Raw genomic sequence first — 144,179 nt, 5'->3', positions numbered from 1 at the left:
TCCATTCACTTCCTCCCACCTGTACTTTAACCACAGGGTTTAAACGATCACTGTCTCTTCTCTGACCTCCTATAACTTTTGCTACAAGTACCTAACAAGCCTCCCTGAATTCCCTCTTATCCTTCTTCTCTACCTTGTTCTTCATCCATATCTTTTGAAAATGCAAATTTGGTTGGCATTTTCCTACATGAAATTCCCAAGTGGTTCCCCATTATACCTAAAAGTCTCAATCTCTTAGCATGGTCCACAAGGCGGTGGATGACCAGGCCTCCATCCACTGCAGTTGCCTTGGGACTCATCCGCCTCCAGCAGCACCGGCCTTCATTCAGTTCCTACAACACGTGGCACTGTTTCTGCCTCAGGCCCAGGGCACAGGCTCTTCTCTCTTCCTTGAACAGCCCCTACCGCCCCTTGGCCTAGGGAACCCACCTCATCCTTTCAGCTCTCTTCCTAAATGTTGTTTTCTTACAGGAGGTTTTTCTGTTGCCCTTATCTGAATCAAGTACCAGTCTCAGCTTTCTAATCACCTTCTTCCCTCTGTTTATAATCTTTAAATATCCATTTATTTTTATGGTTATTGAGTATGTTTATTTCACCTATAAGACTAAAATTTTTCTAAGGGTAGAAACGATGTCAAATTTGCTCCCTGCTATTTTGTCCTTTGCTGTGTATAGTGCTTCTATCCAGCATAGCTCGCTATGTGTAGTAAGAGCTTAGTTATCATCCTGGCTGCAGAGAAGATTTTATAGGATGTTGTCACGGGTGGAATATTTCTGTCCCCTAAAAATTTCTCTGTCAAAGTTCCAACCCCCAATTTGATGGCATGGGAAGTTGGGGGCTTTGGGAGGTGGTTAGTTTAGAGTGGATCGAGAGGATGGGAGCCGAGGGAATTAGCGCCCTTATAGGAAGAGAAAGACAAAGATAATTCCCTCTCAAACCACGTGCACAGAGGAAAGCACGTGTCTGCAAGCCAAGAAGCAAGCCCTCTCACCAGGAACCAAATCTGCTGCCCCTTGATCTTGGACTTTGCAGCCTCCAGAACTGTGGGAAATAAATATTTGTTGTTCAAGCCACCCAGGCTATGGTAGTTTGTTTTAGCAATCCAAGCTAATTAAGATCAGTGTTTTGGGGGCTTTTAAAACTTATTGAATGAGAACCTTTTGGGGTGGAGCCCAGAAATCTGTATCTTTAATAAACTCTACAGGTGATTCCTATGTAGAGAGCCTAGTTCTGATGCTTGGAACCTGATAGCCTAGAGAAAAGTGTCCAAGATTAGAAATCAGAAGACAGAGGTTTGAATTCTGCTCTGTCAAGTGTTAGGTGTGGCATTTGGGAAAGTCATTAAATTTTTCCAATCTTCTGTTTGTTTTTCTATAAATTTGGACTATTAAAAACAGTGGCTTCAAAATGTTACTGTGAAGCTCCAATGTACACCATATTTTAAAACACTTTGTAAACTGCATAATAAAGAAATGTTAGACTGTCCATGTGATGTCTTCTACATAGCGCTTACTTCATCATCTCTGACAATCTACCCAGGGCAGCCCACACTTCACCAGGGAGATAGCATCTCTTTTCGGATCCTTCTGAAGGAGGCCTAATAACAGTAATTCACTGAGCCTCTTGCTTTTCCAAGGTTCTGGGCCATGATTATTTAGATACACATCACGCCACACCCAGCCTCACTAGCCCACTAGCCCGCTTGCTTCCGGGGAGGAAACTGAGCTCAGGCAGGTACAGCAAAGCCAGGAGGAGAGAGCTTGGCCTCAGCTCCGTGGCAGGAGCAGGGGCTGAGTCTCTGGGGAAAAACAAAGGAAGGCCGCGCACCAGGGACTGGGTGGACTCCGAGTACTCTCCTCACTGACACTCACATGCCGAATCCTTAGCAGCCTCACTCAACTATTTTGGGAAATGGCAAAATCAAGAAAATTGAATTCCTTAGCAAAGATGTAATGAAAAAACAAGCAGTTTGCTGTTTCCATCTGCTTGGAAATTGCATAGGAAAATACTATCATCTCCATGACCCTCAAGGACCTTATGTGTGAAATAGGTGGATGGACTGAATGAATGAATGAGACAACTGCCTGCAAGACACCTTTTGGTTCAGAATATGGCACAAACAAACATGAGACACCTTGATTCAACAGTTTCTCCTGGGTTGTCCTAAGTTCTGTTATCTTCTCTCATTTCTCCATCCCTATTGCAAGACCTGATTCAGCCCCTCATTCTTTCTTTCTTTTAAAAAAATTTATGTGTGTATATTTATATGTGCATAAATACATAAAAATACAAAATACATATAAATATGTATACTAGTCTGTTTCTCTGGTCGAGTCTTTTTTGTTTAAGATTATGCTATTACAGTTGTCCCATTATCTTTCTCCCCTTTACCCCCCTCCACCCTGCACCTGCCTCCCACCATCATTCCCCACTTAGTTCATGGCCATGGGTCATACATATAAGTTCTTTGTCTTCTCCACTTACTATACTATTCTTAACATGCCCCTTACTATTTTGTACCTGCCCTTTATGCTTCTTATTTTCTGTACCTTTCCCCCCATTCTCTCCCCACTCCCCACTGATAACCCTCAGTGTGATCTCCACCTCTGTGATTCTGTTCCTGTTCTAGTTGTTTGCTTAGGTTGTTTTTGTTTTTTTTAGCTTAAGTTGTTGACCTGGATTCTTTCTTCAGGTCCTAGCAGGTCTGCCTCCTTTTGTTCAGTGTATTTCTCCGTGCATGCACTCATCCGAAAAACATCGGAAGTCTCTTCTGTGCATCAGGCATTGTCCCAGTCACTGGGGATTTGGTTGTGGACAACAGGAAGTCCCATCTTCATGAAGCTTGGGAGAGGTGACAGACAAACTAGTTAACGAGTACATATGGCATATTCTTTGAAGTAGTGGAAAGTGTTATTGAGTGAAATAAAGTCAGGAGAAGGAATAGAGTGGCATGGGGGGAGAATTCTACTTGTTTAGAGGAACCAAGTAGGCCCTCTCAGAGGAACTCTCCGAGTAGGAAGCATTTTAGTAGGAATTCAGTAAAGTGAGGGAGTGGGCCATGCCTTCTAAGCAGAGGTGGGTAAATATGAGCAAATGTCCTGAGGCACAGACAAGTTGGTGTGTTGTGGGAACAGCAAAGGAAGGCCAGTGTGCCTGGAATGGGGTGAATAAGGGGAGGAATCATAAGAGGTGTGTCCAAGGAGTTGGTATGGGCCAGGGTCATGTGAAAGAAACAGAGATGAAGGTCGACCGCATGACCTCTGGCGTAAGCAACTGAGAAAGTAAGGGTGCCATCTGCTAGGTGAGGAAGACTTGGGAAGAATGCAGATGGGTGGAACTTGATGACTGCTGTTTCCACTAGTTCTGACATGTATCAATTAAGATGTCGGATAAATGCACCTGAAGTTCAGGGAGACGTGTGTGCTGGATTGGGAGGTATCAGGTGTAACCGAAAGCCACCTGGAGGCTAGAGAGGGCATAGAGGAGATGGAAGAGGAGGGAGGATTGACCCGGGGGAACTACAGTGATCTGAGTACTGGAGGAGAGGCACCCAGAGATGGAGCAGCCGGAGAGGTGGGAGGAGCAGCAGGAGACAGAGGGTGGGTGTGGGAGCCAAGCCTAGAGAGCCTTTCAAGAAAGTGAGAATGGCCACTGTGTCAAATGCTGCTTCTTTTAATAGGGCATTTAAATCGATTTACATTTCTTTGCATACTGAAGTGTTCAGCGGACATCTTTCTTACATCTTTGTAGTATTTTTATTTGCCAGGCTTTTTTTCTTCTTCTTTATTTCTCTTCTGATGGAAATTCCACTTGTAACTGGTTTATAAGGAGTCTCAAATGGCTGGGCAGAGATGTGAAATGGTTTGCCTTTTTTCCAGTGTCACTTCCAAACTGCACTGTGTTGACCCCCTTGACCACTGGGCAGTGGTTCCCTGAATGAATGGCATCATGGCCAGATTGCTTAATTTTCAATAGCACAGTTTAATTCTGTTTTTAAAAACTCAGTTATGTTTTTTTAAAATAAAGTTCTTTAGAATGGCATACCTGTTTTTTTATTTTTTTTAAAAATTTTTAATGGTAACTGTCAAACATGTACAAAACCAGAGAAATTCTATTTCTTATACACCTCAGTCTTGTATCAGGGTCAAAGCTTTTCTCTTCGGGAGCCCTGGCTGGTGCAGCTCAGTGGACTGAGTGCTGGCCTGTGGACTGAAAGGTCTCTGGTTGGATTCCCAGTCAGGGCACATGCCTGGGTTGCAGGGCTGGGTCCCCAGTTAGGGGGTGTGTGAGAGGCAACCAATCAATGTATCTTCCGCACATTGATGTTTCCCTCCCTCTCTTTATAAAATCTTTTTTTTTTTGTAATTTATATATTTTACCTAGGTTTTCTTGTTATTCCTTTTTCCATTGTTTTTAAATATTTTATTTATTTATTTTTAGTGAGAGGGGAAGGGAAGAAGAAAGAGAGGAAGAGAAACATCAATGTGTGGTTGTCTTTTATGCTCCTCCCACTGGGGACCTGACCCACACCCCAGGCATGTGCCTGACTGGGAATTGAATCAGTGACCCTTTGGTTTGCAGCCCACGCTCAATCCACTGAGCTACACCAACCAGGGCTCTTTATAAAATCTAAAAAAAAAAAAAGCCCAACTCCTCCCACTCTGGAGGCTGGTTGAGGATGGGTGGGGGACCTAAGGTGCCCTGCTGTCAAGGAGCTCAGCCCTGAGCTGCCCCTTCAGGACAGCTATGCTCCCTCTGGAGATTTAATCATGTCTCCTGCCCCCTCTCCGGGTTGGTGATGTCTCCCACCCCTCTGATGCCCACCCGGGGCTCTCTTCATGCCCCCCTCTTTCCTGGCTCGGAACATATCACAGCCCCTCCCATTACCAGGTCTCTTCACTGATTTTTCTCTTTTATTTGTTCAATGAATAGTTATTGAATGCTTACTATGGGTCTGGTACTTCGTGTGAAGCAATGAGCAGGCAGGCAGTCTTCTGCCTTTATGGAGCTCAGAGTCCCACAGGGAAAAGAGACATTAAGTACATAGTGAAACCAAAACCTGATGTTGTATTAACCATTTTACACACATGAATACTCACCTGATGGATTCAGTTTAGACGCCACCTCCTCTAGGCAGTCTCTCCAGTTTCTCCAGGCCGGGCTAGGCACCCTCCCATGTGTTCCGTTGACATCCTGTCAGTGTCTCTCCCATAGCATTCCATGCACTCTGTTGTCACCGTGGACCTGCCTGTCTTCCCCACAGTAAATGGGGAGCTTCTGAGAGGCAGGTGTTACCTCATTTATTTCTTCATCTCTAGCTCAGTTCCCTGGACTCAGTAGTTTCCAATAAATCCTGGTAAAAGACTGACTGAATAAACATTTTTCTTTGTTGGGTCCTTGCAAGGAGAGTCCCAGTAAATAACACTTTTAACAATTTGAGGAGTAAGCCCAAAGTGAGGACACAGCCAAGTATCACCTTGAGGACTGATAGATGTTCTGTTGGAGAACATAGCTTAGTTAGAGGGCCAAATGGGTCCTCCAGGGAACCATAGCTTTAGGCAGATGCCTGGCCAGGTGAGGGGATGTTAGGAGCCAGGGCAGGTTGGAGAGGGAGAATCACAGCAGGGTGTGTGTCCCGGTGGGCAGGCCTGTTCCCAAGAGGAAGACGGCATTGCTGGACTGGGTCTGCTCAGTTATTCTACCAAATTTGCCATGAGAGAAACCACCCACCTCCCCAGAGGCAGAGAGGGAGAGAAAGGAGGGAGAGAGGCGCCGCACACAGAGGCTACACTAACTTGGCTTCTCAGGAAGGAAACACCAGATGTCAGTGAAAAACGTGTTCCCAGGATCAGCTACGTTGCATCAGGTACTGCGTTAGGAGTCTGCATTAGATCATTCAGTTCTCACCAAAGCAAAGAGGTAGGTATGATTGATTGACTTTAGAGATTGAGAGAGGGGCATGAAAGGCAGTGAGATGAGAGAGAGAGAGAGAGATCAACTTGTTTTTCCACCCATTTGTGCATTCACTGGTTGATTCTTCTACCTGCCCTGACTGGAAATCAAACCTACAACCCGGGTGTATCAGGATGACACGCTAACCAACTGAGCTACCTGGCCAGAGTGGGCTGAGGGTTTATCTTGCTTTTCTGGAGGGCTGGCTCCTCTCTGGGTGTTTGTTAACTTGTTTTGGCTACTCTCCAGTGCCTTGCCCAAGCCTGCGGTCCCCCCTTAGGGAAGTGGCGCTGGGGTCCTGTGATAAAGGATAAAGGACACACCCTAGGCTGGGAGAGGGGCAGGACAATGGGGCAATTGGGGTTGGCATAATGGTTTCCAAGGACATCAGATATCTCCCTTAATCTTCTCAACAAACTTGAAAGGTGAGTATTATCTCAGTGCCTCAGAGAACTGAACTGAGGAAAATGAAAGGAAACGGAACAGTCAGTAGGAGGAACTGAGTGGGCCAGGGCAGGTGGCCAAGGAGCAGAGAGAAAGGGGAGGGATCATCTCCCCCACTGTGCAGGTGTCCTGCTTTCCGCCACGTGTCCACACAGGGAGGAGAGGTGTGAAAGCTGGATGTTGGAAGTCTGGGTGCAAATTTGGTAATATTATGCCCATTTATAAGGTAAAAAGCCTGAGGCCCTGCCTGAAGTCCACAATGGGGGTCATGAAGGAGAGGCTGGAACTTAGGCTGGTCTGACCACTGTACCCATGGGGTCTCTTCTACCCATGCTCTTGTTACTTGAAGTGTTAGCAGGGCCAGCAACCTCAGTCAGCATCGTCTGGAGCTTTGTTAGAAATGAGGAACCTCATGGCTCTCCCAGACCTCCAGGCCAGAATCTGCCTTTTAGCAAGATCCCCAGCTGACACGAATGTCCATTTGTTTGAGAAGCCCTGTCCTACACCATGTCGAGGCTATCCCTAAATTCCTTCTAACCCCCAGGTGGTCTTCCTTCCATCCCTGGAAGATACGTCAGTTGTTGCCCCAGGCAGGAGGCCTCTCTTCCTCGCCTGAGCCCTGGGAACACCTGCAGCACGGCGGCTGGCCCTGCCCCTCTGGTTCTTTGCCAGGCACCTGGGGTCCTCGCTCTCTTTCTTGTCTTGTATCCACCTCGGGGTACAAGGGCGTGGCTCAGTGTGCTCTCCACACAGCAATCCTTACATCTCTCTGCTGCTGCCTGCGGACCTCATGTCATTCTGATCTTTACAGCAACTCCTCAAAGTAGATATTGTTATCCAAGGAAATAAGAAACATGCCCAAGTTTTCGGAGCTAGTTGAGTGCCAGGTAAGGGTTCCTCCCCAGTTCCCCTCTCTTCTCCTCTCCCCCCCCAAAGAAAGCCTCACTGCAAGTTTGGAGGTGCTGTCACATGGGTACAGCCTATATATAGTTGTAAAGAAGGCACGAAGTTATTACAAGAATCAGTCCTCTGTTATCGCTTCTGGCCTGCACATGCCCAGTGCTTTGGGGAGAGTGGGCGGGCCTAAGGCAGGTTCCTCTCTGCTGGCAGGGATCTCGCGTCATTCCAGCTGAGAAGCTGGGGGGTGGAAACCAGCAAGTTTGGCCGCCTCCAGTCTCAGTGGCCACTCACTTGCAGTGTGACTTCCAGAAAGTTAGCTCATGTGTGTGAAGCACACACCTCAGCACCAGGCACAAAGGAAACAGTTTCTATTGTTCTCTGGGCCTCAGTTTCCCATATGGAAAATGAAGATGCTTTGCTGGAGTCAGTTGTTTTGAAACTATGGTCCAAAGAGTTTTGTGGCTGTGAGCTTGGATTCGTACTGGGTTTGGGTTGAGGTAGGGAAGAGAAAGCAAACAGGTCCTGGGACCACCCCTGCTTTCAGCCAGAGCAGCCAACTTTTTATCCATCTTACCTATGAACTTCCTCACAAGACTTTTTGTAAATGCAGGGTGGGGTACAAGTTGGTTTACAGTTGTTTGCATGGGAAATATTACAATAATTAGTAAAATACAAGGATAAAACCCATTTCATGTATGCACAACTGTAAAACCTACTTTTGCTCACCCTGTATGTTTATTTTTGGGTCTAAAATAATTTGAAAACCACGGTGCTGAGTACTCCCTGAGGTCCTGTCGTGCTAGAACAGACATGATTTCAGGCCCAATTTTCGTGACTTGGGATTTTTCTAGCCGGGGCACCTAACACATATTTATTGAGTGCCGGCACCTCCTTTACTGAGTGACATGCCCGGGTCACTGTTTCACAACACTCACTCTGGCTGCTGTGGGGGAAACAGATCACAGGGGAGTGCGTATGGCAGGAGCCCCAGTATCTACTCGATCCTTTTTTGTGTAGCCACAGAACCCTGAACTTCTGCTGCACACTCAGCTGTGCAGAACTAAGCCTACTTTCCCAGCCTCCCAGGTAGGTGTGGCTGTTTGACTAAATTCTGACTAATGCATTCAAATGAAATGGTGGCTACAATTTGTGTGCCATGCAGCTTAAAGAAAAGGGGAACTGGTGTGTCATCTCCTACTTCAGTTCTTCCTCCCAAATGGACTGAACACAGACATGGTGGTGAGCACTGTTGAGTCAAATGAGCACAGAAAAAAGAGCCTCGTGAGGGTGGGGCACAAAAGGAAGGGACCTGACATTAGTGGCTGCTGTACCATCCTGAACCGCTTCTGCCAGGCTGCTACATGCGTAGAAAAAAACCCTGTGTTGTTTAAGCCTCTGCTTATCTGGGACTCTGTTAGAGTAATTCTCTCTCTCTCTCTCTCTTTCACACACACACACACACACACACACACACACACTGGGCGAGGGTGGGAGCACAGAGACCAGTTAGAAATGTCTGAAATAGTCCAGGAAAAAAGATTATGGTTGTTTGGGGAAAGGTAGTAGCTTTGGAGGTGATGAGGAGCTCAGGTTGCTGATGGAGTGAAGAGTAGGCATGAGAAAATGAGTAAAGTTGTGGGTGATTCCCGAACTAGCAAGAATGTGCTGCTAAATGGAGCCTGGGGTGGGGTTGGAAATCAGGAGTTCGTTTTGGACGCGTTAAGTCTGAAATGCCGAGTAGACACCCAGTTTTGATTAGGCATTTGGATTCAGGCGTCAAGATTTTGGAGAAGAGGAAATTTACTTAAATACAAAAACAGTCCTTTTGGGCAGAATGTAGGGAACAAAATAAAATAGAACTCCACAGTGAAAATCTGATCAAGCTGTTGCCTTGTCATTTTCCATAATTGCAATATGGCTTTTAATTAACTTGCTCTACAAACTACTGGGCACTGGGAAACCCACAGGACAAATTACTGCTCTGCGTACCTCAGAAAATGTATTCTCAAATCGGAACAACTCAGTTCCAAGGCACTTAATTACCCTCTGAGAAAGCTTTCCAGGGTGAGTGGCATTTGGGAAAGCCAGGAACTTAGAGAACTGGATTTTCAATCTAAAAAACATAATGTAAAGTGGCCAGAACATCCAGCTTGGAGTTCTGGACTCTCTGCATAGGTATCTGAGGATACAGGACAAGTCATGTAATATACATATATGCATCCATCCGTCTGTCCATTATCCGAATGGAGTGTCTCCGGGGCCACTTCCCGTCTCCTGAAACGCCCTCATTCTTACACCAGATGATTGAGCTGTGAGGCCTTTTTTCCAAGTAAGATAAGAGAGGAAACCACCAGAAACATAAAAGGCTATGTAGTCAAAAGAAAGCAGATATGAAGTAAAGGGTTATCTGTCTAGACAAAAATGGGTAGTAGAAAGTTCTCGCATCAGAATTTGCACCAGTAAACACAGAGGCCCAAACTCTGCAGCAGGAGGGGTTTTTGGGGAGAGATTTGGGGATAAGAGTTCAGAATAGTTTGCTCCTTGCTCCGCAGGGTCTAGCTCTGGGAAATCCCAAGTCCTGGGTTTGGCATGGCACCATGTCTAACACATCATGGATAGCTAAGCAATAACAGCGAAGGAGGTACCCGAGGGCAGTGCCAGAGAGGGTGCACACTAGCTTAGGGTGGAGAGAGAAACAGAGCGTCCTTGGAAGCCCCAGGGCTGGGCTCATGAGCTAGAAGCCACAGAGAGCAAGGACCTTGCGACTAAAGGGAAAGCAGGGAGGAAGCCTTTAGTGTCAGGGGCCATGAATGGGTGGATGACAACCAGAAGGCCACCTCGCTAGACCTCCACTCAAAGCACCCAGGGACCAGCCTAAGCCTGCCAACCCTCTGGAGTACATGGAGAACTACAGGGGCTCTTGGGCCAGATACTTCCCCATCCGTACTTTCTTTTGCGTCAGCTCCATGACCACAGGCATGCATAAGCTCACACCTGCACCCAGACACCATTTGGGGACAGAAGGAAGGGGGAAGGGTTTTGATTGAGAAGCGAAACTGTATTAATAACAGGCTTAAGTTTAAATTAACTATCAACCCCAGCATGACTGGAAAGAGCTGGCACACATCCAGAACAAACTGGGCTGCCTTTAATTGGCAAGTTTAAGGGTTACGTTCCCCTTCTGTAGAAATGGGGTTGCAAGGGCAAAGAAAATTATGTCATTTGGTCCAATGGAGTTGTGTGCAAATTTGAAATGTTCTGCTATAATTTTTTCATTAATCCATTCCTTTATTCATCCCATTTAGTGAGTACTTACTTTGTCAGGCGGTGGAGAGAGAAATGAATAAGATTTTTCTGCCCTCAGGAAGCTTAGAGTTTGGGGTGGCAGGCACTACGCACAACCCCAGTGCAAGGTGAACAATGCTACAGGAGAGGCCCGCCCAGCAGAAAAGCAAAGGGGGCTCAGCCCAGCCTGGGCAGACGGTCGGGGAGACTCGCTGGAGGAGTCAGTGCCTAACCCAAGTCTTTAGGATGGATGGGAGTTGACCAGGTGGACAAGGACAGATGGAATGGTAGCCTTCATTCCTGTGTTTATTTATTTATTCATTAACTTAACTAATATTTATTGGATGCCTATTAAGGTAAAAAAACTGATCTGAGCAATATAGAGAAGTGAATGAAACAGATGAGATCCTTGCCTTCATAGAACTCATATTCTAGTGGGACGAGAGAGATGGTAAAAAACAAACAGAATAAATATGTAATAGAATATTAGATAGTGATAGGAGAACATATAATGTTTGTTTAGTGAGGAGAGAAAAGGAGGCCATAAAGGGACGTAAGAAAGGGGCCAGAGGTTATTTTGAATGAGGTGAGATCAAAATGGGGATCGGTTTGAAATGAGAGCCTTAAATATGGGACCATCTGGCAGAATACCATTTGAAGCAGAGGAAACAGCAAGTGCAAAAGCTGTGTCTCTGGAGTTTTCTTGTCAAGTTCAAGAAACAGTGGGGTCAAAATGGCTGGAGCTCAGGCAGGGGAAGAGAGGTAAGAAATTAGGTTGGAAAAGTATCCAGAGCCAGTTCAGAGCCTTGCGGGACATCATTAGGAGGCTGGATTTTGTTCTAAATGTGAAGAACGTGAGGGTTCAAGGCATGGGATGGTAGGGAGTACCGGGGGACATACAGATACTTCAATATGATGGGACTGTAAAGTACACGCTAGGTATCATAAGAGAATGCACTAGAGAGGTAAGCCAGAGGCCGGACACAAAAGACCTAGCCAGGGGTGGGGGAAGGTTTGCTCGGCCAAGAGAGTTGGGGTAGTGATAGAATAATATCAGATAGTGCCCTGGCTGGTGCGGCTCAGTGGATTGAACTTGGCCTGTGAACCAAAGGGTCCATGATTCAATTACCAGACAGGGCACATGCCTGGGTTACAGGCCAGGTCCCCAGAAGGGGACATGAGAGAGGCAACCACGCACTGATGTTTCTCTTCCTCTCTTTCTCCCTCCCTCACACTCTGTTGAAAAATAAATAAATAAAATCATTAAAAAAAGAATTCTTGATAGAAGAACTTATAGTGTTTTTTTTTTTTTTGTCTCTTTTTTTTTTTGTTTGTTTTCCTTTTGTTTTTGTGTATGTAGTGCTCCTTAGCTTTCTAGTGAACTCTGCTGCATAGAATTCCATGGTGTTTGTACCACAATTCTTTGATCCATTCATTTACTGATGGGCACCTAGGTTGCTTCCAACTCTTGGCTATTGTAAATTGTGCTGCTATGAACATTGTGGTGCATAGGTTCTTTGAAATTGATGTTTTAGGATTCTTGGGGTATAATCCCAGCAGTGGAATTGCTGGGTCAAAAGGCAGGTCAATTTTTATTCTTCTGAGAAAATTCCATACTGTTTTCCATAATGGTTGTACCAGTCTGCAATCCCACCAACAGTGAACTAAGGTCCCCTTTTCCCCACACCCTCTCCAACATTTGTTGTTTGTTGCTTTGTCTATTATAGCCATCCTGACTGGTGTAAAGTGGTATCTCATTGTGGTTTTAATTTGCATCTCTCTGATAGCTAACGATATTGAGCACCTCTTCATGTGTCTCTGGATATTCTGTATGTCCTCTTTGGAGAAGTGTCTGTGCAAGTCCTTTTCCCATTTTTTAATTGGGTTCGATGTCTTCCTAGAGTGGAGTCGTGTAAGTTCTTTGTATATTTTGGAGATTAAACCTTTGTCTGAGGTATCATTGGCAAATATGTTTTCCCATACAGTTTTTAGTGTCCTTAGCCTTATAGTGAACTTGCTTAAGAAGGCATTCCCTGACCTCAAGTCTATTGAGATGCCCCACTCCTGGCTGACAATGCCCATGTCACTCTGTGATTTTCTATTACAAGTTATATGTACACCATACTCGTACCCTAGGAACTGTCTCTCTTCCCTAGTGAACTCCATGACAGCAGAGACTACATCTGTCTTGTTCGCCCTGTATCTTCAAAGCTTGCCCAGTGCCTGGCATACAGTGGTATCTTCACAGGAAATGGATGCACATACTAAATGAACAGAAAGGTGAGTGCAGAGAGGAGAGATGCAGTAAGTGTTGTGGAACAGCTTGTGGTAAGGGAGGTACAGGCATCTATTGAACGAAAGTTCCTCTGCTGTGAGAGAGGCTTTTCAGTCTCTGTGATTTGTTTTCCAGAAGTGGATACACTGATAAAGGCAAACCTGCAGATCATCTGGAAAAATCCATCACACTCTAGATAATTTTCTTCCGCAGCCTGAACAGAACCAAATTCTCCCAAGAGAACAGCATTTCCTATTCACTGGTATCTGTTTCCAATTAAAAGAAAAATTGTTCCCCAGAGTACTTGACTTAGAGGGGGCTGAAGACGACTGAGGTGCTCAGGAGCCTAAAAGGTGCAGGAGTGGTTTTTGTTCAGAAGTTGCCCGTTGCCCATCCTCAGAGCAAACTGAATTTCAGAGAAGGAGCATTCATTTCCCGAACTGCTCTTGGACGGGTCTCTTCTGTGTACAGACTCACTTCAAGGATTTGACATGACAGCTTGTTTGCCCAGGGTCTGAACATACCCAGGCACAGTACGGAACAGTTCTACTTCTGTAAAGAAAACCTGAATGGCAGTGCCGTGTTTGGCGTGTTAATGCAGGGGATCTGGCACCACCTCAGTCTGTCTGAGGCTTCGTTCCTCTAACTCGAAGGGCCAGAGACACTGGAAGGAGGATCACAGTCTTGTCTCAAATGAATGCAGAGCCCATTCCAGGGCTGCCAGCCCCCTTGACTCTTGCTCCAAAGAGTTGACTTTACCATGGAAACTGTTAGTAGAATGAGTTCAGAGTCCCGGGGAGTGAAGCCAGGGGGAAGTACAGGGGAAACCTGGGACTGGTCATAGGGGACCCACCTGCTATACACAGAGCTTGGTTTTGACCCCTGGGGATACATTACTGTGGTCAGCAAAACTAAAGTTTGCAAGATCAAGGTCACATAGAAAAGAGGTATTAATAAGGAGTCCATATAGTTTTCATAAATATGTAAAAAAGGTCTTTATAAAACATCAATAAACTGGTAGTGAGCATGTAAGATGTTGAAGGTCCATTGCGACTTATTTTTCCTTGGTCTCGCCATTGACCCATTCACCCTCAAATCCTCACTGCCCATGAGTCCCCCTTTCTTATTAATAAATCGATGATACCTTTTATTTTTTTCTTTCAGTGCTACTACTTTCTTTGTTACTACATTCCTGGTTTAAAATCATCATTAAGAGATGGAACTCTCGAGTCAGACTTTTTTGGTTTCAATTCCACCCCTTGTTGCTGTGTGACTTAGGAAAATTAGCCTAATTTTTCCCTGTCTTAGCCTCTACTCTGTGAAATGGAGATTAAAATATCTCTAACCACACGGAGTTGCTGGGGGAATTAAATGAGGTAATCCATATAGCATTTAAGTCAGTGCTTGGCACATTGTGACTCTTCAGTGACATTTGTCATCCTTCGTATAATCATTGTCCTTAACATTCATTTGTAGCACTCTATTACTGTTTAGAGGCATTACTTTCATGGATTTTATGGAGTTAGTCAAATCTATGGTTTAAATGACAACTGGGTCAAAATGATTTCTCTCCCATTCTCCACTCTAGAGCTTTCGATAGAGCAGGTGAGCATAGGTTGATCTCAGGATGAACCAGAACTGAAGAAATTTAATTTACTGACCAAATGCCCATATTTCAGAGAAAAGAACTATAATGTTAATTTGGTTGCCTTGGGCAGCAAGCAACAAGTCCTGCACGAACTGGCTCATGCGAAGAGCAAGCCCATTTGTTCACACAGCGGATGACCCACAGCGGGGCAGGATTCGGGACTGGTTGATTCACAGGTGTGATGACACCATGGTCCTCTATTCTTTTCACCTCTCCCCTTCATGATCCGTAGTGGTGGCCTCGTCCTAAGTCTGGTGTCCCTTGTGTTCCTATGGTGGCTGCCAGTGGCATTCAGGACACATGTCTTCTTTCCCATCCAGTGAGGGAGAGAAAGAGGTTAGATGCCCATGAGCGGTTCTGTGTGGCATCTCCAGTAGCCTCTCCTGGTGACTCAGGGGCCTCCCCATGTGTAGCCAAAAGGCAGGGTAGTGTCACCCAGGGAGGATGGGTTTGCTTAGACCTATCGGCTGCGGTGGAACGGACGTTGGGGATCAGCCACCATAAGAACTGGAGGGATCAGGTGAAGAGGCATTTGGATAGGGCCCGGGACTCACCTAAATTGTGTTCCTTGAGTGTTAACAAATGGGGCTGTTCTGTTTGTCTACTGCTATACAACAAAGGACCCCAGACTTAGTGGCTTGAAGATAGAATTATTTTATGATATCTCACAATTTATGGGTCACGAATTTAAGCAGTGCTCAGGTGAGAGATATTTCAGCTTCATGTGGCTTTGACTGGGGTCACGCAGTGGTTTTCAGCTGGCAACTAGGCTGGCCTGAGGGTCCCTCGGATGTCATCTCTCATGTGACTGGCACTGTGGGGACAGCTGCGGGCTGGGCTCAGCGGGGCACCTCTCCTCCTCTGTGTGGTCCCAGGGCCTCTCCATGTGGTCTTTCCAGCAGAGGACATGAACCTCTCACATGCGGGTCAGTTTGCTGTCTAGCTGTGAGTGACAGAGAAATTATGAAATAAAAGATGGTTTCAGTAGCTCAGTCGATTGAGTGCGGGCCTGTGAACCAGACAATCGAGGTTCGATTCCCAGTCAGGGCACATGCCTGGGTTGCAGACCAGTTCCCTGCAGGCCAGTTCCCAGCAGGGGACACGCGAAAGGCAACCATACATTGACGTTTCTCTCCCTCTCTCCTTCCCTTCCCCTCTAAAGATAAATAAATAAAATATTTTAAAAAAAAGATGATTTCAAATGATATATAATCTTATCTTCAGTGTCTGTAATAAATGTAAAGAATGGGCATGCAAGTTGTTTTATAATTCAAGATTATTGTATTTCCTTCCAAGGGGAATGTTGTAACAAATTTCACAGGTGTCTGTCAACCCATGTTCGAACTGGACACACATCAAACCTAGTGTTACGGAAGTTTTATTTGCAAGTGAATTTTGACTATTAGTACAAATGTCAAGGTACTACATCATAATCCACAGGAAGTTTATTCTTTTTTAAATTTATTTTATTGATTTTATAGAGAAGGGAAAAAAGAAAGAGAAACATTAATTTGTCATTCCACTTATTTATGCATCCATCAGTTGATTCTTATATGTACCCTGACTGGGAATCAAACCCACAACCTTGGAGTATCAGGATGATGCTCTAACCAAGTCAGCCACCTGCCCAGTACCCTTCTTATATACTTTTTAATTGCTCACACACATTTCCTACACAATCTGACATACAACAAAGAAATGGTATGTCTTTTTCTTTCAATTTGCATACAATGGAAAAACAAGACTGTACATATATTTTACAAAGTTTAACTACAGACAGTAGGCCAGATGATAGTTTAAGTCCATAGGTGAGAAATTATGGAATAGAAATAATCAGAATTTACTTAGTGTCAGTCACTTCCATGACTAAGTATTATTCTGATTGCTGGAACTTGCTGCCGTCGGGCTACCGGTGATACATCACTCAATTCGTCTTGCTGCTCCCTGTCTTGGCTCTGCGTGGTTACTAACACAGAAAACTGTTGCAAAGTAAGGGCCAGCATCTGCAAACACAAACAAAACCCCCGCCTTATTATAAGCATGAATGTGTATGATGGAATTCCTTCCCAAGCGACGCACTTTCAAACCATCAAGAAATCAGCAGAACTGAACTTGCCAAGACATTTTTGCCTGTGTCTAAGAACAGATGCATTTATTTATTCCAACAGAAGAGCTGAAAATCAAACTTAGTGTGTTTAGTTTGAAGGTGGGGTGGGAAATTGAAACATTTGGAAATTGATCGTCTTAAAAAAAAATGACCACCAAAAACAATAGGTTCAGTAAATTTATTTTTAAAACCTGAAAACTGTTTCTTACAAAAGAGCATTACCTTCTGCAAGCTGCTCTGAATAGATGCCAGGGCACGTGGGCCGTTCTTACCTTTCCTCCACGTCCCATTCCTTGGCCCCCCACACCTGGCCCCTGGCCAACCCCAGTAGCCTCCACTCTGACCTTCCTGTTACCAGTCTAACCCCCTCCCGCTCATTCTGTGTTGCTTTTCAACGTGGTTTGTCTGAAACAAAAACATGCTCAGGCCATCCCCATGCACAAAGTCAATGTTAGGTTTTCTTTCAACAACCAGATAAAATTCAAATTCCTCAGTAGGCTTGTAAGTTTTTTCTATCCTGGGTCAAATTTCCCAACTATCACTGGAATGTAGGCTCCAAGAGGGCAGGGATCTCCTCTCTTTTGTTCACCGCTTCATCCCCAGCACAGAGACCAGCCTGGAACACAGCAGGTGCTTAGTAAGTACTTGTGGAAGGAAGGGAAGAGAGGAGGAAGAAGGGGGCAGAGGAGGGAAGGAAGAAAAGCAAGGAGTCGGTCTCTACAGCACCCTGCGCTGCACCGGTCACAACTTCATTTCTAGTTTCACGTCAGCCGCCCTCACTAGATTGGAAAACCCACGGGGGAAATGATTACTTCACAGTCACTACTCCTGGCACAGTGCCTGGAGCAAAGTAGGTGCTCAAAAAAATGTCTGAACTCAGTGAATTAATTCATAATGTGATAAGTGCTTAAGGCACTTACACAGAAGGGTGAAAGCCCGAAGGAAATGCCAAGGGTCCTCCAGAGTTCAGAGGGGGACGGGAAACAGGCAGGACACACACGAGTCCCCTGAGGGTGTGCGCATGGCTGGTGCCTCAGAGCCCAGCCTCAGGGAGCCTGGCTCCCTAAAGGCCGAGTCCTTTGCTTCATCTTTATTCTTTTTTTAATTTATTTTTATTTTTTATATTTTATTTTTAGTTTTAGAGAGAGAGAGAAAGGAAAAGGGAGGGGGTGAAAGGAAAGGGGGGGAGAGAAATATTGATTTTTTATTCCACTTATTGATGCATTCATTGGTTGATTCTTGTATGTGCCCTGACCAGAGATAGAACCTGCAACCTTGGCCTGTAAGGACGACGCTCCACCAGCTGAGCTACTCAGCCAGGACCCCTTTGCTCGGTTTGGATATCTCTTTGCTGTAACTAGCTTTCATATTTGACACAGGTACCCAACCCTGCTAGTTTTTTTCCAAGAGAGGGAGTCTTTTGAAGTGATGCGTGGACTGCCGTGCCTCAGCCTTCTGGAATGTGACCTCATTCCTTTCCCAGGTCGGTCCCCTCATTAGAGAGCCGGCCCCGTCCTGCTCCACCAGGCAGCCTGTCAGGCATGCACTTGGCATAACGAGTCCCAGTTCAGGGATACAAGGCAACCTCTACTGTTAAGGGCATGGCCTCAGAGTCACATAGACCAGAGTTTGGGTTCTGAATCCATCACTGATGGCCGTGTGGTCTTCGACAGGTTACTTATTTGTCTGAGCCTTGACTTCACCATGTAAAGTGGAGCTAATAACAGTGTCTACTTCATTGCATGTCTGTGAGGGTTAGATTAGATGATCCATGAGCCTACACCAGAGAGCTCAGCAAATGCTGAGTATTATTTATCTGCTCGAGGACTTCTTTTGCCCTTTGGCAGGTCATGAGTTTCTCTGGGATGGAGCAGGGGTGGAGGAAGCGAGGGGGGAGGGGTATTAGTGTGTATCAATGCCTATGATGGACCAGGCACGGTGCTGAGTTATCTCCCCCGAACCACAGGGCACCCCATGTCATCCTGTGTGACATCAGCCCCATTTCCCAGTGGAAGGAAAGCAGAGCAGAGTAGACGAACCTGGATTGGAATCCAGGCTCCGAACCATGCTTGCTGTGTGGGTCTGGGCAAGGACCTTTCCCTGTCTGAGCCGGGTTCCCACCTGCTGTGGCAGCTCCTGTCTGAGAGGCTTGCTGTGGGCATCGTCTGAGGCAGCACCTCAGGCAGCAGTGTAGAAATGCTTAGCCCATGATGCTTAGTAAATGTGAGTTTCTTCATTCCCTAGGGGACCCTGACTGAGGGCAGGGCTTGAATGCAGTGAGGAGAACAGGGGAACATGCCAGACAGAGGCTTACAGGGCATCAGGATTCTGGAGGGGCCACACTTCTCTTACCCTCCCGGCCCCCACTCCATCCCACCCAGAGAACAGAGCTGCTATGAACGCCACAAGCGGACTTCCCTGTTGTGGTGGCAAAACGACTCAAATGGCTGGCAGCCTTCGCCCCTGGCCTTTCTGGACCCGGGGACTGGGAGGGGCGGTAACACAGCAGGGAGGGGTTCACACGGCAGTTCTAAAGGTCAGCACACCCGGGTTTAGGTCCGGATCTGCCACTTACCAGACATGTGCCTTTCACAATCCTCCTAATCTCTCTGAGCCTCAGTTCCCCAACCAAAATGGGGACAATACCTCGTGTTCTGGTTATCTATCACTGTGTGACAAACCATTCCAAAATAGAATGGCTTACATCAGTGGTTACCTTGCAGGGTTCTGTGCCGACTTTGACTGCGTGGCTCCTGCTTGGGGTGTTATGCAGTCACCGTCAGACAGTGTCTGGGGCTAGAGTCCTCTGAAGGCTCGGCCAGGCTGGATGCCCAATGTGGCTTCTTCCCTCACCTGTCTGGCACCTGGGCTGGGAGGGCTGGGAGCAGCTGGGGCTGAGTGGGTGCCTTTGACGCCGTGTGGCCTCTCCGCTTGACTAGCTAGAACTTCTTCACAGCTGGTGGTCTTAGGGTGGTCACGCATGGTGGTCTCACATGGCAGCAGCTTTCCCAGAAAAAGCATGCAAAGAGAGCAAAGACAGGTTGCTTCTACCTAGCCATGGAAGTCCTTTTGTGTCCCCATTGCCGAGTTCCACTGGTTATAAGGGAGACACACAGCCAGCTCAGATTCAAGGAAAAGAGACTGGAGGAGGATCAGAGCTTTGCAGCTATCTTTAACCCCCCACACCACGTATCCCACGGACCGCAGAGGGCTGTTGTGAAGATGGAGAAAGGTGGAAGGCATGAAAGTCTTAGTAGGAATCACTAAAGAGACAGGAGGTCACTATTCCAAATGCACCCCTTTCCCCCTGCGAAAATCTGGCCCTCATCTCCTCTACCCTAGGCTAGCCCCCAGGGTCATCGTCCTCACTCCGTGTCTCCCCATCAAACGGATCTTCACAAATGCCTGCCTCAGTGATCCTTCTCAATCAAACATTTAACTGTATCTGTCCCTGGTGAAAAACTGTCATTGGTGCCCAAGGCCCTTCATGATGTGGCTCTCAGCTGCACAGCCTTGGCTGGCCCCAACTCCTGACACCCCAGCCATCTGATTCTGCTCCGCCCTTTAGTCCACGCCATTTTCTCTCTCCTCTCTTTCTACTTCTGCCCCAAACTCCCAACCTTCTGGGAACGCTTACCCATATTTCTACATTTCCTTCCAACATCACCTTTTCCAGGAAGCCGGTCCCACCTCTTCCCTCCCATTGCTGCTCCACATACCTGTCGAATTCAAGTACCCCTCCTCTGTGCTCCCATAAATCCTGTGCTCAAGCTGCAGACTGGCCTCCTTGCCATTCGTTCCCCAAGCAGGCCAAGCGAATTCCTGACTCAGGACCTTTGCGCATGCTGTGCCCTCTGACTGGATGCTCATTTTCTCTAAATAATTGACCTTCCGTTAACCACTTAACTTCTTCATGCCTCTGTTTTCGCATCTGTAAAATGGAGATAATTAACAGTAACATTCTTTATACGGTTACTGGAGGATTAGGAGTTCATCCATGTTCAACTCTGCATAGGGGTTAGGAAACTGTTTTTGTAAAAGGCTAGGTAGGCAATATTTTAGGCCTTGTGGGCTAAGGAGAAAAATTCAAGGCTATTATGGAGGTACTTAATAGAATTACTTTAAAATGTAAAAACACATTCTTAGCTGATGAACCACACAAAACCAGGATTTGGCCCACAGGTTTGTAGTTTGCCAGCCTCTTAGCTGGCAAAAGTCTATGTAATAGTCTCTAAATAACTGGTTTTCTTAGTTCATTCAGGTCTCTGCTCAAGTCTCATCTCAGCAAAGCCCGCCATGACTGGCCTGTCTAAAACAGCAGTTCTCTGCCCTGCCCATCCCCTCAGCCTGCTCCTTCTTCTCAGAGTGCTCACCATTGGTCACCGTGTCTTTGCACAGCTGGGCTGAAGCTGTTTCACAGCACCTTGCAGGAGCCCGTGTGTGTATGTCTCCCGAATCAGTGTTCAGTGATGCTGGGTGCTGGTAGCCTGAGATTAGCCCTGGGGGGAGTATTTACATCAATGAAATAGTAAATTCCAGTATTCTCTCTCTCTCTTTCCTGGAGAACTTCTTGTTAAACACCTGCCTGCACAGCACTGTGCACATGTATTTGTTCATTGTTGATCTCCCTTACTAGATTATAATTTTCATATTCCCAGCATCAAGTGCCTTGTCTGACACCAAGTACACGCTCAATAATGTTTGTTGAATGAATGAACAAATATGCAAAGCAACCAGTGAATAATCGTAATCACACAGATTTGTAAATTGAAGTTTTTTGAGAGCAGAAATTGAATCTTTTTTTTTTTTCAACTTTCACATCCAGCACAGAGCCTGGCCCGCAGAAGCTCAGGAAGTGTTGGTAAACCAGTTAAATAAAGTCTGCAAAGGCTTGCATCCAGGTCCAGTCCAGCTGAACCCTGATGAGCATAAAGAAAAACCGGCCTGGACAACTCCTCAGGTAGTTTCCACTACATGCCAAAGACAGCAACCTGCCCTAGCACAGGCAGGAGCCCAGGGTTCTGATCCCAGTGCCGCTATGCCTGCTGTCTGATCTCGGGGATGTCACTGCACTTCCCCAACCTGGCCCTCTGTTTTCCTCTCAGTACAGTGAAGCAACTGGGGAGATGCTGGGCCCCTTCTAACTCATGATGCTGGGGGTTGAGTTTGGCTCTGAAGCTGCCTGAGGCAGGGCTGCTCCAAAGTAGGGTAGGTGTGGGCAGAAGGTAGCTCGCCTGGCAGAACCAGCCTCCTAGAGGTGCAAGAGTCAGGGCGTTGCCAACGCCCCAAAGCTGGGAGACGGCTGAGAGCTCCAGAGCCCAGAACACTGGGAGCTGTGGGAAAGGCCTTTCCCCTGCCCATGTCCATACCCTTGCCCAGAATCAAGGCCTGTGGTCCCCATCCCAGCCCCTCCCACCCCTCCCTGCTCATGATGCCGGCACCTGACTTGAGGATCCCTGAAAATAATTAGAGCTTTGGCTGCTTGGCCTGCTTGAGCTGGATGTGGATGGGAGGGCGGTTGCCACAGGGCAGAGCAGGGAGACTCTGTACGCCTGAGTAATAACCTTGGCTTATGCAGCAAACAGGTGGGTTGAGTTGGTCAGCCAGCACCTTGTTTCCAGTTGTTATTTTGCTAACAGAGTGGGGGTGTTCTGGGCAGTGGGAGGGGCCCTGGGCCAACAGAAGCTAGCACTTACTGAGAGTTTACCGAGTACCAGGTACCGCTCTGAGCTAAGAGGCTGACAAACTACAAACCTGTGGGCCGAATCCTGGTTTTGTATGGTCCATCAGCTAAGAATGTGCTTTTACATTTTAAAGTAATTCTATTAAGTACCTCCATAATAGCCTTGAATTTTTCTCCTTAGCCCACAAGGCCTAAAATATTGCCTACCTAGCCTTTTACAAAAACAGTTTCCTAACCCCTGTGCAAAGAGTTGAACATGGATGAACTTCTAATCCTCCAGTAACCGTATAAAGAATGTTACTGTTAATTATCTCCATTTTACAGATGCGAAAACAGAGGCATGAAGAAGTTAAGTGGTTAACGGAAGGTCAAGTAGCTGGCAAATGGTGAAGTCAGGATTTGAATCCAGGCAGCTGGTTTCTAATTTCCCTTCTTAAAATCAAACCACCTCAAGTTTTTACTACTGGCTGGGTGACCTTGTAGAAGTCATTTTACAGTCCCTGTTACATGAGGTGAAGGCACTGAGCTCTCTCAGGTACTCTAAACTGGGGGTGAGAGTGTCCTTGGAAGAATAAACTTCAGGGAATCTGTGGTGTCTCCACTGGAGACTTACAAAGCTCCGTGTTTGCGCGCAGTTGGTTTTGTTTGAGGAGGGAACCCACCATTTTCCTCAGAAACAGGCTCCATGACTCGAAACAGTTAGAACTACTGGACTGGTTTCCATGGAAGGTCGTTGTCTCCAGCTTTAGTATTCTTCAGTGTTAGCAGTTAACATTGTCATTCTGTCCCTCAAATGTTCTCTCTTCAGGTTGTCTTTTCTGTGTAAATGCTATTTTGGTTGTCTTTTTAATGCAAATATTATCCGTTGGGTTGGGTTGGGTTGTTGCCCCTCCCCCTGGGGGCCCTGCTCCCCATGTTTTACAGATTCATCGTTAAGAAAAATGGGAAAGAAAGAGCCAAGATTAAGAGCAAGGTAGGCTTCTCTACTAATGGGTTCTGGAACTCTAAGGTGAATATCTATGTTAGTGGAAGGAACAGGAACTCTGGTCTGGAACCCTCTATTGTAATTATTTATATTTTTCTATGTTGTTTATTTAAAAATATGTATTGAGTCCCTTCTAGGTGGTGGTTGCTACGTGGACTGGGAGTTCCTCATAGTGAGGGGTTAGCCTTTCATGCCCTAAACCTAGTCCAGGCCTGGCACATGGTTGGCACTTGGTAAGGGTTTGAAGTGAATTAATGATGCCCGGCTGGCTGAATAGGTGGTGAATGGACGTACAAGAAATCAGTGATGTGGGTGGTGCAAGGAGGTTCAGGGTGCGGAGCAGGTTAGTTCTGTTGGTTCCTAGTTGCCTTCTGATTGGCAGCGTCCCGTGTTTTTGGAGAAGCTTTTGAGGTCAGCCCTGATCTGCCCATCTGTCACTGTTTGAGGTTATTGCTAAACTTTAGCTGACAGAGCCAGGACTTCCCACATGAATCCACAGAAATGAGTCTGAGTTCTTGCATCCCACTTAGGCCAGAGGAACAATGGGGGCTTTCTGGCCCTTTTTCTTCCACCCAGACATCCCAGAATTAGAGAACAATGAAGTCCCTTCTCTTGTGCATGCTCATTCTCATAAGACTTCCGAATTTTTCCTCTCTCCCACTCCCCTCTATTTCCATCCCCAGTGAGTCTAATGACTCACAAGTCTGCGAGCAGGAGTGGCGTCCAAGCCCCTCAGCACACTGGGCTCCTGGACCGATGGGACCGGAGACACCTTGAGATGAACAGCTACAGAGGCAGGAAGAACAGAAGGGCAAACCACGGCAAAGGACAGGCCTGGGGACTTGTGTCCCCGGGAAGGGCAGCACCAGAGCTAAGAAAAGCGTCTGCCACAGACAAAACTGGAAGTTTCTGCCCTGCGATCCAGCCTGGGACAAGCACTAACCTGCACTAGGATGGAATTTCTTTATCTGCACGGTGTCGGTCACACTTGTCTCCCTCCCTAAAAGGGGGAGTTCAACCACAATGTCTCCTAGCAAAACTAAACTGGATAAAGCTGAAGCCCTGTCATTCCTTGGATTCAGTTGAGAGACTATTTTGATGCTCTGGTTCAGAAAATGAAGACAAAAAGGGGTTGGGAATAGTTTGGATTTGTATACTAGTGAGCCAGTCCAACAGTGTGGTAGGGTTTAAAACAGGATGTTCACAGAGTCTGCAGCAGCATGGTGTACCAGAAAGAGCATAATCTCAGACCCAGACCCCAAAGCACAGGAATTCTCGCTCTTGTTTCCTTTCTATGTGTTCTTGGGCAAGCGCCCTTTTGTCTGAGTTTTCTTGTTTATAAAGTGAGAATAGCAGAGCCTGCCTCAGGTATCCTAGGTGCTGCAAGGATAAAGATAACACAGTGAGCAGCTGGCCCGTGATAGGCTCTCAATAAATAGATGTTATAAATATTACCCGGAAACCAGCTGTTCCCAGAAAAGAAGAAATCCGTGACAGGTAAGGGACAGTTTGAGTTACACCTGCCTTCTTAGCAAAGGAGCAGAGAGGTGAGGGGACAGGAACAAACTCTCCTCTCATCACTTCCGGGGATCCTCGGTTGGCGTCGCTGGAGTCTACTAGGTCACTTAATGTCCTTTGTTGAACTGGGCCACCGGGGGAAATGATGCCACCACCCCGGGTGTGAGACCAGCACAGGAGGGAGGATGGGGGAATAGAGAGGTTTCGCCTTGAGAAAGGCAAGGGAAGAGGCAGGAGGGAGGGGGAGGACAGATGCCAGACAAGAGAGCTGGCTCCAAATAAATGCCCGAGGAGCCATTGCGTGGGAGGGGGAAATCACTCTTTATTGTTCCAAGAATGGACATTCGGATCAGTTTGTGAAAATGACACAGGCACAGAATTTTCCTATATATTACGATGAACTTTCTCATAAAGGTTCTCGGGACCGGAACGGGCTGTCATGTGGGGAAGGCCGGTGTTTCACCCTGCCGGGTCGGTCACTGGACACTCCTGCTCAGGACTGGAGAAGGGGCTCCTCTCCGTGGGTGGGGGACTGGAATGAATGACTTCTAAGATCCTTTTCAATCGTTCTAAGGAGCATCACTTGGACCAGGACTGCCCGGGGAGGCAAGCCAGTTTGGAGGCGGCAGCAACACGTCTGAGACGTCTCACCGCATGCCGTGCCTCCAGAAGGGCTGCAAGTGCTCAGAAACGGCGAACACCTCCGCACCCTCCGCATCACCTGGCCAGCCCTGGGAAGGAAAGCACCGTGACTCATACACGTGGGGCTGGAAAACTGTGTCTGTCTCTGGAATGTTGTGACAAGATTTCCCAATCCTCTCTTCATTTGTTGCCAAATCCCTCCTGGAAACTGAGGGGCTCAAGAGCCAGTGAGATTTAACTATAAAGTAAGTACAAAGTCTTGGGTGTTTTATTGGCTTTTCCCCTGAGTATAAAGCCCTTGGAAAAGAAGCCACTTACCTCTAGAGGAAACAGAGTGGGAGGGAAACCATTTGCAGTTTGCAGTTCCTGTTCAGGGTCATGAACAGATCCTGAAATGAAACCATGACACACACATTTCAGGTGAAATTCCTGTCACTTTTCAAATCCCGAGGAACTGTAAAAATCGGTCAGAACCATTGACGGCACAGTCAGCCTCTCCTGAAAAACTGAGTCAGGCCCCGCCCAGATGAGCACGGACAGAGCAAGCGCTGTCCTTCTGAAAAAGTGAGAAGATCTGAGAGTCCATTGCTCAGACAGCCGGACTCAAACCACGTCCAGTTTCCCCCCCCACGCCTTCAACCTACTCTGGCTTACTTCAGACTCTCCAGCAACAGACCACACTGTCCGAGAAAACTGTAAATGTATCATCGGACTGGGTTCAAGTTCCCCCTCTACAGATTGCTAGCTGTGTGACCTTAAGCTGCAGCTTCCTCATCTGGTGAGCGGGGACAAGAAGAATTGTTTTGTAGAGTTGCTGGGAGGATTATATGGAATTTATTTATTAAGAACCTGGCACAACATTGAAGATCAACAAATGGCAGTTTGTATTAATAACAGAAACATGCCAATTGGAAAAAAACAAGGCAAGTAAAAGCAAAATCAGAAACTTTATTCTAAATTCTGTAAAACTTAGTTGGAAGGATTGACTCAATTAAAATTTTTTTAAAATCATAAATATTTTAATCATAGTAAATAAGAAAATATAGGGAGTGTACCCAAGCCCTGGCTCTTTTGAATTCTAATATTTTATAATACATGAGTCACATTTTTAAAGAAATAACACACAGAAGGTAGATTTGGGTACCCCTGTGTACTCTATTCTCCATACCCCTGCTCCCCAGCCCTGGGCTGACTTCCCCATCTTCCTGTGGTTCGTTTCTTGGGGCCTCCTTCCTCCACCCTGAGCTCAGTTGCTACAGCCCATGTTTTTCTGTTTTCTGCATTCAAAATGAAGGATCACCTGCTTCTTTCCTCTGTGTTTGTATATTTAATGTGTGGCCCTACAGAAGTCTTCTTCTTCCAGTGTGGCCCAGAGACAACCCAAGGCTGGACACCCCTGAGAGGGTCTGCACCTCTCCTTGAGCAGGAAGGGAAGCCCCAGCTATGCACGGTCTCAGAGGCACCGCCCGCTGCTGCCTCAGTGGCCGCTCCTCCCAGAGGCGGAAGCTGACCGTGAGCATGGCAGACAAATGGGGGAGGGCTTTTCCCACATGGCCCAGGCAGCTTCACAGACGTTTCACCACTGAATCCCTGCGGTGTCTCTAAGGGGTTACCACTGTCTCTATTCTACAGAAAAGGAAGCCAAGCAAAGGACCTGCCCGTGACCTGGCAGCACAGAATTCAAACTGTTTCATCATTCCAGGGAAGCCATGGCATAAGTCCCATGGTTTTCAGGTGTGGGCTCACTCTTGTGCCCTACACAATTAGCTACTGCTTGCTCCTCACGAAATCAATACTTTCTAAAAAAATCTTTGTAGCATTAAGGAAAAGAGAGAGAGAACTAAAACAAGACCTGAGGAACACGAGATGAAACCTCCTCACTTGGATCCCCTTGTGTTTTTGTTCATTTTGATGTACACTCGTAGCCAGGAGACCCAGGCCTGGCCTCACCACTTACAAGCATGTGACCATGAGCAAGTCCTGCCCTTCTCCCAAGGTCTCTGTTTCCACATCTGTAGGATAGGAAATAATGATATCTCCCCTGCCTACACCCCGGGGGTATTATAGGGATTTCAGCAGATGTGGGGAGCAGAAACGTTAAGGCACTGTCTGCATCTAGACACTCTCTGTACACCTGCACGTTGGGGGTCAGGATGATAAGGGCTCTCGGGCAGCTCCCCCTCCTAACGCCCAGATCTTTGGACCTGATCCTCAGCGATCCCCACAGTCGCCAGCTCTCTGTAGAAACCTTTAGTGATCCTCACATTCCCGAGACATCTGATAATAACAGCTAATACTAGTTCTATGTAGCGTATGCCAAACACTGTGTCAAGTATTTTCTATTCTTTATCTTGAATCATTAGAATAATTATGGATGGTAAGCTTTTTTTTATTTATCAAAGAGTTTTATTTTTGTTTTTGTAAATTACACCCCTAAATATAAAACTGATGTGTTGGTATTGGCCTTATACCAAAGAAAATCAGATAATCAACACTGGTTCAGAAAACAGCAGAAGAATAGATGAAGTATAAAGTTCAATGGGGGAAAAGCATGTTCTTAATAAGATGGAATGTAATACTTTTTACAGACATTGGGGAAATGCAGGCATTATTACTCCCATTTTATAATTAGGCATATTGAGGCTCAGAAAGTTGAAGTAACTTGCTCAAATCCACAGAGTCAATGATGATGAAACCGGAACTTGAGGCAAAGTCTCACCAGACCCAAAGTCCATCTTCTTTCAAGCACATTACGCTGTTTGCCTTAAGAATCCCTGCCTGCTCTTAGCCTCATCCATCACCTCCTTCCTCCCGACAGCCACATGGCTGATAAAGGTGTTGGATCATGCATAAAAGCAAAAATAACACTTGGGGTATTATTACCTTGTATCCCTTGAAATTAGGGGTTTGGAGGGTAGATCAGGGTGGGGACAGATGTTTTGTGGGTGGGGTAAGAGATGAGAATTGGATGAGGAGAGGAGTATTGAGATGGTCAACAAGAACACTCCTAGGAAAAGTATATCAATACTGCAATGTTCTGGGTACAGCTCAGTGTTAATTAACCCAATAAGCGTAACTGAGTGCCCAACATATGCTGGTGCTTTGGCGACCGTGCTCAGATGTGGTTCTTGCCCTTGAAGTACGCATCACAAGTCTGAGTTCATGGAATGCTTTTGTCAAATATTTAGAAATTAAAAATTCAAACAATTAAAAAATACGACACTAACAGTGATATTTTGCACACCTAGGCAAGAACCAGACAAAGGGAGACGGAGAATCAGAGCCGGGGCTATGCTTACTTAGTAAACTCATCCTGGTGTTTGCGTGCCTGTTGGAGAAAGCCTGGCAGAGAACCACAGCATTTAAGCAGGCGGTGAGTAGGTGGTTATCTTTGGTTCAAGCCATCTTCCACAGAAGATACTGAGGACAGAGTCCTTTTATCCATTTCTTAACATGAGTGGAAAATGGCAGAGAGGTCTGGAGAACTCAGAGCACTAGCACAAAGAAGGCCCAGCCGTTGGGGGCTGTGCTAGCCACAGAGCCAGAGACAACTGTGTACCTTCCCCAGTCCTGAGAACCCTTCCCTCTCAGCTTTCCTCTTGTCGGCCTGGGACCCACTGAAACATCAGGCAGGTAGCTTTCCCAGTTACAGCACATTGTGGCTACCTAGTCAGTAGCTGGAAAAGTGGGGAAATAGGATAGATATTTTAAAAATAAGAACACAATCTAACATTTTTGCAGTTTACAAAGCTTCAGCATCTCTCATCTATTTAGATTTAATTCTGAGAATGATACACAGAGAGAGATGCTAATATTTCAATTTTAGATGAGAAGGCAGAAGTCCAGGGAAGTCACTGTTGCCATTCTCATGTGTTACAGATATTAGGACAGTACAAGGACGGGCCATTTCCCTGTGTGCATAGGGAAGGCTTTCTGGAGGTTACCAAGGGCTGAGCAGAGTAACACAATTATGTGCTACACAGATAAAGAAGGGGAAATCCCAGGTAGATGACTCTCCAAAGGCCTAAAAACACGAGGAAGACTAGAGAGGCTGGCAGGAAAAAGATGAAAATGATAATGATGACTATGCTGGCGACCATGACAGCAGCTAATACTTAACTATGCTTCCTACGTGCAGAGACTGTTAGAATAGGTGCTGTTCTGAGCAGGTCCTACAGGGATTCTCATACCCGCCTTTTATTATCCCCATTTTACAGATGCAGCAACTAAGGCACAGAGAAGTTAAGGAGCTTGCCCAAGGCCATATGTGATGTGGTGTACTAACTTCAACGGCATGAAGTTTATCCTAGGAGCCAAGAGCACCTTTTCCTCTGTGGGTAAGGGGTTTTCAGCAGAGAGGAGATGGGGACAGACTTGAGACTGAGAAAGCCTTCTCTGGGCATTGGAGAGTGGAAAAGAAACTGGGACACTTGTCTAGGTTCGTGGTTCTAGACAGCCCACAACAACTGATGCTTGTTGGTAAAAACTGCACCCCTCCACCCCATCTCCCCATCTCTGCTTTCTCTGCCTGCAAAGGGAGAAGAATATATTTCTGCCTACTCCCCTCAGGAATTGCTTGAAAATTAATGGGGTTGAGGCCTGGTTGGCTTCCATGTATTAAACACCTGCCCTGTACAATGCTACTGCTGATGTTCTTTAGATTCAGAACATAAACTGTGCTTGGACAGAAGAGGTAGAAATAATTACAACTTGATTATTGTTAATCGTGCCAAAGCTTTGAAACCCTGGACTTTCTGGATGACTCAAAAAAAAAGAGGTTGCAACCCCTCTATCCCAATAAAGTAGCCACACGGTGGCAGACAAGCAACCTCCCACAGGCTCCATTCTTTGCATTATTTGCAGTTGTTCGGCTACTTAAATGGAACACAGAAAAAGAAAAGCAATATTTTGCTCCTTTACAATCAAATCGTGCAAAGAACTCCTTATAGTCTTGCTGGTTCTTTTAAGGAATTTGTTCCTTTTCATCTCTCTACATTGAGTACAGGCATACATGGTGTGTGTGTGTGTGTGTGTGTGTGTGTGTGTAGGGGGGAGTGGTTAACAGAACTTCTTCCACACTAAACACCAGGGCGCCTGGGTTTTACCCACGATCCACGGAGTAACAACCGCTGCCTCAGCTTCCTTCAGTTCTGCACCCCCCCCTTTTCACTCACACTTAAGGTCTCCTAACAGCCAGGCGGAGAACTAAACCCCTCTCCCAGAAATCTGAGGAAATTGAGGGCAGGGCCGCTTTAAGTCTCTAAGCCTTAATTTCATCACCAATGAAATGGGTCTGATAGATGCTCCATATCTCTCAGGACTGAGATGAAGAAGAGATAATGTTTGTGAACTGTAAACTATGTAGATGTGTGCGATTAGAGAGCTGAGAAACGAAACGAAACGAAACGGAGCGAGGAAGTGAAAGAACTTAAAACACGGATAGAGGTGGGAAAGGGAGAGAGAAAAGGGGGGAGGAGCGGGATAAAAGCAGTACAGTCCCACGACAATTTTCACCGAAGTTTCTGAGAACTGCAGTCTAGGAGAGCAGCCAGGACGCCCAAGGTGCCCTGCTAGAAGCCGCGTCAAGGGCGGGCCCCTCTCCAGGTGGAGCCAGAGGCGCGGGGGGGGGGGGGCGGGCCGTGGCCAGCCCGCAGGTGAGTATCGGTTTTCTTCTCTCCGGCTTTCGGTCTAGAGGAGGCGGGGGCGGCTTCTGCTCCCCTACCCTATCGCGGGAGGTGCAGGGCGGGCTGTGCCTTCTGTGGGACGGGGACTGAGGGAGGAGGGGCACGCGGGATGTGTCACCAAAATACCAGAGGGTGAGTTGGCCGCGGAACCAGCCAGGCAGGTCCGGCGGAGTATAAGAGCGGGCGGGACCGGCAGCGGCCGGCGTCCTGAGACCGCACCAGACCGCGGACCGAGAGTGCAGCAGACTTCCAGCGCGCCCCGTGAGCCTGCGTCCCGTCCGCGCACCTCGCCCCACCATGGCTCGGGGCCCGGGCCTCGCGTGGCAGTCGCTGCCGCTGCTTCTACTGCTGCTCCTGGCGGCGGTGACCGGCCAGGCGGCTGCACAGGACAACTGTACGTGCGCCACAAATAAGATGACCATTTGTAGCCGAGAACACCCAGGCGGCCGCTGCCAGTGCCGTGCGCTCGGCACTAACGTCGAAGTCAATTGCTCCTCGCTGACCTCCAAATGCCTGCTACTCAAGGCGCGCATGAGCGCCCGCAAAAGCGGCCGTGCGCTGGTGCGCCCCAGCGAGCACGCGATCGTGGACAACGACGGCCTGTACGACCCCGACTGCGACCATCAGGGCCGCTTCAAGGCCCGGCAGTGCAACCAGACGTCCGTGTGCTGGTGCGTGAACTCGGTGGGCGTGCGCCGCACGGACAAGGGCGACCTGAGCTTGCTCTGCGACGAGCTGGTGCGCACCCACCACATCCTCATCGACCTGCGCCACCGCCCGGCGCGCCGCGCCTTCAACCACTCGGACCTGGACGCCGAGCTGCGGCGGCTCTTCCTCGAGCGTTACCTGCTGCCTGCCAAGTTCGTGGCGGCGGTGCATTACGAGGCGCCCACCATCCAGATCGAGCTGCGGCAGAACGCGTCGCAGAAGGCCCCCGGCGACGTGGACATCGCAGACGTCGCCTACTACTTCGAGAGGGACGTCAAGGGCGAGTCGGTGTTCCCCGGCCGCGGCGGCCTGGACGTGAGCGTGCGCGGCGAGCCCCTGCTGATGGAGCCGCCGCTCATCTTCTACCTGGACGAGAAGCCGCCGCAGTTCTCCATGAAGCGCCTCACCAGCGGCCTCGTGGCCGTCATTGTGGTGGTCGTGTTGGCCCTCATCGCGGGGGTGGCCGTCCTGGTGATTACCAACTGGAGGAGATCCGGGAAGTACAGGAAGGTGGAGATCAAGGAGATGGGGGAGTTGAGAAGGGAACCGAGCTTGTAGGTGCGGGCGGGGTGGGGTACGGGGTTCCCGCAGGTCTCCCAGGCCGGAGTGAGTCGCGCTTCTTCATTCTGGGCCCAAAGCACACTTTTCTCTCCCTAAATTCTTGTCTCTCTGCACCCCACCGACTTTAACCGGTCTTGGCCCCCTTTCTTTGTTGTGACTTCAGCCTTGAAGGAAGTAAAATTCCTTCCCTTTTGGTCCAACAAGAAACCTGACTCGAAGAGTTAAGGAAAGCCTGGCATGAGGCTGTGTTTGAGAATCAAGTGCCTGTACGACAAGCCCGCATCTTTACAAGTGACACCATTAATGTTGAAGGCTTAACTGCGTTTAGATGGGGAACGTCGATTTTAGTGTCTTGGGTTTCAGTTATTTGCCCAGCTCCGCTTGGCTCGTGGCCTTCTCGAGGAGTTGTTCTCTAATTGGGTCCGAGTGGTGTCCGCCCTTACCGTCACCTGGGAAGAAGTCGGTTTCAGCTGCCTGAGTACTTGTTAGTCGTCTCTGTTTGGGGGCCGACAGCACCTGGACACCCTGCGTCCTGCTTCCCCCACCCCCTTGTTATTTAGTAATGTTTCTTTTGTAAAATGTTTGTACATAAGTTGTCTTTGATAAATGCTGCTGTGATTTTTTTTAAAAAAAAACCACAAATTTAATAAAATATGGAAAAGGCATAAAAGATGGAATTGGTGAGAACTCACTCCAGATTTATATCAGTTTGGTGTCTAATTTCCCACCACTCGGATTTCTGATTTTAAATTCTAACCCTGTTTTTTTTTTCTTTTGCAGGAGCAGGCATTTTAATAGTAACAGGCTGGTCCAGTTACTGGTTTTTCTAAGTAAGATTATTTGGGAACCTCCCTCCAACCACGGGAGGCTGGGTTGGAGGGAGGAGGCCAGAACTAGGTGCTATTGTTGGGATCAGAGACCAGCCTTGTTTGTGTCCCAACAAGAATTCTTAAGTGGGGAAGGAAACCTGTTTGTTTCAGGGGCTGTGTCTCTCTCCAGTCCTTGCCCTGTTTGGAAGTAGGTGATGCAATTCCCATTTAGTCCTTGGCAATTTACTTAATCCCAAATGATGTGGCTATAAGAGGGGTTCCATGACTTTCCTACGGGGATGCAGCTGGTTTGTCAGAGGCCTTATGCCGTGGCTCTCTGGGTGTGTGTGCTAAGGTGGTTGTCCTCAGATTGTTGCTAGCAATATGCTTTAACAATGTTTCCTTCCTATTTGCTGTAAAAACTAGCAACTTGCCTCCTTTCCACGTACCTCCTTGTTTACAGTCGTCCGCATTCCTTTTTGTGGAGTTCAGCTGCTTGGTAGCCTATAGGCAAACGAGTTCCTGCAGCTGCTTGGAAATTACTGCAGCAATGGGCATATGAGGGGTGGTTGCCTACCCAAAAGCAAGTAGCTAGGTTCAGGCCTCGAGTTTGTTGCCCTGGAATCTCAGCCCGATATTTCTCCTCCCACCCCTGCTGTGTCTAGTGGTCCTTGCCAACCCCTCAGGACTGAAAAACATCAGTTAAGAACTGGGGGACAGAGTGGAAGGGTGGCGGCTCTCAGACACTGCCTTCACCGCTCGGGACTGTGGCTTGTGTGCACTGGTAGAGTGGATGCTTTACTGCCAGAGCTCTCTCAGGCTCCAAACCATCTCTCAGGCTCAAAAGGGGCCTAACAGGGGGCAGGGTGGGGATGGGCCGGCTTCCCCACCATAGGAAGGATGGCTGAAGTACCCCAAATTAGGATGGGAAATGTTACAGCGCCGCTTGCTGCTTTCTGCTTCTCTGAGTCATTGAAGTGCCATAGCTAAAGGGGCCTTGGCAATCACCTCTAACCCAACCCCTCATTTTACAGAGAAAAGGGCAAGTGGCTTAGCAAGATGAGTGTGTTTCAGTGGCATAGCTGGAACTAAAAAGTCTTTTGATTCCATGTCCAGTATTCCTTTCACTATATCAGGCTGCTGTTGTTTGAAGAGTCACTTCAAAATAATATGTCTTGACTGCAAATGAACAGATTAAGGATTGACTAGGGGGCCGGACAATGGAAAAAGCCCTGTGGGGGGCGGGGGGTGGGGGTGGGGCCCATTTCTTTATCAGAATGTTGCTTCTGGATAATTTCTAAATTTCTGCATTAATCTGGGTTTATAAATCCTCGCACACCATTGCATTCGATTGTTTACAGATCACTTTCACAGTGTCATTTTTGAGACGTTGGCTTACTGGAAGTTACCCAAGTGTTGACAAACTTAAGTTCAAATTCTCCACTGGGCAAGTAAGTCACCTAACGCTCCTCAGTTGCTTCCTTTGTTGAACGAAACTACAAATCCCTCACTATTACAAAGACTAAATGAGTCATTGATAGGAGTGCCTAGAACACAGGTGGCAACCACAAGGCCTGCGGCCCTCCACCGTGTTTTATCCGGCCAGCACCTTGTTTCTACCCAGTGGCAGTGCTGAGCACTCACTTAACTGTTAAGGAGTAGTTACATTTATACAATCCTAACATTACATTCGGCCCTGTGAAGACAACCTTGAGGCTGATGTGACCTCCAGTGAAAATGAATTTGACACCCCTGGCTTAGAACAATCTGGGCACTTAGAGTTCACTATAGTTTTAAGTTTTCTTCTTTCCTATAGATTATATTCATTTCATGTGTAAGGAAACTGAGGTCCAAAAAGGTTGGGTAATTAATTCATGATCACGTATTTTCCGTGGTTCAGAAACTGTCTTGTTTCCCAGGCGAGGTTGCTATGTCATGCACCAAGCAGATTGAGACACCTTTCTTATTTCCTTTCAAGGAAGGGTCCCTCATACTTCTGTTTGGAAACTTAGCTTGCTGCTGGGAACAGGACTCACCAGAACTAGCTGTCACCCTGGGCTAAGCCTCCACCTCCAGGATTTCCCCTCAAAACTTCCATTCACTGCTTTGTGCCCAAGGGCGGGTCTACCCTCAGAAGGAATGTGAGGACAGGTGTGACTGACCAGCAGGTTACAGCTTGTCTCTTGAGCTCCCAGGCTCAACAGATTTCCTTGTTTTGGTCACTGGGGTTTTATCCACTCTGGTTATTTTTTTAATTGGGATAAGTTAGAAATCGTACCATTTCTTTTCACCTACATACTTATTATGGTTTCACTACTTTCCAAATAGAATCCCAGAATGTCAGAATTGGAAAGGGAATCATTTTAATCCTTGGCTCCACCCTATAGATGAAGAAACTGCGGCACAGAGAGGAGAATGGATTTACCCAAGTCAGGCAGACAGGAGCAGAGCTGCCCTACAGCTCCGGCTGCTGACTCCTGTCATGTCCCTTGTCTGTTACACTTGTCTCTCTGGTTGCTCTCCTGTTTAGTTTTTTTTTCCTTGATCATTTCTGTTCTTAAATTGTGGTATTCTTTAGCTTTTTACTGTCACTTAAATGGGAGATATACTTTGGTTAAATGTAAGTGTGTGGGCTTTGAAGGTACCTGGCTTTTTAGACTCCTGTTTTCTTATTTGTAAACTAGGTAGACACTTAGCTAATGTGCTTGATTTGTAGGATTAGATATAAGATATGAAAAGATCGAGTATACAGTCCTTCCTTATGTCCTCCAGTCCTGAAACACTTTATTGACATACAAAATCTCCCCCTGTGTGTGAACCATGGGAGGATGGTGGATGGGTGCTTGCAAGGCGGTGTGAAAAGGCAGAGGCCCTGCCCAGGGACACTGTGAGGCTGTGGCTGGCTATGTCCAGGGTGGCAGAGGGAGATAAATAACACTGGGGAGGCATGGGGCAGCAGGAGAGGGCATGTGGGTGGCCACCTCAGCGAGGGATCCAGAGAGGGACCCAGACAGAGCCAGGAGACACACAGACATGGAGACACATGGGGACAGGGAGGCACAAGGACACAAAAGGAGGCAACACGGTGCTGGGACACAAAGGAAGGCACAGCTAGAGAAACTGGGATGGGCCGGTCTCTTCTGAAGATGGCCCCTGTGGCTTGTCCCTCCCCCAACAGGCAGGTCCCAGACTCCCGGGCAGGATGTGTGGAGGCTAGGCGGCACCGGGCAGCTGGTCACTTTTCCCACAGAGCCCGGCAGTGGGCCCTGCGGCAGTGGCCTTGGGCTGAACTTTGCCCTTGGGCCCCTGTCATAGATGTAGCTGCCCACAGCTCCAGTATTCACTCCCTTGGGTCCACAGCAGGGCCTGCAGCAGTAAGGCTGGCCCTCATGCTCCGCATGCCCACCCGGAGTCAGCATCTTCCACAGCATTCACAGCGCAGGCATGGCCGGGGCCAGCCCGTGCCCAGAGACGTCACCTTCTCGGCAAAGTAGACCCTCTCGCGGCAACAAGGGCACATGCTGGGTTCCCTGGTGAACGTGGTGATACTTGTGGCTTTGCTGGACCCCTCTGGGCAGGCCACTTGCCTTCTGATCCTCAGCTTGTGCCACAGGGACCCCAATAGGGCCAGTGACCTGCAGCCCCTTTGAGGGGCAGCTTCTTGTAGATGTTGAAGCTGGCACCTCCAATGTTCATACCTTCGTGTCCGAACACTGTGGTTGGTGTAGCAGGGCTTGTGGCAAAATAGTTTCCCATCATGCTCGGCGTGGCCCCCAGACATCAACGTCCCGCTGCAGTGCTCACACTTGAGACAGAACTTGTACCAGGCCTTGCCCACGGAGCTCACCTTCTCAGCAAAGTACACGGTCTTATTGCACTTGGGACACTTGGAGGCCATGGTTGTCGGTGCTCCTGGTTGCTCGTGTCCTCCGCCCACACCTGTCTTGGCGTTGCAGCCTTGAATATACATTTCTTAAATGATCACTCATGTCAGCATGACAGGAAGGCCCCCAGAAACCTGGGGGGCGGAAATAACTACTAATGGCTGAATTCTTCAGAGCAATGTGAATAGTGCCTTCCATTTATTCCACTCTCTTAAGGAGACACCTCCTTCCCTAGACTTCTGTTAGGGGAACTAGAACAACCCTGGAAGCCACAATTTACAAAGGCGGAGCCGCCGCCCAGCTTGCCAATGCCAAGGGGGACACTCATCTTTAACTGCGAAGGAAGAAGGAAGTGTCTTTGTTTTTAAATTACATTACTATTGCATCTCTGTAATAGTCTTTTATTTTAGTATAATCTTTCACCCTAACTAGCATGAGTGGGTAGGTATATCAGCATTTCTGTGACAGATAACAAAAATTAAGACACTGAAAGTTAAATTACTTGCCTATGGTCACACATCTAATAGGTAACACACTTGGGATTAGAACCCAAGCAAACTGATCCCCAAATCCATGTTCTTAACCATTGTGCTTACTGCCTCTTATAATTTATAAATTTGCAAGCCAGAGTATACTGATTTTTACTGATTTATTATAGCAATGCATATTTATTATCTTTCTGTTCAGGTCAGAATTCCCCCACAAGTCGCACTGGGCTAAAATCAAGATGTCCTCAGGGCTCCATTCCTTTCTGGGAGTGCTGGGAGAAATTTTATTTCCTGCTCATTCAGGTTGTTGGCAGAATTCAGTTCTTTTTTAGTTGTGGGTCCAAGATCTTCACTTTCCTGCCGGCCATAACCCAGGACGTTCCCCAGTTGGCAGAGGTGCCCTCATTTCTCAGTGCATAGCTCCTTTCTCTGACCTTGGAAGCCAGCCATGCAAGTTGAGTCCTCCTGTTGTAGCTCTGACTGTTCTTCCATTGTCTTCTCTCTTTCTGGCCCCAGCTGGGAAAGGTTCCTCAGCTGTGAGCACTCAGGTGACTGGGTTGGGTCATTACCCTCTCTCGAGGTCTCCAACCTTAATCATACCTGCAGAATCCCATATAAAATTTGCCATATAAAGTAACATAATCCTCAACTGTGAGGATTAGGATGTGGGCATCTTTGGTGGGGAAGGGCATTATTGTGTCTACCGCACAGAGAATGGCACCGCAATCCGTGCCTTTAACCAGGGCACTACCCCTGCCTCTGTAGAACTGTATGCCAGCAGGCATTTTTGTATTTAGTTCCAAAAGAGCTTCTTCTCCCATGGCCCGCTGCTCTGTCCTTTTTGAAAAAAGCCTTCCCAAGGAGGAACACAGGCTTTCGGGAGAATTATTCCTGTATCCCACGTGGGGTTGAGCAGGGTGTCTGGTTACTAATAAGCTCTCGGGAAAGAGTGTTAAATGGAACTGAAATCAATGGCTGCCACCTACGAGGCCAGTGATGTTCTGCTGGTGTGCTGCGAGGATTTTGGAAACACGCATTACCTGATCAGTCATGGACATGGACCTCTTTTCCTTTAGATCAGGGCCGCCAAACTCATTTTCACCGGGGGCCACATCAGCCTTGAGGTTGCCTTCAAAGGGCTGAAATAATTTTAGGACTGCATACATGTAACTACTCCTTAACTGTTAAGGAGTTGAAATTACATTTGGCCCTTTGAAGGCAACCGCGAGGCCAATGTGGCCCCGGTGAAAATGAGTTTGACACCCTTGCTTTAGATTGTCAAATAAAAAAGTGACAACAGCCAGCACAACAAGAGCTGTCCAGTGTGAATGAGTCAAAATTACTTATTTTTCTCAGATCAGCAAAAAATATATTTTTGGTGCCACAGAATTTTAGTCATGAGCCTGTGTGCTGTGAGGTGAAAAAGGTCGAAAGTTGCTGTGTTAAGTACATATTAAGTTCATAGGGTGTGCAAACACTCTCCTACAAGCCTTATCCTGATTACCTCATTCATTTCACAACAATCCCATGAACATGAAGAAGCATGTTCTGTTATTCCTGTTTTACTGATGAGGAAACTGAAGCATAAGTAAATGACTTGCCAGAAATCACATCAGGATTTCAGCTAGAATTCAGATCTAGGGCAGTCCTCCTTGGAGTCTGAGGTTTTACAACTACACTCCACCTACACAGCAGGGCAAAGAGCCAGGTTCCATGCCAAACGGTGATGCTGTCAGTGGGGAGGCTGATTCTCTGGGGCCCAGATGGAATCCCTCGGAGGAGCATTTGGGAAGTTAATGGGTTTCTTTTACAATCAATAGTGATTCCTGGTGGGCATCTTCCAGTTATAATTTCCCTCCTGGACCCATTCTCTGACATCGCTAAGCCCCATTGGAGATTACATTATTGCTTTTTATGACAAACCTATGAAGGAATTATTGGCAGGGTGGGAGTGAGTAGGAAATTACACTGAATCCGGGAGAGCTGTGTCTGCTGGCACCGCACCAAATTGTATATCCTCAGTTTCAGTGGAAATTCTTGGGTCTGTGCTGTGTAAGGAGGCCAAACCAAGAGAGGTGAGAAGGCAAACAGGAGTGATCTAGAGTGACAGTCTGAACCCATTAATCAGTGGTTTAACAGCAGACAACTCGGTTTACCAACGTATCACATCCTGTCTCTTTGAACAGGAACAGAGACGGGGACAGGAATCATTTGGCTAGATCATGGAACTCTTTAGAAGCCTTATGTCTTCGTGGCCCCTGAATTGGGTATAGCTTGGTCTAATTAGTAGTCCTACTACTCTCATTTCTCTTGGTAGCTGGTACTGTTGGAGGAAATGTTTGGGCCACCCAAATATTTTGATGGGAAGCACATTATTATATGCTGTTAAACACAATGCAATACAGGAGGTATCAACAAGGTCAGCAGATGAAACTTCTGTTTCAGTTCTCACTTTTTAGCTGTGAGAAATGGTAGTTCACCTCCCTGACCCTTGCATTTACATTGTTAAATGGATCTATTAATATCTACTCATGCTAGTTCCTTATCCTTTTGTCTTCTAGTCTGCCCTCAGTGGGGCTGACATAAACTTGACCAGGGCTGGGTATGGCCGGCATACTGATATCCCGAGTGGCTGTGGGTGGTTACCCGGCACCAGTCACAAGTTGGACAACCCATGTCCTTAAGGATGCTGAGATTGATCATTGCATCTGTCAAATATTTTTTGTCTTATTTTATACTAGATATCACACAAGTTTGAGGAATTTGCAATGGGTTAAATAGACATAGTTCCTCTGGTATTCTTTATCTTTTTCTTTCTTGCTTACTGGCATCCCCAAAGCCTTCTCAATGAGGGAAACACCTCATTATGTGAGTCTTGGTTAGAGGCTACATGGTCCTGCTGCTAGCTGATGGGATATGGGCCTGCGACCTGGTTCATCCCCTTGAACTGCCTTTCCTGGGACATTGATCTAGAGAATATGAGGCCATATATCAGGCCGCTTGATGAATTACCCACAGCAGCATCAGCTTTGCCAACAGTACAGCTGTTAAGTGTCCAGTGGCAGCAGCCCCGATGGGGATATTTGCATGAGACCATTTCCATGCTGGAGCTTGGCCGTGTTCCTATTGCCCAGCCAACTTGAATCCCTGACCATTTTCTGAATCTGGTTCTTTTGCCTTCCCATTGATTCTGTGAACTTACTCCAAATCCTCCAGTAAATTTCTTTTTATGCTTAAGTTTAGCCAAAAGCAATTTCTATTGCTTAGGACCAACAATCTGATGGGTAGAGTCCTTGCCTTTGAGGAACGGAAAAGCCAGAGGCAGAAACAGACATTAGTACATAATCACATAAGTAAGGACACCGTTAAACATTGAGGTAAGTATTCTAAAGAAAAAGCATATCTGGGAGTTCTGACCTAGTCTTAGGGGCAGTCACATCCTTAAGGAATTGATGCTTGATCTGAGATTCAAGATCTGAGTAGGTTTTATGTATGCACAAAGACAAGCATTTTAGCAAGGGAGAGCAGCATGGGCGAAGGTCCTGAAGCAGGAGAGAGTGCAGCTTATCTGAGGCGCTGAGAGGAGACCAGCATGGCTGTAACGTAGACAGCATGGAGAAGGGTGGTGCTGCATGAGGCTGGAGGAGGGGGCTGAGCACAGGCTACGGACGGCCTTTCAAGCTTATTAGGTATTTTGACCTTGGTGCAAATTAGCAAAGGGTACCCCTCTGTGCAGACAAGCAGGAAAAGGCATCTTATCTGGTTGAACCCTGCAGTGCAGGGTTTGGCAAGTGGGCTGGTGGGTACCTGTAGATGAGGAAAGGGGCCCCTTGCTCCTTGCTGACAAAGCCTCTCCCCACCCCAGTCAAGAGTATAGGGAAATCTCTGCAAAGTCTGTTTTCATTTTTTGGTTTTAAAAAGGATGACATAATCAGATTGTGTCTATAATTTGCTTTAAAACAGGAGAAAAACATGTTAGTTAAAAGGACAGTCAAGGTGATGTATTATATTAAGATATTCAGAAAATGCTTAAAGTACTATTAGATTGGGTTCTCCCTTTCTTTAGTCTAATCATACTGCTAAATGCTATTAAAGCAATAATCTCCATCTTCCATTAGTATAATTATCCTCTTCAAATGATTTCCTTGAATCAGTCTGGGGAGTAGCCATACAAAAACAGTTAAACTTGGTCATAATTAATTATAGTATACTTAAAAAAATTATATTTTATTGACCCTGGCTGGTGTAGCTCAATAGATTGAGCAGGGGCCTGCGAACCAAAAGATTGTGGTTCGATTCCCAGTCAGGGCACATGCCTGGGTTGCAGGCCAGTTCCCAGCAGGGGCCAGTTCCCAGCAGGGGCCGCAGGAGAAGTAACCATACATTGATATTTCTCTCCCTCTCTCCTTTCCTTCCCGTCTAAAGATAAATAAAATTTAAAAATTAAAAAAATAAATTATATTTTATTGATTATGCTATTACAGTTGTTCTGATTTTCCCCCTTCACGCTCCTCCACCCAGCAACCCCCCACTCACTCAGGCAGCCCCCCCACCATTGTTCGTGTCCATAGGCCATGTGTATGTTCTTTGGCTACTCCATTTCCTGTATTGTACTTTACATCCCCATGGCTCTTCCTAACTACCTATTTGTATTTCTTAATTCCCTTGCCTCTTCACCTTCCTTCTCACTCTCCTTCCATCTGGCAACCATCAAAATGTTCTCTGTATCCATGATTCTGTCTCTGTGCTTCCTATTTGCTTAATTTTTTTTTTTTTTGGTTTTAATTGGTGATAGACATATATTTTTTGCCGTTTTATTGTTCATAGTTTTGATCTTCTTTTTCTTCAGTAAGTCCTTTAACATTTCATATAATACTGGTTTAGTGGTGATGAACTCCTTTAGCTTTTTGTTGTCTGGGAAGCTCCGTATCTGCCCTTCGACTCTAAATGAAAGCTTTGCTGGGTAGAACAATCTTGGCTGTGGGTCCCTGCTTTTCATGACTTTGAATAGTTCTTGCATATCAAACTAGTTTCAGCAAAAGGGATTTGTTGACTTGTGTAACTGGAAAATGAAACGGAGGTGTTACCTTCAGGCCTGGCTGGAGCCAAGGATTTCAAATAATGTCAGGCTTGTTTCTCTCTTCATAGTTCTCTTCAGCTCTTGGCTTGGCTTCGGGCCCTAGGCCACCTTTCGCCTCCTCATGAGCAAGATGGCCACCAGCAGCTCCTGTCTCATATTCTCCTGATTTAAAAGCTGCACAGAGGAATCTTCAGATTTTCAAATTTCAAATATAATATTGGTTTGGTTGGTCTTTAGTGTCCATGGTTGACTTGTGTCCCCCCACAGTCATATTGTTACCAAACAAGAGGTCCCGGGGGGGCAATGCTTGGCCCACCGAGGGACGCCAAAAAATTGTACCCCTATTTCCAACTCCTCCCATGATCAGTTACACCTGCCAGTATTTCTGTATTATTACAAGTTTACTGGGCTGCCATTGTTAGTCTCGGCAGTTATCGCCCCCTGTCCTGGAGCCAATCTTCTCCAAGCTCCCACGTAGGTGCTGTAACTTGGGGGACCTGCCCCCAGTTACATCCTGGGTAGAAGCCACTCCCTTCTCCCTGGCTCAAAACTTGGCCACAGCTATTTGACATATCTATGAAACCAGTTAAAGGTTGTAGGTATGTTAAATGGCCATTTCAGAGGTTAGTTGTAAAACTGTTGCTATGCAAAACAACTCTCGATGGCCCTGCTCCATTTTTCCCTTCCCCCAACTGACACCTGGGTAGGGGGTGGACATCTTAATATTTCTTGGACCCCCTGAACTCTGGACCCCATCCCAGATCCTTTTCTGGGACCCCCCTCTTGGCTGCACCCTGTTACAATATCCACTTCAGGTGGCACTTCAGAATGTGACCTCTTTGGGAACAGAGTCTTTGTAGGTGCTAAGAAGCAAAGGGTCTTGAGAGGAGATCATCCTGGAGTTAGGGTGGTGCACTAAATCCAATGACTGATGTCTCTGTGAGAAGAAGGGAGGACAAGCAGAAACACAGAGAAGATGTTGACACAGAGCAGACAGAGGCAGAGATGGGACTGATGCATCTAGAAACCCGGGGGCTCCTTTGTGTGGGAACTCGTTAGTGGTTTTGTCCTGAAATTTGGAGCCAGGCCAGTCTGGTGCTCAGAGTCACCACCTACAATCTCCTAGGAATGACATAAGCAGAGAAGTGCCGCAGGTGCACAGAAGTGGGATATCTCACCAAGCCTGGTTCAGATGCATGCAAGACTGGCCAGAGTGGGTGATTTTGGGCTGTGTTATTTTGCCCTGCATGTTACAGCCTGGCCCACATTTCTGCACATGCTGGTCCAAGTTGCAAATGACAGCATCTGGAACCTTTTGCTTGAGGCTTTTTCTGGGCTCATTGGAGCGCATGTGGGAGGCTGGTAATGAGAATTAATCAGGCCCAGGACAGCCCTCAACCAATGAGTAGTTGGAGTTCATGCAAAAAGGGCCCAGCAATGGCATCCCGCAGTTGAGAACACTCTGAGATGTGTGTTCCATAGCCTCCCCATGTTTATCAGAGGGACCCCACTCCACTTACCCCTATTTGTAACTGGTTTGTTCGTGTGTCATTTATCGGTTTCCTTCTCTTCCTCATCTCTTTTGTCTAGTCCCCAACCATTGCTTCCTGAGATGACCTCACAAAGAATCACTTGTGTTGGAATCCTTGTCTCCGACTATCCTTCTGAGGGAGCCTCAAACTTGGCAGCGCCCCACACAGAAAGAACAGCATGTGTGAGGGCTGGGAGTATAATCATGACTCTCTCATGACAAGTTTAAGGGTTGTCCAAATTATTTGAGAACCTGCTGGCTGTCTATGGTCTAATGGGTAAAGAATTATCTGGGGATTAGAAATAAATGGGTACTATGTTTTAATGGCCCTTGGTTTTTGCGGGGGGATTGTAATTCAGACAATAGAAGGGGTTGTTAATTTTCTCTGGAGCCCTCAGATCTACTCAGGACCTGGCACAGAGTGCATACCTCATAAGTGTTTTTGAATTAATGAACTTGTTTATTGAATTGAAATTAGTATATTAAAAGTGTCCAACTCGGAGGGTGGGGAATGGTGGGTGGAGGTGGAAGAAAGCATAAGGGTGATACATGGTAATGGAAAAATCACAGTAAAAACCCAAAGTGTTCAGTATTTACTATATAATGCACATTCAATAAATGTTTTGTTGAACACAACTGAAGGACACCATGGAAAGCCGAAGAAAAGCCTTTGTTGAACAGGCATTCTGCCACCTGGTGGTGATTGGTGGAGGGGGACTTAGCAGGCAGCAGTTTTGTACTTGAATTTGTGGGACTTTGATTTTAGTTTAAGGTTGTAAGTTATTTATAACAGAAAAACAATGGAAATAGCTAAAATGTCCATAAACAGGGAAATAATAAATTGAATGAGGCAATATCCTTTCCATAGGACATTATGTAGTGATTAAAATAAATTAAGGTGATCCATATTCATTGATACAGAAATTTCTCCAAGATCCCTTGTTTAGTGATACACTGGAAATCACAAAAGATACATATAGAATTATGTCATCATGTTAAAAACACCCCCCCCCTCGATACACCCATATCTTTGGTTGTTTGAGAGGCTGTCTCAGTGATGAGATGATTTTTAGGTCCCTTCCAATCCTGAAATTCTATAACCATAAGAAATCAGTTACAGTTCATTTTAAAAATATACTGCTTTGAACCATACAAGAAAACTGTAAAACTTAATGGAGAAACATAAAAGAAGACCTGGATAAATGGAGACAGGTGTCAGTTCCCTGAATCAATAGATTCAATATTGCAAAGTTATAAATTTCCTCAGAATTTATCTAAGTTTTAAGAACAACAGCAATACAAAAAAAACAAAAACAAAACCAAAATCCAAATACAGTTTTGGTGGGGAGGGCTTGAAAAATGCTTCTTCTTGAAGGTCAAATGTGTAAGAAGAACAAGAAAATATTTGAAAATAAGATCAATACCATAAAGTTAGAATAATTCAAATCATGCACTAGTGCCTGGACAGACACAGGAATGAAAGAGAAAGTCCAGAAAAAGATGCAGGTATTCAAGAGAATTTATAGATAACAAGAGTTACACTTTGGTGAGTCAGGGAAGTTTGGGCCATTCAATACACTGCGGGACAGCAGTGACCTTGGTGTAACCCCCCACCCCCGCCATGGGAAGGGCACATACATATGTGTTTTGTATAAGTTCCATTGGCCTAATCACTCAGAAAATATTTTAGGTTATATTTTTCTGTCCTACCTTACACTAAAATAAATTCCTGGTAAAGATTTAAGAAAGGATAAAGTAATTGACTACTAGAAGAAAAATTGCTAAATATATAATCTTGGGATTCAGACTGAATATAAATATGATGTCAAAGGTAGAAACCACAATGAAAGTTGGATAGATTTGTCTACATAAAAATTTTAAAAATTATGCATACATGTATACATGAATTAACAAAGTCGAAAGATAAACCTGAAGCTATGTAAACAAGCAATTACTGAATAAATAACATACTTTTACAGATCAATATAATAAAAGCAAATATTTTATAGAAAAAGTGGGTTAAAGGCATGAACTGGCAATTTGCTAAAGAAGAAGTCTAACATATAAGCACAAAAAAGTGTTTACATCATTAGGAATTAAAGGAATGTACATAAAAGTGACAGTAAGAAACATGTCATCCAGCTAAAGTTTTCAATAACTGCAATAATTTTAGTCTTGCATTTCAAAAGGGCTACATATTAGAAGGTTAACAGTGGTTATCAGTTGGTAGTGGCATTAAGGGCAGTTTTCTCTCTCTCTTTTAATCCTCAACTAAGGATACGTTTAATAATTTTAGAGAGGGAGGAAGGGGGAGAGATAGGGAAAGAGAGAGAGAGAGCGATATAGAGAAACATCAGTATGAGTGAGAAACACTGATTGGTTGCCTCCCATACATGTCCTGGTCAGAAATTGAACCTACCACTGTGGTAGGTCCTGACCAGGACATTTTTGGTGTATGGGACAACTCCGACCAACTGAGCCACTGGCCCAGGGCGGTTTTTTCTTCTTCTTTTTTTTGCTTCTCTTTGGTAGTGATATTTTACTTGTGCAATGAAGAAATGTACTGAATCTTAGAAAAGTGATCAATTGGACTCTTTGGAGAGTGCATATCTAGTGAGAGAGCAAGACTGTGTCTAAGCTGTGGCCTTCCCCCCGGGCCCAGCCTGGAGCCAGATGAGCCAAACTGAATCTTCCTGGTCGCCCACAATTGACCCAGGAACTGCCTCTGGGTGGCTGCTGTTTAGACAAAAAGAATAAGGTGGAGGCAGGGGAAAGAGTCAGCAAACTGCTGGTGGTGACTTATAAAAATTATATGATGGATCTTGGTGTGACCACTCTCTCCAAGAAAAAAAAATTAAATGGCAAATCTGTTCATGTTAGGTGGGAAGAAGGGCTGGGATGACAGAACAAGACAATAAAGGAAGTCGAGCATGTGGATGAAGCAAGTGCAGAATGTGCACATGAAAACGCGGCAATTTCCTATGTTGGGGTGATTTCAGATTCAGAGCCAGTCATTTCCAACATTTGGACCAGTCATGCCTGGCATATTTTCAAAAAAAATAAAAGGGCACTTCAGTCACAGTACCACCCACCCGTGGCAGCCTGCCAAGTATGTGACCCGCATCCACCCGCATCCAATCCTGTGGCCATCTCACCTGGCTGTCGGCCTGAATCGAGATCAGCAGAGAGTCACCTTGGCTGTTGAGCCCCGGTCTACACCTGGTTCTAAAACAGGTCATGCCTCATGATTCTTCAGGATTAATCCCTCCTTTAATTCAGTATTCAGGACTTCTTCATGGAGGTGGTGCGCATACAGTGTTTCTGTATCAAAGCAGCTTCCACTTCTGGGGAATGTGGAGTTGCCCCAGGTTGAGTTGCCTGGAAACAGCCTCAGAGGTTAAGTCTGGCTGGAGGGTTGTTGAAGTGGGGGGCCTGGTCCTCTGGGACAACTCTGACAGGGGAGTAAAGCAAAGAGGGCTGGGCGTTGGCAGAAGCGGGGCTTCTCAGCCAATCCATGCACGGTTCCGGAGCTGGGATTTCCCTGTACCTCCCCCGCAGGTTAACTGGTCATTGGATGCATGCTGTCCCTGGGGAGAAGGCATGTATTTGGATGAGGCAGGTGCCTTTAGCCAAGGGAAATCTCCAGGGAAGAAGGCAGCTGAATTGCCCTTGGGTGACTGTAGAAGGAGGGAAGTGGGCTTGCTGAAATGATTTAGTGCGTGGAGCCAGGAGACCAGATGTGGGGTTATGTTCCACGGGAGGATGAAAGGAAAGACCATATAGAAACAATGGTGGGAGGGGTACCAGCATCACTAAGAAGTTCAGGGGTGGCTATCTTTTGCAGGCCAGGCATGATGGTAAGGGAAGCAGTGACAGAATGGGCTTGATAATATCTGGGAGTTACAGAAATGATAGAAGCCAGGTGGTGGCTATCACTACCGGAAGTCTGGAGGCTATCATTACTATAACAGCTGGCAAGGTCAAAAGGTCAGGGCAGCCTAGGGGGCTTGATCTTCAGGGAGTTGTGAAGGTGTTTAATAGTACAAGGTGTCCCTAGGGGAGAAATAGATGGGTAGGCAACAGGTTGCTGTTAACATCTACAACCAGAAGAAGGCAAGCATGCAGGAGTGGGCATCTGAGGGTGGTTGCCTCAATACAAATCCACGCTCCTTGCTCAGTTCTTAGATCTGAGTCAATATCAGACCCAGACCACAGACAGCCCACCGACTTAGCAGGTGGCTGGGGTCCCTACGAAGAAAGACGCAGGGACAGTGAAATAAGTATTTATTGTAATGATTATTCTGTGACCTATGATCACTTTCTCAGCTAACTATGTGTTGGGGAAAGAGAAATACACAGACTTTGCATAGGATCTGAAAAGATCTTCTTACCCAGAAACCCAAAGTATTACCATGCACCCTCTGTAAGATCTGAGGCTTATGGAGATCAATCAAGTAATATATAGACCCAACCAATGGTCATTTTCCCAGGCCCCAGTCTCCGTATTAGGTCTTTGGCCTTCAGTCCTCATAGTGGGGGAGACCAGGTGAAATCCTCTGAAACTGTCCCTTTCCTACCAACTCAAGACAATAAATCAAAACCAGTGTTTCATCTACATGAATGAAGGTGATAATAGTGAAGGTTTATGTCACCACTAAAGACCTAAAGGATACAGGAGTGGTCATCCTCCATTTAATAGTGGTCATATCTCCATTTAATTTGCCATTCTGGCCCCTTCAGAAATCAGGGGAATGTGCGATAATCTACTGTAGACCAGAACTAACCATGTAGCAGCTTTGCTCACAGCCAGTGTGCCAGCTCTCTGGTCTGTCATAATACAGTCCACAAGGATCTGTACCACCCGGACATCCTACAGGGCAGCACACCCATCTGTTACATTGATGCCATTATGCTAATCAGGTAGGATTGATTAGCAGGAGGTGTCTAGTACACAGGAAACCTTGGTAAAACACATATACTTCAGAGGGTGGGAGATAAAATCATGAAGATTTAGGGACCTGCCTCTTCAGTTTTTAGGGAGTGGTCAGGGATCAGCCAGGATAATTCCTTCAAAGTAAAAGGCAAATTGTAAAACATGGATAAGCAAAAGAAAAGAATGACTAGTAAACCCTTTAAAAGTGATACCTAAAATTGTTCATAGTGTTTATATTCTTTAAGATGTATTTTCAGCCTTGGTGGGTGTGACTCAGTGGATTGAGTGCTGGCCTGCAAAACAAAGGGTCGCCAGTTTGATTCCCAGTCAGGGCACATGCCTGGGTTGTAGGCCAGTTCCCCAGTGGGGGGCACACGAGGGGCAACCACACACTGTTTCCCTCCCCTTTTCTCCCTCCCTCCCCCTCTTTCTAAAGATAAATAAAATAAAAATATTAAAAAACCCAAAACATTATTACATTTAAAAAGATGTTTTTTCATTGTTTATAGAATGTAAGTACAACTAATGTGGAACCATATCACTATCTTACATCTTTATTTACTGTTTACTAGCTAATTAATTGTCTGTCCTCACTGTGATATAAACCCCATGAACGTTGGGTCTTTGTCTTGTTCACTGCTGTATTATACCTGGCACCTCCAAATTCACTTGATGTTCCATATATACTTTTTGGTTGAATGAATGAAGCATACTATACACATTGCTTTTTAGCCCAGTATTTTCAACAAACTTTCAGATGCTTCAGGTTATACTTAACTTTTCTCAAAATGTGCCTCTCCAGAAGTCATGTGAAAGCAGAGTTCTCACACTGCCCACACTATTATCAGTACACCTTCAGAAGCAAGAAACCGTAGTCTTTTGGAAGCCAAGCCTTTTCCCTTCCTGTTAGCACTCCTTAGAATCTCTTACAACAGGAACAAGCTTGCCTGGATCGTTCTTTATACCACCCAGCCAGACCAGCTAAGTCAGGTTCTCAGGACTCCGTAACCGAAGCGGTTCCCATGCAGTCCAGCCCACTGCCACGTTCCTCTTCCGGCCACACGGTGGCGATAGAGCGGCACAGTCCAACCTGACGCTCGGGATCCGCAAGTGGGACGTCTCAGAGCCTTGGAGTCGACTGCCCGGAGTGGGCGGAGCAAAAGGCGCTCCGGCCCCGACGGAGGGCAGGAAGTGAGGAGGTGGGGCTTTCGGGATAGGGTGTGCGCTTGCGCAAGGGTCAAGTCGAAGGGGTCGTTTTCGCTTTCGCAGCTGCTGGGGTCTGTCCTGGTGGGGTTGCTTTTGCTCCACTTTTCGGAGTTGGCCCGGGCCCAGGGGTGGGAAGGTCGAGGGGTGCTGGGGTGAGAAGCGGGGGGCCCGTGAGGACCCGGCGGGGTTGGGGTGGTGAAGGCTGGGTTGGGGGGCAGGGAGGAACTAAGGGGCACTCGCGGGGAAACTGGGAGAGCCGCGCGTGTGCAGTCGGGGGAGAGGGGTGAGTAGAAGAGGAGTATTGGGGAAGAAAGCGTCATTCGTGTCCCTCCTTCCTCTCTTGGTGGGAAATGCAGGGACTCCTGGGTGCTGCCGTGGCACAGTAGAGGTGCAAATTGACCAGTGGCTGTGTGTTCCGGAAAGACATCCTCCCTCGCCCCTCAGCCTTTCCTTCTCAGCGGCTCCTGTTTAAAAGTGGTGTTTTCTTATTAACGCAGTGTTGTGTGCCTAACACGGACACCTTCCTCCGTGGAAAACCGCTTCTAGGCTGTTGAGGGCACCCCTTTCTCTTTTACATCCTCACCACCGAAGTTTTTCTGCGTACGCCTGTCAATGAAAACCAGAAAATTTCCTGTGTAAACCGTTCTAAATAAGCTTGTCTACGACAATCACTTTTTTTTAACTATTTAAATAATATTACTTGCCTGTGTAAAATGGAGCAACAGTTTTATTGTGCCTTGCGGTCCTCAGTGGGATTTTAGTCCAAGGAGATGGAAAGCTCGATCTCATTTGGAATTCAGGGATTGATCAACTATAGTGACTCTGACCAATGCCACATAAACCCTTCTTAAAAGGGTTTGGGTTCAGATCTGCCATTCCCAACCGTGGTGCAGGGGGTGCAGTCTGACCTTTGGAAGCTAAAGAACCAAGTCTGGTGCTGTCCAATTTATTTTTTTAAAGCCTTCCATCATGTGTGTACTTTGCTTGAGTGATTATTTTAAAGTACATGCCCTATTTTTGCCAATCCGACAGCTGTTTCCATAGAAACTAGAGAAGAAATAGTCATTTTCAGCAGAGTTGTTAAAACTGTGTTCCAGGCTTCAGCTGTGAGTGCCAGTGAGTGCTGTACTTGCTCATTCTGAGATGGTACTTAATTAAGTATCAGAAATGTTCTTAGAAGCTAACAATCCAAATTGTTTAATTTTCTCACATTAATTTATTAATCCTAGAAGTCTGCCAGCTATGTTTGTTGACCTTCTTGGGTTCTTTGAAGTGGGTGCGTCAGCCACGACTTTCTTATGCTCTGTGCAGTCTAGTGATGGGTTCTTTGGAAGTGTATGAATGGAGTTCTCCCCGGTTCTTTACCCTTCCTTTAAGGATAAACCAAAGGTTACGAACTACCAGGCACTATTTCTGTTCCAAGTGACACTCGATTGTCAGTGATGTAAATAACTTTTTTGCTTGTATACATATAATGTTATGCCTTCTGAGTCAGTAGACTGCTTTTTAAAAATTTCACATACATTGTGAGCGAGGAGCAGGAGTTTGCTTGGCCTATGAGCAGAGCTAGGTATGCATAGCCATAAAGAGGAGAGCTTTTCTTTTCTGAGAAGGGTAAGTCAGTGGGCCTGGACCTCAGGAATGGGTGAAGGAGGGATGGGGAAGGTGCTAGGTGAAATGGTGGGAAGCCTGAACTACCATATTGAAGGAGTTTATTGAAGCCAGTGGGGACCAAATGAAATTACAAAAATGGCTGCCTTTATTGGTTTGGAGGCTTACAAAAGTAATAATAGATGCTGTAAATATTTAAACACAAATACTTAAGATGGAAATACTAAATCCCTGACAACCACCGTCCTGTCACCCAAAATAACCACTGTGAGTAGTTTGGTGTATATTCCTTTAGTTGATTTCAGTGGGAGGGGAGGATAGGTCTGGTCCCATGTACTCCATGTTGACCCCAGTCAGAAGTGCCAGGTTATATCTGGAAGGAATAACTTTCTTAAAAAAAATACGTTTTGTAAGTTAGGGTTAGAAGTGTTATGTGCTTCTTTCCTCTCCGCCAAACCTTGCTGCCATTCGATAAAATTTTACTACTGTTCATGTAATCAGTTTCTTAATCCCCAAATAATTTGGTGTTAAAATAAAAATAGACTTCCCTCACCTAAAAATAAAAAATGAGAAGAAGAAAAATTTCAAGTTTTTAAAGTACATATTGAAGAATAAGAAAAAAACTAAGTATTTGTATTGCCCAAAGGCACAGCTGTATGAGTGAGAAACCCCAGGGTACTTTAGTGTGAGTTGTGTTAAAGGGAGAACAGCTGATACACCTAGTTCGAAAGTGTTATATTTCCAGTTTGGTAAATGAGTATTTTCCACAGATATTTATAGTTTATTTTTTTGTGTTCTAGATAATCAAGCAAAAGAAAGATGAACTTCATCCACGGATTACAGTATGCTACCAGAAAGTGTGTCTTTTCCCGATTTAATTTACTGACTAACTGGAGAAAATGTAATGCACTAGCTGTAACCTCCCTGGACTGTCATCAAGCACAAATTAACCACCTAGTAAATAAGTATCAGGGCCTCGGAGTAGATCAGTGTGATGGATTGACTTCTCTGCCTGGAAACTCTGATTTCTATAGGACTTTTCATAACAAAAGAACAGGATACCCCTTGAGGGTCAAAAGTAAGGACATTTGGTTGATTACCCGAAAATGTACTGCATGGAGTGACTCCTTTTCGAGACAGAAGCTGATAGAAGAAGTTGCAGTAGTTCCTGCTCTTTCAGTATTGCGTCCTGTAAACCGTTTTCCCACCAGAGACATCAGGAGTTTCCACACTTCTCCACGCTTTCAAGCTGCTCCCATTCCTCTCCTGTTGATAATTCTTAAACCCGTACAGAAACTACTTGCAATCATTGTTGGCAGGTAAAATGCTTTTTTAAAGAGTAAACTTTTGTATTAAAGCATATTTGTGAATTGTACTTTGAAAGAAAATTTGGTAGACTTCCCTCCTGCACTTAGCTCAAAATTAAGTTCTGAACAGTTCTATGCAGTTTTATTAGGTAGGGTTCAATGATCTTGAAATAATTTACTGTTTATTTCAAAAATTATATATTTTGTATAGACACCTTTTAAAAGGTTGACCTTATATATACGATTGCATAAATAATCAGAAATGTTGATTATAACTTGTGGATAAGAACAGTACAAACATTCCTTTTTTTAGTGTATGGAATTTGAGGCAACAGATTATGGAACTAAAGAATTGTGCTTATTTAAGAGTGGGCTCTTGGGCAGGGAGGTTAGGGGGTGGAGGGATTGAACAAAAGGGAAAAAGGACTCAGACAACAGTGTAGTATTGCTTGGGTGTAGGGGAGATATAGAGGGACTAAATGGTAATGGAAAAAATGCAATAAAAAATGGGCCCTTGCACCCAAAACTAATACAAAATAATACTGAATTTAAACTGTAATTGAAAAATAAAATTTGAAGTTGTTTTAAAAATATAAAGTAATAAAATGAAGGAGTTAATCTTAAAAAAATGGGCTCACTCCCAGCCAAGTTAAGTCTTAGAGCATTAATATTTATTTATTTTTCTATTCTATTTTCAACAAGTCTTTATTATCTGCTATTGATAGTCCTTTTTAAAAAATTTATTTATCTTTAGAGGGGAAAGGAAGGAGAGAGGGAGAGAAATATCAATCAATGTATGGTTGCCTCTTGTGTGTCCCCTGCTGGGAACTGGCCTGCAACCTAGGCATGTGTCCTGACTGGGAATCGAACCATGATCCTCTGGTTCACAGGCCCGTGCTCAATTCGCTGAGCTGCATCAGCCAGGGCTTGATAGTCCTTTTTAATCATTAATATTTTTACAACTAAATAGTACTTTATATTTGTTTTATCTTCCTCTCTCCATAATTAATCCTGTTTTATTTGCTTCCTGGAAGATTGATAAAAGGTAAAGTTAAGTGTTATCTCCCCATAAAGCTTTCTTATGTTTGATAACAGTGAAATCCCATGTAGCCACCTTCTTTACTCCCATACTAACCCAATATTATTTTTTATCATAATTGAGAACTTACACTCTGTACCTTACTGTGTTTCTTATGACTTGGCATAGGCATGCAGAAAATATACAACTAGATTACTTCTTGATTTAAGTGATGACTGTCAAAGAAAACCAGAGCTAGAGAATAATTACAGCAGTGAAAACAGCTTTTATTCAGGGGTATGTAGTAGGGAAAAAGAAATCTCAGTATAGAACTGGAGCCAATTCTGAATACAGCATGGGTAAGCAGGAATTTGTAGCCAAGGTGCCAGGTGGGGGGTCTGTAGATGGAAAATTAGAGGAAGTGTCAGGAGTGAGGCAGGATCCTGCCTAAACAGATCTAACGAGATTCTTGCTGAAGGCAGGTGAGGGGGATCAGGTATCACCTGGGGGCTGGTGCAGGATGAGGATCCAAGTTAGAAACCAAGGGTTTTCAGGTGTGGAGGATGGGGAACTCTGGCTAAACTGACTTAGCAAGGTTCTTGCTAACATTGGACAATGCAGAGTCTGCAAGTCAAGACCTAGTTGAAAAAGAGTTCAGGACACCCTGAGGAGAAAGAATGGGGGAAAGAATCTTTGTCACAAATCAGTTCAGGTTCTTGGGCAAGTAGCTCTTTCACTCCCCCCCCCCCTTACTGAATTTATTGGGAGTAACACTGGTTAACTAAGTCATACAAGTGTCAGGCGCACGATTCTGCAGCACATCATCTGTACACTGTATTGTGTGTTCACTACCCCAAGTCAAGTCTCTGTCCATCACCATTCATTCCCCCATACCCTCTTCTGTCTTCCTCCACCCCCACCCCCTGGCAATTACCACACTGTTCTCTGTGTTCGTGAGGTTTTTTCTTTTTTTCTCAGTCCTTGCATTCCCCCAACCTCCTTCCCTCCCGACAGCTTCAATCTGCTGTCTTCCCAAAACACTACTTTGAAAGAATACATGCAACCCTATGCCCACTGCAGTGTTATTTACAATCTCCAGGAGCTAGAAGCAGCCCAGGTGCCCATCAGTAGATGAGTGGATAAAAAAGCTGTGGTACATTCACACAACGGAATACTAGTTGGCCATAAAATGGAAGGAAATCTTACCCTTTGTGACAGCATGGATAGATCTGGAGAGTATTATTCTAAGTGAAATAAGCCAGTCAGAGAAATGCAAGTACCATATGACTTCTCTCCTATGTGGGATCTATTGAACAAAATAGTGATGGACTCGTGGAGAGCAGGCTGGCAGCTGGGGGCAGGGTAGGGGCTGGATGGGAGGGGTTGGGGGGATTGAGCAAAAAAGAAACTAAAAAATCCAGCAGCTCTTTGATTATCCTTTTAAATTATTTATTTTTGTTTAAAAAAAATTGTTGTTACTATTGTCACCTAAAATATTCTTTTGGAAACATTTTTATAAATTAGTAATAAATCATAGGAAGTTTTAAATAGGAAATGAGTTCATAGTTTGGTTTAATCTTTGGAGGCATTTTAGGTGTGACAACAAAATTAAGAAACGTAAGTTATTTTTGTTTTGTAAAATAAATTTTGCCTGGAGAATGATGTATGCGTTTTGAATTTTTTGCTGTGATTTTACAGATGAACTCACAAGGGGAGATTTTCATCCCAGTCTTGAAAACATTGCTTATTGTCAGAATGTCTCTGGACCCTGATAAGCAGCAGAGTGTTGTTGTTTGGTAGAAACTGGAACTCCCTGATGATATCTGCGAAATCTCTCATTTTCATATTTTCTCTGCTTATGCTCTCTCTATATTTGCTTATTACCTCTCCTTTGTCATGTTGTACAGGCATGGGGTTTCTATTGCAGAACAATACTTATTTCTAAAGTCAGTGCTGAGGTAGTTTCCCTTGCTGAAGCACTGGCAGATTATGCTGGAAGTCTGATAAACAGTGGGGAGAGTGGAGGTTAAAGGGGTGGACTTACTGTATCATAACTCCTCAGATGTTTATTTGGGCAGTTCATTGCCTCTTAAGTGGTTAGTTACATTGCCTTCATTACTTCTTTTTCCTCTTACTTATTTATTTACTTATTTATTTTTATCCTCACCTGAGGACATGTTTATCAATTTCAGAGAGAGGGATAGGGAGGGAGAGAGAGAAACACAAATGTGCGAGAGAAACATCAGTTGCTTGCCTCTTGCACACTCCCTGACTGGGGACCGAACCTACAAACCAGGTATGTGTGCTGACTGGGAATGGAACCCTCCAACCGAGCCAACTGGCCTGTGTGTTTGGTTTTCCTCTTACTACCTCTATGACCTTGGTAAATTGCTTAACTTTTCTGTGTCTCCATTTTCCCTCTGTAACAGGGTTATTATGAAGATTAAATGAAATTACATATGTGTAATGACTAAAAGGGTACTTTGCATGTGATAGTCAGTAAATGTTAACCAGTGGTAGCTGTAGTAAAATAGTTCCTCATTCAGTGTTTACCTTTAAGGAAACTGAAGAAAATTAAAATGAATGTTAGACTTTTTCACTATAGCTCTGTATAGTTGATTTTTCTTCATTTCACTAAGAATTTTATAGATTTTTGAAGAAGCCATCTATCTATACAGACAAATATAAATTCAAGTATTTGAAGACATAAAATTCTAGCGTGAGTATTTAGTTTTGGTGATATGTGCTGATACTATTATCAGAACTTTAAGTTTTTCTTTTTGTTCTAGGGGCATAAGGAAATGGTGGCACGCACTTCCTCCTAACAAGAAGGAGCTGTTTAAAGAAAGTGTAAGGAAGAATAAATGGAAGTTATTCCTGGGTTTGAGTAGTTGTGGATTGCTCTTCGTAGTGTTTTACTTTACTCACCTGGAAGTGAGTCCACTCACAGGAAGAACCAAGCTACTACTGTTGGGGAAAGAGCATTTCAGTCTTTTATCAGAACTGGAATGTCAAGCAGTAAGTAGTAAGAATCGTCTTTAATTAGGTTGCTTAAGTTAATATTTAAAGCAAGAAAGGTTTTTTTCCCCTATGATTTTTTAAAATTTGTCTCTCCCCTTAATTCCCCTCTGCCCTGCACCCATCCTCCCACCAGCATTCCCCGCCCCCCCCTTAGTTCATGTCCTTGTGTTGTACATATAAGTTCTTTGGCTTCTGCATTTCCCATACTATTCTTAACCTCCCCCCTGTCTATTTTGTACCTACCATTTATGCTTCTTATTCCCTGTACTTTTAAACTTGACCTTATCTGGGAAGCACTTATCTGCCCTTCCAATCTAAATAATAGCTTTGCTGGTTAGAGTAATCTTGGATGTAGGTCCTTGCCTTTGATAACTTCAAATACTTCTTTCCAGCCTCTTCTTTCCTGAAAGGTTTCTTCTGAGAAATCTGCTGATAGTCCTATGGGAACTCCTTTGTAGGTAGCTGTCTCCTTTTCTCTTGCTGCTTTTAAGATTCTCTCCTTATCTTCAGTATTGGGTAACTTAATTATTGATGTGCCTTGGTGGTACTTCCTTGGGTCCAACTTCTTTGGGACTCTAAGCTTCCTGGACTTCCTGGAAGTGTATTTCCTTTGCCATATTTGGGAAGCTCTCCATTATATTTTCAAATAAGTTTTCAATTTCTTGCTCTTCCTCTTCTTTTTCTGGCACCCGTATGTTCTGATGTTGGAATGTTTGAAATTGTCCCACAGGTTCCTAAGCCTCTCCTCGTTTTTTGAATTCTTGTTTCTTCATTCTGTTCTGGTTGAACGTTTATTTCTTTCTGTGCCACACTGTTGGTTTGAGTCCTGGTTTCCTTCCCTTCACTGCTGGTTCCCTGTATATTTTTCTTTATTTCACTTTTCATAGCCTTCACTTTTTCTTCTATTTTGCAACCATACTCAATCATTTCTGTGAGCATCCTAATTACCAGTGTTTTGAACTATGCATCTGATAGGTTGGCTATTCATGACTTAAGGTTGGCTATTTCTTCATGACTAAGTTATATTATTCCTGGAGTTTTGATCTATTCTTTTATTTGGGCTATATTTTTCTGTCTCTGTGCACCAAGATAGTTTCTTAAATATGAAAAATGTACTACTTTTTATTTTAGTCTTTGACAGGGAATTAGCGTCCCCCCCTCAAAAGGCTCTGACCTTTCATACTTAGTATTCCTACTGACTATATTTCTTTCCCTCGTTCACCCAGCTTACTCCTCTCTATCACGTCAACTTAAATGCCACTTTTTCAGGAAATCCCTTGATTATCCAAATTGGGTTTGGCAGGGTAGTTACATTGGGCTCAGGGTGGGTGTCCTTCATAACAACTGAATTATGAATCAGCTACTTTGCAATTGTGCCCAGTGCTTGGCTATATATTGGGCTTATTTCTTCCACTTTATTTTCTCTTTATGTACTATACTTTTCCTTTAAAGCACTTATCACATGGTAACATTTTTTTGCCAATCTGTCTCCCTTGCTATAGTAGTTCCATGGGGGCAGGAGACCCTGTCTGTTTTGTTTATGATTTTATATTGAGTACAGTACACAAACTAGTGCTTAAACTAGTACTTAAACTACAGGTCTTCAGGTTTATAGTCTCAAGTTTTAGACTTTGAAAGTAAAGTGGAATAAGAGTGAGTATTTTTTTGTAATGTGAATTTTGGCAATTTATTATATTTCTTGAATGCAAAATAAAGTTGAAATTTAGATGCCTTAACTCCTTAGACAATATAACTCAGGTAGTTAATCATTTGGTACCACTAGTAACCTTCTTGAGAACAGATCATTGTTTTTTTTTAAATTATATTTTATTGATTATGTTATTACAATTATCCTGATTCCCCCCCTTTGTCCCCTGTCCTCCCCACTCCCATAGGCAACCCCTCTACCATTGTCCATGTCCCTATATCATGTGTATAAGTTCTTTAGCTGCAACCTTTCTGATACTGTATTTTGCATCCCATTACTATTCTGTAACTACCTATTTGTTCTTCTTAATCCTCTTACCTCACCCTTTCTCCCATAAACCCCCTCCACCTATTTATCTTTAACTGTTGGCATTTTAATTATGATGTGTCTTGGAGTGGGCCTCTTTGTGTCCATCTTGTTTGGGACTCATTGCTTCCTGGACTTGCATGTCTGTTTTTTTCCCAAATTAGGAAAGTCTTCTTTCATTATTTTTTCAAACAGATTTCCAATTTTTTGCTCTTTCTCTTCTCCTTCTGGCACCCCTATGAAGCGAATGTTGGACTACTTGAAGTTGTCCCATTGGCTGTTTATCCTCAGTTTTTTGGATTCTCTATTCTTCTTGTTGTTCTTATTGATTGTTTTTTGCTTCATTATGTTCCAAATCATTGATTTGGTTCTCAGCTTCATCCACTCTAGTATTGTTTCCCTCTAAATTTTTCTTTATTTCAAATAGTGTATCCTTCATTTCTGATTGGATCTTTTTTATGCTGTTGATGTCTTTACTGAGTTCCTTGGGCATCCTTATAACCAGTGTTTTGAACTCTGCATCTTATAGATTGCTTATCTCCATTTCATTTAGCTCTTTTTCTGGAGTTTTGATCTGTTCTTTTATTTGGGTCATGTTTCTTTGCCTCCTCATTTTGGCAGCCTCACTATATTTGTTTCTATGTATTAGGTAGAGCTGCTTTGACTCTGTGTCTTGGTAGTGTGGCCTAATGTAGTAGGTGCCCTATAGGGTTCAGATGCACAGCCTCCCCTATCACCCAAGCTGGGTACTGGAAGTGTGCCCTTAGTGTGGGTTGAATACACCCTCCTCTTGTAGTTGAGCCTTGGTTGCTGTTGGCAGGTCAATGGGAGGGATTTGCATAGACTAGTCAGCTACAAGGGTTGGCTACGACCACTGACCACCAATCTTCACCTTCCATTGAGGATCAGCTATGCAGGGGTGTAGGGGCCAGGTTTGTTTTAGTCTGGCAAATGTGACTCAGCTCTGTACGGAAAACCTATAGAAGTGAAGTGGTGGGCAAGAGCCAGACCTTCAAACCAAGTTTCTCCATGGGAATCAGGTCTAGAAAATGCATATAGACTGTTATGGCTTGCTCTTGCTAAAACTCCATCACCCTGGTCTAAAACAACAAATGTGTATTGTCTATCTGCAACTTAATATTCAAAGCCTGTGTGAATTTCCCCAAGGACAGAGCTAAGCAGCTCATCGCCATTTCCCTCTGCATGTTACTTTCATTTCCTTGATTGTACCTAAAATGTAGACAATAATACTCTATGTAATAGATAATAAATCTTTCTCTGATGTAAGACCTGAGGAAGATAATAAAAGCCTATCTAGGCAAGGGTCAAGATGCTCTCCTTTTAAGGGAGTGGCTGAGGCATCCATAGGCACTCTCCCCTTGAGAGAGTAGCCAAGCTGTTCCCTTTTTCTCCACAGGATTGTTGTTGCCTGTGCATTTATTCTCGTCAGCAACAACAGGTGGACTGTGCTGGCCAGAGTCTGTCACACGGGCAGGGCAATGGTGCTCTAACATGGTCTGTAGCTGTCCACAGCGTGGGCTGGCCCCGGGGTTTCCTAGGTGGTGCAGGCCGAGGTCAGCCCCCACCTGTGTTTTGCCCATGGTCATCCTGCATGAGCCAGAAAGCAATCTGAAATGCCTGCTACTTGTCCTGGGCTTGGAGATTCCTAGACAAAGCCAAGCTGTGAATCTAGGCTGCTAGTTCCAGGCCTGGGGCTCATGGAGGCCAGCTGCTGCTTGTTTGAGAGGATTTTGGGCGTTGTAAAGCCTGAGCCAAGACCAGCCATTCATATGGAAAAGCAGCTGGGGTGGGCCTGTAAGTTGGGTGGGGTAGAGTCTTTGGGGATATCCAGGGCAGAGCAAAGAGAGTTAGCCAAGTTGATGGAATTTTAGATACAAAACCAGTCTGCCAGCTCTGTGGGGGAGGGCCCAGAAAAGGCACAGTGGGCTCTGCTTTTCTTGATGCCAGACACCTCAGCCTCCCCCTGTACACCGCTGGTGCCCCTCAAACTGCCACCCTAGTGCTGGAACCCAGAGGGAGTGAGTCTGAGTAGGTGAGTCCATATGTGTGGGTATTATTTATTTATTTTTAGAGGGGAAGGGAAGGAGAGAGGGAGAGAAACATCAATGTATGGTTGCCTTTCATGCATCCCCTGCTGGGAACTGGCCTGCAGGGAACCAGCCTGCAACCTGGTTATGTGCCCCGACTGGGAATCGAACTGCGATTGTCTGGTTTGCAGGCCCGCGCTCAATCCACTGAGCTACACCAGCCAGGGCTGTGTGGGTTCTTTTAGAGGAATGACTTGGGGATCCATCAGTTTCTTCCCCAGCTCAATTCCTGTTGGTTTTTGCAATCAGAAGTTGTGAGGACTTATCTTCCTGGCACTGGAACCCTGGGCTGAGGGGCCTGGTGTGGGGCTGGGACTCCTAACTCCCAAAATATCTCTCCCAAATTCTTATCCAGTACCCAAGGATATCGGACCAGCCCATTCTGCATCTGCACCCCTTCTGCCTGTCTGGATGGATGTAGTTTTTTTAATTCCGTAGTTGTCAGACTTCTTTCAACTCGATTTCTATTGGTTCTCCATAATGATTGTTCTATATCTTAGTTGTAATTTTGTTGTTGTGAGAAGAGTTAGCCATATCTGCCTATGCTGCCATCTTGACCGGAAGTCCCAGATCATTTTTCTGTCTTCAATGCATTGCACATACATAGTATGTGATCACTCAATGTCTTTTGAAGTCTCATAGCCTCACTTGATAACTTTGTCAATGTCAGATCTTTGTATCCTTTGTTCCAAATTGAGTTTCTGAGTTTGTCAATGGAAAGTTACCATGATTAAAAGAAATAATAATTTTTTTCACTAGAATGTCTATTAGAACATCCTTTCTAGTAGAACTTATACAGAGATTTGTGATGTTTCTTAGAATATTGTCTAATCAGAGGCAAATGTGAGGAAAGTGTTCTGGAAAGATTGAGATGAGCCAACTTCTATGATTCACATCACTAAGAAGCTTTAAAAAATTACATATGTACATACATATATTTTATTTCTTATTTTTAAAGTACAAATGTAATACCTGCTTGATATGAAAATTCAAACACACGTTCTTAACAGCGCTACTATAAGGCACTATAGTTATACTAGTAGTTTCCCCTTATTTGTGCTTTCACTTTCTGTGGTTTTTACCCGTGATCAACTGTGGTCCAAAAATATTAAATGGAAAATTCCAGAGAGAAACACTTCATAAGTTTTAAATTACCATATTTTGCTGTGTGTACTTGTGCTCCCATGTATAATGCACACCAACATTTTTGGCCCAAACTCTCAGGAAAAAAAGCTTCTGTTTTAATTTTTAATTCAATTATTTATTTATTTATATTTAGATGGTTGTTTTTTGTATTATAAAGGGATTTTAGCTTTTATTTTTGAACATATCATGGTATAAGAAATTTTATGTAACAAATAATTACAAAACACAAGGTATATTTCAGTTACTACCCATGTATAATGCTTATCCTTATTTTTCCCTAAAAAATTTGGGCAGAAAACTACACATACACTGCAAAATACAGTACATGCCATTCTGAGTACCTCACAATGTAGGTAGGCATTGTATCATCTCACATCATTACAAGAAGGATGTTAGGAAGAAGTACAATATGCTGTTTTGGAGACCACATTCACATAACTTTTATTGCTATTACAGTATTTGTTATACTTGTTTTATTTTATTATTAGTTATTGTTATTAATCTCTTAATTGTGCCTAATTTATAAAATCAGCTTTATTACAGGTACATATTTGTAGGAAAAAAACATTGTATAGGGTTCAGTACTGTCTACTGTTTCAGGTGCCCACTGAGGGTCTTGGTACATACAGCTAACAGATAATGGTGGGCTATTGTACATATAATCTTGCTTGTTTTATTTGTATCAGGAAGGTTAATGTAATAGTGGATTTTTTTTTCAGATAGGTTACACTGGTGACTTAGTCTACAAAATCCCCCATTTTTAATCATTTCAAGGAAGAAGCTTACAAATTTGTTGGTTCATGTGCCAAGGAAATTATATATTGAATGGAAATTGAAGTAGTATTTTCAGAACATCCTTGTTTTTGGTACACTTATAAGGGCCTTTCATGAATATTGTTTTAGAAAAGTTTTCTTTATGAGGTGGCTAGTTTTCATCAGCATAATATAGAGAAAATGATATGCCTCATGGTTTTTAAATTTTAGTAATTTTCTTTCACTCTGTGTGAATAAAACACTTAAAAGTGATGAAATGTGTAATATTTTCTTGTGGAAGTTTAACTTTCTTATTAAAGTATAGGGTGTTCAGTGGGTTATGAAAGTAATTTTTATATTTTACTTATATGAATATTTATGTTCTCTAGGCAATGTTTTATTTTTCTAAAATGCTTAAGAAAATAGAAATAATAAACATTTTATTTATATGCTAATAGAAAAGGTGAATACAGCTTTTTAATGAATAAAATTTTTATTTGAACTAATTTATATGAAAAATCTTAGTTATAATTTATTTAATTTGTGAGAAACCACATTGCCTTTGCATGAATAATGCAAATTTGAGAAATTTGAGTGTTTAATATATGCAAATATTTACATAACTAAAAACTAAAATGTTCAACATTAAGCAACCATATAACTCTCATGAAGTGATATAAACATTTTATAGAACTGAAGCTATTTTAAAATGAAGACTAGTCCTGGCCAGTGTGGCTAAGTTGGTTGGAGCATTGCCCCATAAACCAAAAAGCTGCAGGTTCAGTTCCTGGTTAGGGTACATGTCTAGGTTGTGGGCTCAGTCCTTGGTTGGGGGCATGTAGGAGCGGCAACCAGTTGATGTTTCTCTCTCATGTCAGTGTTTCGCTCCCTTTCCCCCTCTCTCTAAAATCAGCAAGTATTTTCTGAGGTGAGGATAAAAATAAATGAATAAGTAAATAAAGACTGATTTTCTTTTTAATCTTTCAGTGGATGGAAGAATACAAAAATGATATGCTAACTGAGAATGATGCCCAGTACCTGACCATTAAAGAAGTGTTTTATCATTTAATTGAATGCAATAAAGATATTCCAGGGATCTCTGAGGTCAATTGGATAATTCATGTGGTTGATTCCCCCGATGTAAATGCCTTTGTGCTTCCAGTAAGTAAATGTTCTCAAACCTAATTTTTAGTTGTTAAATTTAACATTCTTGTGTCTTATCATGTTCTAGTTGCTTACATTATTTTCTTTATGGTGCAGAATGGACACGTGTTTGTCTTCACGGGGCTTATTAGTGCGTCTGATGTTCATCAGCTTTCCTTCATTTTGGGCCACGAAATAGCACATGCAGTACTTGAGCACGCTGTAAGTACCTGAAGTGAACATTTAGCTGTTGAAATGTTGCAGTTAGCAAGTTAAATTTTTTAAAGAGCTGAATCTTTTCAGTGTTCTTTTTTTGGATGGAATTTTAATTTTCAGTGATTGTCTTCTTTTGTTACCTGAAAAAAATATGATTGGCTAATTTTGGGAGTTTTTATGGTCTTTAGTTATTTGATAATGAATAATTAGAGTTTCTCTTAAATACCATTTTTATCACCTGTCTTTTTCACTAGGAAGTGATTATTCTTAACCTCTAATTATTTGAATTAGATTTAAAAATTTTTATAATTATTAACATACTTGTAATCTAGTCAGAAAATTAATTGTAGGAAAGTGATATTACTGTTTAAATGGGTAAATCAGTTTTCTTGGTTTTTTTATTCATTGTCTGAGGATAGCTTGGAGCATCTTTGAAAATGCCTAGAATGATATGCCATATATAATTAATGCAGAGTAATAATAATGATACCTTGCTATTTTACAGTTTATTGAGCTTTTTAGTATGTACCCCCTCATTCATAATTTTAATAGTGCCCTCATGAGGTATGTATTTAATATCCCTATATTGTATATGAGGAAACCAATGTTTAAAAAGGCTCTAAGTAACATGACTAATGTGACTAAGTGGTGGGATTGGGACTTTAACCCATCTCTACTTTTTGCAAGTCCAGCATTGCTTCCTTTTATCACAGTTACCTGTTTGTTGGAGCACTTTCTTTTTTTTAAAATTAAATTAAATTTTTTAATTTTTATTTAAAAAATATATTTTATTAATTATGCCATTACAGTTGTTCTATTTCCCCCCTTCATTTCCCTTTACCCTGCACACCCCCTCCTCCACCATTCCCCCCCCTTTAGTTTATGACCACATGTCTCAAGTTCTTTAGGTTCTGTATTTCCCATACTATTCTTGCCCTCCTCCCTATCTATTTTCTACCTACCATCTATGCTACTTATTTTCTGTACCTTCTCCCCCCTTCTCCTCCTCCCACTCCCTGTTGCTAACCCTCCAGGTGATCTTCATTTCTATGGTTCTGCTCCTGATCTAGCTGTCCTCTTAGTTTGCTTTTGTTTTAGGTATGGTTCTTAATAACTGTGAGTTTGCTGTCCTTTCACTGTTCACCTTTTTTATCTTCTTTTTCCTAGGTAAGTCCCTTTAACATTTCATATAATAAGGGCTTGGTGATGATGAACTCCTTGAATTTGGTCTTATCTGAGAAGCACTTTATCTGCCCTTCCATTCTAAATGAAAGCTTTGCTGGATAGATCAATCTTGGATGTAGGTCTTTGGATATCATGACTTGGAATACTTCTTTCCAGCCCCTTCTTTTTTTTTTAACTTTTTTTTAAACTTTTTTATTGATTATGCCATTTGCTCTATTCCCCCCCTCCATTCCCCTCCACCCTGCATACCCCTCCCCCACCATTTCCCCCTTTAGTTCATGAACACGTTTCTCAAATTCTTTAGATTCTGTATTTCCCCTACTATTCTTACCCTCCCCCCTATTTTCTATCTACTGTCTATGCTACTTATTTTCTGTACCTTCTCCCCCCTTCTCCTCCTCCCACTCCCCTGTTGCTAACCCTCCATGAGATCTTCATTTCTATGGTTCTGCTCCTGATCTAGCTGTCCTCTTAGTTTGCTTTTGTTTTAGGTGTGGTTGTTACTAACTGTGAGTTTGCTGTCCTTTCGCTGTTCATCTTTTTTATCTTCTTTTTCTTAGATAAGTCCCTTTACCATTTCATATAATAAGGGTTTGGTGATGATGAACTCCTTGAATTTAGTCTTATCTGAGAAGCACTTTATCTGTCCTTCCATTCTAAATGAAAACTTTGCTGGATAGAGCAATCTTGGTTGTAGGTCTTTGGTTTTCATGACTTGGAATACCTCTTTCCAGCCCCTTCTTGCCTGTAAGGTCTCTTTTGAGAAATCAGCTGACAGTCTGATGGGAACTCCTTTGTAGGTGACTGTCCCCTTAGCTCTTGCTGCTTCTAGGATTCTCTCCTTCATTTTAATCTTGGCTAATGTAATGATGATGTGCCTTGGTGTGTTCCTTCTTGGGTCCAACTTCTTTGGGACTCTCTGAGCTTCCTGGATTTCCTGGAAGTCTATTTCCTTTGCCAGTTTGGGGAAATTCTCCTTTATTATTTGTTCAAATAAGTTTTCCACTGGTGGCTGTGCCTTTCCCCCTTCGGATGTTGGAACGTTTAAAGATGTCCTTGAGGTTCCTAAGCCTCTCCTCATTTTTTTGAATTCTTGTTTCTTTATCCTTTTCTGTTTGGTCATTTTTTTCCTCCTTCTGGTCCACTCCTTTGATTTGAGTCCCAGTTTCCTTTCCATTACTATTGGTTTCCTGTGCATTTCCCTTCATTTTAATTAGGTTAGCCTTCATATGTTCCTCTAATTTGTGGCTAAAATCAACCAGTTCTGTGAGCATCCTGATCACCAGTGTTTTGAACTGTGCATCTGATAGGTTGGTGATTTCTTGTTTGCTTAGATTTATTGGCTCTGGGGCTCTGAGTTGTTCTTTAGCCATGTTTTGATCTGTTCATGCCGGTTTGGCTGAAGGGTTCATTGTTGTCAGACTTCTGTGTAGTTCAATTTTCTGTGGTTTGTCTGCATTTCTGTTGCTAAAACTTTGTTGTTTTTAAACTTAGTTGTGTGAGAAGGTGCAGTGCTTCTACCTACGCCTCCATCTTGGCGGAAGTCCTTGGAGCACTTTCTTAAAGACCATAGAATTCAGATTGTTTTATACTTCTGTGAGGACACGTCTGTTTGTCTTGGTATGAGTCCATAAATGTAATATATCTGTTTACACGTATTTTATTTTTACTCTTTAAAAAACATGCATGGTGCCCTGGCTGGCATGGCCCAGTTGGTTGGAGCATTGTGCCTCAAACCATAGGGTCCTGAGTTCGATCGCTGGTCAGTGCACAAGCCTAGGTTGCAAGTTCGGTTCCAGGTTTGGTTCCTGGTCAGGCACATATGGGAGGCAACCAGTCGATGTCTCTCCCTCTCTCTCCCCCTCTCTCCCTCCCTTTCCCTCTCTCTAAAATCAGAAAACATGACCTCTGTTGTGGATTTAAAAAAAATAACATGCATGAGACTTTTTTATCCATTTATTTACCACCATAATAACTTTTCATGGTGACAGCTGGTTATACTAAGTATGGTGATCACATAGTAAAGTATATAAATGTTGAATCACTCTTGTGCATTTGAAACTAATATAATATTGTATGCCAACTAAACTTTAATAAGAAATTTAAAATATATGCATGGCTCTTTTGTCCACATAATTAGAGACAGGTATATTTTCTTTAATTGAAAATCCGAAGGTAAATAGTGAAAGGATTGTGAAATGCTATATAGGAAATGCAAATAATATTAACTTTAAATGGAAATGAAAATGTTATTAATTCCTCTAAAAGTCATCTCAAATTCTATCGATTCCTTAGAGTATTGATAAGATGAGGTGGGTCAAAGTTGTGCTTTTCTGAAGCACAAATAGTAGAAATCTTCTTTATTTCTTCTGAGATGTAGGAAAAATTTTTAAATATTTTCTTTAAACAAATATATACAAGAATCTGAGCAGTAGAAATAGATTTTATCTTTCAAGAAATGGCTTCAGAACTGCAAAAGCAATCAATTTTGACTATTTTTAGCATTTAAAGGGTTTTCATATTTAACACATTTGTTTTTCTGGCATCTCGTTTAATGCTGCATTGAGCATATTGTTATCTTTATCAGTGCAAGGAGAATAATTAAATGCGACATAAAAAGTAAATAGTAGCCTTAAAAATAGAAAATTGTTATTAATATTTCTTTGGCAGAGGTCTTAGAAATCAACACTGTTTTCTTTTTTAGTAGTCTTCATTTTCACTTGATGGAGCCTTTTATTTTGTTTTCTCTATTCCATAAATACACAGTGATTGTGCCGTATAAAAGCAATTCTTCAGTAATAACAAGGATTTTTCTCTACTATAATGACTTCATCATTTGGAATTTTACTCTTTTATGCTAAAATAATTCCTTAATTGTTTTTCATGACCCATAGTTCTTATAATGAAGCAAAGAATGCTTTATGAGGGCGGATTGTATTGTAAAGAGAAGTATTCCAGGTGGTTATTTCTGGTTGTCAGCTGTGTTTCATACACTAAAGTAAGGATTCCTCTATTATCAACATTAGCATTGCACCAACATCTATAATCGACTTTAATGGTGAACAATGAGCAATCCTATGTATTAAACTTATATTTAGATATTATGACTAAAAACCACTCTTTTAAGTAAAACTATTTTCAATTATTGCCATAAGTAAATAAAGAAATTCGTAGAACCCAATTTCCTGGTGAGAAATACTAGACTTATAAAATTGCAAACTTACAGAAAATGAATCATATATCAGGTCATGATGGCCAAAAGATTTTAATTTAAGATAAACTAATTTATTTCTGAATTGTTCCTTGTTTTAACTGCTTCATATGTTACAAAGTGTTTAGTCTCTGTCCAAAAGTATAATAAACACATTTACTTGATTTTTTAAAATAATTAACAACGATATTAGAAACTAAAACTTCCTGGGTTTGATTCCTTGTCCTTTTACTAATAGCTATGTGAATGTGGGCAACTGTTTTAACCTGTCTCCATCTTAGTTTCTTTAAAATGCCAAGTAAACTTTAATACAAAAATTTTTTTAAGTTTAAAATTCTAATTAAAAAATTTTTTAAATAAAAATTTAAAATAGATGCATGGCCATCTGTAAAACAGATAATTGCACCTATTTCATGAGATTACTGTTCTTGTTACTATAAGAAGCTGGGGATTAATGAACCTGTTATTGGATCTGAGTGAGGGCAAGTGGCTCAGTAAATGATAATTGAATGAATGAGTGAATATGTAAGTATGTAATCAAATGATGAGACAGATTGAGAAAGGATAAAGCATGCAGAAGAAAAAAGCTTTATAATCTTTGTGAATGTCATTTAAACATATGTAATTAATGTGATTACACATGATAAACGAGAAAACACATATACTGTCTCAATTTATTAAATGTAATAATCATTATTTTGATTTTTCTCAGGCAGAAAAGGCCAGTGTGGTTCATTTATTGGATTTCCTAGGTCTGATTTTTCTAACAATGATTTGGGCTGTTTGTCCTCGAGATAGCTTGGCAATTTTGGGCCAGTGGTTACAGTCTAAATTGCAGGAGGTAAGTCCAAGACAATAATTTGAATTTGTAATGGCCAGTGGTGAGGACATTTTGATAGTACCATAAAGCAACAAATGCCAGAGGTGTTTTCACATATTATCATGAAACATGGGTACTAATTTAGAAGCTTATGTTCTCGCATTTTCAGGGGATATTCTTAATAATGAGTCTTCAAATTTGAGAATATTGCACCTCTCTAATGATGGAGGTAGATGGGTTAGTAGGGCTTAGCAGCTCTTGGCTTATACAGTTGTGTTTTCTTTTGGCATAGTTACAGTTCTACAGAGACGACCCAGTCACAAACCCTTCCTTTCCTTCTGTCACTGTACCTTCAAACTTTGCACTTCATTTTCTCATATTGACTGTGGTGTACTTACTGGATGACTCTGCACTCCCCCAAATGTTTGCATTTTGATGGGGACTCTTAAAACCTGAAACTTTTGTGGGTACAAGGTTGGCTGAGCTACTTTACCACCCTCACCTCCTCACTCCTAGTTAAACTAACATTGCCTGGGAAATATTGAAAGGACAGTCTTACCGGGTGTTCGTTGACTTTTGTTCTGTGTACTTGTGTATAACGATAATCATTTCATAAAATGTATTCTCTCATTTTGTTCAAAACACTACACTACTAAAAGTAGGTTCTGCACTCTTGATAATTACTTTGTTAACTGTGATTAATTATTTTATTTTACACATCTTTTTTCAAATATTTTGTCTTGTCCTGGGAGATTTAGTTATTTAGAAACAATCTGTTATTTGTTTATTTAATGATTTGTGGAGCACCCATCCGGGTGCCATCTGGGTGCTGTTTAAATCTAATGTGTAAAATTCTTTGAGACAAATGGCTTTTGAAATTGGATAACCAAGTCTTCATTGTTGCCATATCATTTGGCTTCATTTTTATTTAAATAAATGTTCTTAAAAGGAAAAAGAAGAAATGATTTTTGCTTAGGTTATATGATCTCATATTTTGAATTTTATTTCTGTTATGGTGTGTTGGGAAGTCAAAGGAGTTAATGTAGTTTTTTCTCTGTCAATAGATAGCTTTTCCTGTAATGGAATCAGAAGATTTGGTCATAAGAAAAATAAATTTTAGCTGTTTCTCTTTTGAAATACTTGATGAATCATGCTACTTTGGCATAAATCTTTAATTTAGTAACTAAATTGACAATAAAGTAGGTATTACTTCTCTTTGAATTCTTTTTCCCTAAGTCAAGTGTTCCCCCTAAATTTTGGTGAATTTGGGCAACTGTTTTAACTTGTCTCCATTTTAGTTTCCTTATCTATAAAATACAGGGTCCAACAGAAATAAGGCCTGCTTGAGTGTGGTTGGTAGGGTAATGATATGGGTGTAAAAGTTTATAGGTTTAATTTGAACATTTCACCTAAACTGTCATATGGTGTGCTTGAGTGTGACATTGTTATGTTACAGAATTTTATGCTTATGATTTTGTAATAAAAAGGGGCATTATTTGTGCTGGACTCTCTAGTTAAAGCCTTGCTTATTGTGATTAGAGGGCGGAGGGAAGGGCGTAGAATGAGGTCATTAAGGAAAGGGAGGTGCTGACATTTATCCACCAGAGAAAGGAAGAGAAGGAGAAAGAAGTAAGGGCCCTCATTTAACCATCGGGGAGCCCTATATTTGTAATCTTAAAGATCTGGGTATAATGTAGCAGGCCTCATAGAGCACTACCAGGCAGGGCTTTGAGAGCTATTCATAATAAATAATTATAGTAGCTAACATTTATGGAGTGCCTACCCTATGTTAGGCACTAGGATAAACAACATATCATAGATTGATTATGTGTAGGTGTTAAGAATACAGGCTCTGATCAGATGGACCTGTGTTTGAATTTAGACTCTTTAGACCTGAACTCTATAGGACCTGGGCAGGTTACTTCACTTATATAGATCTCAGTTTCTTCACCGTTATTTGAAATAATTATACTGATTAACTCAAAGCATTGTTCTGAAATGAATGATAAATTTAAAGCAGGGGTTCTTACCGTAAGCACTATTACTATTTTGGACTGGGTAATTCTTTATGGAGAGTTGGCCTGTGCATTGAAGGATGTGTATATAATAGCCTCTAACCACCTAGCTGCCTCCAAACAGCATCCTTCCTTCCTGCTGTGTTCCACCAGACAATCAAAACTGTGTCCAAATACTCATATTTCCAAATGTCTCCAGGAGACATAGGCACATCCCTTTGAGAACCACGGATTTAAAGCATTTAGCACAGCACCTGGCATAAAGTGAGGACTTAGTAAATAGCTATTATTATTGTTTATTTTATTCTCTCTGCAACATGTGGTGCTACTGGACTTAGCTGTTTCGGGTTGGCCCAACAGTTCATTTTTTGTGTAAGATGGCTCTGGTAGCTCTGAGTTGTCTATAACTTCATTCAAAACAATTTTGTTAGGTTGTATTGTGACAGCTGTCATATCAGCATGCATTAAAAAATCAAAATGGATGAATATTTGTTTAGCCATTTTAATACTGAAGTTGGAAGAAAATACACAATATTTTCAATAAATTATGCTTTATTATTTCAAGAAAGGTAAAAACAGCTGTAATGCAAAAAAGACTTGTGCAGTGTATGGAGAAGGTGCTGTGACTGATCAAATGTGTCAAAGGTGGTTTGCAAAGTTTCTTGCTGGACGATGATTCATGGTCGGGTAGACCAGTTAAAGTTGGTAGCGATCAAATCGAGACATTAATTGAGAACAATCAACATTATTATGCAGGAGATAGCTGACATACTCAGGATATCCAAATTAATGAAGTTATTGGTGATCGCTTCTCGGCCTTTTGGCTAAGATCAAGTGTAGTATCCGTTCTTATCAGTTTAATAAAGTTATTGGTGAAAATGAAAAATATGACTTCCATTTTATGGAAAAAAACAAAGGAATTTTTTTGCCAGCCCAATGATTGTTCCCAATGAACAGTTAGAATGTGTCAGCGTTTGGACTGGAATGAACATAAATCTTCTTTGAAAGCCAGTGTTTTAAATGAGTTATATTATCAGTAGATCGGATGGGACACCTGTAGATGAGTTGTGGAGAGTGAAGACACTGTATAATATAGATCAGCAACCTAAACGTTATTGAGGAGGAAGAGTTATATTTCATGGTCATGTGCTGTGGATCAGATTGATCACATTATTTCTAGCTATATCACTGACATGTACCTTTGAAAAATTGCTTCCCCAATTAATTTTCTCAAAAGTGCTGCCTATTAATCGATCCATTGCCTACAAAGTTTTAGTACTTACTGAAAATTAGAATTTAACTGGAAAGCAGTCACATAAATATTAGTAATTAGAAAAATTAAAGTTACCATATCTATTTGCATTTTAAAATTTAGGTTGGAAGTAAATTTCATTTTCCTAACTAATCAATACTTAGAAAAAAAGGAAATTAAGATAGTTTATCAAAGAATAAACATTCTGCTCTATGGTTAATTTTCCAATTAAAATAAATTCTCTAGTAGTATCACTGGCTATTATGTAGCCATATTTTTTCAGTTTTCTTTTAAAACTGAAAATCAAATGTTCTTTGGCCATAATACAAGACTGTATCAATAAGCTTTCTTATGGAATCTTCTACATAGTAGGTAGAGATTATAAATGGAAAAATAGAAGTACTCTATATGATAGACTCTCCAGAAGTTTGTAGGCATGATTTTATTTATTCTTTCTGTGTTTAAAGAACATTAATCTCTGGTGGGGGAAATAAATGTATGTCTTATACCATGTTGTTCTTTAAATGTCAATAATGGAGATTTTAAAAACTTCAGATAGTCCATGAAATTAATTTTAGAAACCTCATTTTGTTGTGAAATAACCTTAATGGAGCTTTTTTTTTTCTATTTCTTTTTAGTATTTGTTCAGTAGACCATACAGTAGAACTCTGGAGGCTGAGGCGGACAAAATTGGACTACAGATTGCTGCAAAGGTGAAATGTTCAGTAGCTGAGAACACAGTGTCCTTCACACAGTGAAAGATAACATGTGCATTGTCTTAATGAAGTTTGCGTGGACAGAGAATGAGAGTTGGATTGTATACAACTTTTCATTAATATCATTTTAAACCTGTGCCCTCTGGAGGCTAATGCTCTACTTATTTTACTTCTTTCCCTTGTTTTGCGGATCTAAGGAGGGTTTTTGAGTAAATAGGATGATACCTAGCTGTTTCTCCAGGCTGGGAGGAAGGTTTATCATATTGTAGATGTGATCCCGGATGAGCAAACAGAAGTTTTACCATTAAAATAAAGGGTAGAGCAGCAGGCTTACTTAGAGCTCTGTGTCTTTCAGGCTGTTTCTGTTACAGTAGATGCTTGTTTTTGCTAGCCACAGAGAGTAGCTCTAAGGATTCACCGTGAGTTAAGTTAGCTTCGTTCACGTCTACTTAACATGGCACTTTATGCCTGGTTGCTATTTTTAATCACCTGTGAAAATTGAGGGTTATTAGTTGTAGGATTTAACATTAGAAGCAAAATTGGATTTTTAAAAAATGAGTGGAAACAGTGCCATTTCACATATTAAGTTCAAATTGTATTTGATTCTTTGTTGAATTTTCAGTAGTTATTAAAAAGTCCTAACTGTTAAAAAAATCACTATTATATGAACTTCTCATTATGAGTTTTATGGGTTTAATTTCATAAGTCAAGATATTACTCACAATTGCATGTTACATGAGTAGAATAAGTAAATATCAGCTTGCGTAGATGAAGAGGTTCCTAGATGATGGCCCTCAGACCGGCTGTGCTGTGACTCTCCTCACGCCAGCGTCCCACAGCTCATGAAGTTTTCCCTGGGCAGGGTGTGTCCTGATCTAATGAACTCAGCACTGTTGGTGACAGTTATTTTTTTCTCCCCTGTACTCAGTGTCTCTATCATAAGTTTTAGAGGCTCTGTGGAATTTTGTTTCTGGTCTCCCTGTTTCCATAGTGGCCTTTTACTTACTTTTGAGCCAGTGTGATGTCATCATTGTAGCCTAGTAGTAAGTCTTGATGTCTAAGAACTTCTGTAATAGGTAGCTCAAGAATCTGTAGATGAGATGCCATGGTGCACCGGCATAAGGAGTTGTCTCCATCTCTCTTGTCTTTCAAATCTTGACTTGTCAATTTAGCTGCCTTCGCAAGAGAACTTGACAAGTTTTGGCTCTCTAGCTCTGTTAAACAGACAGTAGCTCTCCTTGGTCTCCTCTTTCTGTTCAGATTTCTTTTGAGTTCTGCTCATGTTCTGAGTCTCTTGCTGTTCACTGCTTAACATTTAAAAAACCCAGTGATTCCAATTCTGGAGTTTTGTCCAAAGAAACACAAAACACTAATTTGAAAGAATATATGCACCCCTATGGTCATTGCAGCATTATTTACAATAGCTAAGGTATGGGAGCAACATAAGTGCTCATCAAAAGATGAGTGGATAAAAAAGCTGTGGTACATATGCAATGGAAGATTACTCAGCCATAAAAAAGATTGAAATTTTACTGTTTGCATTGGCACAGATGGACCTAGAGGGTATTGTGCTCGGTAAAATAAGTCAGTCAGAGAAAGACAAATACCAAATGATTTCACTTATATGTGGAATCCAAAGAACAAAATAAATGAACAGATGAATTTGAAACTGACGCACATAGGTAAGAGAGAGAACTGGTGGTTGCCAGAGGGGCGTGGGCTGGGGAGCTGGGTGAAAGAGGTGAAGGGACTAAGAAGCACACATTGGTAGCTGTAAAATAGTCATGGTAAAGTAAGTAAAGCATAGGAAATACAGTCAATAATATTGTGATAGCTATGTGTGGTGCCAGTTGAGGTACTGAAAATATCGAGGGGAACAGTATGTAAAGTTCATGATTGCATAACTACTGAGCTGTACACCCGAAACCCATACGTAGTAAAAAAGACACGACAGACTTGTGGTACACAGGACGTCAGACTCAGTGCAGCGAGCTTCCCTTCTTTCTGGAATTTTGACTTCACTAGTCTTGGCTAAGTTGGCAACTCTTCTTACTTTTGAACATATATTATGTAGATTTTATCCAGATTTTCTACATTTTTTTTATGGGCACATCATCCTGCTACAAGTTACTCACTCTAACACTGCTAGAAGAGGGAGTTTCTAACTTAGTTGTTTTAATTGCTACCTAATCTTCTATAATATGGCTAATTCATTTAATTATGTACCTATTAATTGACATTTGGGTTGTTTTAAATTTTTTTATTATAATAATTCTGAAATAGGTGTCCTTATATACGTAGTTTCATGTTCCTTGGGATTTTATAGCTATAGTGGAGATTGCTGGCATTTTTATTTTTATTTTTAAAAGGTAGAACTCTCAATTATTTCAAAATGTTGATAGCAAGTCTTTCCAATGACATATCAGAATGCCCCTCTCCTTTTATACCTACATTAGAAAGATTTTAAGTCTCTTTAATTTTTATTAATTTGGACAAAAATGGAATCTGTTTGCTTTTAAATACTTGCATTTTCTCGTCTACTAGTAAAGTTGAGGATATTGTTTCATTTTTATTGGCTATTTTATTGCTTCTTTTGTAGATTGCCTTTATTATGCTTTTGCTGGGTAGATTTTAAAAGTGCATATTCTAGGCTTCACATTTGGAAATTCTGAATCAGTATTTAGATGATGAAGCTCTGAATCTGAATCAGTTTAGGCACCGCCAAGTGATTCTGATATCCAGGCAGGTTTGGGAATCACTGCTTTGAGTAATTACTACATGAATAATCATATGCCAGTTTTGTTTTTGGGTGACTTGGTAAGTATTATATTACTTTGATTATTTATAATATGCAAGCAATTAAAAAAAAACAAACGGCTATATCTGCCCTGGCTGGTATGGCTCAGTGGATTGAGTGCTGGCCTGTGAACCAAAGGGCCACCAGTTCGATTCCCAGTTAGGGCACATGCCTGGGTTGCAGGCCTGGTCCCCAGTGTGGGGTACATGAGAGGCAGCCACACATTTATGTTTTTCTTCCTCTCTTTCTCCTTCCTTTCCCCTCTCTCTAAAAATAAATAAATATAATCGTTTTTTTAAAAAAGGCTGTATCTGAATAGATAAAGCAATGACTTCATTTCTAAAGCAAACTAAATATTATATTGTGAACTAAGTGAACTTTTTGCCATTTGCGATATTATTTAGTTCAAAGGAGAAAACAGTATTGCTACAGATGTAAAGTTGTGAGTACATCGTGATACAGAGAATGTCTTTGTTATGGAGTACTTAGGATATAAATGCCATATGTGAATACAAGTATTTGTTTCCCATTAAAAGGGAGAAATAGTATAAAAGCCTCAAATAGTATATTTCTGCTACTGTTACTCTGTGATGTCACCTTTTTCAGGTAATGACATCATTATCTGCCGTTTAATATTTATTATGTGCCAGTAACATCCTTATTATTTTATAAGCATTGCCTGGTCTGATCTTTACACTAACTCTATAAACTAGTTATTTTTATTTTTTATTTTTCGATCTTATTTATTTATCTTTAGAGGGGAAGGGAAGGAGAGAAGGAGAGAAATATCAATGTATGGCTGCCTCTTGTGAGTCCCCTGCTGGGAACTGGCTTGCAACCCAGGCATGTGCCCTGGCTTGGAATCGAACTGTGATCGTGTGGTTCACAGGCCCACACTCAATCCACTGAGCTACACCAGCCAGGGCTCCATGAACTAGTTATTATTATGAGTGTTATCTGTATCTCACAGACAAAGGAACCGAAGCCCAGGTAGGTTAAGCCACTTCCTTGCTGACGAGAAGAGAGACAGAGACAAGGGACTTTGGTGTGGGATACATAGGTGTCTCCCATATTGGCCCCGACTGGGGATTGAACCTGCAACCTAGTCATGTGCCCTGACTGAGAATGCCCTCAACCCTTTGGTGTACAGGACAATGCTCCAGCCAGTTGACCCACACCAGCCAGGGCAAGAACAAACAGTTTTAAGTCTGATGAAATCCCAGGAACTTATACACTGATTTCTGGGGCGAGCTTCCTTCTGGTATGCTGCCTCACAAATTTCAGCCACACCTGCAGCTCCGAACTCCTGTTTCCTAACTTTTTAGCTCAGCTATCTCACTGTGCTCTGCTTAGAGGTTCTGTCTCCCTCTGCTGTGGTCAAGAAATTGTCCTAGGCGGAGAGCAGGGGCAAATCTGGGGATCACCTTAGGTGTTTCAAGGATTACATTTTTGTCCTACCTCTTGCCCAGCACCTGAAAATGTTTGCGTCATATAGATGTCCAGTTTTATAGATATTTATGGCAGGGGGAAAAGTCCAGTAATAGTCACTCTCTTGTGGGTGGAACTGTAAATCCTCAATTTTTGATTTGTGACTGTCCATATTTTATAATAAAAAGTTTCTTAGTTTCTGTTTAGAAGCTCTGCACACATTGGTTGGGATAGTAGACTTCACTGTAAGGGCAGTAAGGTAGCTCTTTTATCTGGGAACCTTCACATGGAGTATGTGTATGCCTTTTTTTCTGTGGCTTTTCAAGTTTCTTTGCAGAAAAATGCACAAAACTCTGCATCTCTCTTTAGGAGAGGGAGGTGGGTGTTTTCCCATTCATGTGGAGACTTTAATTTTGCTGTTTGAACCTTACACCTCACCCTTTCTTTCCTGGGTACCCAATCCCGAAACTTCCTGGAGTTCCCAGAGTGCAGGGTATCAGTTGGCTGCTAAGGAAACAGTGTAGTGTAGTGATAATGAGTGACCTCTGAAGCTAGACTACCTCAGTTTGAGAATTTTCTTTGCCAGAAAATACTAGCTGTGTGATCTCAGGCAAGTTACTTATCCTTTGTTGTACCTTGATTTTTCTCTTCTGTGGGGTAGGAGCAATAGCAGGACTGATATCAGAGTTGATACAATTAAAAGTCCTAAGAGCACTAATCTAATCCTTTATGTTCAGATGTCAGCCTGTGATTTCCTCTTTATATTTTACAAGTATCTCAAACCTAATAAATTCTATGTTAAATCCTTGATTTCCCTTCATATCTGTTTCTCTGCTAGTCTTCCTTTTTCTAATAAATATACCACCTTATATTCAGTTGGTTTGGGGAAAAACCTGGAGTCCTTCTTAGTACTTCCCTCTTTATCATTTTATTGTAATGGGCTAAAGTCCCAGTTGTTCTGCCTATAAGATATACCCCAATATGTTTCCATCTCCACTGTTAGCATCTTTCACCTGGACTTCTGTGCCAGCCTCACTATAGCTTCCACCGGCTCCATTTAGACTCCCCTCTGTCCTGTTCTCCACCCTGCCTCAAATAAGAATCAGGCCTAGTGAGCTAGGGCGTTCATTTTCACAGATGAGACTTAAATTGGCATCGGCCTTCATTTGCCATCAGGTTTTCAGTTTCTGGGACAACTTCCCCTTCATTCTGACGCATTTAAAAAAAATATTTGTGATAATAATCAGAAGGCAGGTTTTTTTTAGGACCTGGTGACACTCTCTTAAAATTGATACATATATCTTTTCTCTGACCTGTTACGTTTTCATTTGTTAATTCACCATATAGTTAATGCATGCCTATCATCTTCCAGGATGTGGGGATGCATAGTACCTTTGTGGAGGTCAGAATTTGAATAAGAAACAAAGACAATAAATAAATTTTACAGTTTGAAGTATTATGATAGAGATACACAGGCTCCCAATTGAATAATATAGCAGAGATATAACTTTATCTAGAGATCATGAAAACTTAGTCTGGGGATTAGACTGAGTAAGAAATTATTTAAAGTGAAGATATGACAGCTAAGTAGTTATTCTGGTGAGGATGTTGAGGGGTGTTTTGGCGTGGTGCACAGCATGTTTGAAGGCAAGAGAAACGGTGGCCTAGTCCAGGAGTTGAAAATTCTTCATGACTGCAGGTAGATAGAGTCTAGAGCACCAGCGGCAAGAGAGAAAAGTGGAAAGTAGGTAAAGACTGCTTTGTTAGCAGATTTAAGGATTTTAAGCTTTATGTTGCATAATGGTTAGGACCCGGGATCAGACAGACCCGGTGTCTGAGCTCTTGTTTCCTCCACATGACCATAGGAAAATCACTTAATCTCCTCAAGTTTATTTCCTACTCTGGAAAAATGGAACTAATGCTACTACCTACCTCAAAGGGTTATTTTGAGTATCCTGGGCTACATTCTTATTTGTGGCTTGTATCCTTTTTTAGGACATTAACACATCAGACCCCCTTGACTTCTTGCCATTTAATATTCATATCACATAACATAATCCTCTTATTCCTTTCTATCCTTACTAGACTGGCTTTTTTCATACCATGGCTGAGAAGGAGAGAACATGCTGACTTAAGGACATAAATGCCCTCTGCCCGTGGCAGTTTTGGCAGTAATGGTTACTGCCATAAATTACTAAGTGGGCATTCTGACTTTATGTCAGTCTGATGGGCTTGGTCAATGGGAATTGTTCTTAGGAGATGGGTCTACTGGCCATATGCTGTCCCATCAGATTTATGAGCTTTTGAGGCCAAGGGCTAAACAGAATATGGAAAATTCATTAAAATCAAGTTACTTCTGAGGCCTCCCTCAAAACAGGCAGCTTGCCTTCCCTAGAGTTCTCATCAACTAATGACTGTAGTTTTTGCATATTTACGTCTTTAGAGTTTAATTTTTTATTTATAAGATATTTAATTTATCATTATATAAATTCAAAATGGCTGATATAGAGTTAGTAAAGGCTGGTAGGACCGAGGTGTGACTTAAACACAGAATAATAACTAGCTGTTCAGTTAGCAGCTGACAAGACAATGTCCTTTGAAATACTTAATTTTGTTGTGTTTATATGTTTATTTGTCATGTTAATGAGAATCTGGCACTTTACAGTCATTTATAGAAATGACTTGTGTTTGATTTCACAAGCAATGAAATCATTTTTATTTTTGAGTGTTTCTTAACTATGAAAAAGAAAACCTGTTTTCTTTTAGTGGTTCTAAACCAGGGGTGGGTGGGTAGCCTCTCAGGAGGGCACTTCTTATGATCGGTCTTGATTGTCACCGTGACTGGGGAGATGGGGATTGCTGGTGTTGAATGGACACGGAGACTGTGGGGAGGCGGGCTTGAGAAATACTCTGTAGTGGCCTGGAGAGCCCTCTGGAGGGAGGCATTGTCCAGCCCCCAAAGTTAGTAAGTGACCCTGGTGAGAGACTTGCCAGCTGCTTTCTTCCTGTAGTCTACCGAAATAACTACGCAGACAGCACCATCTAGTGAGGGAACTAGGGGATAAGCAAAACTTACTTTCATCATAGAAATAAGAAAATTCAAAATTCTAAACTTTCTCTAAAATACTAGGTTGTAGAATCATAGACTTTTGGAGCAGGGAGGGGAATTGGAGATAATTTAATCCACCTTCTCCCTTTACAGATAAGGAAGTTAGGGTCTAAAAAGGCAAAGTGATTTGTCCAATACCGTGTACCTAGTTAGTAGTGAGAGACAGGGCTAGAATTCAGGTCTCATAGTTTTTATGTTTTTAGTTGCTGTGATTTTAGTGCTAAGTATTAAGTATTCAGGATAGAGAAAATATATATATTAAAGTTTATTACAAATTTATTGTGTTGATGAACTGACATGCTGGCAATCAAAAGATGGGAATGAAATGAATTATAAATTAATGAAATTCTTTTTATCTTCTTTGTTACAACACATTAAGTAGTTTTGATAAGTCAGGCATTTTTCTTTTTCCTTTTTCCTGTTTTTAATGAGGGGGATCGGCAAATACTGAGAATGGTTTGGCTGAAACCATCTTGCTATTAATCACATTCAGTTGGACAAGAGCAATTTTTAATTATTGACTGAAAAAGTGTTGTTGAGACAAGAAATGGGTTACAGAGTGAAGTGAGCTTTGCAAAGTGATGCCATTGACAGTGTTGGGGAAGGAACCTGTGGAAGTGGGAGGCTGACTGAAGCAGTTTCCTGGTGGACGGTGATGACGGTGACCACAGTCGTTCTGAGAACACTGATGCTGGGGCTGACCACAATGGTAATAGCAGTGGCTAGCGCTCACGTACTGGGTGCTGTTCTGTTTCCCACGTGTTAGCTTTTACTCTCGTAACAGCCCTGTGAAGCAGAGGTACTACTATTAGCCTCATTTTTCAGATAAAACTGAGGGATAGGTATCAGTGGCATTCCAAAAATAACACTGAGAGCTGCTAATATCACTGTTTACCTTTTAGAGAGGAGGTGATGGCTGGCAGGAGTTTTGTTGGACAGTCTAGGTGAATGGAAAGAGCAAAATTTCAAGACACTTCCATCTTTGTAACTCTAATAACCCTAGGGTATACTAGGGTTGAAATATTTATACATTTTTCTCTAGCACTGTTTTGGCATCGGGAAATGTCTAGAATATAAGAATACTCTTGTGAATATCATATCTCACTGGAAGCACATTCTAATGAACGATAGCACATTCTCAGTCAATTAATAGGTGTCTTAATTCATATTGATGTGTATTGGTATCATAGGCTGAATTAAACTGGACCCTTCTTTAGTTATAAATTCATGACATCATCACTTATGACCAAACCTAGCGTCCTGCAGTAACCACAGGACTCTGGTGCTCACCCGGGGGAAGCAAGAGTAGAAACAGTGTCCAATGTGTTCTTGATTCTGAGCTGGCTACTTTATGAGAGTTATCATATTTAATCCTAATGATCCACCGTTTTAATTTCTTTTTTACACATGAATCTGAGATTCCTGGAGACTAAATTATTGGCCCAAGATCACAAACTCTGGATCCAGTCTATGTGGGTTCAAGTCATTGCTTTGTCACTTACCAGCTGTGTGACCTTTGACAAATTACTTGGTTTCTTCATCTGATCCGTAAAGTGAGAGTAATAATGGTACATACCTCGTGAAGTCATTATTAATGTAATGAGTTAGCATTTGTAATACATGTAGAATAATACGTGATACATATAGGTGACTATTAATTAAACAAAATGTATAACTGGTATTTTGAACCCAGATCTTTGTGCTTCATTTCTTCCCATTGTCTCAGTATATTGCTTCACAGAGTATTCTAGAACCAAGGTGTTTCACGTATTTTCCTATGTTTCTCTGGCCAATTGTGGTCATTTTTTTTTCTTTTTTAAGAAGGAAATGTTTTCTAGAAAGCATCCCACCCTTCCTTTCTTTATGTATTCCCAGACACTTGGTAAACATTAAGTTCCTTACTTTTGAAAAATTTTTATGTAGGCAAGCGAGTTAGGCTTATGATGGGCTAAATATTTATTTAGAAATATTGTCATATCGATCTATAATTTTCACTTTTTCATTTTTTATTGTAGTAAGAACATTCAACATATATGATACAAGGCTGTATATCAGATCTCCAGAATTTATTCATCTTGCATAACTGAACATTTATACTGTTGAATAGCAATTTCCAACTTTCCCCGGCCCCTGGCCCCTGGCAAGCACCATTCTACCCTCTGCTTGTCTGAGTTTAACTACTTTAAATACCTCATCTAAGTGGAATCATGCTGTATTCGTCCTTTTGTGACTGGTGTATTTCCCTTAGCATGATGTTCTCAAGGTTCATTTATATTGTTGAATAGGACAGGATTTCCTTCTTTTTCAAGACTAAATAATCCATTGTATGTGTATACCGTGTTTCTTAATCCGTTTTTCCACTGATGGACATTTAGGTTGTTTCTACATCTGGTTGTTGTAAAAAATGCTTCAATGAACAGAGTGCTACTACTTTGAGACCCTGCTTTTAATTGTTTTAGATAAATATCCATACATGAGCTTGCTGGATCATATAAAGTTTCTATTTTTAATATTTTTAGGAACCGTCATACTGTTTGCTATAGCGATTGTACCATTTTACATTCCCACTGGCGGTATATAGGGGTTCCAGTTTTTCCAGTACATCACCAACACTTATGCTTTGTTTTTTGATAGTAGCCATCTTAACAGATGTAAGATAATAAGTGTCTTCTTGTGGTTTCGATTTGCATTGCCCTGATAATTATTGATGCTGAAGATTTTTTTCTTATACCTGTTGGCCTTGCGTATGTCTTTTCTGGAAAAATGTCTATTGAAGTTCTTTACTTATTTTTAATCGAGTTAATTTTTTTCTTTTTTTGCTACTGAGTTGTAGGAATGCTTTATATTTTTGAGTGCTACAACCTTATCAGCTATATAGAACTGCTGATATTTTTCTCCCATTCTGCAGGTTGCTTTTTCACTCTGTTTTTTTTTTTCTTTACTGTGCAGGAGCTTTTTAGTTTGATGTAGTCCCACATGTCTATTTTTGCTTTTGTTTCCATATCCAAGAAATCATTGCCAAGACCAATGTCAGGAAGCTTTCTCCTTCTATTTTCTACAAGTGTTAACAGTTTCAACTCTTATGTTTTTAAGTTTTTATTCCCTTCTGAGTTGGTTTTTTTTATAGTGTTAGATAAAGGGCTAATTTTATTCTTCATATATACTTGGCACCCTTGTTGAGGATGAAGGATCTGTATGAATTCATTGCTTGATTCTCTGTTCAGTGGTCTATCTGTGTGTGCCTTTATGTCAGTACTATTCTCATTACTATGGCTTTGTAATATATTTCAAAACCAAAAAGTGATGCCTCTACCTTTGTTCTTCTTCCTCAAGATTGTTTTGATTGCTCAGGGTTTGTTGTGGTTCTGCATGATTTCAGGATTTTTTTCTATTTCTGTAAAAAAGGATTGCTATTAGAATTTTGAAAGGGATTATATTAAATCAGTAGGTCACTTTAGGTGCTATGGGATTTTAATAACAGCCCAGCCAGAGATTTTGGGGGCCTCTCAATCCTTCATGCTACTCCAAACACATGTCTTGTTTTTAGTGGTCCTCAGGCATCTAAAGAATGCTGGGTCCTGTCAGGAGTCTGAGACAGGCAAGATGGTAGCCAGTCCCTCAGGCAGCTTCCAGAAATGTTGCAGTGTTAGACATGTGGTTCACCTCTTTCCCTCCTTGGGGAGGAGAAACCGAGATCTGGGTTTTTTTCCTACTTGCTCTGTGCTGAGCTGGGAGATGGGCTATAGTGACTCCTGTTGCTAGTTCAAACTGCCGTCTTTGTTTCACTGCTTCCCAGGCATGTAGTGTATGCTGGGTCTTGTCAGTGGTCTGAGAGAGGCAAGACAGAAGCTGGTCCTCTGGGCAGACCTGGAAAGGTTGGGACGCTGGGCATGTGGTCCAGCTCTTTCCCTAGCCCTGGAGAAGCTGGAAACTGGGGTTTCCTTCCAATTACATGATACTGTGTTAGGGGTAGGGATTATGGCAAGGGACTGTCTTGAATTTTTCTACTGGCTTCGATGTGTCTGGTTTCACATTTACCTAGGATGCAAGAGTCTCTTAATTTCTGAATTAGTTACAAATGGAATTTGTTTGTGTATTGTTCTTAAATAGTGTGTTTTATTGTTTTGCTGATGTCACTCTGTAACTTAATTTTTATAAATTGGTAAAAACGTAAAGTATACTTTTGAAAACAAAACTATCTGTTATTGATGGGTCTTTGAATTGTATAGGCAAACTCCATCTTTATCTTACTATTAAAGCTCATATCTCCAGTCCTGTGGAATACTTTAATTTTGGAATATTTTATAGTCTGCTAAGATAATTAATTTCTTCTATTTCTGCATATCAAATATTGCTTTAAAGTTTGCCTTCAACTGTGTTTCTTAGAGATTAAAGTAGGAAATATTTTATTTCTCTTGTGATTAACACTTTAAGTCTGAAAAAGTGTTGGATAAATATGCTTTGGTCTGTGTAGAAAAGAAATTTCACAGTAGACTCTATTTTGCTGTGTATAATTCACAAATTCGTGAGGGAAAAGTAAGGATGTGCATTATACCTGGGCAGTACCTGAAATACCGTGTATGTTCTTGTGTTTTGTAATTATTTGTTACATGAAATTTCTTGTACTATAGTGTGTTCAAAAATAAATGCTCAAATTCCTTTATAATACAAAAAACAAGTATCTAAATATAAATAAGTAAGAAATTGAATTGAAAATTAAAATGGAGTTTTTTTCCTGAAAGTTTGAGCCAAAAATGGAAGACTGCATTATACATGGCAAAATACGGTAATTCCTAAATTTGTAAAGTCTGTTGAAATGTTTGTTTTCCAGTCTTCAGAATTGTTTTTATTTTTAAGATTTTATTTATTTATCTTTAGAGGGGAAGGGGAGGAGAGAGGGAGAGAAATATCAATGTATGGTTGCCTCTCATGCATCCCCTGCTGGGAACTGGCCTGCAACCCAGGCATGTGCCCTGACTGGGAATCGAACTGTGATCCCTTGGTTCTCAGGCCCGAGCTCAATCCACTGAGCTACACCAGCCAGGGCCAGAATTGTTTTAATTGCTAGTTGGTAGCTTATGATTTCAGTTAAAGTTCAACTTATTTTATATTTAATCAATTATCTTAGCAGAATATCTTGCTTGTTTGTCTCAGTTCATATATAAATAGGATCTGACACAAATAACACCCCTTTTTATGACAAAATCATAAGCATGTAATTCTGTAACATAACAATATCACACTCAAGCACACCATGTGACATTTTAGGTAAAATGTTCAAATTGCTGTCCGTCTTATCTGAGACATTCACGTACCCTACTAATTACACTCAGCCAAACCTTTCTTCTGCCAGATGCTGTATTATGAATGTGTTGACTTGCTGTTGAAGGACATGTTTGTAGAATTCAGCATCAGTAATTATTTCTGTATAGATCTATATATGTGTGTACATATATATACACATACATAAATATATATAACATTTTATGCATAAGCACACATAGACATGTATCATGCACATATATAAATATGTTTATGTATAAACATGAGTCATATTTTTACATTAATTACAAACTTTAGTATATTTCTTTTTATCCACATATATACATGTACATCCTTATATGAGGGGAACTCAAAAAACCCAGAGTTTAATTATTACTTTAAAAAATTTTAAGAGATTTTATTTAATTTTAATTTTTAGAGGGAGGGGAAGGGAGAGAGAAAGAGAGGGAGAGAAATAGCAATGTGTGCTTGCCTCTTGCATGCCCCCGACTGGTGACCTGGCCTGCAACCCAGGCATGTGCCCTGACTGGGATTCAAACCAGCGACCTTTTTGTTCACCGGCTGGCACTCAATCCACTGAGCCACACTAGCCAGGACAGAATTTAATTATTTAAAAAACTTTGTGTTTATTCTTATATGTTTAAATTTTAGTCATCTTCAAAGTACTCTCCAGTTGGTGCAATACACCATTTGAGATGGTTTTTTCCCACTGCTCAAAACAGTTTTTGAACTCATTGATTTTGATGCCTTTTGATGGTTCTGCTATTTTTTTGTTACGCCTCTTCCACATTAGCAAAATGTTTCCCTTTGAGAACTTTTTTCATCTGGGGAAACAAAAGAAGTTGCCAGGGGTGAGATAGGGTGAATAGGGAGGGCGGGGCACCGGGGTCATGCCGGTTTTGGTCTAAAACTGCTGCAAACACTCAGCATAGTGTGGGCAGATGCCCTTGTAAACCATCCATTGTGAAATGGGCAAAATTACTGAAAGAGTTTTCAAAAAAATTCACTGAAGCTGAACACAGCCTCTCATAATAACGCCAGCTGCTACAGTGATACAGATGAGTTCCTAGAACACTCACCTAGTGGAGGAAACCTATACTACAAAGGGCTCACCCTCCAGAAGATAATTTTGGTTTCTTTGGGATTCCCCCTCATATGAGCAGTAGGGCAAAATAGCTTGGATTCTTTTTAACTTAGGGTTCTCCAAGGTGTTAAAGAATTATGTTGTGATTCTGAAAGGATGGTGGAGTACCCGAAGGGTGGTGAAGTAGGAAGTACCAGAAATCGAGCTTCCCACCTGGACCACAGTCATGCTGGCAGCATCTGTCTGATGCAGCCATTTTGGAACTCTGGAGTATGTTGAAGGCTTTCAGCTTTCAGGGGAAGTCTTGGACTGTGAATTCTGTTTAATTTCAGTCAGTATTAGCCCTCAGCACAGTAGTAGTTCCCTGTTCACCACCTGTAGTCACATGGCAGACAGCCATGTATGTGTTCCTGGAACAGCTTACACACATCCTTGGTAGCCAGGCTGAGCAAAAAGAGCACAGTCCTCCAAATATCAGGGATCTGTGTTCTGGTCACTGCACGGTATGTTTGTTCATAGAGGTGTAGGCAAAGCAGTGCGGGGCCACTGTTGTTGCACCTTTCCCCATTATTTCAAGTTTCTCCCTCTGGCTGAAGTGACTTCTAGGGGGCTTGTAGATCTGATGCCCTCCATTTTTTTCACTTTTCATTTTTCCTTTTGGGACAGACTGCAAGTATGGGAAAATTAGAAAGTGATAGCATATGTCCAGGGAAAAGCTCCTGAGAAAATATTAAGTTTACACCTCAGGCTGATCCTCAGCACAGACACAGCCTACTCCAATAAAATACATACATATATACATACATACATATATATATATATATACACACACACACACACACACACATACATACATAAAACAGCTAACTGTGGGAAGGGGGTAGAATATGATTTCCAGAAATACATCCTTATTAGTTCAGATATCCAGTGTTCAACAAAAATTCATAAGTCATACAAAGAATCAAGAAAAAATGGCCTATTAGGAAAAAATTAAATCAACTGTGTTTGCCTTTGAAAAAGACCTAATGGCAGACACACTAGACAAGACTTTAGAACAGTTGTTCTAAAGATGCTCAGCGAACTAAAGGAAGTTATGGAGAAAGTCAAGAGTGATTATGAATAAAATAGGGATATCAATATAGAGATAGTAAACCTAAAAAGAAACCAACAAGAAATTCTGAAGCTGAAAAGTACAATAATACAAATGTAAGATTCACTAGACAGATTCAGAAGTAGGTTTGGACAAACAGAAGAGAGAATCAGTGAACTCTAAACTAGTACAGTAGAGCCCTGGCTGGTGTGGCTCACGGATTGAGTGCCAGCCTGTGAACCGAAGGTTTGCCAGTTTGATTCCTGGTCAGGGCGCATGCCTGGGTAGTAGGCCAGGTCCCCAGTTGGGGGCACGTAAGAGGCAACCACACATTGATGTTTATCTCCCTTTCTTTCTCCCTTCTCCTCTCTAAAAATAAAATCTTTAAAAAATTTTGGATTTCTTTCCTTTTTAAGATTTATTTATTTAATTATTTTTAGAGAGGGGAAGAGAGGGAGAAAGAGAGAGAGAGAAAAACATCAATGTGTGGTTGCCTCTCACATGGCCCCCAGTGGGGACTTGGCCCACAACCCAGGCATGTGCCCTAACTGGGAATTGAACCTGTGACCCTTTGGTTCACAGCCCGTGCTCAATCCACTGAGCTGTGCCAGCCAGGGCTAAAAATAAAATCTTAAAAAAAAAAAAAAAAAGTAAATGAGGACAGTAGAAATTGTTGTTGCTGAGGAACAGAAAAAAAAAGATGGAAGAAAAGTGAACACATTTTAAGGGACTGTGGGACACCATCAAGTGGACCAACATATACATTGTGGGGGTCCCAGAATGAGAAGAGAAAGATGAAGGGGCAGTGAAAGCTGAAGGAATAATAGCTGAGAACTTCCCAGACTTGATGGAGTACATGAATATGAACATCTAAGAAGCTTGATGAACTTGAGATAAGGTGAACCAGTGAGACCCACATCAAAATACTTTATAATCAAACTTAAAAAAAACAAATATGAAGAATGAATTTTGAAAGAAGCAAGAGTGAAGTGAATCATCATATTCAAGAGATCCTCAATAGGATTTTCAGGAAATGTTTTATCAGAAACTTTGGGCACCATAAAATAATGATTGATATATTCAAAGTGCTAAAAGAAAAAACTGTCACTCAAGAATTCTCTGTCCATCAAAACTGTCTTTCAAAAATGACACTCCTGGTTAAAAGCAAAGGAGTTTGTGACCACTACACCTGCCCTGTTAAGAACTGCTCAAGGCAGTCCTGCAGAGTTAATGGAGGGAAACTAGACAGTAACTCACAGCCCTTTGGACACATAAAGAATTTTTTAAAAGATTTTACTTATTTATTTTTAGAGAGAGGGGAAAGGAGGAAGAAAGAGAGGGAGAGGAACATTAATGTGTGGTTGCCTCTGTGCCCTGCACTGGGGACCTGGCCTGCAACCCAGGCATGTGCCCCAAGGACTACTATTTAGTCCTCTTATAGCCCCCGCCCCGCCCCCCCCCCCCCCCCCCCCCCCAGCAATCACTACACTATTGTCCAGGTCCATTGTAGGGGACCGGTTTGTCTTGGCCGGGCAAATGTGACTCAGCTCTGTATGGAAAACCTACAGATGTGAAGTGGTGGGCAGGAGCCAGACCTTCAAACCGAGTTTTCCCATGGGAATCAGGCCTAGAAAATGCATACAGACTGTTATGGCTTGCTCCTGCTAAAACTTCCTCACCCTGGTCTAAAGCAACAAATGTGTATTGTTTATCCTCAAGGTAACTTCCAAAGCCTGTGTGAGCTCTCCCAAGGACAGAGCTAATGAGCTCATTGCCATCTCCCTCTGCGTGTTATTTTTATTTCCTTGATTGTACCTAAAATGTAGACAGTAATGTTCTGTGTGATAGATGATAAATCTTTCTATGATGTAAGACCCCAGGAAGACAATAAAAGCCTGTCTAGGCAAGGGTTGTGGCGATCCCCTCTTGAGGGAGTGGCCGAGGCACCATAGGCACTCTCTCTTTGAGAGAGTAGTCGTGCCTGTTCCCTTTTTCCACACAGGGTTGTTGTCACCTGTGCACTGATTCTCGTCATAAACCACACAGGCAGACTCTGCTGGACAGGGTCTGCAACAGTCCATGAGTCTTTTTACCTTTCACTCAATCCCTCCCTCCCACCTTCCCCCCACCAGCTGTCATCCTGCTTTCCATCTATGAGTCTGTCTCCATTTTCCTTGTTAGTCCAGTTAGTTCATTAGACTCCACATATGAGTGAAATCATATGGTATTTGTCTTTCTCTGACTGGTTTATTTCGCTGATCATGTTTTCCAGGGAGAGGCTACTTTCTAACTCATTCTTTGAGGCCAGCATAACCCTGGTACCAATGCTAGACAAAGACACTACAAGACAAGAAAACTAGAGATCAGTATCTAATTATTCTAGTGGTATAGAATAAGAATAGTTTTTAGTACAGTTTATTAATAAATTCAATGTTAAACCTTATTTTTATGAAAACTTCATTTGGGAGGTTTTTCCCTAAATACTTGTTCTTAGTATCTATCAGTAAAAAGGATGGGTTATCTTTGGGGTTGGTATTATTGTAAATACTGTGTGGGGGGAGGAACAAATGGGGAGGGTGGGCACTCCTTTTTTGAGTTCTTTAGTACCATATTGTTTGAGTTTTCTTTAAAGCAATGTGCATGCTTCTTTTATTAAAATTTTATTAAAATTTTTAAAAACACATAATGACAGAAAGGCAAACTTTAAAAATATCCTCATAATTAAGCTCATTTTTTGCTTTTATGAATTTTGGTTTCAGGCTTGTGTGGACGTCAGAGCCAGTATGGTGTTTTGGCAGCAGATGGAACTTGCAGATAGCCTCTCTGGTCATCCCAAGTTGCCAGAATGGTTATCCACACACCCTTCCCATGGAAACCGCGTGGAGAGCCTGAATAGACTCATACCTGAGGTAAGCTAACACTGTAGGAGGCAGGACATTGTCTTTGCTGTATCATTTATTTTTAATGCTGTTACTTGTGCTTAGAGAAAGAGTTCTAGCTTGTCAACTATTTCGATCATTATAATTATGGATTATCAGTTTTCAAAGGATTTGACTGAAAAATAAGATCCTGTTTGTCTGCAAGTCTTGGGGAATAAATTGATGTATAGAGTTGACTTTTCTTGGTGGTGAAATTTTAAGCTATTTAGTACCATGCCTTTTAATTTTATCTGATTTGGTGAAAGTCTAAAACTCAAGGCATATCTTTTCAACATATTTTCATAATTTAATCTTTTTTTGATGATTTTAGCTTCTTGTTAAAGAAAGCTTCAGTTAATGACTTGTGCAAAACTTTTTGATCAAATTGGTATTAATTCCAATAATGATGCTGGAATTTTTCTTAGAAAAAAAATTTCTTGATATCAGTTTGCTTTCTGTTTATTTGTAAAGTGTATGTGTTTCTTTTCTGTAGAGTTCATTCATGAATAAAGTTAAAGCAGGTTTTTCCCATGTAGTTTTGACTACCTTTTAAAAATCATTTGATTTGTTCACATCATTTTAAATGTTTGTTGTGGTATCCACGTCAGTGCAAGGTTGATGTCAGGCATCTCCAAACCAGGCTACACACTTTTCTGTCTCACTTGTATTGTCAGTGTGACTTCATATTTAGCCTAACAAATGAGAACTTGTTATAGGAAATACCGGTGGTTAAAGGGGATACAAAGAGAATTAAGACATGGTTTTTGATATTTTTAGGATGCTAACATAGATACAAAGTCGTTCTTAATACAACAAGGAATATGATTTATTATAAGAAAAGTAGAAATAAAATGGTATGCAATTTGAAGGGACAGCCTGCATTGAGTTTGGGATAAGAAAGTACCACAAGATTCATTCATTCATTCATTCATTCATGTGATTAATATTGAAATCTACCATTCTGTATTTTGTTGCTAGGAACAAAACAGTCTCTGCATTTTTGGAGCTAACATTCATGTTAATGCAAGTAATGAACAAACATACTTACAGTGTATCAAGCAGTGATAAACGCATTGTGGGAAAATAAAGCAGGTTCAAGGTAGTAGAGAGAGCTGGGCAGCATAGAAGTCATACTGGTCTGTGTTCTCTGACACTGGTCCGTGTTCTCTGACACTGGTCGGTGTCAGAGAAGGCCGTACTTAACAGCATCTGGGAAGAAGCAGTGGTCCAAGTCCTGTGGATGTCTAGAGAGAGAGTCTTACAGGCTGAGCAAGTAGCAAGTGCATAGGACCTGAAGGGAGAGTGTGTTTGGCATGTTCATGGAATAGCAAGGAAGACGTTGGGGCTGAGTGAGTAAAGGAGGATAAGAATGGTTGAAGTATAGGGGTCCAGACCATGAAGAGCCTTCTAAACCATTGTAAGGACTTGACGTTTATTCTGAGTGATACGAGAAGGGACTAGAGGATTTTGAGCAGAGGAGGGACTTGATCGCTTCATGTAACTCATGTGATGACTCCTGTGTTTTATAGTAGTGATGGGGGCGGGTCTCCTGTGTACAGTGGCAGTAGTGAGGCAAGGGTGCAATCAGGGGGACTGTTTAGGAGGCTCTTGCAGTAATCCTGTTAACAGATTATAGAGGCAAAGAGGGAAAGAAGTTGGTTGGATTTGGGATATAGCTTGAAAGGAATGATGATAGGATTTGATAGTTTGAGCATACTTTGTGCCTTTCATGAGCATTGGGACCAGCCAGATAGAGATTCTTAAAAAGTGTCCTAAATCTCTTTCATTTATACTCTTAAAAAACAAAACAAAACAAAACACATATGACATTTTATTTTTTTATTACTTTTTAAGATTTTATTTATTTCTAGAGAGAGGGGAAGAGAGGGAGAGAAACATCAATGTGTGGTTGCTTCTCATGTGTCCTCCACTGGGGACCTGGCCTGCAACCCAGGGAATGGGAATCAAACTAGCGACCCTTTGGTTTGCAGCCTGTGCTCAATCCACTGAGCTACACCAGCCAGGGCTATACTCTTAATTTAAAGAAAAAATGTTGAGGAAAAAAAAGCAGTGACATTCACTTGACATAGCATGTAGTAATCATTCAAAAGTGTGACGTAGGACTGGGACAATATGTGTTTCATCAGTAACTGATTTGCACTGAAGATCACTGACTCGAAGAGCCTTCTCAAGTGCTGCCCAAGTCCCAGGGAACTGATATCACCTGGGAGGCTTAGCCCATTCCTAAAGCCATGATAACCACATGGTTTTTTCTTGGAATTCCTGTCTTTTTATTTTTGTTCATGGAATTCTAAAAATGTTCACTTAAAATGGATAATGAGTTTTAGCCAGCTTTCATCTAAATTCCAAGTTATTTTATCATAAGATAACTAAATCTTTAGAGAAGTAAAAATGTGCTACAGAGAAGTCTTTAAAATAATAATGAATTGACTAGTGAGCATGAAGAAAAAATGATTGGAGAAATAAGTATGTTATTTGGGCAACAGTGATGAAGAAAAACATTGGAAGATATTTTTTTCAAAAAATAAACTACCCTAGTTCAGAAACTTAAATTGAAAACCTTATAAATTTTTTTACATTTTCCCCCCAAGTGATTAAATTCTATTTGAAAGTAATAAAACTCTACTACAATATCGGGAATAATTCGGTGGTTGAATTGAAAGTTATAGTTAGTATAAGAGTAGATTGTTAATTAGAATACATAGTCATAATTCAGAGATTGGAATTCCCTACCATCATTTCTAATTTCTATAAGGAGAGAAAGCAAATCCTCAGGCAGCCTGTAGAATCGTGTGAGCCTGTTTAGTAGTAAAGAGTACACTTTTTGTTTGCTTTATTTAATATTTTTTCCTACTTAATTTAGTACAGTGTATTCTACCTAATATTCTGGTTCTTTGACATTTCTGACAATACGCCTGAAGTGGTGCACGTCTCAAAGGTAGTTGGGAATACAGCACCAGAGCACAGAAATCTAGGCCAGGGATGAGGACTGCAGAGTCACTCGCCCCTGAAGAGGTGATGGTCGAAACAGTGAGAGTGGATCAGTCCACTTAGGAAGGAAGCAGAGAAAAAGATCCGGTAGTCAGCAGTGTGAGCTGGTTTTCACATTTGACCGGTAGAAGGAAGACGGGGCCCGTAGTAAGCAGATCAGATGTCCCAGAGCAGAAAGGAGCAGGGTCAGGCAAGTAAAGTCTTTGGTTCCATGAGAACACAAATCTTGGTAATTTGTATTTTTTAGTGAAATGTAACTTGCTCATGATTGTATATTTTTATTTCTTATTTATATCTTATCACGGAAATATATTACTTTTACTATAGCATATCAACATTTAAAACATAAGATGTTTTAAAACTATACTTTGTGCATTTAACAAATATTTATTAGTCAGCAGTTATGTGCCACATTTTAGGCATTGGAGGTACCATGAACAACACATACACAAAAAAACCCTGCCCTCATGAAGCTTATTTTGCAATAAAGAGAGATAGACAATAAATAGAATAAATTAGTGCCCTGGCTACATGGCTCAGTTGGTTGGAGCACCCTTCTGTGCACTGAAAGGTTCTGTGCGCCCTTCATGTGCCAGTCCAATTCCTGGTCCAGGCACATGCCTGGGTTGTGAGTTCAATCCCTGGTTGGGTATGTATGGGAGGTAACCAGTCGATATTTCTGTCTCTCTCTGTCTCTCTCTCTTTCTGTCTCCTTCTCTCTCCCCATCTCCTCCTCTTCCCCTCTCCCTCCCTTTCTCCCTCTCTTCCCCCTTACCCCCCTCCCCTCTCTCTAAAATCAATGGAAACATATCCTCAGGTGAGCTTAAAAAATAGAATAAATTAGTAATATATAGAGTAAATCACCAATATATTATTATACATTAGTTGGTAATAACATTAGGGAGGAAAACAAAGGTTGGAAGAACAGTATATTAGCTTGGGCTGCCATAACAAAATAACTGTAGTCTGGGTGGGTTAGCAACAGGAATTCATTTCTTCAGAGTTGTGAAGGCTGGAGATCCTGTAATGAGGTTCTGCCTCCTTTAATTTCTGGTGAGGTCTCTTTTTCTGGCTTGCAGATGGCTGGCTTCTGGCTGTGTCCTCACTTTGTAGATAGAATGGGGTACCCTGGTGTATCTTCCTCTTCTTCTGAGGGCAGGAATCCCATCATGAGGGCCCCGCCCTCATCACCTCTGTTAAACCTAATCATCTCCAAAGGCTCCATCTCCAAATACATGGGGGTTAGGGTTTTAACATATGAGTCTGTGGGAGAGACAATTCAGTCCATAGCAAATATGTAATGTGTGAGCAGAGATGGTAGAAGTGCTGGAATAGCTGTTTTAAAAGGGTTGTGATCAGAAAAACTTTCACTGATAAGATGGTATTTGAACAAAGACTTGAAATAAGTGGAAGAGTCTTTCCCTGGGGTTCATGGGAGGGGTGGGGGATGGATGGAATGGGGAGTGGGGTGGGAGGTAGAGCCTTCCAGGCCCAGGAAACAGTAAGTACAAGGCTCTGAGGCAGGAGCAGGCCTGGTGCAGCTGAGGAACAGCAAGGAAGCCAATATGGCGGGAACGGAGTGAGCGAGGGACAGTGGAGGGTGCGGGCCTTTGGCCCCTCTGTGAAGACTTCAGCTTTTGCTCAGAGATGGGACACCAGTGGGGGGCTGTCAGCAGAGGACTAGAGGAGTAACAGATCTGACTCACAAAGGGTGGGATGGACACCTGCTCTGAGTACTAATAGTACGATCATGTAATTTTGGGCTGCCAGTATTTTAGTACAGTATGTTGTTTAGAAAGTAGACTAATTCCTTGTTTTGTTTTGTTTTTAAATCAAGAAAATGCCCCCAAAGTAGAAAACTATATATTCTTGCTATTTTTTAATGTGACTTCTGAGATAAACCATGTGGAAATGCCTAGTTAAATATAGTCGTATGATCCCTTCGTATTTAAAAAGCATAACTATGGGGTTGTAGTAATGATATTATTTGTAGTTCATAAGATGATATGTTCACAATTTTATTTACTTGAAATAATCAGTTAAATGTAGGAAACATATCCCACATATTTTGGTTACCATAACAACTTGGGTGAAAAACTGAAGAACAGATGTTCTATCAACCTGTTGATGTTTAATAGCACGGCAGTTTTACAATTATAGTTATACTGTTCAGAATTTAAATTTGTGTATAACATCAGTTGTCCTTGAAAGAGATACCTTTTTTAAAACTTTCTTTCTATAAGGATCGTTATAAAATATGAATAGATGTGAATAAGGGAAATTGTTTCATAACCCAGGGTAAAAATTCACTTGAAAATTTTATTTTACACCTGAAGGTATTTAGCCTGAATTTTTAATTTTCTACTTCTCTCACCAGCTCTGTGCCATCGTCTCCTTGGGGTTGGGGAGGAGATGGAGAGTGATAAAATATACAGGAAAAACATTAATTTGGACTCAGTTGTGGGGGGTTAGTGATTATAATCATAATTTTGAGTAGAATTTATTTTTTAATGTTAGAACTCTCAGTGTCAGCCTTATTTATAAACTGATTTTTAAATCTTGGTGTTTAAATTGACTACATTCAGTTTTTTTGCATATCAGAATCATTCAGTGGCAGTCTATAAATATACTCATTTTATTCTCATTTATTTTGAATTCTTTAAACTTTCAGGAAGCTGGGGTTTGAATTCACATGTAAACCATTCTTATGCATTTATAATTGGACAGTGTAAATACATAAATATTAATATTCATCCCATAACAGAAAATAGGAGAATGTTTAACATTGAAGTGAAATGTCGTTGTTGGCGAATGTACACAAACACATACTGTTTACCTTACAGAATTCATTTTGCCCAGCATGGAGAGTGTTGAGGAAAAGGCAAATACTATAGCAGCTACTGTAATTGAATTGGCCTCTGAATCATAGAAAACCAGGAAGTCTGAGAGTATCATTGTCTAAAACCTTAAAAAATATTATGGTATGTAAAATGTGTATCTATTTGAGGCTGAAATGAATGGACTATTAGAAAAATAAATGCTCTTAGGGGGAAAGGGAAAAATGATATTTTGGGGAAAACCATATATCAAAAATGGAGGTGATTTTTGTTTTCCCCCTTGAAATCTCTTGGTTCCTATTTTCATAGGAAGTTTTTAATCTGATCATGAAACTTCTTTGGCACTAATTTTTTCTTCTTTTTATACTTAGTTATTAAGTTCAAGTTTGATGAATAAGTAATTGCAGTTTTACTTGATGTGTAGTGCCTAGAAGAATCCTGATGTGTATCAGCAGTGTTTTCCGAGATGTTTTAGTTGTTACTGGGAATAAATATAGCCATTTCTTAACACACCATTCTTATATATTAGGAGTGGTTGGTTATGTACTTTTATTTGAAAGCTATTTTTTATTATTTTATGATTTCAGAGGGCAATTGACATGTGTCAAGGTGTACTAATTTTAATTTTTTATATTTATTTAGAATTTCTAGTTATTTATATTTAATTACTTTAGGCCACTTTGCAGTTTTTGAAAGGAAATGAGCTAGTAGAGGAGAAAAATCTTAAAGGTAAACTCATGACTTACACAAACATAAAATGAACCAAACTGATATTTTATAACTTGTTAGTCGTGAGGCAGCCAGTATATGTTACCACCAGCTCAAAGGAAACTTCAACAACTACTGGCATTTAGGCAATAAGGAATGCTGAAATGAGTTTATAAATCGGTGCAAAACTGATCCACTCATAAGGCAATAATCAATTGCATTTCACCAGACATTGTTCATTTTCATTTCCATGGACAAATATCATTTGCATTGTTATCAGTTTTCTGCAACTTCTGAGTTGTAAAATAGCCTAAGACCATGCAGGGTGGCGATAACACCCAAGGGTGCACTTGACAGAAACCCTAGTGGTCTTTTTTGCCCACATCAAAGTCTTTCATGGTTTTCTCTTTTTATTTTCTGTTGTCATTTATTTGCCTTTCAAGTCAAGATACCAAATCAAATCATCCTATTAGAATAATGTATAAACAGAAGTTTTTGTTTTGTTATTTTTAAGAAATCACATAGGCATTATTCTTATTGTATTTCTTTTCTTTGTTTTATAGTGGTAACCTGCTAGTCTCATTAATTTCTATTAAATCTATTTCTAGTGAGTTTTAGGATTGAGGTTATTGATGCTAAAATCTTAGGCTTTTTAAAAAGCACAAGCTTGCCTTCAGAAATTAAGGGAAAGAATTGGAAATGAGGTGTAAAGGGACTGGTTTTATTTTTCAAGAGAAACATTTAAAACTCTCATGAGCCATTTAGAACTAAAATATAGATGAAAAATCAAGGATGAAATCACAGAAATACGTAAATGACAGAGAAGAGAGGACAAAGTAGAAAAAGGGTTTTTTCTTTTAAGAAAAGTCATTTGGGCTTAACTTTTTATTATAATTTTTAAAAAACACATGTAAAGGTAGAGAATAATTTGAATAATTTAATGAACCCTATTTTTAAATCAGAATCAGTAGTGTCAACCTTTTTGTACACTTGCTTCTTCTGTTCCTTCTCTGATTTTTTTTTAATCTAGAAGTATTTTATTGCAAATTCCATACATGAGGTCTTTCCCTTCTAATTAGTTCAATATGCATTTTAGAAAGTGTAATTTTCCTCCATTATCATATCTAAGGAAATTAATAGGAATTTCTTAATAAAATTAAATATTCTATCCATATTCAAGTTTCTGCCTCTAAATGCAGTTTTGTAATTGGTTTGTTCAAGTTATGATCTATCAAGATCCCTCCATCACATTTGGTTGCTATTTCCCTTACTGCTCTTTGGCTTTAGAATAGTACTCACACCCCTGTTTGGTTTGTTTCTCGACACGTCATTGACTTGTTGAATAAATCTAGTCCCACATTCTGGATTTATCTGATTGCTTCTTTGTGGTATACTTGAATGTGTTTCTCTCTAAGTAGAAGTTAAGTTTTGGCAAGAATGTTTTAGAAGTAGTGCAGCTGTGCTTCGTGTCGCTCTGCGTCAGGATTCTCTTAGAACTCTGGCTGCTCCACACTGAGTGAGGCCACATTCATCCATAGGTTTGTAAGGGGATGGCAGTTTCATTTCCCCTCGGGACCAGCAAGTGACTGTGGGGTGATGATTTAGCACTCTGCAAATACCCAGTTCTTCAGCAGCCTGAGGATTTTTTTTTTCTATTGAGTAACTGTCATCCTCTTCTGTCTCAAAAGGTTAACCTGAATGTTTCTTCTATATAGAACAATGAAGAAGGAACTCACACCATCCAAATTAACTCTAATGGAATAAAAGATGTTGTAGCCAATTTTTAGCTACAACAGGCTATTCAAGAGGGTATTTGAGAGGTAGGTAAGAGAGCTTTAAAAAAAACCCAGAATAATGATGAGTGCATAAGATTGGAAAAGAAACATCATCAGCCTAACTAAATACAACAATAACAATAGAAAAGCAAAGCCTCAGAAATGCCCATTTTTCCCCCAGTAAGATAAGCTTCAAAGAGTAGAAAAATCTACAGAAGAAAAACAAACAAATCTCTTGTGTAATTTGAAAGTTTGACTCTATTGGAGAGGCCAGCCTGGGTCATGAGAATCACAGAAGCCTCGCCACCTGAAGCTTGCACGATAAGGCTGATTTAATTACATTGAAAGTGGTGGGGGAGAAAGATTGACTTTAGAAATATAAGTGATTTGTAGAAATATAAGCTGCATTCATTTCAGAAAATTGCTAAACTTGTGCATATAGCAGAGAAGCTGCAAAACTTTCAGTGGAGGCTGTATTAATGCTGGAGGTAGAGAATTACAACACTGAAAGCTAAAAAAAAGACTTAAAAATGGAAGAACATTGAAAAGACACAAGGAAATACAAGGTGCATGCAGCAGTGGTAAAGACTTTCCTTTCACTGTTTCCTTTCACTGTTTCCTTTCACTGTTCATCTTTTTTATCTTCTTTTTCTTAGATAAGTCCCTTTAACATTTCATATAATAAGGGCTTGGTGATGATGAACTCCTTGAATTTGATCTTATCTGAGAAGCACTTTATCTGTCCTTCCATTCTAAATGAAAGTTTTGCTGGATAGAGCAATCTTGGTTGTAGGTCTTTGGATTTCATGACTTGGAATACCTCTTTCCAAGTCATGGACATTCACTCAGTATCTTCATGTCTCTGTCTCCGGGTTCTGTGCCATATTTTTGTTTAGATAGTATTTCTCAAGATGGGTGTCTAGAAGAATCCCAGAGCATCATGCATGAGAAACCCTGAAATCGATGATGCTTACATATTTATATTAATCAAATGTTTAATACTCATTGCAAAGATAGGCTCTTAGAGGATGCCAAGGTATGAAGAGAAAATTTAAAGATATATAACAGTATGAATGACTTTGGAGAAGTGTAAGAATTTAGAGGGAAAGAAACAACAAAACAAATAAAAAGCAATGGAACCAATACAGTTTGATATGGTATTTAGCCAAACCAACCTTTTTTTCTTATAAGATGGACGATCCTTAAGTGCAATGCACAGACAGTGTCAGTGAGGTGCTCAGCAGCAATGCTCTTTCCACAATTCAGTGGCGACTGAGAATTAGGTGAAATACACAGTTTGTTTATGTATAATTGTGATTATAGTTTGCATCCTACTATTCTTAGAAAACCAAAGTTCAAGTAAGGAATTAACAAAGAATTGAATGACTAAATACAAAAGTATTTAGCTGATATAAGAAACTGCTAAGAAAAAAGTGTATATTTTCTTTTTTTTAATTTTTATTTTATTGATTATGCCATTACAGTTGTTCTATTCCCCCCTTCATTCCCCTCCACCTTGCACCCCCACCCCTACCATTCCCCCCCTTTAGTTTATGACCATGTGTCTCAAGTCCTTTAGATTCTATATTTCCCATACTGTTCTTGCCCTCCCCTTATCTATTTTCTACCTACCATCTATGCTACTTATTTTCTGTACCTTCTCCCCGCTTCTCCTTCTCCCACTCCCCTGTTGCTAACCCTCCATGTGATCTTCATTTCTATGTTTCCGCTCCTGATCTAGCTGTTCTTTTAGTTTGCTTTTGTTTTAGATGTGGTTGTTAATAACTGTGAGTTTGCTGTCCTTTCACTGTTCATCTTTTTTTATCTTCTTTTTCTTAGATAAGTCCCTTTAACATTTCATATAATAAGGGCTTGGTGATGATGAACTCCTTGAATTTGATCTTATCTGAGAAGCACTTTATCTGTCCTTCCATTCTAAATGAAAGTTTTGCTGGATAGAGCAATCTTGGTTGTAGGTCTTTGGATTTCATGACTTGGAATACCTCTTTCCAGCCCCTTGCCTATAAGGTCTCTTTTGAGAAATCTGCTGACAGCCTGATGGGAACTCCTTTGTAGGTGACTGTCCCCTTATCTCTCGCTGCTTCTAGGATTCTCTCCTTCATTTTAATCTTGGCTGTAATGATGATGTGCCTTGGTGTGTTTCTTCTTGGGTCCAACTTCTTTGGGACTATCTGAGCTTGCTGGATTTCCTGGAAGTCTGTTTCCTTTGCCAGGTTGGGGAAATTCTCTTTTATTATTTGTTCAAATACGTTTTCTACTGGTGGCTGTTCCTTCCCCCCTTCTGGTACCCCTATAATTCGGATGTTGGAGCATTTAAAGATGTCCTGGAGGTTCCTAAGTCTCTCCTCATTTTTTTAAAATTCTTGTTTCTTCATATTTTCCTGTTTGGCAATTTTTTTCTTCCTTCTGGTTCACTCCCTTGATTTGAGTCCCAGTTTCCTTTCCATTACTATTGGTTTCCTGTGCAATTCCCTTCATTTAAATTAGTTTAGCCTTCATATGTTCCTCTAATTTGTGACTAAAATCAACCAGTTCTGTGAGCATCCTGATCAGCAGTGTTTTGAACTGTGCATCTGAAAGTTTGGCTATTTCTTCGTTGCTTAGAGTTATGGGCTCTGGGGCTTTGAGATCTTCTTGAGCCATTTTTGGTCTGTTTGCACCCATTAAGTATGAGGAGAGGAGCCTTAAGGGCATGGTGGGGCCACTGGGGTGGGGTCGCTGGGTTGTGACGCTGTATGTGGGGTCAGGGTCAGAGCTGGGAAATGGTATCCCACTCTCCTGCTTCCCGCAGCTGGGTGAGGAGCAGAACCTTAGGCGTTCATCAGGGCAGGGCCACTCAGGTCGCTGGGTTGTGACACTGTATGTGGGGGCGGGGTCAGAGTGGGGAAATGGCGTCCCTCTCTGCTGCTTCCCGCTGCTGGGCCCACTCAGTCCTGTCTCACTGCCCACTCCCTCGCTGGTCTATCTGCACAGGAATGTACCACCACAGTCAACTCGCCGCCCTGCACCCTTGCCGGATTTGTAGGTCACTCACTGGGTCGCTCACTGAGTCTGTCCTCTTTGCAACCCTACACTCTGCACACCTGAGTCCGTCTGACCGAGTTTTCCTGTGCAACCCCACTCCACCAGCTGCTGGTTTCGCCCCTCTTACCGGTCAGGCTGAAGCATTCGTTGTTATCAGACTTCTGAAAAGTTCAATTGTCTGTGTTCTGGCTGTGTTTCCTGTTGCTAATATTTTGTTGTCTCTAAACTTGGTTGTGTGAGAAAGCACGGTATCTCCACCTATGCCTCCATCTTGGCGGAAGTCCAAAAAGTGTATATTTTCTGTTCAAATGCTCACACACCTTTCATAAAAATACTGGTCATACAACTTAGACAAAAACATGTGTAACTAATGTTATGGTTCATGTTGTCAGATACAGTATATTAAAATCAATATAACAAAAATTAAAAGATGGTTCCCATGTGAAAATTAAAATAAAATTGTGTGTATTTAAGATGAGAGAGAAATCCATAAACTATAAGAGCATGCCTTAAAGTCAAGAAATTTTGTAATATTTTGTTATTTTTTTATGGGTTACTGTGAAACTTCTATGTAAAGAAAATTAAATGTCTCTATTAGTAAGAAAGAAAAAGAGAAAAGAAATAGAGAATTGTAATATGCCCAGACAAGGAGACTACAATTAATAAAACTAAGCAAAAATAAGCGTAATTACAGTAGTTGATTCTTTGGGAAATTAAGTCAAAGTGAAAAATATTGGATCAGTTAGAGAATAAACATAACTAGGATCAGGAGTAGAGCTACAGTGATTACATAGAAAAAACAAAATATTGGGGAGAATGTTATTTTTAGTTAGATAATGTTAATTGATCACCAAGGTCAAAATCAGAAGTAACTAAATTGTGTGCATTCATGAGCACACGTGTGTGTGTGAGAACTGCCAGAGTGGATGCAGCTGGAAGTAGAAATTGTAACCAGAATGAACCTCCTCAAATTAAGTTTTGAAGAAAGAAGTAAGATCTAATTAAATAAATAATAACACTGTATTAGAAACACCAAGAGTTATAATGAATTACAAAAGAAAAGTGCCAAAAAATAGAAACAGCTTAAAAAAACAAAAGAAAAGTGCACTTAGCACTGATAGGGATATACTTTGGAGAATTTTTTCAAAAGTTCAAAGAACAGTTATTTGGTGAATAATTCTAGCTTCAAAATGCAGAAAACAAACATTGTTAATTATCAGATTCATTTTATGAGCAGGAAAGATTTAATTTTGGTAATTTGGTAAGAGCAACATGTTTAAAAGAATGTATGGGGCATCAACCAGCAAACAGTATGAGAAGGGACCCCCAAAAACCCAACAACCCGGAATTATCTGGAGGGCAGCCCCTTGAAGTACAGGCTTCCCTGCTAGGTGAGTGTTCTGCATCTGCATCACTGTAGTAGCTGGCTAGTGGTGGTGTGAGAGGCTGCGTTCGGCTTCAGTGAATTTTTTTTGAAGACTCTCTCAGTGACCCCTGTCATGTGCCACCCTTCCTTTTCACCTGATCTTGCCCCCGAGTGTTTACCCCATGGAAAAAAGTCCTCAGAGGAAAACATTTTGCTGATGTGGAAGAGATATAACAACAACAAAAAAATGGCAGAGGTGCTAAACAGCATCAGAAATCAATGAGTTCAAAAACACTTTTGAGCAGTGGAAAAAAACATCTTGATTGGTGCATTGCATCAAATGGAGAGTGCTTTGAGGGTGACTAAAGTTTAAATATGAAAGTATAAATACATGACTTTATATAAATAAGTTCTGTGATGTTTTGGGTCCCCCCTCATATGATACCACTTAATAATATAATTATTTACTATAAGCAATTAAATTATCCTCAGATACATGGGTAGCAGAGAAAAAAAGTACTCTTACGAAGGAAATTTAGGACTTACCTTTGATTCCTCTCTTTTCTTTTCCTACTCACTAGAAAATCTTGTGAACTGACTTCTAGGAATCTGTTCCCTTTTCCATCAACACTGCTACTGGTCTAGTAAAAAAGAGTTATCTCTCCCTTAGATTACCACCTACAGTAACCTCCTGTTTTAATCTTCCTGTTCCATTTTATACTTCAATCCCTAACAATTTATTATTTTTTTAAGGGGTTCACAATATCCATAAAAAAGGGCTAATTTGAACAAGAGGAATAACACTAATAAATAGAAACACATCAAACTCAAATAAAAAAATTCATGAGTTCATAATTATATATAGCGTCTGGCACAAATAATGCTCCATTTTATTACAAAATCATAAGCATATAGTTCTCGCTCAAGCACAGCGTATGACATTCATCTCATGGCACAACTGAACTAATTACTAAAATTCTGTGGCACATCAAAAACACACTTTTTGCCAATCTGAAAAGAAAAATATAATTTTGATTTGTTCATACCAAGCAGCTATTGTTAGCTGTTTTTTTCTCTTTTTTTAAATTTGACAATCTAAGGGAGAAGAAGTCAGTGCCCCTGACTAACTAGTCAGGTATCGCCTGTTTTAAACGTTTTAACAGCACACCAGTGGAAACTCACTGCCCTAACCAGATAATTTGTTTTTTCAGACAGTCTTTTTAATGTAATTTTCATTGTTAAAAGTTTTCAGTGGCTTCTCATGTAACTTAGAATAAAAATCCAAGCTCTTTAAATTCTGTAATTTGGCCGCTGTCTATCTGTCCAACTTTTTCACGTGTCACTCTTCCTTTGATTCCAGCTGTTCACCTGCAGCTCCTCTCCTCCCTAGGGCTCCTGTGCCTGCTGACTGCTCTGTCTGGAACAGCCGCCCTCTGCTCTCGACACAAATGTCACCTCCCTTTGGAGGCATTCTCTGATCCCCAACCTTAGATGGCCTCTCTTCCATGTCGTTACTATCTAATACAGAGCACTGTTTAATTTCTTCATCTACTTTACTACAATTATCTTGTTTATTGTCTGTCTCTTTCCCAAGACAGTAATCTGTTTACTGCTGAATCCTTAGTGCCTGCGAGTTTCTGAAATGCTTAGAGAATATTTGTTAAATGATAATTTAATGTGTAACAATAGGAAAGATAAGTGATGTAATACTGGATTAAAAGTAGAAAATTGGGCAATGCAATTGAATAGCAGTTCTACTTCCTCATAGAAATTTAGGAAATTTAGAAATTTAGCATGTAGCAAATTACTGGTTGTAATGGGAAAGGATATTCTTAGGAACTACTGTAAAAATAGTTTGAGGAGCCTTGGGCTTGAATTCTGACACAGCCACCCAACTCCAGGAAGTTACCCACCCTGACCTTCATTTAGCTTCACCTGTCAAACTGAGGTACTGGTAACTCCTGGGTGTTTTATGTGCATTCTCGTGCATTTGTGATGGCAAGGCCCTTTCCTTCCCTCTGCTCCTTATAAGACACTTTAATGACAAATGTTCTACAACGGGACCAACATTTCAAAAGTGGTTCATATGGTAACACCGATTTAGATATCATTTGTAAAATATCTGACACAGTGCAAGACACATCAAAAGTGAACAGTGAATGTTGGTTCCTTTCACTTGAGTTGGAATCTTTAGGCTGGCTAGTTCCATAGTGAACTCTATGCCCTCCTTGGGATATGTAGCGCTGTATATTCTTGTTATTGAAGTACATCCCTGCTTTCTCCTAGACCATAAACTCTTATGAGTGTTTTCCCTGTGACATTTGTCATAATGATTTATTCATAGCTTGTGTTCTATAAATGTTTGTTTAAAATTCAGCAGGCACTTAAGTGCCTATTATGTTCAGTGTATGAAGTTAAACACAGAAAACAAAGTAAAGGAAATGGAAAGGCATATTCTAGTTGTACAGTGGGAAAATGTTGCTTACTTTTAAAGAGATGAAGGTATATTTAATATGATAGATTTGAATTTATGAAAACAAAAGATGTTGACACCCTGAAATGTAATAAAATAAATATGGAAAACAATGTTAAAAAAGCAGAAAATATTTTACTAACATGTCTGATAAAATCCTTCTAAGCAAAATCGATGAAGATTTGATAGGTATATTTGTTCTGTAACAGGATTCTGCTTGATAGTTGGGGGAGAGAAACGTTCACACATGAAGAAATAGTAGTAGAAAGCCTTTATGAAGAATGTGTAGTTTTTCTAGTAATTAGTATAGGTCAGACATGTCCAAGGTACATTTATTCCATAATAGACTTTACTCAAGAAATGTATAATGTGGAACAAAAAACCCCAGAAACATTAGTACAAAAGCATGTTGTGTTAATGCATTAAAAATAGAAACGATAAAAGTAGGTTCTAATCCCTTTTTTCTAAGCCTTTTTACTTCCATGGTAGCCTTTTAAAATAGGTTTTATTTTTAAGAGCATCGTTGGTGTCACAGCACAATTCAGAGGATGGTGCAGAGGTTTTCCATATCCCCCTGCCTCCGTGTGCACACGTCTCCCCTATTCTGAACGTTCTGCGCCAGAGCAGTGCATCTGGTACCCTCAGTGGACCTGCGCTGGCCTGTCATTATTGCCCAGCGTTCATAGTTCACGTTGGGGTCATGTCTAGTGTACATTCTGTGGGTTTGGACAAATGTACGATAGCGCACATTTACCGTTACAGTATCATGGAGAGTAGTTTCATTGCCCTGAGCACACTCTATGCTCTGCCTGTTCATCCCTCTGTCCTGCATAACCCCTGGAAATCAGTGATTTTTTTTACTGTCTCTTTAGTTTCAACTTTTCCAGAATGTCATGTAGTTGGAATTATACATATGTAGCCGCTCAAGATTTGCTTTTTTTTTTCTTTCACATAAGGTTTCTCTTTGTCTTTTCATGGCTTGATAGCTCATTTCTTCTTAGTGCTGAATAATATTTCATTGTTCGGATGTAACACAATTACCCATTCACCTACTGCAGGATGGCTTGGTTGCTTCCGAGTTTTGGCAATTTTGAATAAAGCTGCTATAAACATTCACTAAGCTGCTTTTTGTTCCCTGCCAGGCACTTAACTTCTTTGGAGCTTAATTTCCTCATTTGTAAATTTAGCTGATGAGTGCTGAGGGGTCTGAGGTTTGAAATTATGTGGTTATGTAGGTAAAAATCTTGAAATGCTGTTTTATAAATTATAAATAACTCAGGTATGCCTGCATGCTGATTGCATTGTAAGTTGGTAAAGCCTTTCTGGTAAAAAGCAGTTTGATCCTATATAACAAAAATTATAATCTGGTTTTAGGCTTTGATCAGATCATTAGTCTACTTGGGGGGTATACTTCAAATAAATCCAAAAGGGGATTAAAGATAACATCTTTTATTTAAGTAAAGATTTTCATAAGGTAATTTGTAAAAGCCAGTCAAAACCATGAAAACAATTCAGATGCCCAGTAGTGGAGGACGCAGAGTGATGTGCAGGAGGGCAGGGGTCATGGCTCTTCTGATGAGCATGTCCCTACACCGAGCTCATTTTGGTGCTCTGAGTACTTGCTGACTGTGAAACACTGAAGAGAGAACTTAAGGAAAAAAGAGGAGCTTTTACTGAATATCAAGACTATAGGCAATAGCATTTTGTTCTTCCCTCTGCTGCTTTGCACCTCACATCTCTGAACGTCGCTGTGCCAGCTATTACCTGCTGGACGCCACTCTTGTCCCCTTACAGATACCAGTTAAGACCCTCGCATGTGATGTAGCATCCATGACAGATCAGCTTCTCACTTGGAAAATATATCAGTGCAGTTATAAAGGAATTAAGAGTAGACTGTGTATCCCAACTTTGCTAGGACAGTCTCAGTTTATGCCTGATGACTCAGTGTAAATCTTAGTAGCATATCATTTCATTCTCAAAGATACTCTGGTCTGGACAGTAGGTCACCATTTAGCTGAGGGCCTGACTTTCTTCTTACTTTAGTGCTGTAGTTGAGAAACATTTTCTTGTTTTTTCAGTTCAATTTACTTTAAGGAACATTCACTTAACACACTCAATAGGTATAAGATGTGAAATACAAAACAAAAAAATCAGACAAAGCCCTGTCACCAAAGAATTTCACTTGAATGCTTTTTCCTCTTTATTTTGGTAACTCATAGCCTCATTCAGAGTCAGAAGTGCTCCTAGACTCAAGTTCCTACGCTTGCTTCATCCATTTAGAAGGCCCTTTTCCGGCTTGCCTCTGGCTGCATGCTCCCCTATTCTGTGGAACTTCGGGGAATTTACCCATCTGAGAACCTGTGCCCCCACCACATGGCACTCTGGGTTTTTCAGATTATGGAATTCCTCACTCAGACACATCTGAACCTGCTTCCAGGGCCTGTGTGGATCTCTTCCCTTGGACACACACACAGGGGACCCCCGCACAGTGCCAGTAAGCCAGGGAGGGGAGGACAAGGGTGCGGACAGCAGGCCAGTGGCAGGAGCTGGGGTAGGCTCCCCCTGATCTTGGATGTTCCAAAATTCACGAATTCTAATTTTGGTACCTGGCCTTTAGGGTCATGTTCAATGTGCAGGAGTATTGAACATATTTTATATAGTAATTAATTAGCTTGACTTACAGCTTTTAGATGTAAACAAATGGTCCCTGAGCCTCAATCTGGATTCTGGCCATGGACTCCACAATTATCTGAGGCAGGCCTACTCAGAGTAAAACCTAACATCTTTATTCACCGTATCCCAAGAGACCGTACATAATCTGCCCTTACCCCCTAGACTGCATTCTGCCCCTGCTCTACTGCTTCCTCACGGTCCCAGAACACCCCAGGCACACCCCACGTCAGGTCTGCGGACTTGCCGCCGCCGCTGCCTGGTGTGCGTTTGTTCTGGGTGCCCGCCTGACCTCTTTCCTTGTGTCCTCAGGTCTTTTCCTCCTGTTCCCCAAAGTCGTCATTTTATCAGTGGGACCTTGCCTGGGCAGGCTTCCTAAAATTTTGTTATTCCTCCAACACTAACTGTCCCTTGCCCTGCTTTATTTACTTCCCTTAACACACTGCTGTCAATAAATTAGAGGTAGTAAAAATGGAAAATAAATAAATAAATAAAAAGAGAAACTTTCCCCCCAAATATGTTTTTTTAAACCCTTTAGGTAATAAGACATTTTTTCCTAAAAATTTTTTTAAAGTTTTTATATCTTAAAGTCATTCATGTACCCACTTTAAAGATTCACATAGTTTTCTAAGGCAGGCTAGTTACTAATAGGCCCCCCACCTGCCCTCAGTTTTAAAGGGGACCATTTTCAGCTCCCTTAAGTTATTCTTTTGATATTTCCTATCACTCTATATAACATACTTTGCTTCTATAACATTGCTTCTTCCTAACTGCTCAGTTTTAGGCGTTATCCACTTACTTTCCCCCAAAGAGGATGAGAATTAAGCTCCCCATTGTCAGTGCCATGCCCTGTGCACGACACAGTTACATGTGTCCGGCTGTCCCTCTTCCCAGTGTGCTTACATTGTGGTTTTGGCTGGATCACGATTTAATGTTCTAAGAACCGTAAGCACAAGCCACAGCTGAGCTGTGTAATGTTCTACGATTAGTTTTCCTTGCGGCATTTTCTTTTTCTTGGAGTTAAAAATTGTCATGGTTTTGATTTGCTTACGTTATTTGCTTTTCTAGGTTATTAGCCCCGTTCCACTACAGACGGTCTCAGTTCTGTATATCTTCTTTCAGTATGTTCAGACATCTGTTTTCTATTTTTTTCTTTTTCTTGGAAAAAAATCAGTCTTCACATCTTTTCTAATCTGAACCATTTTTCTCAGGATTGGCTTGAGGTTGACTGAAATCAAAGAGATTTTTTTTTATTTCCAGTGGAACATTGGGCAGTTGTTGCAGATACAGTTGTTTTTTCCAAATTTATTATTATGTAAACAAATTTTGAAAATGTAACCATTTACCATGAATTTGTCTATGGCTCTCTTTCATGTGTTATAATTAAGATATCTTTTATTAAAAAATATAGAATGTATTCTTACGTTATTTTGCATAGAGCATATTAAAATTATTTGAGTATATATATATTTGTTTTGTATTCTGATGTATTCTTTCTTTATAGGCTCTCAAAATTAGAGAGATCTGTAATTGCCCACCACTTTCTGGACCAGACCCTCGATTAGTGTTCAAACTCACCATGAAGCATTTTCTCGAAGAGTCCGAGAAAGAAGACCCAAATAGCACTGTTAAGAAACAGAAACTGGATACTCTTCCCGTTCAAAAACAGAAGCAAGTACCGTTAACGTAAATAGCTGAGACGAGAACTGGCAATTGAATTGAAATATATGAGATGCCGGATATACGAAGAATACAGCAGTCCTGATTATTTTTATGTTACTTTTTAAAAAAATGCTTGAAATGAAAAAATTGATATTCACAGTCAAATCATGTATATTACAGGATATTACCTAAATTCTTCTAGGTATTTTTCATGAAATATTGATGTATTCTAATCTATTTTAAAATATCTTCAATGAGGGATATGTCACAGAATAAATTTATATTACACATTTAACCCTGTTTCGTACCTGCTTTTGATTTGGAAGGCAGACCTCTAGTGGATGAGAAATCAGAATATGTAGTAATTGTTATTGTAGAGAGGGTTTCAGCTGAGCCTAAACTGCGTTTCAGAGCTTGGGTGATTATGATGAACTGGGACATTGACAATCTAAGGCACCTGTGTATAGAAACTGGTTTGCACTGGGTGGATCATGTGGAATAGGGCACCTTGGGAGAGAGAATTTCTTGACCCTTGCTATGGACAGTGATAGAAAATGGCTATACAAAGAAGCCGAGGAAGCTGCTTTCATAGGAGAGCACAAGTACTTCCATCTATGGCCCAAGTGACAAAGTGAGGAACGAAATGGGAGAGGGGGTCATTTCCTTGTAGGCACAGTGTGCTTCTGGTTCCCTGAAGTCTTTTCTTTCTCTTTTTTAATTTTATTCTATTATGGCTGTCCCAGTTTTTCCCCCTTCACCCTCCTCCGCTCAACCCACTGCTGCTCCCACAGTCGATCTCCACACTGCTGTCCATGTCCATGCGTCATTCGTACATGTTCTTTGACGTGTCTCTTACCCTTCTTTCCACCATTACGGCCCTCCCCTCGGGCCACTGTCAGTCTGTTTCATGTTTCCATGTCTCTGGTTCTGTTTTGCTTGTTAGTTTATTTTGTGCATCAAATTCCTCCTATAAGTGAGATCATATGGAATTTGTCTTTTACTGCCTGGCTTATTTCACTTAGCATAATATTCTCTATTTCATCCATGCTATTGCAAAAGGAAGGAATATCTTCTTTCTTTCAGCTTTGTAGTATTCCACTGTTTAAATGTACCACAGGTTTTTGATCCACGCATATACCGATGGCTATTTATGCTATTTATAATAGCTTTTCTGCTCTTTGGCTGGAAAAGAGCGCTGCTGTGAACATGGAGATGCATAAGTTCTTTTGAATTGGTGTTTCGGGATTCTTAGGGTATATTCCCAGCAGTGGGATCACTTGGTCAAAAGGCAGTTCCATTTTTAATTTTTTTCGAGGAAATTCCATACTGTTTCCCACAGTGGCTGTGCCAGTCTGCATTCCCACCAGCAGTGCCAAAGGTTCCCTTTTCTCCACATCCTCACCAGCACTTGTTTGTTGCTTTATTAATGATGGCCATTCTGATAGGTGTGAGGTGATATCTCATTGTGATTTTCATTTGTATCTCTCTGATGGCTATTGGTGTCGAACATCTTTTCATATGTCTCTGGACCCTCTGTATGTCCTCCTAGGAGAAATGTCTATTCAGGTCCTTTGACCATTTTTTAATTGGATTGTTTTGTCTTCCTGGTGTTGAATTGTGTGAGTTCTTTATAGATTTTGGAGCTTAAACCCTTGTTGGACGTGTCATTGGCAGATATATTCTCCCATATGTTTGGTTCTCTTTTCATTCTGATTATGATTTCTTAGTCACACAGGAGCTTTTTAATTTGATGTAGTTCCATTTGGAATTTTTTCCTCTATTTCCCTTGCTGTAGGAGATATATTGACAAAAATATTGCTATGTGGGTATTTTAAATTTTATTTCCTATGATTTCCACTAGGACTTTCATGGTATCATGATTTATATTTAAGTGTTGTATTCCTTTCGAGTTTATTCTGGTGTATGGTTTAAGTTGATGGTCTAGATTTATTTTTTTTGCATGTACCAATCCCATTCTTCTAACACCATTTATTGAAAAGACTATTTTCATTCCACTGTATGTTCATGCCCACTTTCTCAAATATTAGTTGACCATAGAGATGTGGGTTTATTTCTGGGCTCTCTATTCTGTTCCATTGATCTATGTGTCTGTTCTTATGCCAGTAACAGGCTGTTTTGATTACAGTGGACTTGTAATATAGTTTGATGTCAGGTATTGTGATCCCTCCAACTTTATTATTCTTTCTCAAGATTGCTGAGGCTATTTGGGGTCTTTTTTGGTTCCATATAAATTTTTGGAGTATTTGTTCTAGATCAGTGAAACATGCCCTTGGTATTTTTATAGGGATTGCATTGAATCTATAGATCACTTTGGGTAGTATGGACATTTTAATTTTTCCAATCCATGAACATGGTATATGCTTCCATTTACTTATATCTTCCTCAGCTTCTTTCTTCAGTGTTGTATAGTTTTCTAAGTACAGGTGTTTTACCTCATTGGTTAAATTTATTCCTAGGTACTTTATTTTTCTTGTTGTTTTAGTAAATGGGATTTTCCCCCTAGTTTCTCTCTCTGATAGTTCATTGTTGGTGTACAAAAATGCTGTTGATTTCTGAGTATTGACTTTGTATCCTCCTCTTTTGCCAAATTCACTTATTAGTTCAAGTAGTGTTTTGGTGGAGATTATAGGGTTTTCTATGTACACTATCAAGTAATCTGCCAATAATGACAGTTTTACTTCCTCCTTCTCAATTTGGATGCCATTTATTTTTTTTTCTTGTCTGATCACTATGGATAGAACTTCCCATACTATATGTTGAATAGAAGTGATGAAAGCAGACACCCTTGTCTTATTCCTAAGGGAATAAGACAACTTAAGGGAAAAGCTTTTAGTTTTTGCCCATTAAGTATGAGGTTAGCAGTAGGTTTCTGTACGCTCCCTCTCTTCCCACTTTGCTGGGTGTTTTGATCATAAAAGGATGATGGATTTTATTGAATGTTTTTTCAGCATCTATTGATGTGATCTTGTGGTTTTTGTCCATTTTGTTTTATGTGGTGTATTATGTTTATTGATTTAAGAACATTGTACCATCCTTGCATGCCTGGAGTGAATCCCACTTGGTCATGGTGTATGATCTTTTTAATGTATTGCTGAATGTGGTTTGCCAATATTTTCTTGAGGATTTTAGCATCTATGTTTATCGGAAATATTGGCTTGTAATTTTCTTTCTTTATTGTATCTTTACCTGGTTTTAGAATTAGGATAATACTGGCCTTGTAAAAAGAGTTTGGGAGTCTTTCCTCTTCTTGAATTTTTTGGACTAGTTTGAGAAGAATAGGAGTTACTTCTTTGAATGTTTGGTAAAATTTACCTGTGAAGCCATCTGGTTCAGGGCTTTTGTGTGCCAGGCATTATTTGATTACCGCTTCAATTTATCTTGTTATTGGTCTGTTTAGGCTTTCTGCTTCATCTTGATTTAGTTTTGGAAGATTGTATGTTTCTAATTTATCCATTTTGCCTAGGTTGCCCAATTTCTTGGCATATAGTTTTTCATAATAATCTCTCACAATCCTTTGTATTTCTTTGGTATTGGTTGTTTCTCTCTTTTGATTCTGATTTTATTTATTTGAGTCCTCTCTTTTTTTCTTGATGAGTCTAGTTAAAGGTTTGTCAATTTTACTTATCTTTTAAAACAGCTTTTGGATTCATCTATCCTTTTGTTCTTTTAGTCTCTATGTCATTTAATTCTGCTCTGATCTTGATTATTCCTCCCTTCTACTCACTCTGGCCTTTGTTGTTGTTTATTGGAGATTTCCCTATCTTCTTTCGGCAGGCCTGTAGTGCTATGAGCTTCCCTCTCAGGACTGCCTTTGCTGTGTTCTACAGGTTTTGGGTGTGTGTTCATTTTCATTTGTTTCCAGAAACCTTTGATGTCTTCCTTGATATCATTGTTAACCCATTCATTATTTAATAACATGTTACTCAGTCTCTATGTATATGAATTTTTCCCTTGAGGTTGATTTCATAACAATCTGAGAAGATGTTTGTTATGATTTCAATTTTCTTGAATGTTTTGTGACTTGTTTGTGTCCTACCATTTGGTCAGTCTTTGAAAATGACCTGTGTGCTTTGAAAAGAATGTATATTTTGCTTCTTTGGGGTGAAATGCTCTGTAAATATCAATTAAGTACACTTTATGCGGGGTGCCGTTTAATGCCACAGTATCCTCGTTGATTCTTTGTTGGAAGATCTACCTATTTTTCACAGTGGGGTGTTAAAATCCTCTACTATGATTGTGTTGTCAGTATCTTCTTGAAGTCCTCCAAGATTTTCTTTATATATTTAGGTGTTCCTATGTTGGGTGTGTATATGTTTACAAGGGTTATATCCTTCTGTTGGACTATTCTCTTAAGTATTATGTAGTGATCTTTGTACCTTTTCATGACTTTGGTTTTAAAGTCTGTTTTGTCTGATATAAGTATTGCTACCCTAGCTTTCTTTTCCTGTCCATTTGCTTGGAATATATTTTTCCATCCATTTACTTTCAACCTGTGTAGTTCTTTTGTTCTGAGGTAGGTCTCTTGTAGACAGTGTATATTCGGGTCGTGTTTTCTTATCCATTCAGCTACCCTATGTCTTTTGATTGGAGCGTTTAATCCATTTACTTTAGGGTTACTATTGGTAGGTATTTACTGATTGTTATTTTTCCCTTTGCGCCTGTGTTTCTCTCTCTTTTTTCTTTCTTTTTACAACCCTTTATCTCTTATAATGCTGGTTTAGTGGAGATGTAATCTTTTAGCCTTTTGTTTTTTGGTCTAACAGGTTCTTATTTTGCCTTTCATTTTAAATGAGTGCCTTGCTGGGTAGAGTTGTCTTGGTTGCAAGTCGTTGCTTTTCATTATTTGAAATATTTCATGCCATTCCCTTCTGGCTTGTAGTGTTTCTATAGAGAAATCAGCTCATAGCCTTAATAGAGGGCCCTTGTGTGTTACTAGCTGTTTCTCCCTTGCTACCTTTAAGATTCTGTCTTTGTCTTTAAATTTTGCCATTTTAGTTATAATGTGTCTTGCAGTGGGCCTCTTTGGGTTCATCTTGATTGGGGCCCTCTGTGCTGCCTGTACTTGTGTGAATTTTTCCCTCACCGAGTTAGGGAAGTTTTCTGTCACTTTTTTCAAACAGGATTTCTATCCCTTACTCCTTTTTTTCTCCTGGAATCCCTATGATGCAAATATTGTTATGTTTCATGTTGTTCTGCAGCTCCCTTAAACAATCTTCATTCTTTTCAAGTCTTTTTATTTTGTTGCCCTGACTGGGTGTTTTTTTTCTACCTTGTCTTCCAACTTGCCGATTCAATCTTCTGCTTTATACAGCCTGTTTTGAATTCCTTCTAGTGTATTCTTCATTTCCTCCTGGTTCTTATTCATAGTTTCTGTGTCCTTTTCCATGTTGATGTAGTTCCAACTGAGTTCCTTGTAATTCTCACTGAGTTTCTTTAGCACTCTTGTAACTATTACTTTGAGCTCTGTGTCCAAAAAATAAATTGCTTGCCTCAATTTCATTTAGCACTCTTTCTGAGGATTCCTCCTTTCCCTTGATTGGTATTTTTCTTTGTCTCCCCTTTTTAGGTGGTTCTTTTTGGGGTTTTTCCTGTGTGTTAGATTTATCTGATTTGACTTCCTGTCTTCATGGTGCAATCTTCTGTGGTAGGAGTCCTATGGGAACAGTCTTTTTGAACTCCCAAACTAGATACTCTAAGGATGCCCTTATGCAGTTTATGTGTGCTCTCTTTGTGTAATTGGGTTTTGGTTGTTGTTGGCTTATTCATTGGTGGGGTCTCCCCTCAGGCTGGCTGAGAGTCACAACCCCCAGCGTGTCTTACACTGGTGTATAGTAGCTGCCAAAACAAAGTGAAATAACACAGTAAACATGATCTAACCAGCAAAAAGCACCCCCATTACTGCAATATTACCAACAAATGAACTAAGATTAATAAAGGTGAAAAGAGAGTAAGAATATTATACAAAAGGAAGAAAATATTAGGCAACAGAAGAAAAAGTGATTTTGAGAGGGTAGAGAGAGGAGAAATAGTAAGAGTAGAGAATAGAAACAAGGCGTCGAAAAGGAGAAAATAAAATTTATAAAACCGGGAGGGGATAGGGCAAACGAGTAAGAAAAGAGAAGAGTACAGTATGAGATTTGGAGAGAAAAAAAGTAGTGGAATAAAAGGAACCAAATTGAAGAAGATAATCACCACAGCGGTACATACTGCAAAGGAGCAAAGATTAATGAAGGTGGAGAGAGAATAATATAAGAAGGAAAAGGAAAAAAATATTGTGAGATGTCTGGAGGAAAGAAAAGTGATTTTGAGAGGATAAAAGGAGGAGAAATAATAAATGTAAGGGTTAGAAACCAGGCTAAGAAAGGGAGAAAATAAAATTTAAAATGAGAATTAAGGGCAGGCAGAAAGCAAAATGGGATAGGACAAAGGAACAGTAAAATATGAGATTAAAAAAACCCCAATACCTAGGGATAAAAACAAAGTGCAAAAACAACCCTAATATCAATGACAACCAAGCAAATATTAATAAAGGTGGCACAACAATATTATAAGAAAGGGAAAAAGTGTGGAATGACTAATGAAAAGAAAGATGATTTTGAGAGGATGGAGAAATAGTAAGAATGAGGAATAGAAACGGCATAGAAAGGGAAAAATAAAATTTAACACAAAAATAGAAGGATGAAGGCAAAATGGAATAAGAAGAGGGGGGGGTAAAAGATTAGAATTTAAAGTATAAAAGATAGTTAACATGGAAATAAAAAGTGATATAAACAAAACTGAAGATGAAACAACATAAAAAAGCTATGCAGGAGAAAAGTAGTGCAAATAGTGGAAAAGAATGAGATGCAATTCATCTCAGCAGAGTCTGGTGTTTGTTGGCCTACAGTCTTATTCAGGATTCATCCCTGATGTCAGTTAGTGTCCTAATATAGCTCTAGGCAGCCTGTTCGAGGCTACAAGCCATCCACAGTCTGTGGCTGTCTCCTTCAGGCTTGGCTGATCCTCTGTGTTCTTTCCCCTGGCTTCTTTATCAGTGCAAGGCCCAGGGGTGGTTCATCTAACGTCTGACAGCACCACTGTCTGTTTTATTTGAGGGGCCAATCTGTGTTGAAGGGTCAGCTCTTTGCTGCTTGGCACTGATGGCAGCTCAAGGCTGAGCTGGGCTCTGAATACCTCTTGCTACCCCAATTTCTATTCTCTCTGCTTTGTTGTTTTCAGTGGAATAGGGCCCGAGGAAGAGCCAGCATAGCGTCTGATAAAAGTTTATAAAGGGCTTCTTTGGAGATTCTCCTTCTTTCCCCTGGAGATGTGTACCGAGCAGAGGGTTCTTGAGGCTGGCCTTACTGTTCTATGGAGTTTGCAGTCCTGCAGAGTTTGCAGTCCGGCAGATGGGTGATGGGCATGCCTTCCCCTTCCCAGAGCTTTGCACTCTGAGGTTTCAGTGGCCCTGCCTGGCTACAAAGAATCAGGTGCTCAGCTCCTACCCATCTAATTGCCAGCTCACTGCTCTCACAGGAGGCTCAGACCCAAGCCCTCTGATCTGCATACAGCCCCCTGCTTGCCAGCCACGCTGAGTGGGGCCCCACAGTTCCTTCACTACCAACCAGCTCTCCATTATTCCTGGCCACCCGGGTTCAGCAGGCATGAACTGCTCTTTGAATTTGGCCTCTTCGCTGTCAGGGCAGCTGTGTATGCGTTGGTTTCCTGCTCAGCCACACCTCTACTCCTCTCTTCAAGTCTCCCTGTGGCACCCACACTGCAACTCTGAGCCACTGCACTGCCTGGCTCTCTGTGTATTCTACTTCTCCAAAAGGGTGCAAAGTCTTTCTCAGTCAGGTCTGACAGCCTGCCAGTGCCTCTGACAGTCTTAGGAACTAGAATTTCTCTCTTGGACTCTCCTGGTTGTAACTGCAGCTATGCATGGGCTGCTCGCTGTGTGTGTGCAGCCTGAGTCTCCCAGACTCCATATGTCTTCCCAAGTCTCTCCCAATTAGGGATGGGGGTTCTCTGTGGGTGACTGTGTTTTCTCTTCTCTGCTCTCTGCTCCATTGGAGGCAACCTGTGCAGGATACCTCCCCTTCAATTTATAAAATCTCTTACTGGATGGTGCAAAGCCTCCTGTGTATTCCTTGGCTTCAAAAAGTCATACCAGCTAAGGTTCTACTCAGCTGCCATCTTCCTCTGCCCTGGTGCCCTGAAGTCTTAACAGGAAGTCATGTCATTTTTGCTCCTTGATGATATTACAGTTTGGGAATCCCAGGTTCTCAAGAGAAGCAACCCCCACACCCCCCATTGGAGATTGCACCAGAGAGGCAGGGGAAGTTCTGGCCCTAAGCTGCTCTCACTGAACAGCAGACATCAACAAGAGGCTGGAAGAAGTTGGGGGAAGAAGCACAAAACATCCCTAGTGATATCAAGAAATTACTGTATTATATAAATGAGGAAATAAGTTTTAAAAATGTGTTATTTATATAATATTATTTATGCTTCTAAACTGGTGAAGTCTAGTATTTGGTGGATGCATTCCTAAGAGGAACTTTTTTTTGAAACACATGAAAATAAGAAATAGTTTCTTAGAAACTATTATTAGAGATAGTTTCATGAAAATGAAAGGGGAAAGAAACTATCTTTTATTGAGTATCTACTATGATTTTAGCCCATTTAGTCCACAAATCTGTAAGGTAGGTTTTATTATTCTTACGTTGCAAAGAGAAACAGGCTTGGCAAGGTTAAACAATGTACTCAATCTATCAGCTAGAAAGAACAAAGCTAGATCTGTCTGACTGTAAGTATGTTCATGTCCCCAACTTTCAGATTTCTGAAAGTGAGTCTAGCAAAAGGCAAGAAACAAACTATCCTCAGTTTGTTAGCTTCCTCGTGTATGGCTTCAATGCGGGTAACCATCTCATAATCATACAATCAGAGATCACCTACATCTCTGATTTTGTCTTTCTGCAGGAGGGTTGTCCAGGTCTTTCTCTCAGACTGTTCTACCAAAATTTACATGAAAAGCTTGGGTGAGCCAGCAAAGGAGAGCAGGACCTCTCTCCTCCCTTATGGAAAAGCCTGTGGCTTCTCACCTGGGATGTGTCCCATCACTTACAATTTCTCAGACAAAATATTTGCCTAGTTGTTAAGAAGACATGTTCAGAGCCCATTTATGTTCTTCAGGACTTATTATAGATTGAGTGTAAGGAATTTCGTGAGCACACAAGGCAGCACTTGTGAGGAGGAGGGAGGTTCAGATAAGCTGTTCTCCACGTAGTCGTCCTTTATACTCCCAGCGATTGAGTTTTTTCAGAGGCACTTGACAATGTGCACAGACACTTGGAGAATGTCACCTCAAGGTAAACAATAAAATACACCATTAGATTTCCCTGTGGATTTCCTGAGAAAACAGTCCGGTGGAGACCCTACGCTATTTTTCTTCCATTGTATTTTCACATCTAATTGTATTGTTCAGACTCCCAGAAAGCATGCAAGTTGACATATCAGAAACAGAAAATGTAGAGATAATATGTTTAAGTGCATGTGAAGATTTTTTAAAAACCCATGGAATCAATAAATGTGAAAGATATGTAACATTTAAGCTCAGGATTTTAGGAGAATGAAATAGCAATTGGAATGTGGTATGTAGGAATATATTTTAAGCTGTATATGGAAATGACATTTGTATGTTCTGCATTTAGTTGTATAACTTAGTGCTTTTCATTGCTCATAGGATGCAGATACAGTTGGCTGGTTAGCTCTCTTTTTAGGAGCATGATGCCAGTAACTCTAAGGCACAAATTCAATCTAATATCTCTTATAATGTAGATAGTTGTAAGACTGCATCCTCTAAAAGCAGACTCAGAGAGAACATGTATATCTATGGCTCTGTCCCTAATATCTAACAGTTTGGGGCACATTATAGACATCAATTAATATTTTACTGACATTGTACACTTAACATCCATCATCTGGTCAAAGGATAACAAAAAGAGGAGAAACACTCATACTCTGTGAAATTTCTGCCTCTTGGAAGCCGTGGGACTGTGGGCAACTTAAACTCTCTAACCCTCATTTCTTCATTTGTGAAATGGAGATAATAAATCCTACCTCATAGGACTGATCACACATGATGGCTAAGGGAAACGATGTACTTAAAGCATTTAGTGCAATGTCTACAACACCAAATGATAAAAATACTCACCATTAGTTGAATGCTCACTTTGTAACCAAGCTCTGTGCTAAGCACTTTTCAAGCACTATTGAACTGCACTGCAGCCCTGTCTATGACAGATCTCATGTTGTCCCCCCATTATAGATGAGGAAACTGAAATTTAGAGGGGAATGAGACTCACTGAAGGTTACATGGTGTATTTTTTAGGATTATTTTACTTACAAGACCAGAAAAACAACTCAAACTCAATCAAGAAAATGTATTGCCTCATCTAACAGACAAGCTGGACGTGCACTAGCCCCAGAGACAATTTAGTCTAGAGGATCGTGCTCTCCTCAGAGCAAGGGCTCTTTTTCTCTGAAGGTTTTCTCAGCTCTGGCTTCACTCTTCTCACTCTTCCCAGATGATAGAGGGATGGTTGTCGGCGGCTCCCAGGGTTATGGGAAGAGTGACTCAGCTCTCAGCTATAAGACAAAGCCTTCAGCACTAACGGTGCCACCTCAGGAGCACTCCAGAAGCAATCAGCAGGGCAGGGGATGGGATTGTCCTGACTGGCTGGAGCTGAGATGGGTACGGACAGCACCACCCAAACTGGCTGGAGGCACCGTGGGAGACATGCAACCGCAGGGTCTGCTTAGTAACTGGAATGAAAACTTGTTGCCATTTATCCTCGTTCAGCAGGCAAAGAAACATGAAGTCCTTGAAGATTTGGTCTGGAATGATGGTTAATCTGAGCAAAAACTATGTAGGCTAAGTTCACATTGACACGATAGTAAGTTTCATTAGCCCATTTGCTTCATTACTTACAAGATATAGTTTCCCTGACCTGAGTTATCTCGCATCCTCAAAAATCAACCTATGAGATTGGAAGGACAAACGGTATTCCTCCTGGGGGAGAAAACCGAAGATTGGAGGACATAGGCAAGCTCTCCGCGGGTGCACTTCAACTGAGTGGCAGCACTGGGATCGTCCGGAGAGGACTCACTGGCTCAGCATCCAGTGCTCCGTCAGCCGCACCACGTTCTTTGGAGAGGGAGGTATCGTCTTCATTTTGGGGCTGGAAACCGAACTGCAAAGATATTAAGCAACTGTGTACCCAGCACCACTCACCATGTAATGCCACACCTGGGATTCAGACCCTCACCTTCTGACTCCGAGGCCTGTGCTGTTCGTCCATTTACCGCCAGTTCAGTCGGCAAATCTCAAAAAGGACGTGGGGATGAAAAGTGTTCATTTCCCCTTGCCCCTCAGTTGTAAACAGCACGGCCAATACCCTCTGTTCCCTTATTTAAAAGCACTCATTTTAATACTCTGACAGATGGTAAAAATGTCCATTTAAGTATGTTTGTATGCTACATAAGTATGTTCATGAAAGATACAATTCCTCTTTATCATGTCTTAATGTGTTCTGATTAGGTTCTAGAGAGTTCCTTAATCTGCGGTGAGAAATACCTGCCACTTCATTACCAGAAAGAAAACCCTATTGGTGTTCTACCCCTACATCCTGCCGCTGAGCTTCCATCAGAAAACCAACAGTCCTCATAGGTAGGCCGGGGGCTCCCAACCTTTACTGCCCCCTCCTCTGCCCAGGACTCTTTTGACCTTTGTGGCTCTGTGTGCATGGACTTTTACCCCACAACAGCTTCTCTGCCTTGCAGTTTGGAGCAGCCTCATGATCAGGCAGGCGCTCAGAACTGAGGCCTGTTGCTGTGCTGGCTGTGCGCTTGAGCTAGTTGGGCCCTGGGGCATAGGTCACTGTGTGGTCCTGCCTGCAGGTCTCAGAATTTCTATGATGTCATCAAAGACCAGTCAGAACCTCTGGCCATCATGTGATCTTGTGTGTTACCAAATTCCAGCCAAAAGAAAAATTTGTGATTTTAATTAGTTTGGATAGCCTGATTAGGTGAGCAAAAAGATAAAATTTTTAGTTAGGCTCTCTAGACCCTTAAGTATACCTGGCAGATTTCCAATACCATCTTCACAGATCGTGAGGGCCCTGGGTCCTCATCCAGGGCAGCACGGGTCTAAAGTCAGAGTTGCTTTATTTCTTCTTAAGAATATAGAAGAAAGTAAAACTAGATGTATTAATTTTTACCAATATATCAAAGTATGGCTACATTTTTGTAGGTTAGGGATGATGGATGTTCTACTTAAGGGTTCTATTATTCTATATTTAAGGATATATTTTAAAAAGTAATTTATTTTGGCACAGAGAAAAAGCATGTTGAACTTAATTTTTCCCACAACTAGTCCCCTCTGATGTTATTGTGGCCTTGAGAGAAGTAGGGGCAGCAGCCAGTCTTATTCTCTTCTTTGGGCACATGGCATAATAACATTTGCCCTGCCTACTTCCCAGGATTCTTGCAGGTTTTAAGTAATGTGTATATGCTTTGTACAACATCCAGATGCTGTACCCATGCTGTTTCTTGTATTCTAGCATTGTCTTAGTCTGGCCTATAAGATTATTAGGAGCGGTCATTTCCAAATGGATATTACTGGACAGGGGCCTGGCCCTGCTTGGGTCCGCCCAGGGCCTGCTGTAGTGTGTGGGTTCTTGACTTCCTGTAGGAAAGATTTCACAGCATGAGTCCAGGTGACCATAGGGACCCATTTATTAAAGCTGGGGACAGTGAAATAAGGGAGGGCATAGCGTAGAGGAAGCATCAGGTGAGCCTAGGCTGGGCTGCCTTCACTCACTGGGAAGTCAGAGAAGAGGGGGCTTTGGGGACAGGTGCAGGGGATCAGCCTGGGACAAGCTGCCATCCGCCCATTGCCTTAGAGTTTAGAAGTCATGTGTGCCTGTGAGGAAAGAAGTGGGGGAAGAAGGGAAGGGAAACAGCACTGGCTGCTTCCCAGAGGGAAAGTGACACGCTGCTGCGTCCTTTGTCTTGAGGCTTAATCTTAGGGGAGGTCTCGGGAGGGTTTCAGCAGAACGTTCATCAGTCCTCCAGGAAGTGGTTCTGACTTCCACCTATTTCCACATTCTGGTGCTTAAATCTAGAGAAATACAGTACACTTTTTCCTGGAACGGCCAGCCCATTCTCCAGATGATGGACTCAGAGAACTGGAGCTAACGTTTGTTTAGCCCAACTAAGAACAAGAGACCACAATTTTTCTGTCCTTTTAACCCTCACAGCGGCTCCTCAAGGCATGGGTTTTTCTCTCAATTTATAGGTAAGGAAATAGAGGCTCACAGGACTGTGTAACTTGGTCCAGGAACTCCACTAGAAGTGAGACTCAGATGCTAGGTTTGTGAGACTCAGACGCTTTTACTGACTCTGACAACTTTCTCTCACAGAGAAAATGAAAGCAATTGTCCAGGCAACCTGGGAAACATTTATTTGAGGTCCTTCTTTTGTTCTAGTGCCCAAGGCTTTTCTCTTGCTTTGTAATCCTGAAACTTTCCATGATCATGTCTCCAAACAACATTTCCCAACACTCATCTCTTGCCATGAGCCAATCAGTTAACTGAAAGGTATTTATGAGAAAGGCCCAGAAACCCTCAGGAACACACATTGGCACATAGTAGGTGCTCAAGGAATTCAAGTCCAATGAGTGAATGAATGTGTATTTGAATGAATACAAATAAGCACACAATAGGAGTTACCTGTATGCTTGAGACAGTTTTGAGGTGACCTTTATTTAGAATATAGTGAAGGGAAACTCTTACCCAGGTACCCAGGTGTATTTCTTTTTTTTTTAAATATATTTTATTGATTATGCCATTACAGTTGTTCTATTCCCCCCTTCATTCCTCTCCACCCTGCACGCTCCCTCCCCCACCATTTCCCCCTTTAGTTTATGACCACGTGTCTCAAGTTCTTTAGATTCTATATTTCCCCTACTATTCTTGCCCTCCCCCCTATCTATTTTCTACCTACCATCTATGCTACTTATTTTCTGTACCTTCTCCCCCCTTCTCCTTCTCCCACTCCCCTGTTGCTAACCCTCCATGTGATCTTCATTTCTATGGTTCCGCTCCTGATCTAGCTGTCCTTTTAGTTTGCTTTTGTTTTAGGTGTGGTTGTTAATAACTGTGAGTTTGCTGTCCTTTTACTGTTCATCTTTTTTATCTTCTTTTTCTTAGATAAGTCCCTTTAACATTTCATATAATAAGGGCTTGGTGATGATGAACTCCTTGAATTTGGTCTTATCTGAGAAGCACTTTATCTGTCCTCCATTCTAAATGAAAGTTTTGCTGGATAGAGCAATCTTGGTTGTAGGTCTTTGGATTTCATGACTTGGAATACTTCTTCCCAGCCCCTTCTTGCCTGGAAGGTCTCTTTTGAGAAATCAGCTGACAGTCTGATGGGAACTGCTTTGTAGGTGACTGTCCCCTTATCTCTTGCTGCTTCTAGGATTCTCTCCTTCATTTTAATCTTGGCTAATGTAATGATGATGTGCCTTGGTGTGTTCCTTCTTGGGTCCAACTTCTTTGGGACTCTCTGAGCTTCCTGGATTTCCTGGAAGTCTATTTCCTTTGCCAGAACGTGGAAGTTCTCTTTTATTATTTGTTCAAATAAGTTTTCCACTTGTTGCTCTTCCCCTTCCCCTTCTGGTACTCCTATAATTCAGATGTTGGAACGTTTAAAGATGTCCTGGAGGTTCCTAAGACTCTCCTCATTTTTTTGAATTCTTGTTTCTACATCCTTTTCTGTTTGGTCATTTTTTTTTCTTCCTTCTGGTCCACTCCCTTGATTTGAGTCCCAGTTTCCTTTCCATCACTATTGGTTTCCTGTGCATTTCCCTTCATTTCAATTAGTTTAGCCTTCATATATTCCTCTAATTTGTGACGAAAATCAACTAGTTCTGTGAGAATCCTGATCACCAGTGTTTTGAACTGTGCATCTGAAAGTTTGGCTATTTCTTCGTTGCTTAGAATTATTGGCTCTGGGGCTCTGAGTTGTTCTTGAGCCATGTTTTGATCTGTTTGTGCCTGTTAAGTATGAGGAGTGGAGCCTTAGGTGTTCACCAGGGTGGGGCCACCCAGGTCGCTAGTTTGTGACACTGTATGTGGGGGCGGGGTCAGAGAGGGACAATAGCGGTCCCATCTGCCACTTCCCGAAACTGGGGCCTGCGTGGTCCATCTCACTGCTCGGTCCTTCACTGGTTTATCTGTGCACTAATGTGTGACTGTGGTCAGCCCTCAGTGGGTCCACAGCCTTGCGCCCTCAGTGAGTTTGCCCCCTACTCCACATGTGGGATCTGCCCACAGCTGCCAGCGTACCTGGGTCTCGCACCTGGGTCGGTCAGGTGGCTCTTTCCTGCCCAACCTCTCTCTGCTGCTGGTTATGCCCCTCTTACCGGTTTGGCTGAAGGGTTCGTTGTTGTCAGACTTCCATGTAGTTCAATTTTCTGTTGTTTGGCTGCATTTTTGTTGCTAAAACGTTGTTGTTTTTAAACTTGGTTGTGTGAGAAGGGACAGTGCTTCCACCTACGCCTCCATCTTGGTGGAAGTCTCCCAGGTGTATTTCTACATAACCTCCTCCCAGTACCCAGGGTTCTAAAGCCTCCGCTCCACCCACAACCACCCCGTGGTGGGGTGTAAAAAAATCCCATCAGTTGGCACCTTCCAGCCACTCACTCACCCGATTCCCTGCTTCATTATTTTTTCATAGTACTTAGCTCCATCTGAAGTCATAGAATCATTTGATGCTATAGGTACCCAAAGTCATTTGGGTCACCAGCTTTGATCTGACGTACTCACAGTGAGCTAACTCCTTTCAAGGGAACTAGTTTAGGAAACAATGGAGGATTTGAGGTCTAAAGGTCTAGGTTCAAACCCTGCCTTCTGGACCAGCTGTGTGATAGGTCACATCACTTTGCCACCCAGAGCCTCAGCTTGTCCTCTCCTGTATGCTGTGGAGATGGAAACTCCCTTCACATTGCACTTCAGGCCCAGCCATGGCCTTGGAGCTCCTTGAGAGTGGTTCTGTCACAGCCATCTTTTTTTTTTATTCTGGATCTAAAGCACTCACTGCTCAGTACATGTTTCTTATGTCAATATAAAGAATAGTAAGTAGCATTACCTTTTAATGTTGCAGGCAAATTCCTCACAGTGTCAGTCTCCACAGTTCTGTCAAATAGGCTAACCTTCTTAGATTTGCGCTTGAGAGCTCAGCCTCTGCAGTCAGACCTGGGTTTTCGGCTGACTCATTCTGGGTACGTTACTTTACCCTGTAAGGCTGTTCTTTTCCTTTGGAAAGTGGACATAGTAACAGCTGATGCTTCATGGGGTTGGTTCGGTGTGAAGACCAGGTATGTGCCTGGTGCTCAGCCATTTCCTGACACGTAGGAAGTACACATCAAGAGGGAAGTGTCAAGATTACTGGTGAGGCCACACCCTTATCCCCTCTGCCCACCTGAGCTCACCTGAGGCCGTGGCAGAGAGCTTCAATGCTCTTCTCACCTTGCTTCCTTCTTCTCTCCTGAGGATTTCTCTGGCACCACAGGATTTCATTTAGCCACAAGAAGGGACACCCTAGAAGTGCAGGGGGGTTTACTCCCCCAGTGCGTCTCCCAACCAGTGGGGGATCAGAGTCAGTAGGGAAGTGTCTCATTCTTCTGTGGTGATTCTAGGGTGTGTTCCAGTTTGTCCACAACTTTAACACACTTTAACGCGTACTGTATTGGCTTTTCTCCCTTCCTCACGTACGCTCCCTGAGATCACTGCCAAGTACACCACCTTGTGCCTGACAGCCTTACTTGGTGCCCATCTTACAGCCTGCTTTGGGGGGACCCCAGACTGTTGAGTTAGCTATCAAACTGTATTATTCTTATTACTACTATTATTGGATCCCCATGATGACCCACTTACCAGAGGAAGAAACTGGAGTTCGGAGAGGTGAGGTAATTGGCTCATGGGGATGCAGCTAGTAGTTCTAAAAATCCTTAACTCTCCAGGTTGTTTTGAGGAAGTCATGAGTCAGCTGTCAGATATAAATGGGCTTTGTAAACTGTAGACTAGGGCATGAGTTCCTTGTTGTCCTTTCAGAGCCATACTCCTTCTAATGATGGTGACACTGAAAGTGATCCTCTGATGCCCAGAGTAGTGATAAACATGCTGAAGCACAACAGCTAGTCATTGCTTTTTCAGGCCACACAATCAGTCTCTGGAGCAGCCCACAGTTTGAACCTATTATCTGTGATTCATCGGCTCTGGATCCGGAGTGACCCTAACAGCCACCCATGAAGTGGGAGTTTTGACTTGGAAATCCTAGCCAGGTGTAAAGTGGCATTTACACACACATGACAGCTCATCCAGGAGGAGAAGTGTATCTAACAGCCAGACAGATGGCAGAGGGACACTTAATGGCCTCGTCCAGAACACGGGAATCTGTTGGGAGTTGACGTGTGAGGGAAATGCAGGCTGGGGAGATAGACCAGTCTTGGGGAGGCCTACTCAGGGCACTCAGTCGTACTCTGCCGATGTCATTCAGGTCGGATTGTTCTGGAGATGCAGTCACTAACAACAAGATCAGTAACCAGGGCAGTAATAAGGCTGTCATTCGTTACTGAAACCTCTTACAATCCAGGCCCTGAAAGCACTTAATGTGCATGAGCTGCTTTGATGCCTGCAACAGTTCTGGGAGGTGGAGTTGATTGTCCCGCTTTATATCAGAATGAAGGAATTGGAGCCCAGAGAGCCTGAGTGACTTGACCCAGGCCTCACAGTTTGGACTCTGTCACCCTTTCCAGCTCATGGACTCCAGATTAATGCTGTCTGGAGGTGCTAGGTGTTGGTTGGTTGGCTTTTTGGCTGACTGTTTGGTTTATAATGCATGAAATTACAGTGCAATGTGGAGAAATGTCTTTCAAATCAGATGTACCCCAGGCAAATTACCTCACTTTCCCAGGACTTATTTCACTCCTATCGTATATTTGGTAATATTGTGCCCCCCAACCCCTCCCCAAGCACCTGTGAGAAGCTAGTGGACTTACGCCAGTAGGTGCCTGGTGTGTGGTAGCTGAGCACTACCTGCTATTTCTCTGTCCCTTTCAACCTTGTGGCTCATAGTCAACTACTTCCAAAGAAGACGTGCAAAGGCAAGTTGGGGCCAAAATCTGAGAAGAGATATACTTCTTGCCCAGCCTCAAATTATTTAGATCATTTTGTAAGTTAGAAAATGCCAATAGACAAATACAAAACTTTTCAACAAAAGTCTTTTGTTTTCCACTTAGGATGACATTATGAAATAATCAGGCATTACTGGCCCAGTTTTCTCTGCCCTCTGCTGGTGAGGTCTCTCTCTTTGAGGGAAGAGCCCTCCTCATCCCTAGCCCGTTTGGCACAGGAAGGACAGATGAGCTCCCCTGTTTGGGCTCAGCGACCACGGCTAGTCACCGGCTCTCCCCCTGGAATGGAACTGCCTCTTTCATTTTTTACCTAAGATATTGATAAGACATTGATTCCAGCTAAATTTCTAACTGAGATTCATAAAATATAGTGACAAAAATAAAAAGACAAAGAAACAAAAATGAAAATTAAGGTTACATTATACCAAGGGTAGGAGGGGACCGCTTCTGGGAGATGATGGTTTGGTGAAGACAGATAAGACAGAAAGAACTATTTTATTCCTGTTCAAGACTGAGGCTAATGTTCACACAAGCTGTCCACTGCACACCCCTGGAGGGCGCCACCCACCCAGGCTGCAGTGTGCCTAACACCCCACAGAGCTATGCACCAAGGCGGCCCTCCCTATCATGGCTTTATCCTTTCTGTCAAGGAGCATGATCATCAAGGTAGAACATAATTAAGGGCAAACTGAAGTTCTAGGTGGGAGAAGAGATGGCCAGAGAGAAGTTAGATGCCTTTATTAATGTTTGTAACAATAGTTGGCAATACTAATAGCTAACACTTACAGACTAAAATATATCTGAGACTCTACAAAGCACTTTGCATATATTATCCCATTTTACCCTCAACTATACTACCGTTGCCATCCAGACAACAGCCATTCTTCCTATTTCTTTCCAAAACCTTTGTCTCGTTTAGGTGGGTGGTGTGCCCTGTCCAAGGGCATAAATCATGATCACCTTGCTGTCAGTCTTGGCAATGTTACCCCACATGCCAGTGTTTGGTCTAGGAGGAGGCATGGATCAGATCTGGCCAATGAGAAAGGAAACTAAATTTTCCAGGGTTGACAAATATTTTCCTCCCTGATAAGAGAGAGGCTACAGAAAAGGCTTAAAAATTATTTTTAACTCATGTCTTCTATTCCTGCTTTGCAAGTATTAGGTTAAGATGTCATCCTTGCTGCTCCTGTAGTCTTGTAACGGAGTTGAACGGAAGCCAAAGGGATCATGGAGATACCAACCCAAAATATCATCACCTGGTTGCTGAGCTAACACTGGCACTGCTCCCCGGAAACTTTCTGTGAAGCAAGATAATTAAATGTCTTTATTGTTTATGCCATATTAATGGAATATTCTCTTACTTGCACCAAAAATAATTCCTACTGTTAAAATGTTATTGGTTCCTTTAAAAAAAATGAGTTAAATAACTTCCCCAGTATTACACAGCGAGTAAGTGGAAAGGCCGTGTTTCAGATTAGCTCTGCCCGAGCCTCAGCTTTTCAGGTCCGATTATTCTGCCTGAGACTACATGTCATCTCCAGAGAACTGCATTATGGGGCAATGTGCTGGTCCAGTCAGGTAAGAAGAGCTCCGACCAGTGAACAGCTCTACTGGGTATGGAGCGCTCGATCACTGGGAATGTTCAAGCAAGGACAAAACTACCATCCATAAAGTGTGTTGGAGAGGAGGGTCAGGCTCAGAATAGGAAGAAGCAAGAAAGATGGACTGCGAGGGAGAGGCAGATGCTCCTTAAATGTGTTCTGGATGAGGACCAAATGGACCCACAGGCTCAATGAAGAAGAATTTACAGCTGCGGCCAACCAGGTTTTTATGCTGAGACAGTGTCTCAGGTGTCTGTGCTCAAGCACTGGGTGTGACCACCGAGGACGATGGTGTGAGGACTGGTGACTGTCAGGTCTGGGTCTGCCAAGAGTTCCGGTTCTGCCATTTCTTACCTGTGAACCTCAGTTTCCCCCTTTCCCAAATGGGAAGGATGGACTTGCTGTACTTCACAGGGCCACTGTGAGGAGTACATGAGATGATTATATACTTCCACAAACATTTACTGAGGACCTGCTGTATGTCTAGACTTCTGCCAAGTCCTGATGTCTGTGTAAGCTGTAAATAGCTTCCTTTACTTAAAATATTTAATATTATTATTTAGTAAAAAATTGTACGTGCTCTCTCCTTCCTACTCCACCAAAGGGCAGAAAACAGGACCCTGTTTATCTATTTTGAAGTAAATTGAGCCCTTATTCAGGAAAATAGAAAAAATGGCTCCAGTGGACAGTTTCCAGCAAGACAAATCCCCCAGTGGCCTCTCTCTGCCACTGCTCAATAATGGTGTTTGCTATAAATCAGAGAGCTTCTTTATCAAGTGCCGCGGAAGCGCTTGGGACCGATTTAGCCCTAGAGTGAGATTAATCACAAATGCTGCTTTAGAAAGAGTGATGGGTGTGAATAAGAAGGTTCAGTGGAGATCATTTTGATTCACCCCGATTGCTGTAGATAGCTGGAGTTTGCAGAACTAGGGCTTTAAGTTTGTAAACATTTCTCAGTTTGAGAAAAATGATTGTATCCAAGAATGGGTTTCATACCCTTAACAATGGCCTTGAGGGACAGGGGAAAGAGCTTGTGTTTTTTAAAGCAACAATTATGTTTGCCAGGCACTATGCTTACATCATGGCTTTTAATCCCCATAACAGCTCCATGGGATGGGTTTGGTTACCCTCATTTACAGATCAGAAAAGTAAGACTGCCAGCAGAAAAATGAGCTGTATGAATAACCAAGTGGCGGAGATGAGAATGAAATGCGGGTCTACCAGACTTCAAAACCTTGCCAAGGAGCCTCTTGGGAACTTGACTGTAGCCGAGGAGATCACGAAGAGGCAAATGGATGTTGCTCCCTGAAACTGCAGTGATGCTCAAAACAGCCTTTCTGGACCCAGCTTTAATGATATTGTTCTATGATGAGCTTCTGAAACATCTCACTTTTTTTTTTCTTATGGTAGAGGGTGAATGAACAAATGAAAGTCCCTCAGGCAGAGAAAGGATCTGTCTACTCTCTGCTCTTGCACAATATGGCAGCCATGGAAGGTGTGGACCAATTTAGACCTCTCCTCAAGAGAACTTACTCTGCGGAGCATAGTTGACTAATGCTCCAGCTGCCTTAGCTTCAGATCCATTGTGACCCTGCATCTGGCTGCTCCCAGCCAGTGGCTGAGCACAGAGCGGGTATCAGAGCTGAGCCGGGCCATGTATGGCTCTCTGGAGGCAACTCTGATGGACAGCCTTTGGTTGGAGACTCCCTGTGGGCCTAGAACTGTGCTCTAGTCAGAAGCCCATTCAGCTTAGTCCTTCTTCTTTCCCACTTTTCCTTCATATACGTTGGACCTGCATTATGGTTGGAAGGCTCTCCTTGCCTCCTCCTGCCCTGCCTCCTTCATCATTCACACAAATCTCTTGCACATCTAGTCCCATCTTGGTGTCTGCTTCTCGGAGGACTCTAATAGACAGACATAGTGATTCTATTACCCTAACCCAAGTATCTGCCACCAGGAAAACAAATTGATATTGTCATGCAATGAAATAATAAGTACAGAGCAATGAAAATGAGCGAATTAGAGTCTAGGCATCAATATAGATATTTCTCAAAAATACAATGTGGAACAAAACCAAAAATATTTGTGGAGCAATACATACAGGTTGTATTTAGTAATATTAATATAAAGTTTGAAAACATGTAAAACAAAGCAATACATCATTTGTAGATATGTGCACATGTACTAAAAGCATAACAATACATTTGGGAGTGAAAAGTGCCAATTCCAGGAGTGGGCTTAGCACTGGAGAGAAAGGAGAATGCAGTCAGGTCTTCTATTTTAAGCTGGGTGGTGGTACAGATTCATGGTACCTGTGGGTTTTTTTTTATGCCTGAAGTATTTAATAATAAAACAATCATACATATTAAGTCATGCCCAACAAATTGCCACTTCTGAATGAACATTAAAATGAATCGAAACTGGCTTTGTTGTGGGAAGTCTTGGTTCTGCGTTGTTACCTGTGAGTAGTTGAGTCTCAGTCTGCTGTGGCTTTTCCTGCACCAAGTAGCAGTTTCTTATTTTTATGCCTGTGTCTACTCTCTTTCTTTCCCTGACCCTCACCAGACCAGAAGCTCTAAGAAAGAAGACTCTCAACTTCACGTTCCTGAACCCCCAGTGGCTATGACAATAACAGCACAATATGTGTTTATGTCTTTCAATAATCAGGAGATGAGAAAACTGGGGACTGGGAAGAGAGAAAGCACGCAGAGCAGATGGCAGAGCAGAAGTAACTAATGTTTCAATACGGCCAGGAAGGCAGAGCTTCTGCCTCCGTCTGAACACCTCTGCACGTGGGTAAGTCTGCAGTGGAATGCCGAGGGGCCCGGTCAGCGGGTCTGGGGGGTTTGAGTTCCTACTATTGTGTCAGCCTCTTTCACACAAAGTCGCTGACAGCTCACCAAGCTGGTCACCATTTGGCTGCACCTACCTGGAGGAGGGTGCTTTTCTTACTTAAAAAGGTCCTGGTCAGCTTAATAGCAGCTCACCTATCACCAGGGCTTAGAATGTGTGCAAAAGCCCAGTAGAGTGCTTCACACCGTGTCAGCTCATCCTTCCAGAAACTCTTGGAAAGTCTTGCATGAATCCTTTTGAGTCTATTTCTGCCTCTGTAACACAAAAGGTTGGGTTCGTGTTCCACTAAGGTCCACTGCTGCCCTGACATTTAAGGATTTGACAAAGCTGGGTGTTGGGATCCTGCTCAGGTGTGAGGAGCAGAGCAGCCCCACGTGGAGTTCAGGATCATACCCACACTGTCTCCTGGACTAGGGTGAGCATTGCCCATCGCCCTGGTCAGTTCCCTCTTCCTCCAAGGAGCCTGTCTGACCAAGCCTACATCCACCACATTTGCTTGAGATGCAATCACATCATATGTCAACCCCCAGAAGAGCCTTGTGCAAATACTGACCCTGTGCATGCACAACAGCATCCAAACTGATACCTCCTGCACATACGCACAATGCAGCTAGTGTGACACATTGAAGGAGACATCTCTGCTTTAAAAAAAGGCTCTCCTACCTGTGCCTGTCCAGCAGCTGTGCACTGGTTATCCAGGTGGTCCACCTCCCCATTTTTGCTCTGCATGCTTCCCTGTGCTCTCCCCACAGCTCAGGCTCTGTATCTCCTCTCATTTAGTATTCACTCTTCTTGATCCCTCTGGCTGTGAACTCAGCTTCTCCCAACTAAACCTTCCTGTCTTCCTAGCTTTGGGGCATTCACCCAGAACCTGCCATACCTGACTCCACAGATGTCCTGTGGGTAGCTGGCAGCTGGCTGCCTGCCCTGTGTCAGATTCCTAGCCCCTGCTGAGATGCATGGCAATGTGTGCGTGTACAGACTCAGGTATGCCTGTGAATTTACACAGGTGGGTCCACCTGGCGGCCACACAGATCCATCTCCCCTGGGCCAAGGGCAGAAACACAGGCATGTATTTGTACTCCTGGGGGCAGACACAGGGCCCACATGCAAATCCAGTCACATTTTGCATGCAAGTACCCATGCTCAGATGCAAAGGAACATGAACACATATTCTCAAGTATGTGAGTGACTTTACACATTTGAGACTGAGTGTGTGAGGCACATACCCCTCAGTATGTGGATACCAGTGTCTGCAAACATAACACCATGTGTCCTTACATGGAGGCAAAGGCAAGGAAGGCAACCTTGGCCTCCTCTTCCCCAGGAAGGATTCTATCACAGCTCATGGCCTTTTCAAAGACATAGGTTCACACCTTCTCCTTGGGGCCAGCTCTGTCTTTGTCAAGTTGTCTGACCCCAGGAACAGAGCCGGAGTTCTGGTCTGGGATTCCCCAGGTGCCTACACAACTGCCGCATCACCTTTACACTCAGCTCTCACCAGCAGCTCTCTGCTCTCAGCAGGGAAGGGGCTAAGCCTTAAGGTAATTAAATCTCTCTTTTTGCTTCAGCAACATTGATCCATATGAGGGGCATATTCTGACTTCGGAAGAACAAAGCTTTAAATTTTCCAACTGGAATATGTTGTTAGACGTGTTTCATGTGTGAGTCATAAGAGTAAAAATTGTAGCATGTCTTCAGAGCATGCCTATCAGGCACTTTTGCACCATTTGTTTTAGTGTCACGGTAAGTCTATGGGGTGGGTAGTACATAAATTAGCCCATTTTACAGATGAGGACACTGAGGCTAAAGCAAAACCAACAATAGCTATCACTGATTTCCTACTACACATCAAGCACTGTTCTCAGTACTTTGCATGTTTCAATTTTAAAAAGTCCTTAGGACAGCGTGTCTTCATCCCTGTTTTACGGGTGAGAAAACTGAAGCACAATAAGGTCATATTAACAGCCCGAGGTCACATACTAAGTTGTCTGACTTCATCGGATATTCTATAAAGTTAAACGGACTTGACATGGGGTATTTGTCTTGTGGCTAAAAATGTAAAGGAGTGGTTCTCTGTATTCTGACCACCAGTGACCACACATGTGATTTTCCTACATCACTGACTCTGCCCTTGAAAGATCTTATTCAATCCATACACTAAGAAATGGCCTGTCTCATGCATTTTTATAAAAATTTCGGAACCTTTGAAAATAGCTTGGGGGTACCTTGAACCTCCAGAATCTTGCCACTGATTGAGATGCCTTGGGAACCAGGGGATCCAGGCTGGGAAGCACTTGAGATAGGGAAGAGAATTTAGTTAAGGTACTTCCTCAGGTTGACCTGGGTCCAAACCCTGGCTCTACATCCTGGCTCCACCATTTCTCCCTTCTGTGTTGAAATATACCTGTTAGAACCTCGGTGGGCAAGAAACGTACCTGTTAGAGCCTCAGTGTCAGATGGAAACAATAGCACCCATGAACGGAGCCGCACAGGCACGGCGGGGTGATCACGGATGCCCCACAACGCCTCTGCGTATGGAGAGGCGCATTTGTAATGGTCAGAGACGCGATACGGCTGGCAGGAGCCGTGTATGAAATCAGCTACGAAAATCGTGAACTATACGTCAAAGTTCTATTTGTCCTCAGACAGAGTGGAAATCAGCACATTTCTCATCCAGATAGAAAATAAAAACAGAGAGAAACTAGGAGCACTTTGGAATAACTCATCCATGGAGAGGGCTCATTCTCTTCATGGGTGCTCTGTGGGGGCGCCGTCGGACCACCATTGTTTATCCTGGCGTTTGCCTGTCTCTGCATCCTTCGATGTTCATCTTCTGACTCTTTTCTATTTGTTTAGGAGTTTAGCTGGGGCTGGTGGTGGTTTTGTCCTCGGTTACTGTGCTTATGTACAAACAGCTTCAGAACAACCCGGCTTTCTCTTGCTGCTCCCTGAGCAGCTCCGGCCCTCCAAAGCCTGCGTCTCTTCTTTGTCTCCTCCTTTGTTCTCTCCTTTCTTGCCCATTTTTACTTTTCCTTACTTAGAACTGTTACAGAAGAATGAGCCCAAGTCTCCACCATGTTAGGAGAAACAACTGAGTTCTAATCAATCCTTTTTCATGATAAGCCTCTATTGGCATTGAACATACTGAGCGTCCAGCACCAATTATGCACATTTCTTAGTTCACGCATCATGTACTTACTTCTGTGTTAATATTTTACACGTAAGACATACACAAGTGAAGGTTTTTAAGATGGCAATTTTTAAAAAGCATGGGGTAAAAATACACAAATAATTTTAAAATAATTGATTAATGAGGCAAAAATGCTTGCTCACACTGAAGTATTATGTTTTTGAAAACCTTGGCTTAATGCTTTCTGAAATAGATATTTAAAGGTCTACTCCAAAGTTCAGTTTATATTAGAGGTGGAATTTAATCGTGTCTGAGCTGTGAGGGACTGCCAACAGCTGGTTTCATCAGAGAAAAGGCCCGTAAACTTGCAAGCCCTTGTCTTTCTGAAGAAACAATTGCGTATCCCGTCTTTATTTTAGACAACTGCTTTCAGTACTCAGCTGTGGGATAACTAGTGAACCTCTATTTGGTGCAGAAGATTTTTTATCACCTTCACCCAATTCTAGCATTTCAGATAACACACCCTGTAAACACCCTTAACCGTGCACTTGTCAGCTATCATAAGCCATCAACGATGAAAACCAAAAGCTGAAGGAGGACTCCACGAGTAGCGCTTCTGCACTGCGGGGCACTTAAACTTTCCTTGGGATTTCCCACAGAGATAGATGACAGGTGGGTCTACTAGGACTGTCAGTGTCCTTCTGTGTACTGCATCTTACTAACCCTTAACATTTTACTGATTTTAAATCTAAACCTGTAAGTAGAAGGCTGCTTTATTTCTGCCCACTGCCCTGACCCCCCCACTCCTCAGCGTGCATGAATCATCGTGCGTGCTGTCTTGGCAGGTCGACCTCATAGTGGAGACGTCTCAGCTGCAGAAATGTGAGATTCAGAACTTTGGACAGGTGCCTACACAAAGGGGAGGGCACCGTATTTTAATACTCTGCCTTTGACACCCATCTGATAGGATCATTTGGAATAAATTAAATGGCATAGTAAATACTCAACAGATATTAATTATTTCATTCCCCTTCTCTGGTGTTCAACCCAAGGCCAAGTGAAGGCAAGGGGATGAATTTAGGGAAGATATTCTGGCCAGAAATGATACAGTGCAATATCGGAACTGTTTCTCAGTAAGTGTTGCTGGTGCCTCCCTCCCCAGACACAATGCCCCGGTCAGGAGAAAGCCTTTGTGGGTAATTAAGGTCACATCCTATTATAATACCGGGATGCGCCCTTCCTTCCCTGTCCTACATATATGCATCTATACTCCTAATACGTCCCACTGGTGCTAGTTTCTTCATCTGATAAGGTCACTCAAGTTCCTGGGTGGTAGAGTGATATTTAGGTGCCTAGATGTTGTGTTTCTGATGTTGGTCCATTCATCTGTGTACTCTGCTCAAAGGGAGCTCTGGGCACTCAGCCCGGTTCGTGCTTGTGGTAGTTTGACCTTATGTCCACAAATTCTTTCATGTTCCTTCTTATAAAATGTTGAGCTCAATTTCTCTCAGTCCAGTGTGGGCTAGATTTAGTGGCTTGTTTCTTACAAATAGAATGTGGCAGAAGTGGTGGCGTGTTTGTGAGCTTAGATTACAGAAAAGTCTAGATTCCTCTCTTGCTTGCTCTCTCTCCCCGTTGGGTCAGTTGCCCTGGGAAAACCAGCTTCCGCGTCATAGGAACACTCAGGGAGCCTCGTGTGGAGATGCATGTGGTGAAGATCCAACATGACCGGCCAACATCCAGAGAAAAACCAAACTCTTCTGCCAATGGCCTGGTGTCTAAGTGCTCTTGCAAACTGATTCTCCTGCTCCTGCCAAGCCTTCAGATAATGCGGCCAACAGCTGGGCTGCAACCTCATAAGAAACTCTGAGCTGTGTCCATATTCACGACCCTCAGAAACCATGAGATAAGACATGTGTGTTGTTTTAAGGCACCAAGTTTCAGGTAATTTGTTACACAGCTATAGATAAATAATATAATGCTCAGACTCCTGGGCCCACTTTCCATATGCCTCACCGATTTTAGCTTTTTCCTTCTTGAGTTTTCCAAAACAAATGATTTCTGAATTTACTTCCTATTTGTGGTCCTAAACCACCATGGTTACTTCTTTTATTCAGGGCTCAGCTTTTTCATTTAAAACAGCAGCAACAGCTACCATATATGTCGTGTTTACCCTGTGCCAGGGGTGTGCACATTTACGTTATCTTGCCACCACCTCTGTCAGAATATGAAGTAACCACATGATTACCCAACAGGCTAAAAAATGCAGCCCACATTAATGCGTAAACTTTAGGTCATACTGCGAGCCATCTACTCTGCACCGCTTTGCCATTCTACCTGTGGCTTTGAGTCTGCTTCCTGTCCCTAACTTGTAGGTTTTGAAAGAGGACAAACCTGGCTTCAAATCCCGGCTTCACAACTGACCGGGCCATCACTGTTCCCTCTCGTCTAAAACAAGGGAAACAACGCCCACCTGTAAGGTTACATGAGGGTTAAGATGCAAGAATCCGCACAAAGGTCTGCCTGGCCCACTAGACCAGTGCTGCCCACTAGCACTTTCTGTGATGACGGAAGTGTTTTCTCTCCGTCCAGTGTGGCAGCCACCAGCAACGCGTGGCTACTGAGCAGTTGACGTGCGACTAGTGCTACTAAGGAACTGAAACTTTTATTGTATTTAATTTAGATCAGTTTAAATCGAAGTAGCCACCCCACGGCTAGTGAGCACCGTATTGGCCAGCACAGCCCCAGACTGTAAGATCCGGGAAGGCGGGGGACATGCCTGATGGGCATATTCAGCGCTTAGCACACAAAAGGGCCACGTAATTAATTGTTGAGTGAATGAATGAATGGTGTACGAATGAATGCGTGATTTGTTGTAAGCATTCAATACGTAGCGTCTGTCAGCTGGGCAGAGCACTGATGTTTGGCAGACTGCTCCTGCCCGGGTGCTTCTTTGCTGCCTTTTCTCCCCTCGTCAACAGCAGCCAATTATGCTCTCCTGCAGAAATGTCATTTGAGCCAGGAATTGGACAGAGACTAGATTTCAGGTGACTGGGGGAACAGAGAGAGAAGCCCCTTACATCTCTAATGGGCCACAGAGGACATGAAGCCCCCTCTTCATCCCTCCAAGGCTAACTAGAAAGTTTGTCTGTAACGGAGATGGTTAAATTAATGATGAGGCTCAGTGACAGGAAGGCCAGAGCAGCTCCCCTAAATGTCACCTTCATTATTTTTCAAGCCAACACGACCAACTTTCTTCCCAGGCAGGTTCCATGTTGTTATTGTTCTGCCTCAGGGTGGAGGGATTTTTTCCCCTAATCCCTACAACACCCGTGGTGTAAGTTCAGCGGGGGCAGGAGACGAGATGGCACAGGCTGCTTAATAAGGGGTTTGGCTGTCAGTGAGCAGGAGCTACCGTGTAGGCGGGCGGAGGTGGCGGGGGGTGGCCTGGCGGGGCACCCTTCCTGGCTGCCTCCCTGTAACGTAGCATCGGTGGTTGGCCTTGCTTCTCCTGCTTGAAATCAATATTCTAATCTGAAAGAGGAGGCATGGCTGGGAGCAGTGAGGTCTGGGCTGGGGGTCAGGAGATACAGGTGGGAGTCTGGACTCTGCCCCTGCCAGTGCGGGAGGCCTCTGGCAACTCTCTTTCCACCCCTGGACTTCAGTTTTCTACTCTGCAAAAGAGGAGTGGTCCGGACGTGGCGCTTCGTAAGACCTCTTTAATAAGCTCTATGTTTGCATCGTAGCTAAAGGTACAGATTTTGTAGTTACATAAACCACAGTTTGCACCCTGGCCCTGTTCCCTCTTAACTGTTACTTAGCTTCTCTGAGACAATAATAATAGAACCTCACAGGGACAATGCGAGGATTAAATGGCCCTGGCTGTATAGTAGAATTACTTGGGGTGCTTTTAAAAATGACAATGCCAACCTGGCTGGTATGGCTCAGATGGTTGGGCCTCGCCCTGGAAATGGAAGGGTCATGGATACAATTCCCGGTCAGGGTGCACACCCGGGTGGCAGGTTCCGTCCCCTGTTGAGGCCCATGAGAGAGGCAACGCTCGCAGAGATATTTCCTCCCCTGTCTCTCCCTCCTTTCCCCTCCTTCTAAAATCAATAAACATGTCCTCAGGTGAGAATGAGAGTGAATAAATAAACAAAATAAAAATGGCATTGCCCTCAGCCTCATTCCCACAGATGTTTACTTAATTGTTTGTGGTGAGGCGTAAGTTCGGGGATTTAGAAAATAAGCCTCTTAGGTGCTTCTGAAGCAAACTTAAGACCTAATTTGGGGTGGGGGGGGTTACATATATAGCAGAAACTTAGTATTTGATGATTCAATGGGTGTCTTTAAGATCATTTGTGTCACTATCTTTCCCCAAACCAGGCTGTCTGGCCCAAGTTACACATGCCAAACAATAGCCCCGGGCTTATACAATAGGACTCCCCATTGATTCCTTCTCCTTCTCCCATCTCCCCGCCCCCTTTCCCAGTCCTGACTCCGAGGTTGCCTTGCTTCTCCCGCTCACGTCTCCATCCCACTCCCACCCTTTGCTGCTCTGCTCTGGACCATCATTCATCATTGTGCTCCTGGGTTCGTTCAGTGGTCTATTGGATTATCCCCCCACTTCCAGCATTCATTCTCAGATGAGTCAGTAAAACGTCATGATTATGTGCACAGACTCTGGTGCCACATTGTCTGGGTTCTAATCTCAGCTAAGCCATTTCCTGGCTGCTTAGCCTTGGATGATTTCCTCAACTTCTCTGTGCTCATTGCCTCATCTGCTTACTGGGGACACAAAGATGCCAAGTTGTGTTTGAAATCAGTTCTCCTATTTGACCCTCTTACAGTGTTTCTCGGCATTGGGGAAGGAAAGAAAATTGAGAAATAAAAGTATTGAGTACAACGCTGTGTATTTTCCATACCTTATGTCATTTCATGCCCACAAAAGTAAGCCAGGTAGATCTGCCCATTTTGTAGATGTCAAAATGAGACACAGAAAAATTACTTAACCCCCCAAAGTCATGCAGTGAGCAGAGGCAGGGCCAGGGTCCTGCCCACACCTGCCTGACTGCAGAGTCTGGGCTGCGTGCCTCTGACGGAAAAGGGGCGGTGGCTTTGGGGGGTGGCTGGTGGTGTGGAGAGGAGGAGGAGCGAGGCGCCCACCCACCTGCTCAGCCGCAGCTTGTGAATCAACTGTCCATCGGGTGACAGATATCAAATTAGGGGATAGATTGGTAGCTTTTATTCTTTTGGAGGAAAGACAATTAGGAGGGAATAGACACTTGAGTAACCAGCCTGAGATGTCCCAGCAAACTCACAAAGAATGAAATATAATAGCATTCTTTCCTTCTTTTGTAGTGATACGAAAGATAAACAGCCGTTTTCCAGAGAGCCTGGAGTGAACTTGAGTGAACATAAATCAGCAGATATTAAGCTGGGCCGCCTCACCCATACACCCATCTCCGCACCACTTCGTTTCCTGTTGTACCGAGTTCCGTCAGCCAGTGCCTGCCTGTCTCTGCTCAGGGCTTTGACTGCAGAGCCTGCTCTGCCTGCCTAGTGGTGGGCTGTAATCCCAGGGAATCGAGGCCCCCTCGAAGCAGCCCTGGGCCCATGACGGGCAGGTTGGTGTTCACCGACCCCAGCTCCTTCCTCCCTTTGGTGGGGTACCCGAGATGCACATGCTACGCCCTCCGAGTTCTCCGGGAGGATTAGGTTGTTGTCCACAGTGGTAGCTGGGTTTTAATGCACCTGTTTATTGGCTGCCTTTCTTCTCCTAGCTCACAACTCCCTATAGGTGTTTTCTAGGATTCCCTCCCCGCTAAATGAACTCTTCGTCCTCAAGTCTCTATCTCAGGCTTGTTTGTGCAGGGTGCTAAGAGGTGGGGAAACATTAAAAAGACGTGTTACCTTCCAGGAGCTGCTGATCCAGGGAGGACGGAGGGAGCACGCAGCGCGGTGTGGCTGGAACAGGTGACTGCTGGGCTGTGGCCACAGCGCCCAGGGCAGGCTGGTCAGCTCTGCCTGGGAGGTGGCAGGGAAGGACAGGAATTTGAGTTTTACAGAACACTTGCATATTTGAAGGCAAGAAGACTGTGTGACAATATAGTTCCTTTCCTCAGGAAGGAGGACAGCACTTCACTCTCTCAAACTGGGCCTGGAGAATTGCAATGTCTGGGAGCAGGCGGAACTGAGGAGTCTCAGAGGGGTCTGTCACAAGATGACAAAGCTGTAGCCTGTTAATCAAGACTTGAGTGAAGAGGGCGGATCCTGCGGTAAGGGGAGGAAGAGGCAGACACTTGGAAAGCAAGGAGGTGCGTCTCTCTGATGCTGCTTTCCTCTCCTCTCCCTCTCCAGTGCCCCAGCACCTGCCTGCCCTTCACTGACACACCCCCACGCCCTCCCCCAGCCAGCCCCTTCATCTGTTGGTGAAGCTGTTCAGTGTAGCTGTGGCTGCCTCCGCTCAAGGTGAACTTTGAGTCTGGCGCAGCCACTCCTCAGGCCTTCTCTTGGCACCAGCAGGCCTCCTGGCCTCACGTTTTCCCAAGTCCTCTTCTTGCTCGGGCTGATCTGGAAGGAATTTCTGGTCACCGGGCAGGTGGCTGGACAACGTGTCTTAAAGCTGAGGCTTCATGGCAGCCCTCGGGCCGTAGCTGCGCTTTTTAGCTCGGTGCTTGGTCTTTAGGGGACGTTGGGTATCATAGTTTACTAGACACACCCATGAGTCGATTCGAGAGGCACTTTTGAGTGCCTGCCCTTGCCATAGCCCCTGGCTCGCTGGGCCAGAGGCAGACACACAACCCTAGCCCAGCATTGCGTGGCAGACTTAAAAAGTTGGGCTGAGCCAAATGGTTTCCTCCCCAAAGTTTGGAACTGGAAATGTAGAGAGACTGCTGCTGCCAGTATGTGGTAGGTTCTGAAGCAGGCTGGCCGTGTGGACCAGGCACCGGCGGAGTCGGGGGCAGGGCATGTGCAGGCTGGTGTGCAGCAGAAGGAAGCAGGGCAGGTCTGGAGAGTGGGGCAGGCCCTGCAAGGCAGGGGTGATTCCAGCTGCCCTGAGAACAGCCTCCGCTGAAGTCCCTGGCACAGGGGCTGGGAGGTCTGGGAGGAGCCCTGCTGCTTTTTTCAACACTCTTGGTGTGGAAAGTGACCGCCCTGGCCCAATCTTTTGTTCATTTTTACATTGGGTGTTTGTTTCCTTACTGCTGAGATTT

General features: G+C 42.3%; 2 protein-coding genes and 2 pseudogenes across 10 annotated transcripts; 3 read left to right on the top strand and 1 right to left on the bottom strand.

Moving 5' to 3' along the window:
* Positions 1–31,246: 31,246 nt before the first annotated feature.
* TACSTD2 (tumor associated calcium signal transducer 2) lies at positions 31,247–33,083 on the top strand. The gene has a single exon (XM_037148529.2). It carries the CDS (start codon positions 31,421–31,423, stop codon positions 32,387–32,389), a length of 969 nt encoding a protein of 322 aa, XP_037004424.2. The 5' UTR covers positions 31,247–31,420; the 3' UTR covers positions 32,390–33,083.
* LOC119051646 (cysteine-rich protein 2-like) lies at positions 32,756–37,099 on the bottom strand (annotated as a pseudogene).
* Positions 37,100–50,262: 13,163 nt separating this feature from the next.
* OMA1 (OMA1 zinc metallopeptidase) lies at positions 50,263–111,411 on the top strand. 9 transcript variants are annotated; one of them, XM_037148523.2, is made up of 9 exons: positions 50,263–50,316; positions 52,735–53,253; positions 57,049–57,277; positions 64,289–64,462; positions 64,562–64,666; positions 69,769–69,897; positions 73,782–73,856; positions 91,410–91,559; positions 110,959–111,411. In XM_037148523.2, exons 2-9 carry the CDS (start codon positions 52,754–52,756, stop codon positions 111,142–111,144), a joined length of 1,548 nt encoding a protein of 515 aa, XP_037004418.2. In that variant the 5' UTR covers positions 50,263–50,316; positions 52,735–52,753; the 3' UTR covers positions 111,145–111,411. The 9 variants fall into 9 exon arrangements, with proteins under 9 accessions (XP_037004418.2, XP_037004413.2, XP_037004417.2 ...); XM_037148518.2 differs by lacking the exon at positions 50,263–50,316 and adding an exon at positions 50,342–50,394; XM_037148522.2 differs by lacking the exon at positions 50,263–50,316 and adding an exon at positions 50,343–50,404.
* On the top strand, positions 72,696–72,867 carry LOC119051659 (uncharacterized; annotated as a pseudogene).
* Positions 111,412–144,179: the final 32,768 nt, after the last annotated feature.

Source organism: Artibeus jamaicensis, unplaced genomic scaffold, assembly GCF_021234435.1.
Source record: "Artibeus jamaicensis isolate MK-2021 breed Jamaican fruit bat unplaced genomic scaffold, CSHL_Jam_final scaffold_1019, whole genome shotgun sequence".
Lineage (NCBI taxonomy): Eukaryota > Metazoa > Chordata > Mammalia > Chiroptera > Phyllostomidae > Artibeus > Artibeus jamaicensis.
This window is presented reverse-complemented; position numbering and strand designations above follow the sequence as displayed.

Excerpts from the sequence above, each read along its gene's own strand:
- TACSTD2 (XM_037148529.2), top strand. The coding sequence starts at position 31,421 with ATGGCTCGGGGCCCGGGCCTCGCGTGGCAGTCGCTGCCGCTGCTTCTA.
- OMA1 (XM_037148523.2), top strand. The coding sequence starts at position 52,754 with ATGAACTTCATCCACGGATTACAGTATGCTACCAGAAAGTGTGTCTTT. Across the intron at positions 57,278-64,288 it reads CAGAACTGGAATGTCAAGCA|TGGATGGAAGAATACAAAAA; the intron begins GTAAGTAGTAAG and ends TTAATCTTTCAG. Across the intron at positions 64,667-69,768 it reads ATGCAGTACTTGAGCACGCT|GCAGAAAAGGCCAGTGTGGT; the intron begins GTAAGTACCTGA and ends GATTTTTCTCAG.